Raw genomic sequence first — 144,179 nt, 5'->3', positions numbered from 1 at the left:
GGGGACTCGGTAAAACGAGATCCCAACCACACTTACCATAAGTAATTTACCACCATGAGGAATAGAAAAAACAACTCCAACCACCAAGAGGAGAATGAGAACGACAATACTCCCAACAATGCAGCAGATTCCACCTTCGCAATACTCACAAGAAACTTTTGACAATTGTAAGTCATGAGAAGATGATCAATCTATGCTCAGCTCCGCTTACAAATCAACAATTAATCCTTGCGATCGAAGCTTACGCTCTTTCTCGATATAGGGAAAAAAAACCAAAGTTCCAGGTATGTTTCTATTTTTTGACATAAAAAAAAGTTAATTATAAAATTGGGAAAAAAATTACAAACCAGAAAATCTAAACAATTTCTTAATCACATAGTCATAAATCATTCTACTCTTCTTGTATTATCAAAAGTTCACAAGCATAAGTTTAATAGTTTTACAAATTGGATTAAATGATTTATTTAGAGAACTAAAAATAAAAAGCCGGAATGATTAATTTAAAGAAAATATTAAATTTTGTAATTTTTAAAATATATGTTGTTATGTTGTTTTAAATTAAATATATTGTTGGATAATATGATCTTAATTATGTGTACATGAATAATAAATTGATTTACTAAAAGACAATAAAATATATTTATATAACATAATTATTGTTATCGATTGTTTCTTTTATTTTTAACCATCTTATTATCAAAAGAGCAAAATAGTGAAATTAATGAATAGTAAAAGTTTCATGAATTAATTACTCGTCGGCCTTTTCAACGCACAAAACTAAATGTCTTTTACATTAAAGTTTGTCTTTAAAATATTAAATGAAATATGCGTAGTGTTATTAATATTAAAATATATGTTTAGCATCAATATTTTGTTTAATATTATTAAATAAATAATTTTTAGTGTGAAGTATTTTATATTTCAAGGAGTTTTAAGTAAGATATTGTTAACAGAATAATTTAGGAAGAACTAATCTACGATAAAGTTGTTTCAAAATCTTAATATAATTATTTAATATGGTGCTGGAATCATAAAATAAGATTGTTTAAATGTATAGACTAAGATTTCCATACATATGGGAAAATGGGAGTATTTTAGTAAATATTGTTAGTTGTTATCTTTAGAATAAATTTATTGTTACTAGATATAAATATTTTCTAGTATAACTATTTTTTGGTGCTACTTTATTCTAATAATAAACATAATTATTTTATAACAATAAGTTATTTTAATCCGCTTAAAACTTTCGATGATATCTTATAATTCATTCTTTTTGGAATTATTTTTATAAGTGAAAATTATTTAATTAAAATTAAGATATTTATAAAATGTTTTACATAACAATTATTTATCTTGAACTATAAATAAACTTATTGTCATATACATATGTTGAGTTATATATATATATATATATATATATATATATATATATATATATATATATATATATTTATTATGTGAATTACTAATAAAGATTTTGTAGATATATTGAAAGTTTATTCATCATGTTTAAATCAATTAAGACTGACTTCAACTCGAGAAAAGGTAAGATTGATCTTCCAGGTTCCAACCTCAAGATAAGATTGATCTCTTTCACATCTATTACTATAAAGTTGATCTCTTCAGTTCAGGAAAAGGGTAGAATAACCAAAACCATAATTGGGCCACGATGCTCGGTTAAAATATCGGGCCACAATGCTCGATGTCGGGCCATAATGCTTGATGATTTATTCAAATCACTAGGATCACAAGTACAACCATTACTGAAAGATCGGTTTTCAGCTGACTTACTACAGTCAATACTAAGAGAACGGTTTCCTGTCGATTACTATGAATGTTATTTTTTGTTGTTTTGGTGTTATATTGGCAGGAACTGAGAGCTCGTTTCTTGCCGACGTTCTTACTATAATTGATGATAAATGTATTGCAAGAACTAAGAGCTCATTTCTCAACCAACACTCTTATTATAATTAATGATAAATGTATTGCAGGAATTGAGAGCTCATTTCTCAACCGATACTCTTATTAAAATTAATGATAAGTGTATTGTAAGAACTGAGAGCTCCTCTTTTGCCGACTTGCTCAGTACGATTGAGTTAAACAATCTGATACTAAGAGCTCGTCTTTTTGCCGACCTCTTCGACACAATTGATTTTACACAGTCGGACACTGGGAGCTCGTCCTTTAGCCAACCTACTCAGTACATTTGAGTTTAAATATACTCTGATACTAAGAACTCCTTTTTCATCTGACCTACTCAAATTAATGGATTGTAGTTGTTTGATGATGAGAGCTCGTTAACTAGCCGACCTACTCAGCTTAATGAATTTTAGAAGTTGTGTAATACTAAGAGCTCACCAAACAATAGATCACCAAGCAGACGACCTATTTAGCTAAAGTTTGTGTAATGTTGACAGCTCACTAAAGAGGTGACCTATTCAAGCTTAGGTAAAAGGTAATGATGAAGTATAGGAAACTACAAACGACAGTTACAGATATAGCAACTTTCTCACTCCTATTGTATAGTGATAGAAGCTGAAAAGTTGGAGAGCTATGTGCCCTCCCGGATGGAGAAGATCTCCCATAAACCGAGGTATTCAATAGGCCAAGGAATCGGGCGAAAATTCAAGTCAGAAATCACATCTCCACATAGTCGAGGTCATTGCAAGAATCTAGAAGGATGTCTCCCTAGGACCGACGCTACTGAGGGTAGTTGGTTGATGGTTCAAGATTTGCGAGGATCTCACCCTAGGACTGACCTCCCTGTAGGAAGCTAAGATTTAGAGGAGAATATTAGAGAATATAAAGGAGAATCTTGGAGAAAAATCTCATCCACATTTGGTGAATATAAACCAGATTAAGAGATATTATTGTTGTCATTTACTAATTATCTTTTTTATTAGATTATTTGAGAATATTTTATTATGTATATCTACAAAAATTATATTTGCCTTGCTTATAAATAAGAGTGTTACTCCCACGATCAAGGGATGCAATTAATTTGAGTGACTCTTTAATTAAAGTTAAAATACCTTTTTCTTTTTGTCTTCTGTCAATGTTATTTTACACCTTTTTTATCGGAACAATAATATATACAAAGAATAACTTATTTCAAGATGCTTTAAACAAATAACAAACTATTCTTCCAATTTTTGCTTTGAAGTTCTTTGTAGGTAACGTCATCATAAAAATCTTGCAATAGTATACATTTTCTTGTTTTGCCAACATATACAACTTTGTAAACTATATATCGGGTACATACGGATGAATCCACCGGATGCTTTGTGAAACCTTCTATTTATAAGGTCAAAAGCCATATTTCTTTTTATTGTTTTACAATAAGTGGGATTATTTCCTTATCCCAACGCAACTATAGTGTGAGAAAAATTGAAATTTTTAAAATGTTTTATTAAGTTTTAAGTAATTTAAAGATATTTTTATATTAAAATATTTAATATTATTGGGTGTAGTAAATATTTGTTACTTTTATCTAAGTATTCTGTCCTTTGATTTTGTCTTGATCAATTGGAAAAGTAGAATGATAACATAAAGGGCGAAAAAAAATCACAAATTAGTTGGACAACTTAACAATTTTCCCCTTTCAACTAAATCTTTGAATCTATCATCTTACATCCATTCCGATAGTGTTTTTACGTAGTACAAGTTTGTTTTCCTAAGTTACCACTTTGGTAAGTACATATATGATGTATTATTATGTGTGGATCTTCACCAAACTCAACATTTGTTGGTCTATCATATCGAATATCCAATGATAGCAAACATTTATTGATACATTGAATTCTTACTAAAGTCTAAAACACTTTGACAATATCATAAGGACGCTTCTTATTGCAAATCCATATTTTCTCCCTGCACCTCCATTGCCAAGGCGAAAAGGCATTTTTACCCCTATCCTCTTCCTTCATTCTTTACTTCTTTTTTCTCATTATGACACAAACTACGGACTTTCTAGTTCAAATTAATTCCCGTGAGTGTACTACTAGATGCATTGTATCAATCAAATGCTGCAGCTATAGCAACCGACGAACTTAAAAATAAATTAATTTGGAAAAAGAGATTAGAAGTCGTCACCATAGTTTATTCTGGAAAATTATTGAAAACCATACAAATAAAATAACATGGTCCTACGTATTCTCATTAAAAATCAGAAATCAGGACTACGTAGTTCTTCCTAAAACTATTTGAAAATGATTTGGAAAACCTTTTGATTTTTAGGAAATGAACCTGACAAGGATGTGTCCTGCTCATACGTATCTCCATTCACAATGGAGAAGAAGGATCACGTAATTCTTGATAAAAAAAAATTAATTAAATTATTTAATTTTTAAAGTGGTCTTTTGACATTTTTGAAAAAGAGTGTCGTGTGACGCGAGCAGAATTTCTCTAATTTTTTATATTTTTGAAAAGGAGTGTCGTGCGGTGCGAGCAATCAATTAGACACCAAAATATCTCTATGATTTTTATATTTTGAAAAAGAGTGTCGTGCGACGCCAGCGGTCGATTAGACACCAAAACAATTTTTATAATTTTTTATTTTAAAAAGAAGTGTTGTGTGACGCGAAGAATCGATTAAACACCAAAACTATTTTTATAATTTTTGTATTTTAAAAAGAAGTGTCATGTGACGTTAACGATCGATTAGACACTAAAAGAAAAAAATAAAGAAAAAAATTTTAAATTTAATTTATTTTTATCATTTTTGAAAATTATTTTAATTTTTATTTCAATTTAAAATACTTTTATTATTTTAGAAAATGATGTTATTGAAATGAAATGTAAAATTTAATTAGAAAAGGGTAAAATTGGAAATAGAAAATAAGAGTGCATAAGTGAGTATGTGGGTGCAATGAAAAAAACTATACACATGACAACGAGATGCATTGAGAGAAACGCGTGATGCATAAAGTAATGACATCCTAGCCTAAAAAAGGAAAATTAAAGGGGTGGAGTGTGTGCTTAATGAAAACGCAGGTACATGAAGTAAAATAAAACTTAATGTAAGGGGTGTGGGGTTATTATATTAAGAAGTACATGAAATAAATAAATAACCGGAACCCAAATTAAAAGTAGGAGTGTACAAATTAAATTAAATTATGGAGGTGTGTGAAGAAAAATAATCTGCCAATCCTGATTAAAAGCGAGTGCACGAATTAAATTATGAAGGTGCGTGGAGAAGAATGAATCTGCTAACCCTAATAACAAAACGACCTATCCCTTGATCTTCATCTTCTTCCTTCCAAAAAAAGCCACCACGCTACCATTGCTGCCCCTACTCGAGACCTACAACCAGACCACCGGCGGCGACGCGACCAACAACGGCGCTGGCCGCCATCGTCAAACCATCACCAACGGCAGCGCTTGACACCGCTTCACCTCTCTCAATCGCGCGGAGCGGAACTGCATGACCTTCGTGCTCGTGTCTCCTCCGCTTGGCTAACACCATCACCATTAGAGCCACCACCGTCGGTGCCTACCACCACAGCAACCGCCGGCGTTGTCACAGCCACAGACTAGGCCGTCACCGTTGCTGCGTTGTCAGCATCGATGATTTCCTCTCGTTTTCCCCTCTAAAACGCACAACCAGAGAGCAATACCATCAAATGAAGACGCTGCTGTCTTGCTGGGATGAAAACGACACTGCCGCGACCGCCAACAGTGAGCACCACCACCACCACCTTATCCGCCGGCGACACTCTAATTTTCCTCAAATTCAATCTCCTTCTCAATCCAGATTTCTTTTAATTTTACTTGCTTGATTAATTAATCTCGGGTGATAACAGATGAGAAAATTGGCTTTTTTCACATGGATTTAATATTACGATTAACATTAACATCATCAAAGAACACAACAACATTAATGAACCTAATTGTATGTTGTTCTTGTTTTTTTGGTCTTCGTCTTTCAAATATCTCCTTTGTATACCCTTTTGATTCTAGACCCTCTGCTGATGAATATGTTCTGTGAATTTTGTGGAAAAAGTGAGTGAATGTTCTATCCTGTAAGTTGGAGGAAGGTGAGACCAACGAATAATTGTTCTTTCAAAAACGGTTTTTGTACTTTTTTAATTTTTAATTTCTAATTTTAAAATTTAATTAATTAAAAAACGAAAAGTAATTAATAATAAAATATTTTTTTTAACTTTTTAATTTTTTAATTTTTAATTTCTGATTTTTTTATTTTAATTAAACAAAACGAAAAAATAATTAATAATTAATAATAATTTTTTTAATCTAAAAAATTAAAACCTTTTTTTACTTAACTTAAAAAAAACATAAATTAAAGAAACATTTTTTAATTCCTTTTTATTATAATTAATTAATTTTTTAAGATAATTTATTTTTATTCTTTTTAATTAACACTTATTTTTGATTTTTTTTTAAATATTTTTATTCATCCGGATGAAATTGAATGTCGATAATAGTTATAGAAATTTGTTAAAATCATCTAATATTTAAATCTAGTTTGGATTCGATAGACAACGGTTTTAACGAGTATTAAAACATAACTTACTCGAGTTTTAAGAGATTTAATAGTAAAGAGTGTTGGTTTTCATTACACCTTCCTTTGCACTACTATTAATCTTTATTCATTAATTATGCAAATCATTTATGAGATTTCACTATAATTCAAAATTCATTTCTAAAATCTAGAATTTAAGGACTTCAAAAGCTCAGTGTCAATCATCAACTCCTCATTGAATGAATCTTTGTCAAATGCAAGATTTTGTATTCAATTAGAACCTTAGATCTATTCCTAATATTTAAAAGTCTCATCTTATTAAAAATGCAAAACTAAGTGATATATAAAAAGTTTCGAAATATTGAATCTTATAATTTCATGTTAAAAGTGATCTCAAGTATTTTATATTCACAATTCACACTTCAAGTAAGTCGATCTCCATAATTTATTTTAATAAAAGATTGTCAACAATATATAAATAATAGAGTTGATAGTTTATTTTAGTATCCGACTGAGATGGAAACAAACATGTCATTTTGTGATAAGATTCAATCGTAATTAGGATAAATGAAAAGTGTGTTAAGATAAATAAGTATATTAAGTATGTCCTGTTGTGGTATAAATCCATGGTAAAACCCAAATCATACTTGATAAGGAGAGTATTAATAATTTGAGTAAAATATTAAGAATCCAAGTAGGAATTAAAGTCTCATGTTGAATAAAAAAATTTGAATAACATAAAAAAACTTATGTATATTAAGCTTTAACAATGATATATATATATATATATATATATATATATATATATATATATATATATATATAAGATATTTTATATAAACAACTCGTATATATCTTATAAATAGTCAATATTACATATCTGAGTTAGTAATAAAAGGATTACAATGGTAGTTCCGGGTATAAAAGTGTCGCATGGAGAGTATTCTCTGTTCACAAACTGAATATTTTTGATAGAACTATATTACAGTGCAAGTTACTAGAAAAATTCTTTTTCTAAATTGTGTCTTTTTCTTCAGCTTAAAAAGTAGTTCAAGGGTATTACAAAGATAACCCAAAACAATTTGCAATAGAACAATGACAAGATAGCTCCAAATCTGAATTTAAATGGATTCCGAACAACTCTTTATTTCATATTTTTATTTCATATTAAAAAAATAATAAGTTAGGTATGTTTTTAGTCCTGAACTTTAGATATATTGAGGTGAAATTGGAAATCATTTATCTGCAAAACTTTCATACGTTTTGGTTCTTAAACTTTAAAAATGAATACATATAGTCCTTTTAATCCAATTATATTAAATTTTTTTGACGTGTTAAACACATTTCATGCTAAAATTTGAATTGTTTACACTGTTTGATTTGTTTTTGCTTCAATATATGTTGAAAACACGTTTGACACATCAAAACAATTTAACGTAATTGGATTAGAAGGACTATATCCATTCATTTTTAAAGTTTAGGGACTAAAATATATCAAACTTTCGAACATGGACGAATTTCAATTTCGCGTCAAAGTTTAAAGATGAAAAACATAGTTAACATACTTATACACTTGAAAATTGATATTATTTCGAATGGATTTCAGATCATTAACCTACCTTCTTCTTATATACTTTTACACTGCAAAATTAATATTTCTAATGGACGGGGATCTCTAACCTACACCTTATCTTGTATACTTGTTAATAATTACCTTAGAGTCCACTAATGGATCCTTTTAGAAAGACAAAATGGAGAAATATTGCATTGTATTCGTATTGCAGATGTTATGTTTATATAAACACAATAAAGTACAATCATAATCTCTATAATGAAGCCATAATTGAATATACAATAAATAATATAAGAAATAATTGATAATAATGGTTCCACACAGGAAAAATAATACATAGGGGATATTGGGATAATATTATTGACATAATATCCCTGATATTGATTCTATTAATTAAAATCACAACTTTCTCTAACTCTCTCTCTCAAACTGAGGTGACTCAGTCATCTTAAGTTTGTCTATCAAAATCTTGAACCTTTTGTGTGAGAGAGGTTTGGTTAAATAATCTGCAATTTGATCTGTTGTGGGCACACATGCGATTGTGACTTGATTTTGAAGCACTTGATCACAAATTTAGTGAACATCTATCTCAATATTTTTAGACTGAGCATGCATCACTAGATTGGATGCCAATGCTTTGGCACTCAAGTTATCACACCACAAAATCGGCTTTCTAGTCATAGGAAATTTCAACTCATCTAGAAGTGATATGATCCAAGTTATTTCTACTGCTAGGTCAGCTAAAGTATGTATTATAACTTAGTACTTGACCGTGACAAAACTTTTTGTTTTCTTGAGGCCCACGAGATCAATGTCTCTCAAAAGAAAACACATTGCCCTGCTATGGATTTCTTTTCATCTATGCTAGTGACTCAATCTGTATAAGAGAATCCAGTTATATCAAGATCGATTGAAGGTTTGATATGAAGAAAAAAATTTGTTATGCCATGGAGATATCTCAATATTGTTTTTATTCCTTGCTAGTGATTTATGGTTGGGGAACTCATATATTGGTTGAGTTTGTTGATAGAAAATTATATGTCTGGTTGAGTGTTATTCAGACATTAAAATACACTTATAGCTTGTCTGTATAGTGTTGGTTCACCTACAGGTTCTGGCAGACACTACAAGATGTTTCGGGAAGTAGGTTGCAGATGAGTTCTGCCTATCATCCATAGACCGATGGCAATCAGAGCGAGTGAACCAATCCTTAGAGGATCTATTGAGGAAGATGCAGTTGGTAAAAGAAAGGTTGAAAGCCTCACAAAGTAGGCAAAAATCCTATGTTGATCAAAGAAGGATACCCTTGGAGTTTGCAGCTGGGGAACATGTGTTATTAAGGGTGACCCAAATCACTAGTGTGGGAATGGCTATACGCCCGAGGAAGCTTTCTCCTAAGTTCCTTGGTCCATATCAGATCTTGAGGAGGATTGAACCCATGACTTATAAGATTGCTTTACCTCCTCAGTTGGCAAATCTCCACTCAGTTTTCCATGTCTCTCAGCTGAGAAAGTATGTACCTGACCCATCTAATGTGTTAGAGGTTACGAATGTGCAAGTTAGAGAGGATCTCCAGACAGAGATACAACCAGTTGGTTTAAAGGACCGCCAAGTCAAACAACTTCGGGGAAAATACATCAGTCTAGTCAAGGTTGTTTCAGATAGGAGGACATGTGACTTTACGTGGAAGCTAAAGGAGGATATAAGGTAGTCATATCCGCATTTGTTTTCTAGTAAGTCTTAATTTTCAAGGTCAAAAATTTTTGTTGTTAGGAAGATTGTAAAGCCCACTTTCTTTTAGTTCTAGGCCCAATTTGAGATAGAGGGCCCAAGGCCAACCACTTCTTGTCTTATTTGCAGACACTCCTTCAGTTTTCCACTAAGTTCCTTCTTTCACTCAAAGTAACTCACTTTCCTTTCTCTCAACAGAAGTAGAACTTAAGTTAGGGCTGTTGTAAGAACCTACTTCAAGTCAATGGAACGCTCTCCCTTTGTGTAAGTAGGACTCAAACCCTAATCCCTTTCTGATTCCTTTTTGTGCTGGAGCTTTGGTTCCACTTTAATATCTACTAGGGTCTCAGTTTCGTCTCCCTTGTTCGTTTGTGCCAGCTCCGTAAGCTTAAGTCTTGTTCTTGTTGGGTTAGCATCTGTCAAGGTAAGGGGAGCTAGATTTTTTCACGTTTTTGAAATATATTGTGTGTTTTGATTTTGTTTCATGTTTGAGATGCATGTTTGATAATTGTGTTTATGTGAGAATGAGTATGTTCGTGATTTGGTATTGATTTTCATGCATAAGCAGGGGAGAAAGTTGTTATTCTCCCCCAAGCGAGCAAGCCTCTCCTAAGCGAGAGAAGCAGAAAACTCATCTAGATTCTGCTTGAGTTGTCACTTAGGTGACGAGCTTTTGTTTTGAGCGAAGAGTAATCTCGCTTAGGTGAGAATGTCTTGTTTAAGCGAGAACTCGCAAAAGCTCACAATGCTCATTGTTCGAACTCTCGCCCAGGCGAGAATGCTTAGCTTAAGCGAGAACCCTTTTGTCACTTGAGCGAGACTGGTGCAAGGATGCGTTTCATTATTTGACTTCTATTGTTATATATTGTTTTACTTTTCCAGAGTATTGTGTATAATGTTGTGCCTGTATTATGGGATATTTTGAACTAAAATTGATGTGTTTGGTATGAGAATGGATGTGTGAGAACATGTATAATGTATGTGCTTGATGTAATTCCATGAGTCCCTTGGGGATACTTTATGGTAGTGATACTGTAGTGTATGTAATGAAATAAGGATTCAAGCAAGGTTGAATCCGAACACTCTAATGAATCAGCCAGACTCACATAGAGTAGACTAGTTCAAGTGGTAAGAGTAGTAGGAGGTCCTAGTCTTTGGCAGGATAATGGCCTTAGATGAACATGGATTAACCTTGTGCGTGGCAGGGTAAAACCCATTGGCAATGGCTTTATAGAGCAGTAAAGGCCACCACAAGTACAAGCAACAAATGAATCCGTTCTCATTACATATATCTGGATAATTGAGTTAGAGGTCTTTTAATGTATGCTATTACATGCTTTGTGTGTGATCAATGATTTTCCTGCTTAAAATCTGTTTGCATATATCTATATATCAAAATTATTTTCACTAGCTTACCTTTTCAGTTTGTGTCTATTTCTTCTTTAGCTTTCCTTTTTGCAGTGATCACCAATTTTTTGTGTGAGTAGACGTGAAGATTCCTAGAGATCGTTCATATGGTGGTAATGTTGTTGTCTAGTTTAGACATATTAGTTATGGCTCTTTAGAGCATCTTTTGGAGAATTGTTTATTTTGAATTTTCTTGCTCAGTTGAGCATTCCTTTTGCCAATCTGTTTTGCATTATGAGACATGTTTATGGCATCATTCTATGCGTATGGTACTTCTGCTTTAGTATATTTTGGATGACTGTAAAAGGTTAATTCTCTTATACTATATGTCGTTGCTTTATTTTATATATTATGATTATGTGATGTTTTATTTATTAGAGATTATCTAGTAAATGAGATGCCACATTTTTAGGGCAATAAGTTCTCCTTTAGTAGTGAATTGTTTCCCTGTTACGATTGGTGCAGGGCAAGATGAAGCTTTTTCCATATTACACTTCTTGAGTATATTTCTAATGTACTTGTTTGTTTAAGGTACATTCCACCAATATCTCTATGTACTTTAATTCTCAAGAAGTTGTGTAGAAGGCTAAGGTCTTTGAGAGAGAAGCAATGTTTAATTGAGTAATGGAAGTCTATAGAGACTTATTGTTGCTCCCTGTAATTATTATGTCATCAACATATATGAGAAGGAGTATGATATGATCATTTTCTCTAAGAACAAAGAGTGATGAATCACTCTTGGTGTTTTGAAAGCCCCATCTCAATAAAGTATCTTTCAACTTGTCATACCAAGCCCTTGGGGCTTTCTTCAATACATAAATTGCCTTGTTTAATTTACATGTGTGGCTAAGCTTGGTTGAATCTTTATATCCCTTAGGTTGATGCATGAACATATTTTCTTTGAGATTGCCATTCAAGAATGCATTGCTTATGTCTAATTGCCTAACCTCCCAATTTAAATATATTGCAATGGATAGGACAATTCTTACCGTGCTGGATTTGACCACTGGATTGAAGGTTTCATCATAGTCGAGACTCGAAGTTTCTTGAAAACCTTTGGCAACCAATCTTGCTTTCCTTCTCTCAATTGAGCCATTTGCCTTGTATTTAGTTTTAAAGACCCACTTTTAGTCTATGATATTATTTTGTCTCTAAAATGGTACCAAAGTCCAAGCGTGATTAGTTGTTAGAGCTTTAAATTTTGCATCTATCATTGCTTTCCATTTTGGACTGAGTAGTGCTTCATTAACATTTTATGGTTCCTTTACTTCTATTCTTGTTTCTAGCAGCCCTATATAGGGCAGTTTTGGGTTGTACATCCCTATCTTGTTTCTGGTTTGCATCCAGTGCGTATTGTCTTGTTGAGTCTGTTGGTTATTTTCTTCTAGTTGTCTTCTGGTGTGTCGTTTACATGTGAGGTTGCCTCATCTGTATGAATTGAGATATTACTGAGCGTTGGTTAATCATCATTGACAACTAAGTCACCAAGAGTTGGTTGCTCTTCATTGGCAACTAAGTCACCTTCTTGATGATTCACCTCCTTATGAGCTTATTCAACAATGTGGCTTGTAGTGGTACCTGCATGACAAGAAGGAAGAACAATAAGGATTGGTCCAGTTATTCTTTTTAATGAATTTCTTGTGTCAAGAAAGCCATCATGGAAAGGAAAGTGATTCTCGTTAAAGACCACATGTCTTGAGATAAAAATTCTGCCATGAGAGTTGAGGCGCTTATAACCCTTGTGAGATTTGTTGTATCCCAAGAATACACATTGTGTTGTGTGGAATTGAAGTTTGTGTTGATTTTATGGTTTAAGGCAAGGATAACAAACACAACCAAACGGCTTTAGAGCATCATAATCATGTTTCTTTCCAAATAATAATGAAAATGGACTTTTATTTGGGTTAACTAATAAGGATGACAAATAAACGCGTCTCCGTGGGTATTGCCTAAACCTGTCCTCATTTTGATGGGGAATCCCCGCATTGACTTGGTATAGGTATGTGTATGAAGAATCCCAGACTTTTTCAATTGAGTATAAGGATGTACATATCTGCACAATACAGTACAATCATAATCTCTATAATAAAACCATCATTAAATACAATAAAAAATATAGGAAATAATTGATAATGATGGCTGCACACGAGAAATAATACACGGACATAATATCAGAGATATTGGAATAATATTATTGGCATAATATCCCTAATATTGATTCTAATAATTAGAATCAAAACTTTGTCAGACTCTTCTACTAAGTGGTCTACTTAGATGTTGGTTACAACTGGTTAATATACTTATATTTTTATAACAGTAATTACTTCTTTTTATATATATTTCTTATCTGACCCACTTAGATGTTGGGTTCATGTAATATTAAGTTTAGCTCCGAAATAAATGGTGGGACGAGATATTGGGATTAATGTGATGAGTTTTTGATGGAGAATTTATCAAAGAGAAATTATATAAAGTAATCCGAATTGAACGTATATAGGATATTGATACAATTTTAAATTTAAAATTTTAGAATAATTATATTATGATTTTTCTTTATGTATGCTTCAAACTTTCTCATTTCTATTTCATCCAATTTATACTTAGGTTTGTATTCTTACCTTGATAAAAGTTCGATGTATAGCAAAAATGATTGTTGTCCCTTTTATCAAAATCATATTGAGGTAGTTAAATATTCTTTATGATTTGGCAAAACCTAGTGTAAGGATGAAAATAAGTTCCTTTGATTTATTCAATTTGATATTAATTTCATTCTAAACACTTGAAGGAAACTTTGTCCTTAATATTTCTATTGATGTGGTTTAATTAGGTGGATATTTATTTGGCATTTTTCTAACTAATATACAGGAATGTCAAAAAAATCCACACTAGCGAGGATCTGTGGATAAAACCCGCAAAGGGTAGGAAATGGATATTGTAAATGGATATCTGCAGGTAACGGATACGAGTATCATAATATCCGTACTCGTGGATACCCGTACTCGCTATATTCTAATTTAGATTGAAAAAACATGATTAAAATATTAACATATTGATTTGGAATGAATTATATTTTTTATCAATTAGTTTAAAAAAAATTATTTCTTTCTAAATTGTCATTCAACATATTTAAATGGGTTATTTAGACTTTGTTTAAAATTTATGAATGTTATGTATTGTATTTTATTTAAATTTACAATTAAAATATGTTGTTAAATATTTATTTTTATCTTCTTATAAATATTTGTGGATACCCATGGATATCCATGGATATTAAAAAAATGATGCGGGTACCCGCATAATGAATACCCGACGGATAAATATACGGATACGGATATTTATCCAACGGGTAGGGTACGGGGGAGCTATTACCCGTACCATACTCACACCTTTGACATCCCTACTATATATTCTTATTTAATTAATTTTAATGTGGTATTTATTTTCATTGACTTCTTATTTTCAACCTTTAATGTTATTGGTTTCTAAATTAAGGGTGCAGTTTCTTAAAATTTGATTTGACGAACCTTAATTAAAAAAAAATCATTAATATGAAAGAAAAATTAGCAATTTTTGAAAACATATCAAAATATCAAGAAGTGTTTTGCATGTATATACATCTAAATAAAGAAATGACACATCTCTTCTTAATTGAATGTGTCAAATTTAGTAAGGCAATCTACTTTTAAGAATTTTATATTTTACATGTAAATATTGTTTGTTAAATGCTCGAATATAATTTAATATTTTACGTATATTTTTTTAATTATGTTAATAAAATATGATTTTAATTTCAATGATGAACAGATTCAATAAAATGTGCATAAGAAAGATTTCCATTTAACATTAATATTGTGAATAAAATGTGTTAACTTCATAAGGAAGATTTTCATTTAGTATTAATATTTATGAAGTTTGACATTATGTTTTGTCAAATATAATTGAAATGTATTTAAATTGACATATATGAGATAAGAGACATCTTAAGGAGAAAGAATGTATAGTAAATACGGTAGAATATTTAAATCATATTCATTACAACCACTAACATTACGATCACATTTTCAACTATTAGGAAAAAAAAAGTCATTTCCTTAACCATTTAAGCCTCCTATTACGATTATAGCCTCTCTTTTTTATTTTCCCAACTGTCACTATAGTAGAATACAAAAAGTTTGCTATGAAGACTATCTTTTTTTTTTTTTTAATCTGTCATTGTTGACCGTAATCCAATCGATGTGGGACAATTCGTTTGAAGACAAATTAGAAAGCTGGCCCACGCAAGTGCCAGAGAAAAAACTTAATATAAATAATTACGAAGTGCTATTTGACACCTTCCCAGAAATGCATAAAAAATATGATAACTTTAAATGATAATGTGCGAAAGAAATAAAAACACTTACAAGACTGTAGATTAAGAAGTGCTCAAAAAAGTAGCACAACACCAACCGTGTTGATTTTTATGAGGAGAAGTCACAATCAAGAAATGAAGTAGAAAAAGGTCAATTACAAATGCCTTAAAATTCACCTTATCGACAAGAAATAATCACTATCTGTAATGGATTACAGCAACTGCAAGAATTTGTTCTTCGTTTTGATCATAACATGTTTTCTTTTTTCAGATGTTGTTATTGCCACATACACCATCACATCATCTCAGTTCATCAAGGACAATGAAACTATAACATCCACTGGTGGCAACTACACCTTGGGGTTCTTCACCCCTCATAATTCCACAAAACGTTATGTGGGAATTTGGTGGCAACCCAAATTCACTGTCATATGGGTGGCTAACAGAAACCAGCCATTGAATGATTCTTCTGGAGTTGTTACCATATCTGAAGATGGCAATCTTGTGGTGTTGAATGGTCAGAATCAAGTAATTTGGTCAACAAATGTGTCCAACGTTGGATCCAACACTACTTCCAAACTCTTGGATTCTGGGAACCTTGTGCTTCAGGAAAGCTCATCAGAAAGAACTATATGGGAGAGTTTCCAGCATCCTACAAATGCATTGTTACCCAATATGAAGATTTCAACTAACAAAGCAACTGGTGAGAAAGTAAAACAAACATCATGGAAAAGCCCTTCTGATCCATCCACTGGTAGCTTTTCTATAAGTGTTGAACGTCTTAGTATACCTGAATTGTTCATCTGGAAAGAAACTCGCCCATTCTGGCGCAGTGGTCCATGGAATGGTAAGACCTTTACCGGGATCCCGTTTATGAATACGTATTATCTTCAAGGGTTACATATTGGAGATGACGGGGAAGGAAATGTTGAATTCCTTTTCAAGGAAGTAGAAGAGATTGGCTTCATAATCTATATTCTGAATGCAACGGGAAATTGTGAAGAAAGATGGTGGAATGGAGAGAAGAAAGAATGGGTAGTCACATGGAATAGTCATCATTTTGAGTGTGATGTTTATGGTGTATGTGGACCTTTTGCAGTGTGCAATTATGAAAGCTCACCAACATGCAGCTGTTTGAAAGGGTTTGAGCCAAGAAACAAAGAGGAATGGAATCGACAAAACTGGACTAGTGGATGTTTCAGGAGAACACCTCTGCAGTGTGAAAGAGACAGCAACCAAAACAAAAGTGCAGATCATACAGAAGATGGATTTTTTGAAATGAAAATGGTCAAAGTTCCAGATTTTGCAGATGGGTCATCCCTCAGACTTCAACCAGACATGTGCAGAAGCCGATGTTTGGAAAATTGTTCATGCATTGCATACTCATATGATGCTGATATTGGTTGTATGTCTTGGACTGAGAATCTAATTGACATAACACAATTCTCAAACGAAGGACTTGATCTACATGTTCGAGTAGCCTACACAGAACTTGGTATACATTCTATAATGCCAGCTGTTATCTGCACAATAATCTGTATTAACTTTCTTGATCTGAAAACCTTTCTACAGCGACAGGACTAAATTTCCGATTTTCATTTTTCCCAAATGCAGCAGAGAAAGAGAGAAACAGGACAATCATCATTATTGTTACAGGGACAGTAGGAACTACCTTAATTCTCATTTGTGCATACATCATGTGGAAAAGGATTTCTACTGGCCACGGTAATTTATCATCATTATGCGTCTAAATTACTCAATTGAGTTCACAATTTTTTTTTTTCTGTTTTGATTAACAATTTTAGATCATTGCTAACTTATATCTGTGTATGTTGTTGCTAATTTGTGCCACTGTAATAAATCAGTAGAGATCATCAAAAGATTCCTTCAGTTTAATGGAGGTGGAGCACCTCAAGAATATATAAATGACAATGCATTTGGTGATCTCTCACAAGTCAAACTCCAGGAGCTTTTAACAATTAGATTTGAAAATCCGGTAACCGCCACAAACAAATTTCACGCATCGAACAAACTAGGAGAGGGTGGTTTTGGACCGGTCTACAAGGTACTTAACATTTGGCTTCCTCATATATCTGAAAAAATTGTCAATTGTTTCATTTTTCTCATTATTATGCATTAGGGGCAATTGAACGATGGCAGGGAAATTGCAGTTAAAAGACTTTCTAGAGCCTCTGGACAAGGTTTAGAAGAGTTCATGAATGAAGTTGTAGTCATTTCCAAGCTTCAACACCGCAATCTTGTGAGACTTCTTGGTTGTTGTATTGAAGGGGAGGAAAAAATGCTGATTTATGAGTACATGCCAAATAACAGTTTGGACAAATATATCTTTGGTTAGTTCTTTGATACCCTTAGCTAGCATCCATCAACAATTGTTAGAAATTCATACAATTCTTCAATTTGATTCTTTAGATCCATCAAAAGATAAGGTTCTTCATTGGAGAAAACGCTTTAGCATAATAGAAGGAGTTGCTCGAGGAATGCTTTATCTTCACAGAGACTCCAGGCTAAAAATCATCCACAGGGACTTGAAGGCAAGTAATATCTTGCTGGATGTAGAGCTTAATCCAAAAATATCTGACTTTGGTATGGCTAGAATCTTTGGTGGGAATGAGGATGAGGCAAACACTAAGAGAATCGTGGGAACATAGTAAGCACACCTCTTTCTTCATGATTATATTCGTACACTTGGAATTGCATAAACTGTGGTACATTTCAATGCAGTGGCTATATGTCTCCTGAGTATGCAATGCAAGGACTGTTCTCTGAAAAATCAGATGTGTTCAGTTTTGGGGTTTTGCTACTTGAGATTGTTAGTGGAAGACGCAATTCAAGCTTTTATGACGAAGAAAATTATCTTACCCTTCTAGGATTTGTAAGTCAGCAAAATTCTTTTGAAGTTCACCCACCATAGGAGTTCTGTATCCTTCTTCTGATAAAACTTTCAAATGTTTTAAATTTCGTTGCAGGCCTGGATACAGTGGACAGAGGACAACATTCCCTCTCTAATAGATCCAGGAATATATGATCCTAAGCTTCACAGATATTTTTACAGGTGCATACACATAGGACTTCTATGTGTCCAAGAATATGCAGCAGATAGGCCTAATATGGCTACTGTAATTTCTATGCTAAACAGTGAGATTGCGGATCTTCCTCCTCCAAGGAAACCTGCATTCATCCTAAGGGAAAATATGTTAAATTCACTTTCCTCTGTAAGAGGAAATGACTTAAACTCCCTCAACTCTGTCAGTATTTCGGACATACATGGAAGATAGAAAACCAAGAGCTCCCAGAAAGTTGTACAGAGGAAAATTTGAGATTATGTTAGTACTAAAACCAGAGTTGAAAATTGTAATATTTTAGGTATACCAGTTTTTTTGTCCCAGGGTGCTAGGGCTATTTAGAGAGTTTTGCTAATTAAAAAAAGTGTAGGAGAAGAAAATTTATGTATTACCACAATTGTACAAATGTTCATCAGTTTCTTTAAACTTATATGTATCAGACCTTTGTTTACATATGTATTCATTCATCATCAATATATGAAATTAGATTCCCAGCTTCATGCTTCGTATAAGCTATGATATAGTATAGAGGCAAATGGCATCATGAAACCTTTGATGTTGAATTTTGTTGTGCCTAAGAATGCTACTACTATTGTTATCCTTTTGAATTATGTCAAAGTCTGTTACTTGGTTTTTGCAGTTTGATATGTTCAGTTTTTTTAGTGTGTTTTATCGAGACATGCTAGAGAACATGTTCAGTTGTCATATCATAAGCTTTGGAGAACTTTGAGAGTGGGTTGGGAACGATGAAACCGTTGTTCCTCCTGTGTTGGACTGAAAAAATGATCAGATTTTGTTATAAGCAGTTCATGAGAGATTTAAAACGGTTTCCCAAAACAAAATCTCCATATACAACTTAAGTGTTTATCTTAATCCAAAACAATTTACAATAGAACAATGACAAGATAACTCCAAATCTGAATTGATATAGATTATGAACGACTCTTTATTTTATATTAAAAAATAATATACTTATACACTTGAAAATTGATATTATTTCGAATGGATTTCAGATCATTAACCTACCTTCTTCTTATATACTTTTACACTTGAAAAATAATATTATTTCTAATGGACGTAGATCTCTTAACCTACCTTATCTTATATACTTCTTAATAATTACCTCAAAGTCCACCAATGGATCCTTTTAACTTATCTACTTAGATGTTGGTTACAACTGGTTAATACTTATATTTTATATTAGTAATTACTTTTTTTTTATTATTATATGCTTCTTATCTGATCCACTTAGATGTTGGCTTCATGTAATATTAAGTTTAGGTCCGAAATTAATGGTGGGACGAGGTATTGGGATTAATGTGATGAGTTTTTGATGGAGAATTTATCAAAGAGAAATGATATAAATGTGATATGAATTCAAGATATCCACATAATTTTGAATTCAAAATTTTAAGATAATGGTATTGATTCTTCTTTCTTACATGCTTCTCCACTCTCTCGAGAATGTACATTGTTGTCCCTTTTTTCACGGCCAACTCAAGGATAAAACCGATAAAATTTAGGCCTCCGAAAAATAAAAAGGTTTCAAAATTTTTTCTTTTAGTATTAATATTCTTCTATTAATTTAATTATAAAATTATGATTAAGAAAAAATTCTCAAAAAAAAATTTTTAGTACTAATATATCTTATTAAATTAATTATAAAATTATGTTTATGATAAAAAAGGTCTAAAAAAATTGATACTAATATATCTTTATTAAATTAATTATAAATTTATTTTTGAGAATAAAATTTATTTATATTATTAATAATGTCTACTAATTTTTATTGGTATTAAAAATAATATTTAACGAGTTAAAATTTTTTTTCAGTAAGTTATAATTTTGTTTAGAAAAAATGAAATGGTTAGTTATTTTTATTCTCTTATAATTAATTTTGATTATCTATGTATGGCTTCAATTTTGATTTTATTTTCTTCTTCTAAGTCTATGTGACTTTAATTTTGATTTTATTTTTTTCTTTTATCTTTATGTAACTTCAATTTTGATCTATTTTATTCTTTTATCTCTATGTGACTTCAATTTTGATTATATTTTCTTCTTTTAGCTTTTTGTGACTTCAATCTTGATTTTATTTTCTTCTTTTATCTCTTTCTCACTTCTCATGTACTGATTTCACTTCACTCATTGTTTTCTTTTCTTTTAGAGTTCTTCTTTTGAGGGTTTTAACATATTCCACTCCTTGAATCACATATTGCCAATTTTTTTATTCTCACTTTTTGTTATTATGTGTTTTTTCTCCTATTTGGGTTGATGTTGATTTTATTCTATTTATTGAATTTGTATTAGGAATAAAATGTATTTCTTTTGCCTAATTTTGTTTAGGGATTAGGTAGGGTTTAGGGTTCTAGCTAAGAACAACAATAGCATTTTTTAATAGTTTTTTTTTTATAAATGATTAATCTTAAAATAAACTTTGCATGTTTATGACAAAATTGAGATACGGAAAAGAGACTTGAAATTTCAAGATACTAAATCTATAATCGAGTTCACTTTATTAACAACTAGAACCAGGTTTTATTATTTTAACTCATTCTTTTTATATACTTATTTTTAGTAATGTTTTATATATTATAGTTTTTCATTTCACGTAATATATATATATATATATATATATATATATATATATGTGTGTGTGTGTGTGTGTGTGTGTGTGTGTGTGTGTGTGTAAATTATAAATTTTGAATTAGACGGTTACAAAATTCAAAAGAAGATAAAAGTTGAGACTTTATTGCATCACAAAAAAACTATGAACAAATGAACGATTAAAAATATATAAAAAGATTAAACGGATTAACCTTATTATCTATTAAACAAATATTAAATGAAATTAATTTCAAAAATTTAATAAATAATTTTACGTAAAAAAAATTCAAAAAATAAATTTAAAATAAAAGGTCTCATTCTTCAAATTATTTTAGGCTTTCCAAACCCTTAAACCCTTCTTTTGCAAGATCACATTGTGGTAGTTAAATATTCTTTATGATTTGGCAAAGCCTAGTGTAAGGATGAAAATAAGTTCCTTTGATTTTCTTCAATTTGTTATTAATTGCATTCCAAACATTTGAAGGAAACTTTCTCCTCTGCATGCAATCCTGAGAATAGAGAACTGGAAATAATATTTCTATTGAAGTGGTTTAATTAGGTCGATATTTATTTGGCATTTTTCTAAATAGTATCTCTACTGTTGTTATATATTCTTATTTAATTAACTTTGATGTGGTATATGTAACGTCTCATTTAATCAATAAACATAATTAAAGGAAGCGTCACACACAGATAGTATAGCAGCGCAATCCTGGAGTTTAAAACATAACTCCTTACAAATATCCAAGGCACACCATGATGCCAAAACTAAATCAGTTACAACATTCAATAGTAATCAAAAAGGAATTTAAAAGACAAACTAGTACATGGGCCATAGCCCAGAAAGAAAGCCCAAAAAGATTTAGATCCAGTCCAAGCAGACTATGCAGCGGAACCTCCAACAAGTTAATGATCATAGCAAAAGAAAAGACCACACCACAGAACATACAACAACAAACAGTAGGGTAAGTTAGAGCCCAAAATGGTTTCATCATGCAATCAGATACATTTTCGCAGTCAAATATACATACAACACCCAATCATGTTATGACTTTCAAATCAATACACTAAGACTCGACTCGACTCATCCGGATATGTATAATCTGGTCGGATTCAGCGGATGCTTGCACTTGTGGTGGATATCTCTGCTCACCCCCGAGCTGCTCACCCTCGAGCTATGTGTTACAAGTTGTTACAATGTTTCCAATCCCCCACAACAAGGTTAGCCCTTAATGAGTTTCAGGCCTCCTACTACTCTCACCACAAGAGTCAGTCCGCTCTAAGTGAGACTAACTGACCCCTCAGAGTGTCAGGATGCAGCCTTACCTGGAATCCTTACCAAATTATATGAATGGGGCACCACCATGAACACCCACTAACACGGGTCATGAAATTACGTCCCGACCACTAAAGCACGACCCTGAAATCTCACCTAGAGATTCCAAGGAATTACGCACTGACACGGACCAATCATACCCAAACAATCAAGAAAGATTTATCTTGCATGTACATATATTATGTCAACCTTTATTACCATTCCCTTTCATGTTTCAGACCAAACCCATACCAACTCATCATACTCCATCCATGAATACCGAATCTCAACTCATCTCATTACCATGCCACTTTCATAACCAACCATTCCATGATTATTACATGCCAAGATTTATTCAAGTTCATCATTCACAACTCATACACCCTCCCACTCATGCATATTCATTTCCCTCATGCCATTATATAATAATCAAATCAAATACAAGCTAAACATCCAGAACAGGGAGAACGCTAAACCATAATGCACTCTCGCCCAGCTCAAGCGAGAGGGTCTCTCACTCAGGCAAGCTCCCTTCGCCTAGGCGAGAGCTTGACACACAGAAATAGTGGCCTTCGCACATTCTTGCTTAGGCGAGTCTCTCCTCGCCTAAGCGAGACGCTCGCTCGCTCAAAACTGAGATGGTCGCCTGAGCGACCCCTCGCGTGAAAAGGGTCTGGGCGAGTCTCTGCCCATCTCGCCTAAGCGAGACAGGCTCGCTTGGGCGAGATTATGAGATCTCGCCACTGTTTCCCTTTAACAACCATACATACCAATCCAAACCAACATGCTAAAATGTTCCAAGCATTCATAACATCACACCAACCATAGAATCTTAAAACAACAGTTGAACAACAGAGAAAAATGAAATTCATGAGTAAGCCATAACTTCCCTTACTTGGAAATGGCTAGCACAGGACCTTGACTCTAAATAGCGGGACACGGCAGCTCAAGGAACGACTTAAGGAACTGGAAAAATTAAGAAACAGCGGGGATATAAGTTACCCAAAGTAACAGTACCAGAAAATGCAAGCACGAATGAGGAAGCACTTACATAGAGAAGAAAAGAACTTGTTCGAACTTGCGTGCCCAAGGTGGTACCAAACCCTAGCAGAGATAGAGAGACGGTTGCAGCTCTTAGGACAAGGGACAATTTTCTGAAAGTGAGAAAGAGAGTTAGGGTTAGGGTAGACTTAGGGTCTGAATTCGTTTTGGGCCAACCCTTGGGCCTATTAGATTAGGGCAGCCCTTAAAAATTAAGGAAGCAGAAAAATTGGGCCTTACATTCTCTCCAACAAGAAAAATTTTTGACCTCGAAAATGGAAACTTGTCAAGCAAAAAGATGTGGTTGTGATCTCCTCATATCCTCCTCCAACTCCCAAGTAGAGTCGCTGATTCTCTGATCCTAGATGACTTTGACAAGACTGACCGGCTTTCCCCTACGCTCCTCAACCCGACTCTCCTCTAAGGCAATGGGTGGTACTTCCAGGGTGAGGTCCTCTCTAATCTGTGTATCCTCAACCTCCAATACATGAGCCGGATCAAACACGTACTTCCTCAACTGTGATACATGGAACTCCAGATGAAGATTGGCCAACTGAGAGGGCAAGGCAATCTCATACGCCACCGACCCAATCCTCCTCGAAATCTGATAGGGACCAAGGAACTTAGGAGAAAGCTTCTTTGAGTGTAGAGCCCTTCCCACACCGGTGGTTCGGGTCATTCTCAAGAATATGTGATCTCCTCAACCCGACTCTCCTCTAAGGCAATGGGTGGTACTTCCAGGGTGAGGTCCTCTCTAATCTGTATATCCTCAGCCTCCAATACATGAGCCGGATCAAACACGTACTTCCTCAGCTGTGATACATGGAACTCCAGATGAAGATTGGCCAACTGAGAGGGCAAGGCAATCTCATACGCCACCGACCCAATCCTCCTCGAAATCTGATAGAGACCAAGGAACTTAGGAGAAAGCTTCTTTGAGTGTAGAGCCCTTCCCACACCGGTGGTTCGGGTCATTCTCAAGAATATGTGATCTCCTGTCGTGAACTCCAAGGGTCTCCTTCTACGATCCACATAGGTCTTCTGCCTACTTTGAGAAGTCTGCATTTTGTCCCTCACCATCCTTACCTTCTCAGTAGTCTGCTCCAACAACTCTGGCCCGACAAGAACTGCTTCCCTATCCTGATACCAACATAGGGGAGTTCTACACTTCCTGTTGTATAGAGCCTCATATGGCATCATGCCAATACTCGCATGAAAGTTGTTGTAAGTTAACTCTATCAGAGGCAGCACTTCATCCCAAGCCCTCAGGTGATCAAATATGCACGTCCACAACAAATCCTCAAGTGACTGAATCGTCCTCTCAGACTGACCATCGGTCTGGGGATGGTAGGCTGAGCTCATAGTCAACTTACTTCCCAAAGCATCCTGTAAGGTTTGCCAAAACCATGATATAAACCGTGGGTCTCTATCAAAAACTATGCTTGAAGGTACTCCATGCAGCCTTACTATCTCCTTAATGTACAATTGGGCCAACTTGGCCATTGACATTCTCAAGTTCATTGACAGGAAATGAGCCCTCTTGGTCAATCTATCCATAATAACCCAGATGGTGTCATGCCCCCTAAAGGTTCGTGGCAAATGGGTCACAAAATCCATGGAGATGCTATCACATTTCCACACTGGTATTTCCAAGGGTTGTAGGATCCCACCGAGTCTCTGATGCTCGACATTAGCCTTCTGACAGGTCAGACAAGCTGATACAAACTGGGCCACATCTTTCTTCATCCTCTACCACCAAAAAGTCTCCTTGAGGTTCTGATACATCTTAGTCATGTCGGGATGCAAGCTAAGACGACTTTTGTGTCCTTCCTCAAGGATCAACTTCTTCATTTCAACATCGTCGGGCACACAAACTCTGCCCTGGAACTGCAGTATACCATTATTACCCAAAACAAATTCCCTCGCTTCATCTCACCCAAGCTGTTCTCTCACCCAAACTGGCATCCAACAGTTGCCTCTCTCTGATTGAGTCCAAGAAGTCACTAGATATAGTCAGGGTACTACACCTAATGAACTCGGATCCCAGTTCCACCTGTAGCTTCATATCCCTGAATTGCTCCAATAACTCCACATCTTTAATCATAAGGTGAGTAGTGTGTACAGCCTTCCTACTCAGAGCATCTGCCACTGCGTTCACCTTCCATGGATGGTACAAGAGCTCGAAATCATAATCCTTCAAGAATTCCATCCACCTCTTCTGAATCATGTTTAACTCCTTCTCATCAAATAAGTACTTGAGACTCTTGTGATCGCTGAACACGCGAAACTGAACACCATAAAGATAGTGCCTCTAGATCTTCAAGGCAAACACTACGACCGCCAACTCTATGTCATGAGTGGGATAGTTTCTCTCATGCACCTTAAGTTGCCTCAAAGCATAGGCCACTGCTTTCTTTTCCTGCATCAACATGCAACCAAGTCCAAGATGGGAGGCATCACAATACACCTCAAAAGGTTTCCCAACATCTGGGATGATCAAAATGGGAGCACTCGTCAACCTTCTCTTCAGCTCTTGGAAGCTCTCCTTACACTTATTTCTCCAGATGAAAGGTTGGTCCTTCCGTGTGAGTTGTGTTAGAGGCGCCACTATCTTGGAGAATCCCTCTATGAATCTCCTATAGTAGCCAGCTAATCCCACGAAACTCCTGATCTCGGTTGCTGACTTAGGACTCTCCCACTTTACCACTGCCTCAACCTTTGTTGGATCCACTACAATGCCCTATGCTGATATCACATGGCCCAAGAATTGTACTTCATCCATCCAGAACTCGAACTTGGACAGTTTGGCCTACAATTGTTTCTCTCTCAAGACACCAAGCACTAGTCTCAGGTGCTCGACATGCTCCTCCTGAGTTCTAGAACAGATAAGGATGTCATCAATGAAGACCACGACAAACTTATCTAGGAACGGTTTGAAGATCTGGTTCATGTAGTCCATAAACACTACCGGAGCATTGGTCAAACTGAAGGCCATAACCACATACTCGTACTGTCCATACCGGGACCTGAAGGCCGTCTTCTACACATCATCAGCCTTTACCAAAATCTGATGGTATCCTAACCTCAGATTGATCTTTGAGAACAATGACGACCCATGCAACTGATCCATCAAATCGTCAATTCTTGGGAGGGGATACTTGTTCTTGATTGTCATCTTATTCAATTGTCTGTAGTCCACACACAGTCGTGAGCTTTCATCCTTCTTCTTTACCAACAACACTGGCGCACACCAAGTGAAGTGCTGGGTTGGATAAATTGCTTCCCCAGCAACTCCTTTATCTATTTCTTGAGTTCTACTAACTCCACTAAAGCCATGCGGTATGGGACCATTGACACTGGACCGGTTCCTGGTACTACGTCGGTAGAAAATTCTACCTCTCTACTGGGAGGCAACCCTGGTACTTCTTCTGGGAACACATCTTCAAATTCCTATACAACCGGTATCACTGTCATCACCTCTCCCTTCTCCACCTCCAGATGTGTGAAGATCATGAAGCATTGTGCACCGCCTTATAGCTCCTTCATAACTCTGTGAGATAATAACAACTCAGGTTCCACCGAGTTGGGGAATAACAACTTCTCTCAGCAATCTATAAGAATGTGATTGGCAGATAGTCAATCCATCCTTAAGATTACCTTCAATAGAGGCTGGCAGATTAGGTTCACTTTGTACATGCGTCCCTCTACCTCCACCGGACACCTAGCACACAAGGACGACGTCTTGACCAAATCCGACGTCGAAGTAGACACCGCAAGCTCACACTGCAGCTCGCACACCAGCAAACCCAACCAATCCATACATGCATCTGACACAAAAGAATGTGTCGCTCCAGAATCATACAGCACACACAAAGATTCACCAACAATCGTGCATCGACCCATAACAAGATTACCTGAGCCTGCAGCCTCTGCTCTTGTCATAGCATAGACTCTGCTCTTCGCTTGAGGCATATTGCCTTTGTTCCTCTGCTGGTTCTGTGCAGGAGTCTGAACTAGAGGTTGTGTCGCTGCTCTAACAAGGGTGGGACAGTCTTTCCCAAAGTGGACTTCCTTGCCATAGTTGTTGCACCGACGATAGGCCTCCATGCGCGGACAAGCGCTTCTCAGATGAGGGCCTCCACATATATAACATTGTACTCGGCCTTGTTGGGGAGGAAAACTCCTAGACCCCTGGGACTGATAGTGGGGTCTATCATACAGTCTCCTCCACTCTCCATGCCTCGGCTTGGATCCAGATGGTCCACCGATCCTTTGCGGTTGCTGTGGTTGTTGTGGTCGCTGACCTTCTACCTCACGTTTCATCTTTTCCATCACTCTGGCCTTCTCCATAACAAAGTCCTTGATGGACAAGGGAGCCACCATCAAGTGGATGTCACCGCGGAGGCCATTCTCGAACTTGCGGCATCTCCATTCTTCGTCGAGCGGTAGAGTGTAGAAGCAGCTGAGGTGCTTGAATTTCTCAACATAGTCAGCTACTGACTTCCCTCCCTACGTGAGCTGGAGGAACTCCACTTCCTTAGCATACCTCACACTGTCAAGGAAATACTTGGAGAGGAATTTACCCCGGAATGCCTCCCACGACACTGGCTCCCCCGGCTCCTCCATGATGGATTTCATGCTGATCCACCAATGTTCTGTCTCTTCTGTGAGCATATACACTAAGATCGCTAACCTGTTCTTCGTAGGGCATATCTTCGCATCAAAGAAGCGCTCTAGATCCTTCAGCCATTGGTTTGCGGCATCAGGGCTAGTCTTCGCATCAAACTTCACCGAGTGGTGTTTCAGAAAGTCCTCCAGGCTCCACTCTCTGACTGTAGGTCGTGGCTCAAGAACAAAAATAGGGGCAGCTACCCTGTTCTCCTCCAGCTGACGGAGGGCTTCCATATGCTGTCGGTGGGCGTCCTCAGCAGCCACCTTGCAGCCTCCATCTACTGCATCACCAATTGTTGCTGCTTGAGCGACGCTGCCTGTCGCTGCATAGATGCCTCATGTTGATGCATCATCGTTGTGCTTTGCTGCGTCATAGCAGCTACCATCGCCTCTATACCTCTGGCAATATCAGGTACCTCGCCCTGGGAGGATTGCTGAGTCCTACGAGGAGGTGCCATAGTTCACTAGCACACACGAAATCACTTGGTTAGTCTTGATAAGATAGGAATTAACTAAGAACACCTAGAAAGACATAGAGAAAGCTAAGTGGACATCCAAGTACACAGACCTAAGGAATGACCGCTCTGATACCATAAATGTAACATCCCATTTAATCAATAAACATAATTAAAGGAAGCGTCACACACAGATAGTATAGCGGCGCAGTCCTGGAGTTTAAAACATAACTCCTTACAAATATCCAAGGCACACCACGATGCCAAAACTAAACCAGTTACAACATTCAACGGTAATCAAAAAGGAATTTAAAAGACAAACTAGTACATGGGCTATAGTCCAAAAAGATTTAGATCCAGTCCAAGCAGACTATGCAGCAGAACCTCTATCACCTTGATGATTACGGGGAGTTCTCACCTCTACTCACATCACAGAACATACAACAACAAACAGTAGGGTAAGCTAGAGCCCAAAATGGTTTCATCATGCAATCAGATACACTTTCGCAGTCAAATATACATACAACACCCAATCATGTTATGACTTTCAAATCAATACACTAAGACTCGACTCGACTCATCCAGATATGTATAATTTGGTCGGATTCAACGGATCCTTACACTTGTGGTGGATATCTCTGTTCACCCCCGAGCTATGCGTTACAAGTTGTTACAATGTTTCCAATCACCCACACACAAGGTTAGCCCTGAATGAGTTTCAGGCCTTCTGCTACTCTCACCGCAAGAGTCAGTCCACTCTAAGTGAGACTAACTGACCCCTTAGAGTGTTAGGATGCAACCTTACCTTGAATCCTTACCAAATTATACGAATGTGGCACCACCATGAACACTCACTAACAGGGGTCATGAAATTACGTCCCGACCACTGAAGCACGACCCTGAAATCTCACCTAGAGATTCCAAGGAATTACACACTGACACGGACCAATGATACCCAAACAATCAAGAAAGATTTATCATGCATGTACATATATTATGTCAACCTTTATTACCATTCCCTTTCATGTTTCAGACCAAACTCATACCAACTCATCATACTCCATCCATGAATACCGAATCTCAACTCATCTCATTACCATGCCACTTTCATAACCAACCATTCCATGATTATTACATGCCAAGATTTATTCAAGTTCATCATTCACAACTCATACACCCTCCCACTCATGCATATTCATTCCCCTCATGCCATTATATAATAATCAAATCAAATACAAGCCAAACATCCAGAACATGGAGAACGCTAAACCATAACACACTCTCGCCCAGCTCTTTGCCCAAGTTGAAGGGTCTCGCTCAAGCGAGAGGGTCTCTCGCTCAGGCAAGCTCCCTTCGCCTAGGCGAGAGCTCGACACACAGAAATAGTGGCCTTCGTGCATTCTCGCTTAGGCGAGTCTCTCCTCGCCTGAGCGAGACGCTCGCTCGCTCAAAACTGAGATGGTCGCTTGAGCGACCCCTCGTGTGAAAGGAATCTGGGTGAGTCTTTGCCCATCTCGCCTAGGCGAGACAGGCTCGCTTGGGCGAGATTATCAGATCTCGCCACTGTTTCCTTTTAACAGCCATACATATCAATCCAAACCAACATGCTAAAACGTTCCAAGCATTCATAACATCACACCAACCATAGAATCTTAAAACAACAGCTAAACAATAGGGAAAAACGAAATACATGAGTAAGCCATAGCTTCCCTTACCTGGAAATGGCTACCACAGGACCTTGACTCTAAACAACGGGACACGGCAGCTCAAAGAACGACTTAAGGAGCTAGAAAAATTAAGAAACAGCGGGGATATAAGTTACCCAAAGTAACAGTAACAGAAAATGCAAGCACGGATGAGGAAGCAGTTACGTAGAGAAGAAAAGAACTGGTTCGAACTTGCGTGCCCAAGGTGGTACCAAACCCTAACAGAGATAGAGAGACGGCTGCAGTTCTTAGGACAAGGGACAATTTTCTGAAAGTGAAAAAGAGAGTTAGGATTAGGACAGACTTAGGGTCTGAATTCGTTTTGGGCCAATCCTTAGGCCCATTAGGTTGGGGCAGTCCTTAAAAATTAAGGTATGAGAAAAACCTGGCCTTACAATATCTATTTCTAATGGCTTCTTATTTTCAACCTCTAATGTTATTAGTTATTCTAAATTAAGCGTGCAGTTTCTTAAAATTTGATTTGATGAACCTTAATTTAAAAAAAAAAAGTCATTAATGTGAAAGAAAAATTAGCAACTTTTTTAAAAAAATATATCAAATTATCAAGAAGTGTTTTTGCGCGTATACATCTAAATAAAGAAATGGCAAATCTCTTCTTAATTGAATGTGTCATATTTAGTTAGGCAATCTACTTTTAAGAATTTTATATTTTACATGTTAAATATTATTTGTTAAGTACTTGAATATAATTTAATATTTTTGTCTATATTTTTTAATTATGCTAATATAATATGATTTTAATTTCAATGTTGAACAGAGTGAATAAAATGTGTTAACTTCATAAGAATTTTGTATTTTACATGTTAAATATAATTTGTTAAATGCTGGGATATAACATTATTTTAATTTTAATAATGAATAGAGTGAATAAAATGTGTTAACTTCATAAGAAAGATTTTCATTTAACATTAATATTGTGAATAAAATGTATTAACTTCATAAGGAAGATTTTCATTTAATATTAATATTTATGAAATTTGACATTATATGACATATGAGACACCTTAACCTTAAGGACAAAAAATGTATAATAAGGTTTACTGTTTACTGTAGAATATTTAAATCATATTCATTACAACCATTAACATTACCATCACATTTTCAACAATTACAAAAAACAAAAAAGTCATTTCTTTAACCATTTAAAACTCCTATTATGATTATAGCCCTATTTTCTAAACAACTGTCCCTATACTAGAATACCAAAAGTTTGCTACGAAGACTATCCTTCTTTTTTTAATATCTCATTGACCACAATCTAATCAATGTGGGACAATTTGTTTCAAGACAAGTTAGAAAACTGGACCACGCAAGTGTCACAAAAACAACTTAAGAGAACTAATTACAAAGTGCTAATTGACCCCTTCACAGAAATGCCAAAAAAAAAAAATTACAGTTTTAAATAATATTATGTGAAACAAATAAAAACACGTACAAAAGTATAGATTAAGTAGTGCCGAAGAAAAGTAGCACAACACCAAACCGTGTTGATTTTTATGAGAAGTCACAGTCAAGAATGAAGTAGAAAATTCTCACTAACGATTGCCTTAAAATTAATCTTATGGACCAAAAATAATCACAATCTGTAATGGATTACACGAAGTGCACAAATCTGTTCTTCGTTTTCGTCGTGACATGTTTTCTTTCTTCAGATGCTGTTACTGCCACAGACACTATCTCCTCATCTCAGTTCATCAAGGACAATGAAACTATAACCTCCACTGGTGGCAACTTCACCTTGGGATTCTTCACCCCACAAAATTCTACAAACCGTTATGTGGGAATTTGGTGGCAACCTAAATTCACTGTCATATGGGTAGCTAACAGAAACCAGCCACTGAATGATTCCTCTGGACTTGTTACCATATCTGAAGATGGCAATCTTGTGGTGTTGAATGGTCAGAATCAAGTAATTTGGTCAACAAATGTGTCCAATGTTGGATCCAACACTACTTCCAAACTCTTGGATTCTGGGAACCTTGTGCTTCAGGAGAGCTCATCAGACAGAACTATATGGGAAAGTTTCCAGCATCCTTCAGATGCAATGTTACCCAATATGAAGATTTCAACTAACAAAGTAACGGGTGAGAAAGTAAAACAAACATCATGGAAAAGCCCTTCTGATCCATCCACTGGCAGCTTTTCTTTAAGTGTTGAACGCCTTAGTATACCTGAAGTGTTCATCTGGAATGAAACTCGTCCCTTCTGGCGCACTGGTCCATGGAACAGTAAGATCTTTACAGGACTGCCCTATATGAAAACGTATTATCTTGAAGGGATACATATTGGAGATGACGGGGAAGGAAATGTTGAATTCCTTTACAAGGAAGTAGAAGAGGTTGGCTTCATAATCTATATTTTGAATTCAACAGGAAATTGTGAAGAAAGATGGTGGAATGGAGAGAGGAAAGAATGGGTAGTCACATGGAATAGTCATCAATTTGAGTGTGATGTTTACGGTGTATGTGGACCTTTTGCAGTTTGTAATTCTGAAAGCGCCCCAACATGCAGCTGTTTGAAAGGGTTTGAGCCAAGAAACAAAGAGGAATGGAATAGAAAAAACTGGACTAGTGGATGTTTCAGGAGAACACCTCTGCAGTGTGAAAGAGCCAGCAACCAAAACAAAAGTGCAGATAATACAGAAGATGGATTTTTGGAAATGAAAATGGTCAAAGTTCCAGATTTTGCAGATGGGTCATCCCTCAGACTTCAACCAGACATGTGCAGAAGCCGATGTTTGGAAAATTGTTCATGCATTGCATACTCATATGATGCTGATATTGGTTGTATGTCTTGGACTGAGAATCTAATTGACATAACACAATTCTCAAACGGAGGACTTGATTTACATGTACGAGTAGCCTACACAGAACTTGGTATACACTGTATAATGCTAGCTGTTATCTGCACAATAATCTGTATTAACTTCCTTGATCCGAGAACTTTTCTCCACTGACAGGACTAAATTTCCAATTTTCATTTACCAAAATGCAGAGAAAGAGAGAAACAACAAAATCATCATTATCGTTTCAGTGACAGTAGGAAGTACCTTAGTTCTCATTTGTGCATATATGATGTGGAGAACGATTTCTACTCGCCACGGTAATTTATCATCACTATGCGTTTAAATTACTCAAATGAGCTCACTATTTAATGCATGCAAATTTTATAGAAAACATGCTCAAAATTTACAAAATGATAAATTCTTTCTGTTGACAAGTATAATTTATTTTTCTTTCCTGTCAAATAATTCTAGATCACTGCTAACCTATAGTTTGTGTCTGTTGATGCTAATTTGTGCCACTGTAATAAATCAGTAGAGATCATCAAAAGATTACTCCAGTTTAATGGAGGTGGAGCACCTGCAGAATATACAAATGACAATGCATTTTGTGATCTGTCACAAGTCAAACTCCAGGAGCTATTAACATTTACTATTGAAAAGCTTGTAACCGCCACAAACAAATTTCACCCTTCGAACAAACTAGGACAGGGTGGTTTTGGTCCGGTCTATAAGGTACTTAACATTCAGCTTACTCATATCTGAAATAAGTGTCAAATGCGTCAATTTTCTCTTTGTTATGTTATAGGGGCAATTGCACGATGGGAGGGAAATTGCAGTTAAAAGACTTTCCAGAGCATCTGGGCAAGGTCTAGAAGAGTTCATGAATGAAGTAGTAGTCATTTCCAAGCTTCAACACCGCAATCTTGTAAGACTTCTTGGTTGTTGTGTTGAAGGGGAGGAAAAGATGTTGATTTATGAGTACATGCCAAATAAAAGTTTGGACAAATACATCTTTGGTTAGTTCTTTGGTACTCCTACCTATCATCCATCAACAGTTGTTCTTTATTGGAAATTAAAGATAAACTATGGAAAAATTAGATTGTGCTTCATCTCAAAATGTTAAAATTCATACAATTCTTCCTTTTGATTCTTTAGATCCATCAAAAGATAAGGTTCTTCATTGGAGAAAACGCTTTAGCATAATAGAAGGAGTTGCTCGAGGAATGCTTTATCTTCACAGAGACTCCAGGCTAAAAATCATCCACAGGGACTTGAAGGCAAGTAATATCTTGCTGGATGTAGAGCTTAATCCAAAAATATCTGACTTTGGTATGGCTAGAATCTTTGGTGGGAATGAGGATGAGGCAAACACTAAGAGAATCGTGGGAACATAGTAAGCACACCTCTTTCTTCATGATTATATTCGTACACTTGGAATTGCATAAACTGTGGTACATTTCAATGCAGTGGCTATATGTCTCCTGAGTATGCAATGCAAGGACTGTTCTCTGAAAAATCAGATGTGTTCAGTTTTGGGGTTTTGCTACTTGAGATTGTTAGTGGAAGACGCAATTCAAGCTTTTATGACGAAGAAAATTATCTTACCCTTCTAGGATTTGTAAGTCAGCAAAATTCTTTTGAAGTTCACCCACCATAGGAGTTCTGTATCCTTCTTCTGATAAAACTTTCAAATGTTTTAAATTTCGTTGCAGGCCTGGATACAGTGGACAGAGGACAACATTCCCTCTCTAATAGATCCAGGAATATATGATCCTAAGCTTCACAGATATTTTTACAGGTGCATACACATAGGACTTCTATGTGTCCAAGAATATGCAGCAGATAGGCCTAATATGGCTACTGTAATTTCTATGCTAAACAGTGAGATTGCGGATCTTCCTCCTCCAAGGAAACCTGCATTCATCCTAAGGGAAAATATGTTAAATTCACTTTCCTCTGTAAGAGGAAATGACTTAAACTCCCTCAACTCTGTCAGTATTTCGGACATACATGGAAGATAGAAAACCAAGAGCTCCCAGAAAGTTGTATGGAGGCAAAATGGAGATTATTTCAGCACTAAAAACAGAGTTGGAATGTAATATTGTAGGTATATGTTTTTTTATGTCCAAAAGTATGCATTGCTAGGGCTATTTAGAGATTTTCAGTATAGAAGTTTGTCGATTTAAAAATAGTGTAGGAAAAGAAAATTTATGATTACCACAAATGTAAAAATGTTTATCAGTTTCTTTAAACTTAAATGTATCACACCGTTGTTTACATATGTATTCATTGATCACCAACAAAGGAAATTAGATTTCCAGCTTCATGTCTTCTACATGCCTTCTATAAGTTATTATATAGTATAGAGACAATAGCATCCTCAAACCTTTGATGTTGAATTTTGTAAATGCCTTGTAATATCATCACTTGCAGTTTCTAAGCAAAAGTTGACTTTTGGTTAGCTGTTGTACTTAAGAATGCTGCAACTACGGCCATCCTTTTGAATTAGTTCAAAGTTTGTTTCTTGATTTCAGTAGTTTCATATGTTCACACTACTACATATATGATTATTAGTAACAATTAAAAAATGTTACTAATACAATTTAGTAACACTATATCAAATGTTACGATACCCTATGTTACTAATGACTTTTATGCTCTGTTCGCTTCTACATATTTCCTGTAGACGCGGATGGGTGAGCAAGTGACACTCGTGTTCCTTTCTGCAGATTATCGTTGATATGCCGCGATGGATTTGAGGGGGAGGCCCAAATTTTCATCCCTCTTGGTTGGACAAATTTAAAGAGAAACATCTTGCATTTACCAAATTAAGCTTTACTTTTTTTCTTGATATTCCTCGTTTTATTGTGTATTGACAGTGCCAAAGATTGCAGCGTCCAGAGGGTGGGGATGTTCGAAAAGTACTCTGGTGTGTTGTGAAGTTGATAATCAATGGGGTAAGTAGCCATTAGAAGGGATCCAATCCCATATTAGTTGGAATCTGTTCGAGTGTGGAAAAGTGGAGAGGGATTCGATCTCATTTCTATGCAGATTCGATCCCCATTGCTTTGAAACATTTATTAAAATATATTATCAAAAAAAATTATTTTATTAAATTTATAATTTATTTTTTCAATTTTAATAGTAAAAAAAATAACAAAATAATTGTAACTCATACAAATACCAATTTATATTACTTATTATATAAAGGGCAATATGGTAATCTATCTATTACTTCTATTAAACATTCTTTTTAATTTATCACATTAATCAAATCACTCACAAATTCTCAAAAACTTTACATCCAAATCCACTTTACTTCCAAATCCACTGACTGTCAGCTTTAAATCCCTTTAAATAAAAAACACACAATTCACTCTCAAATCCACTCCAACTCATCCACTCCCTCTCTCTCAAACCCATCTACTCAAGTGTACACAGTCTTAGTGACATTTTTACGTATCAATATAGACATTTATAAAAATGTTACTAGATACCTCTAGTATCATTTATTTAATGAAAATGTAACATTTTAAAAAATGTGACTAAACCTTTTTTTTTATATAAAATTAATATTATAAAAATCCTATTACAAATCTATAGTAATATTGTTTTCAAATAGAAAGACATTTTCAAATTATTACTACAAAATTTTTAGTGATATTTTTTTTATAAGGGCAACATTGTAAAAACGTTACTAATATAAATATTTTGCAACATTCCAACAAATGTAACAAAAATACACACAATTAATGTTAAATTGTGTACATTGCATAAAATATTGCACACCAACATGTACACTGCATGCATTATAATATCTAGATTCTTTACTTTAATGCTGCCATCAAAGAAAAAAGTCACAAAATCAACTATTTTATTTTAATGTAACAGTGGAAAAATCAACTATAGTTATGCAAATATTGAAGATGACACAACTTAGTTAGTACTAGCTTCAAAAGTGCCACATGGGTTTGAGAAGGGAATCATGAGGTTTACACAAGACTGTCAACAGAGGAAGTTTTTGGCCAAAAAGAAAATCTCAAAATATCTAGAGTTTGGGGGTTGGCTAGAAGAAAGGTGACCGAAGATTTTTTGTTTGGGAAAGATGCAGGAAGGCAGCTAAAAAAGTTTAAAACTAGAACATATAAGCATAAGAAAATGAACAGGTTTTGAACTGTTAGCAAGGGATACAAATTTTGCTATTGAAGTGATTTGTACACAAGTCCAAGGCTGGAAACACATTGGTAATTGTCATCATGCACAGGTGTAGATCATGATGTCCTTGAAAATTATATTTTGAGAAATAAATAGAAGAAATTGAATGACAAAAGGATACATAATGAACTATAGACTTATAATATCAATTTCAAAATTTACATTGGATGTAACAGAGGAATGAAGACCAGAAAAATGACTAGAGTTGTGTACTTATTATCAACTAGGATCTAATGTGCTTAGTTTGATAAATTAGGGCGAGTAGTTCAGCTGAAATACTAAATCAGGGCAATAAGCAGTATCATCTTACTCTTGCTCAGTGTCATTACGAAAATCTGAGATGGGAAAAGAAATATAGTATATGCCCCAATCAAGAAACAATTATTAACATACTTAAGAGATGAGAAGTCTTTATTTGGATGGATTCTGGAAACTTCAATGAAAACAATTTAATAAACGAAGATAAATGTACATTTCAATTATCAGCAAAAGAAGAACCGAAAAGAGAATAAGAGAAACAAATAAGGATATTTTATTTCATTAACTTCATGAACCTCCTTTGAACGAAAAGGGGTAACCTATGAAGCACAAACACAGACGAGACTCGTAACAGTAAATTATAGTAGGACACAGTATGATAAACTTGTAACATTAGATAAATTATACGCAGGACGAACCAACTAATTAGGTCCAGAGACGAGAAAAATAAAAGTACCTGGCCAAGGAGCATGCTCTTCTGAATTCGAAGATCCCTCTCAACTTCTGATCCTAACGAAACGAGCAAATGAAGAAAGTGATCTAACTAGATGAAATGAATGAAATCATAATAAGATAGCAAATCTTAATCAAATTTCTACAAAGAAATCCTAACCACTAGTTTATAATGAAGGATCAGCGAGAGTGCAACAAAATCACGATACATCGAAAGATTGACGGAAGCAACTGAGTTGATGCGGAATCCAAATACCTAATGGTTTATGCTCGTCAGAGTTTTTTGGGATGAGTCATTGCAGAGTGCGTCAAAGTCAAAATCGCAATGTGCCGGTGGTTGATGTTCTTGCTCGGTGGTGACTACTACTATACTTGCAGAATGGTAATGGCTATACTTTTATCTCGTCGTTTAACACGCGAAAACATTAACACCATTCTTTCTGACGAGAATATTCATTTATTTTTAAAGTTTAGAATAGATACAAATTTTAAATTCACATTTAAATTTAAACATATTTAACTTTAATTGATTTTCTGATATATGTATGAATATTTAGATCAATAAAATTATACTCAGTTAGGCAGTAAACATTTATGAGTTATGTAATTTAAATTTTTTTATCTTTGTAATATATATTTTTTTTAAATTTTATTTGAGATGATTTTGAATTAATTGAGAGAATAATAATTTTAGGCTAAAAATATATGAAATTTTTTTTAATAAAAAGCATCAATTTAGAAAACATGACAATAAAAAAATGCATCTCAAGTAGGTTAATATTTCATATATCAACAATCATATATGTATATGGAAAAAGAAAGAAACAATTTACACACATCAAACATGGATGACCAAACCAAAACTCATGTAGTCGAAATCTATATTCACAAACCAAAACTATTTTTAAGAAAATTTTGACTATTAGGAATTAACTCAAATAATTAGATTTTACTCTCAAACTTGTTAAGCCATCAACACATTTATTATCCTATCTAAAAATGTGAGAGACTTCAGAATTTAAAGTATTTACTACTCATGACCCGACAATATCGTTGGATTTATGTATATATTTTTTATGGATCTTTATTTTTGTAATATTTAATTTTGTCTATTTTATCTAATATGAAATTTATGTTTAGATCATTCCCAACAAATATTTCTAACATGGTACACTCATAGGATTCTTAAAAGAATTAACTACAACATAGTCACTCTCCAACCATAAGGAAGCCCAAACTTTAAACCACAACTATTTCAATAGCAAACATCCATTCAGCTTCTTTTCAAAGATCTATCCATGTCAAAATAAGAAGCAAACCCTGTAGTATGCTTTCATTTACCGCACAATGTTTCCACCAGCCTCTATAATACCATGGTATGTTCATAAGATTCTTAAAAGAATTTACTACCATAAGACAACACAAAATTTAACCTCAACAATCTCAATAACAAGCATAACTCCCATTGGCTCTTTTTTCAAAGATCTATCAATCTCAATATAAGAAGCAAACCCTCTCATATGAACTCCTCCACCACCTCTGAATAAGCCAAAAGACTCGTGAGGAGCCCCATTCAAAATACATTTAACAAATCTAATAGAACAAGATTTCCATATAACCATAAGAATCTTAGGAGCTTTATTATTATATCAACATTAAAATCACATGACCTTATTTAACCTGATACATTTTTGATACATTTTTCTTCTATTGTATTTAAGTTTTGACTTTTCATTTAAAAACAACCTAAGATCTTCAGGACTACAACGATAAAATAGTATACCTGAATACCTACTACTTCAGAAACTATTTTGAAACTACAATTTTATAAGACAACTGGTATATTAGTTAATTAAGTGATTACGTGAAAGGAAAGTTTGACTAGGCTTCCTTACAAATTTGAGAAGCTAGGATAGTTGATTGAATTAAAGAACAAAGAAAGATAAATAACCAAGAGAATGACGAAAAAGAAAATGAAAGATGAAGGTGAAGCCTGTTTATTCTATATAGACAAGTTATGTGACTTGATCAAAGAGAAATTGTCATTTGAAGATTCCATTCATTGTGCTGTGAGAACTAGCTAGAAATTCTCATTTGCATGCCATAGATAGTTGACTTGAAGAAGGGAGTGTTTCAGTAATGCGTTTCGCAAACCATGCAAACCTGTTCTTTGTTCTGTTCATACTATGTTTTTTTGTGTTGGACGTTTGTATTGCCATAGACAGCATCACATCTTCACAATCCATCAAGGACCCTGAAACTCTAAGGTCCAAAGATGGTAACTTTACTTTGGGGTTCTTCACCCCTCAAAACTCCACAAACCGCTACGTTGGAATCTGGTGGAAGTCTCAGTCCACAGTTATATGGGTTGCTAACAGAAACCAACCATTGAATGATTCTTCTGGAATTGTTACAATATCTGAATATGGAAATCTTGTGGTGCTGAATGGACAGAAACAAGTGATTTGGTCAACAAATGTGTCCAAAACATTATCCAATACAAGTTCAGAGTTTTCAGACTCTGGTAAGCTAGTTCTCATGGAAACCGCAACAGGAAACATCTTATGGGATAGTTTTCACCAACCCTCAGATACGCTCTTGCCCGGCATGAAACTTTCAACCAACACAAAAACTAATAAGAAAATAGAACTTACATCATGGAAAAGCCCTTCTGATCCCTCTGTTGGGAGCTTCTCTTCTGGGGTTGTTCAACGCCCTGATATTCTTGAAGCGTTCATTTGGAATGAAACTCGACCATACTGGCGCAGTGGTCCATGGAATGGTGGGGTATTCACAGGGATACCGACCATGTCAACGTATCTTAATGGTTTCAAAGGTGGGGATGATGGCGAAGGAAATATAAATATCTATTACACAGTGCCAAGTGAATTAGATTTTGTAATCTATATGTTGAATTCTAAAGGACAATATGAACAAAAACTGTGGGATGCTGAGAAGAACGAAATGGGAGTTAATTGGACTAGTAAAGTGTCAGATTGTGATGTTTATGGTATGTGTGGACCATTCACAAGCTGTAATGCACAGAGCACACCAATATGTAGCTGTTTGAAAGGATTTGAGCCGAGGAACAAGGACGAATGGAATGGAAAAAACTGGAGTGGTGGATGTGTTAGGAGAACGCCTTTGAAGTGTGAAAGGGTAAGAGATCAAAACACAAGTACTGATGCAAAGGAAGATGGATTTTTTAAACTGCAGATGGTTAAAGTTCCTGATTTTTCAGAAGGTTCTCCTGTTGAGACTGACATATGCAGAAGCCAATGCTTGGGGAATTGCTCTTGTGTTGCTTATTCTCATGATGATGAGATTGGTTGCATGTCTTGGACTGGGAATCTATTAGATATACAACAATTCTCAGAGGGAGGACTTGATCTATATCTTCGTGTAGCTTACTCTGAACTTGGTATGCTAACTCTCCTCCTCTGCTCAATATTTTGAAACATTGTTTCTATGGACTAAATTTCTTCTATGTCCTTTTATTAAAGATAAAGGGTCAAACAAAAAAATCATCATTACAACAGCAGTGATAGTAGCAACTGTGATCATGGTTACCGGTGCATATTTCATGTGGAGGACTTCCAATCATCCAGGTAAAACAACATCTTCCTTAATTTCATAATTAGTCCAATTATTAAGGTTTTGTTGGTAAGGAACTAAGCTTATGTTTACATGTGTTTGTTTCTTCAGCTAAATTTTGGCAGTTAATTAACTCAGTAAGGAAAGTGAACAACGATGCTTTTATAGAATATAATAATGGTGGAACACCAGAACATGAAAGCCATAGTGTAATTGAAGAACTGTCACAAGTTAAACTACAGGAACTGTTACTATTTGATTTTAAAAGGGCTGCAGCAGCCACAGACAACTTCCATCTTTCCAACAAACTTGGGCAAGGTGGTTTTGGTCCTGTGTACAAGGTACATGAAAAACAAGTTACCAAATTTGAACCAATTCTCATTTTTCTCATAAAACACTTAGTTTTTTTTTTTTTTTTCTCAGGGGCAACTGGAAGATGGACAGGAAATAGCAGTTAAAAGACTTTCTAGAGCCTCTGGACAAGGTCTAGAAGAATTCATGAACGAAATAGTCGTGATTTCCAAGCTTCAACATCGCAATCTTGTAAAACTTTTTGGCTGCTGTGTTGAAGGGGATGAGAAGATGCTGATATATGAATACATGCCAAACAAAAGTTTGGATGTGTTTATCTTTGGTTAGTTCTTCAATCCTCTGTAGTGTTTTTCTCATCGAAAATTCATAACTACTGAGTACGACTCACTTTCATAACTTCGTCTTCTACATAGTATATAATATCACTATTATTACATTTTAGATCCATCAAAGTGTAAACTTCTAGATTGGAGGAAGCGCAGTAGCATAATAGAAGGAATAGCTCGAGGACTACTTTATCTACACAGAGACTCCAGACTAAAAATTATACACAGAGATTTGAAGGCAAGTAATATATTGCTAGATGAAGACCTAAATCCAAAAATATCAGATTTTGGTATGGCTAGAATCTTTGGTGGAACACAAGATCAAGTCAATACCAGTAGAGTTGTTGGAACCTAGTAAGTATTCCTTCTTTCTCCAATATGAAAGCAAGAAAGTGTGAAGAATTAACTTTTACATTTGAATGTAGTGGCTACATGTCTCCTGAATATGCAATGGAAGGACTATTTTCAGAAAAATCAGATGTTTTTAGCTTTGGTGTTCTGGTACTAGAGATTATTAGTGGAAGAAGAAGCTCAAGTTTTTTTGGCAATATGCATGCTCTTAGCCTTTTAGGATTTGTAAGTCTCAACAATTCATTTACAAAAACTTTTTCCATTTGCTGATACAACTTCTAAACATTGACCCCTTTTGTTTATTTTAGGCTTGGACACAATGGAAGGAAGGAAATGCATTATCTTTGGTAGATTCAGAACTATATGATCCTATTCATCATAAAGATATCTTAAGGTGCATACACATAGCTCTTCTATGTGTACAAGAACTTTCTGTAGACAGACCCACTATGGCTACAGTAATTTCTATGCTCAGCAATGAGTTTGTGCTTCCTGCTCCAAGTAATTCTGCATTCATCCAGCGACAAAAAATGATGAATTCGACGTCATCGGAAGAAACTCAGAGATTTCGCTCTATCAATGTTGTTAGTATAACAGAAATTCAAGGTAGATAGAAAAATAAAAACTCTTAAGAAAAAACCAGCAGAGCTTCTCTCAGTATAGTTATAACAATGATTTGGTGTACAAGAAAAAATTCAACATCTTAGTCCATAGGAATCGATATGAAATCAATGAAGCAAAATTTTTGTCTTCCAAATAAACTTTAAACACTTCTAAGTTGTTTGAATCCTTAATCACAAAAGGTTCGTGTTCAAATAACACCTTATAACTTTTTTCTAATAATTGAGCGATACTTAAATATATTTTGATTAATCTTAAGAACATACAAGACATTAATACCCTTAAGATAATTTGATTAATTGTCGGGAACAAATAAGGCATAAAGATTAATTTGATATCTAAATGACTTATAAATACAATTGTTTGCATATCTTTCACAATAATATGTGCTATATTTCCAATTTCAAATTTAGAAATGTTATATTCTAAGGAAACTAGTGCTTTTGTAAATGATGGAAACCAGCTTCACGCTAGTTGAAGCTACTCCATGCTTGACGGCACTGAATTATGAAAGCGAATTGGATGAAAGTTTAGATGTGTTTGATGAGTGGATTTTGGTGTATTTCCTGAGAGAGGTTCGACGAACTCTCAAGAAAAAAATCTAAGACAGAAAGTTTAGCAAAGAGACTATCCTAGTGAACTCATAAAAACAAAGGTTAAATCATTTTAGAAGTTTCCATTTTTGTAGTGAAATCTCAAGTAGGTTCTTCCATTTTTGTTTAACTCAATTGAATCCTTATTTTTTGAAAATTCGTTGCAATCAGTTCTTTTCCGTTAGTTGTACAGTAACGGTGTTAATTATGTGTCACGTGTCGGCAAATGTTTTTTTTTTAATTTTTTTTTTTAATTTTTAATTTTTTTTTTACAATTTCTTTTAAAAAAAAAATTGTCACGTGTCAATATGATATTGTGCCACGTGGCAAAGACAAAGTGATGTGACAGTGATAGTGTCACATGTCACTATTGGATGTGAAAAGTCTCAATGTAGTCCCTGTATTTGTTATTTTGTCTCAATTTGGTCCCAATTTTTTTAAAATTGAATCAATTTCATCCTTATATCAAATTTAATTTTTATATAAATTTTACAATGGTATTTTTATTATAATTGATATTTTTAACAAGATTAAGTTTATTTAGATGTATATTTTGCATTGAACTTTATTTAAATATTATTTCATATATTTATATATCAATAATTTATAAACAAATGTTAGAATTGTTATAATTTTTTTTAAAATTTTATATTTGAATTTATAAAGTTTTTATTTTTAAAGCAACTCTAAAATTTATCTATAAATTATAGATATATAAATATTTAAAAATAAATAAATAAATATCAGTGCAAAATATATATTTAAATAAACTCAATTTTGTTAAAATATCAACTATAATAAAAATATCATTGTAAAATTTATATAAAAATTAAATTTGATGCAGGGATGAAATTGATTCAATTTTTAAAAAATTGGGACCAAATTGAAACAAAATAACAAATACAGGGACTACATTGAGATTTTTCACATCCAATAGTGACATGTGGCACTGCCACTACCACATCACATTGTCTCTGCCACGTGACACAATATCAGATTGACACGTGTTTTAATTTTTAAAAAAAAATTAAAAAAATTTAAGAATTTAAAAAAAATTAAAAAATTAAATTAAAAAAACCACGTGCTGACACGTGACACATAATTAACACAGTTATTGTACAACTAACGGAAAAGGAACTGATTGCAATGAATTTTTAAAAATAGGCCACTTGTCAGGTTTTACAGAGACACCACTCTCAACCCAAAACCTTAAGGCAATGGGTTTATGGGCCTTGATCCTTATATGGTGCTCTACTTTCTCATTTTTGGCCAATGTGGGACTTAGACTCACACTTGGATTCCTAACAAAGAACTCTTTGTTTTGCTATAATAATTTTTGTTATTTCTCAATCTTTGATTATGTTGACATTTGAAAAGTTTTCTTAGATCTCTAAGGTATCTTTCATCTGATCATACCCTTAATTATATATTTATTTTAATTTGTGCTATTTCATTCAATAATCTCTCAAATTATTTCTAAGACACGCATTTGATACTATTTTAATATTTTTATTTATTATTTATTTTTATAATGTAGAATATTATTTTAATATATTTTATATAAATATTATTTTATTGTCTAACTCATTATCATACTATAATTTTGTCACTATAATTGTATAAATAAATTTTATTTACTATAACATAAAAACTTAACATAATTGCCATGAATTTTTTTTATCACCATCTAATATATATTGAAGTTCAAAAAATACAAGACCTATGTTTAAATTTTATTATTATTAGTTTAATCTTTGTTCTTTGCGTGATTTTGATCAAGTGATTATTATAACTTTTACTAGTGTATAAAAAAGAGATTCATTAGAATTTTAAAAATTGAAGTACACAGACAAACATTTAAAATCTATTTTAATTTGAATATTTGTTTTCCTTTTTATATGTATTTTTTAAATATTTTTAAATTTTATGAAATAGGTTTCATTAATGTTTGCAAATATAATAAATATTTTGATTCTCATGAAATTTTATTATTTGTTATTCTAATTTGAAATGTATACAATTATAATTTCTTTCTAAATATTTGATACCGAAAAAAAAAATCATTCTCTTAATATTGAATATTTGATAATGTTATATTTCGTTTACCGTAATTTTTTATTATTTTATAAAAATTAATCAGTTAATATTGAAATAATAAGAAAGTGGGTACACGTATGGATTCGAATATATACCCGTTACCTGGTGGTAGTGGGGATGAGACAAAAGTTTGATACCCGTTAGATTTGAATATAAGGATGAGATGTTCTGTGAAGATAAATATGAGATAACGAAATTCGTCCTCAGCCCGTCTTGTTACCATCCCTAATAGCACCTCTTGCTTTAAAAAGGTATTCTTTGTATCAATTCTTTGTTTTGTTTTAATATAATGGTTCAAATAAATATTTCACCTTTAATATAAAAAATAAAATAACATATAAGATATAGAGATAAGAATAAACTTTTTAAAGCAAAGGAAATAAATGTTTAGCATAGCTAAGAAATCAATGCTAGTTAACTAATAGCGTCATATTTTGTGTTGTATGTGCATGAGATTTAAAAACCATAAACATTCATTTATCATCTTCGACTTTGAAAGCCGATTCTAAATAGTGTCAACTTTGAAGGTTGGCTTAAAATAGCGTTGGGTAGGCCACTTTTAAATAGTGTCAGCTTAGCAAACGTTAATTTTAATCGATTTTTCAATTGAAACAGTTTAATGGTGATTTAGTTGACGTTAATGTGTTTTTATTTTAAATTAATCTAAACCGATGTTAAATTTATTTTTCATATTAATTTAATTTGCATATATTTGGAAGGTGTTATAATAATAATATTATTTTTAAAATTTTTATTGTGGATGAAATAAAATAAAAGACAAAGAAGAAAAATAGAAAAAGATTGGAGAGTGGATGAAATATGAGTATGGACGAAGGATATGAATTTGATTGAAATGAATCTAAACGAAGGAGATAAGAGAAATGTGTGAATCAGTGTTGTGAAGATAATGAGTATGATTAAAAGAGATGAGCGTGGATGAGTGTGATGACACTTGTTGGTGTGGATGAAAAGAATGTGTGTATAGAGATTTATGTAGAAAGTTAAAAAATAAAAAAAAATGGAGAAATTTTTAATATTCAAATATAGACCACTAAATCAAAAATCAACGTCATTAAAATCTACTATATCTTCATTAAAATGTACTGATTTATAATAGTTAAATCAATGTCAATATAATTTACGTTAATTTAAATTAGCGTAAACACACGTGCTATCGCGTCTTTGTAACGTCCCAATTAATTTGTGAGCATAATTAAAAGAAAACGTCACATGATTATAACATAGCAGTGCACTTCTGGAGTTTAAACGTAAGATCTTACAACTAAGGCACACCACGATGCCACCAAAAATAAAAGAGCATCATAAACAGACTGCTAGAAACACAAGCATATGAAAAGATTGACAAATACATAGGTCGTAGCCCTCAAGATATTCCAAGAAAACTAAGCTACAGAGTCGCCTCCTCCCTGATGACCACGATTATCCCTCGCATCTGCTCCCATCAATAAATTGATGATCATCGCAAAGATAGAAACACGACATACAAAGCAACCAACAAGAAAAGGGTAAGCTAGAGCCAATCAACATCTGTATCATACAGTTAAAATATACTTTCACCATCCAATATCAATACAACATCCAAGCATGTTAAGACGTTCAAACAATACACTACGACTCGACTCGACTCATCCGGATACGTATAACTTGGTCGGATTCAGCGGATGCCCGCACTTGTGGTGGATACCTCTGCTCACCCCCGAGCTATGTGTTACAAGTGTTACGATGGATCAATTTTCCCTCACCACAAGGTTAACCCTTAATGAATTTCAGGCCTCCTGCTACTCTCACCACAGGAGTCAGTCCGCTCTAGGTGAGACTAACTGACTCCTCAAAGTGTCAGGATGCAACCTTACCTTGAATTCTTACCTAGTTATACAGATGGGGCACCACCATGGACACCCACCCACTAACAGGGGTCATGGAATTATGTCCCGACCACTAAAGCGCGACCCTAAAAGTCTCACCTAGAGATCCCAAGGACTTACGTACTGACACGGACCAAACTTTCTTAATCAATCAAATAGACTCGGCATGCATACACACAATATATATATATATATATATATATGTATGTATATATATATATATATATATATATATATATATATATATATATATATATATATACATATATATATATATATATATATATACACACACACACACACACCTATACATAGAATTTCTCAAAATCCACCTCTTTAGTATTCCCAACCAAACCATGCCAACTCATTGTTCTCGAACCCACAATGTGGAGCTCTGTCTCATACCATTACCATGCCACATTGATACCAACCCTTTCATGTCTCATGTCGAACTCATACCAAACTCATCATTTCAATTTCATGAATCATCTCATACAATTATCATGTTCACGTTATGTTAAGATTCACAATCACAACTCATACACCACCTCATTCATACAGGCCATTCAGTTTATAAGTTTAAAGATAAAACTCATATAAGCATGTTGTTCACTTTTGAAATCAAGGAAACATCAAGACCAACCCCTTTCTCGCCCAACATCTCGCTCAGGCAGAAAGGTCTCGCTCAGGCGAGGAGGACTCTCACTCAGGTGAGCTCCCTTCGCCTAGGCGAGAGCTCGACATCCAGTATGAGAACCCTGCGCGCGTTCTCGCTTAGGCGAGACGTTCGCTCGCCCAAAACGTACAGTGGGTCGCCTGGGCGACCATTCGCGAAGAAATACTTAGGCGAGTCCTTGTAACTCTCGCCTAGGTGAGACAGGCTCGCCTGGACGAGTTTATTAGACTCTGCCATTGTTCCTCTCTGCCATCAGCACAGTTTCATACCCAAACAACGAAACAACTCATACCAAACACTCACAGTCACATATAAGCACGAAAATCACGGAATATCATCAAAACAACCATTATTGTACCGAACAATAGGGTTCTAGCTTCCCTTACCTGGAAATAAGCTAGCAAAATAACCCGACACATCCTCGACACAGAACGCACGAGCACAGCAGCTCAAGGAACGAACGGAGGAGCTGAAAGAATAGAGAAACAGAAGCACGAGATGGGTTACTTGGAAACCCTAACTGAAAAAGAAAAATGAAAAGGAACAATGGATACAAGTATGGCTAGCAACAGTACTTACATGGAGTAGGAAACAGCTTCGAGCTAGCTTGAAGATGGCAGGAACCTAACCCTAACAGAGCTTTCAGTGAGAGGGGAAAAGAGATGACGGCTGAATCTGTGAGAATGAGAGAGTGGAAGCATTAGGGCAACTGCAGGCCAACTTTATCCTTAGGGCCAGCTCTTTGCCCCATCAGATTTTGGGACAGCCCTTTTTATTAAGGGTTATAAAAGAATAGGGGGTTACAGTCTTTGTATACACTTTTTTAAATATAAATGATATTATATTAATAAATAATAATAGCGTAATTGTATACACTATTTTAAATATAAATGATATTATGTTAATAAATGATAATAGCGTAATGTTATTAAGTTAATATATAAAATAAATATATATTTATTAAAAATAAAATAAAATAAAATGAATAGAAAGAATAATTGTTAATGAATAAAAAAAACCGTTTTATAAAAAATAGGTAAGAGTAACTGTTAATTTTTAAAAATTTAATAAATAATTATATTGTAAAAGATATAATTGATATTATGAAACGTGGATACAAAAGAGTGAATCATCTTTATATATTGTTATAGATAAAAATAAATACGACATGTATCTTATATACTTTTAATATTTATTTTAATGAATTTGACTAATAACATTTTAATTTTTTTGACACTAACATTTGGAAACTAATTTAATGTTTTTTTATTGAAGTAGATTTTTTTTCTTTTACGGATAGATTTGTTCATATTTACAAAATTAAAATTTATTAATTTTATTTGGAAAAAAATATAAATAGAATTGTTGTCGGTAATAATAATAATCGTGGTTCGAATAATTTTTTTATGACATATATTTAGTTTTACTGAAATTCAATTATTCTTTTATTTGCTCGCAGATTTTAGTTGAAACTTTTAAGATCTTGGCAACTACAAAAATAAAATTGGATAGCAACCACCTTGAAAACTAATTTAAATGTATAGTTTCAAAATGAATCAGAGAAGTAATATTAGTTTAGTAAAATTACGTCAGCAACCTACCAAGTCAAAGTTGACTACAAAAATATTCTCACAAATTGGACGAGGTAAGTTAATTGTGTGGAACAAGAAACAGAAAAGGGCGTGAAATGAAAGATGTGATAGTGAAGCATGTTTATTATATTCAGCTTTTCGTATTCATCGAAGAAAACTGAATTGAACAATTATTTAGTCAAGAGGAGATATCAGATTTGCATGGCACAAACCGTTGACTTCAAAGGGGCACTGTCAAATCTTACAGTGGCCATTTGGTTCATGGTAAAGAGTTTCAGGAACCGTGTGCAAACATGTTCTTTGTTTTGTTCATACTGTGTTGTTATGTTTTGGATATTGGTAATGCCACAGACATTATCTCCTCATCTCAGTTCATCAAGGACAATGAAACTATAACCTCCGCTGGTGGCAACTTCACCTTGGGGTTCTTCACCCCTCAAAATTCTACCAATCGTTATGTGGGAATTTGGTGGCAAACCAAATCCACTGTCATATGGGTGGCTAACAGAAACCAACCTCTGAATCATTCTTCTGGGGCTGTTACGATTTCTGAAGATGGCAATCTTGTGGTGTTGAATGGTCAGAATCAAGTGATTTGGTCAACAAATGTGTCCACAGCATCATCGAATACAAGTGCCCAGCTTTCAGATTCTGGTAAGCTAGTTCTCACTGAAACCACAAGGGGAACATTGTGGGATAGTTTTCAGCAACCTTCGAATACGTTAATGCCCGGAATGAAAACTTTAACCAACGCAAAAACAGGTAGGAAAGTAGAACTTACAGCATGGAAAAGCCCTTCAAATCCCTCCGTTGGGAGCTTCACTTCCAGTGTTCTTCGACGCATAAATATACTCGAGGTGTTCATTTGGAATGAAACTCGACCGTACTGGCGCAGTGGTCCATGGAATGGTGTGATCTTTACAGGGATACCCATGTCATCGTTTCTTTATTCTTTCAAAGCTGGGGATGATGACGAAGGAAATACATATTTCTATTACACGGTACCAAGTCCGCTGGAGATTTTTATCTATGTGATGAATTCGCGAGGCCAGTATGAACAACTATCGTGGAATGATAAGAAGGAAGAAATGGAAATTTCGTGGAGTAGTCATGAATCAGATTGTGATGTTTATGGAATATGTGGTTCATTTTCTATTTGTAATGCAAAAAACTCACCAATTTGCAGTTGTTTGAAAGGGTTTGAGCCGAGGAACAAAGAAGAATGGAATAGACAAAACTGGTCAAGTGGGTGTGTTAGGAGCACACCTTTGAAGTGTGAAAGGGTCAATCAAAACGTAAGTGTTAAGGAAGATGGTTTTTCGCAACTGCAAATGGTTAAGGTTCCTGATTTTCCAGAAGGGTCTCCTGTTGACACTGAATGCAGAAGGCAATGCTTGGAGAATTGCTCTTGTGTTGCTTATTCCTATGATGTTGGAATTGGTTGCATGTCTTGGACTGGGAATCTGCTAGACATACAACAATTCTCAGAGGGAGGACTTGAGTTATATGTTCGTGTAGCCGATTCTGATCTTGAACATGGTATGCTGAGTCTGCTCAAACATTTTAAACACTGTTTCTTTGAACTGGATTCCTCATATTTTAAATTTGGTTCTTCCTTCATAACAGATAAAGGGACACACACAGCAATCATCGTCGGAATTACAGTGACAGTAGTATCAGTCATCATAGTTATTTGTGCATATGTCATGTGGAGGACTTCCAATCACCCAGGTATGACATCTTTGTCTTGTTTCAGAATTAGTTTATTATAAATTTTACTTTTTGTAGTAAAAGAGTTAAGCTTACTTTATGTTTTTAACTCCAGCTAAAATATGGCACGCAATCAGATCAGCAAGGAATAGGAACATCAAAGATTTCCAACGATTGAAAAAAGGTGAAACACCAGAACATCCTAGTCACAAAGGTGAAGAACTGTCACAAGTTAAACTCCAGGAGCTGTTACTGTTTGATTTTGAAAGGCTTGCAACAGCCACAAACAACTTCCACCTGTCCAACAAACTTGGGCAGGGTGGTTTTGGTCCTGTGTACAAGGTACCTTTAAACAAAGTTATCATATTTGAATCCATTAGTTGTTTTTAGTTGTGCTCATAAATTTTTTTTTTCAGGGGAAACTGCAAGATGGACAAGAAATAGCAGTTAAAAGACTTTCTAGAGCATCTGGACAAGGTCAAGAAGAATTCATGAATGAAGTAGTGGTCATTTCCAAGCTTCAACACCGTAATCTTGTAAGACTTTTTGGCTGCTGCATTGAAGGTGACGAAAAGATGTTGATCTATGAATACTTGCCAAATAAAAGCTTGGATGTGTTAATCTTTGGTTAGTATTTTTCTCATAACCATTTCCATACTAATTGTTTCTGTTTATTTAGGACACAATTGTTTAAGATATAAACATTCATTTCATAACTAGGGAGTTTTCTTTGCAAGCATGCTAATCCAGGGCCTTTAGATGACTCAGCTTCATAACTTCCATTTCTAAGATTGTGTTCTTAACAGTATAATTCTACCACAATTTTTTAGATCCATCAAAAAGTAAACTCGTAGGTTGGAGGAAGCGGTGCAGCATAATAGAAGGAATAGCTCGAGGATTGCTATATCTTCACAGGGACTCCAGACTAAGAATCATACACAGAGATTTGAAGACAAGTAATATCTTGTTAGATGAAGACCTAAATCCAAAAATATCAGACTTTGGTATGGCTAGAATCTTTGGAGGCACAGAAGATCACGCTAATACTAATAGGATTGTTGGGACATAGTAAGTATATTTTCTTTATCCATTATTTGAAGAAAATTATTGGAGAATCACGGTTGACATTTTAATGCAGTGGCTACATGTCCCCTGAATATGCAATGCAAGGCCTGTTTTCAGAGAAATCGGATGTCTTTAGCTTTGGTGTTTTAGCACTAGAGATTGTAACTGGAAGAAGAAATTCAAGCTTTTATGATGATGAACATGTTCTTAGCCTCTTGGGATTTGTAAGTCTCAGCAACTCATTTCTCATTCACAGAAACATTTGCCTTTTGTTCATCCAACATACAAATGTTTGATTTTTCTTTTCATTTTAGGCCTGGATACAATGGAGGGAAGGCAACATATCTTCTATAATAGATCCAGAAGTATATGATCCTAGTTATCATATAGATATTTTAAGGTGCATTAACATAGCTCTTCTGTGTGTACAAGAACTTGCTGTAGACAGACCCACTATGGCTGCAGTAATTTCTATGCTTAACAGTGAGGTTGCGTTTCTTCCTCCTCCAAGCCAACCTGCATTCATCCTGAGGCATAATCTGCTGAATTCGGAGCCATGTAAAGGAAGTCATAGATTTTCCTCCACCAACACTGCTAGCATTACAACTATCTATGGAAGATAGAAAATAAGAGCTCTAAGAAAGGTGAATCAAGCACAGTCACAACCTATTCTCTTACAGCATTTCCCAGAATGAGTAAAGAACTCAGCATTGGAATTGGTTCCAAGAAACTGAATTGAGTCCTCTTCGGGGGTGTTCAGTGCTGATTGCTGACAATATAAATAGGTGTTTTGCCCCATTTTGTAGATTTTTTTTTGCCTTTTTCTTGTTTTTCCTCCATTGTAATCATCATAAATATTTACTTTATGAATTAACATGACCTTATATTTTCTGTTTCAGTTTGCTAAATGTATTCATAGTCTTAAGTTATCGGCACTTTTAATTTAAAAGTCAGTATGATAATTGTATCTCTTAATTTCTTAGTCTGTTCAAACTTTCAGTATTCATAAATGTAAATGTTGTTGATCAATGAGAAAACTAGAATCTTTTAATAATAGAAGTGATTCCAATGTAAAATGATTCTAACAAATTTACCTTGTGGTTTTATTTCTGAGTCATAATACCTACCTACAATTCATCAAGTACCAGAGCAAAGTGAGAAATCTGATGTAGTTGCTCTTCAATAGATGTAAGAATGAATGTGGAGTTTCAAGGATCACAATCTTCAATCCCTTTTCCTGCTTCAGTATCTTCTGAATTCACTTCATTTATCTCCATCCCATAATGTTGTTAATCTTTCTTTGGTACTTAAAATGCATTCTTTTTTTTATGGAAAAAAATTGAATGATATTGTGCTTAAGGTTGCAACCGAAAAATTGAATGTTACTCGTGATTATGCTCCTAAGTCCCAATAACGTGGAAGTAAAAAATCTTGGCACGCACCATCATTTACTATTGCAGAGGTCGTGAGTTTGTTTATTGTAGGGTGACATGGTAATATTTTCTATATATTTTATAGCAAACCAATAATAAAGGTAAGCTTCATACAAAGATGCAGAATTACTCTCTTCATCAACTACTTCAACATCAAAACTCTTGACCCAATGTGACCCTTTGAAAAATCAATATCTAAAAATGTTTTCACTGCAATTTTTCCTAGTCCAACTTCAATTTTTTTCAAATAGAAAAGTGGCTGACTTGATACGATTTCATCAGATTCTAAAACTACTGAGTGTGTTTTGCTAAAGAGCATTATCATCATTAATAATAAAATCATTGCTACTTTAGATGTAGTCGTCATCTTTACCTACACATAAAAATTAGCCATAAAAATATGTATCGAGGATCCTGATAATGTTGTAGATTATTTAAACAATTTTTGTGAAAACATGTGAATAAAAAAATATTAAAATAAAAGGTAAAGTAATAGAACATTGATGATAAAAGTGTTATACCATGTAAGGAAAAGATAAGGGACTCATGATGGTGGTCATTGGATCTTAGCTTAAGATGTATGAAATTTTAAGGTGGGTAAATGTTTTTTTTATGAAATTGGTAGCTAGATTTATATATGGTAGGTGAGTTGATAACGGTGTACCTGGAATAGTTAAATTTTAATTTGATGTAGGTTGTCCCATATTTTGATGGATGTAAAAGGTGTTTTCAATTTACTTTACACCTAAATTAAAATGTGTTGGCTTATTTTACAAATATACAAAACTAAAAGTTCTTATAATTATTTGTAGGGGTAAAAATAACTTGATTAACAATTTGTTTGAAGAAGCCAAATATGGTTTAATGTTTGTAGGATTTTCTTTAGTGGCAATATTTTTACATTGTATGACCGTAAGTATCAATTTAAATATTTTTTAAAAGATGAAATAGAAAATAATGATTATATAAATGTAAGAAAGAAAGTTCATTCAAATTAACATTTAGCTGAGATTTAAGAAAAAATATGATAAATTTTGAGAGGGATTTTGTGAAAAATGTCGCAGATGAAGATTGTCACAATCGAAGTAAATAGACAAAATGTCGACATTGTGATATGTGGGAAAAAAGGGTTTTCTTTCAAAGATAAAAACAAATTTATGTCGGATTTCCTAGGGTTTAACATAAATTTCAAAACTAATGTTTGATTATGGCGTTATGTGATATATATTTTCAAATTTACATTGAATCCTAGAACATCCCATAGACAGATTTTTTTAATTGCAAAAATACCACTACTATTTTACGTTGGACATTTTTTTTATGTAAGTTCTTTTTCCATCAGTGTTGTTGGTTCGAGTATAAGCTTAGTCATGCTTGTTTTTTGCCTGTCGTACCTTATTTGTGAAATGAAACAACACTTAGCATTTTTTAATAGTACTTTTGTGTTTATTGTGATTTAATGGGTGAATTTCAACATTATTTGAAAAAGTGATTTTATGAATGGAGATTATAATTTTTGGGTTTGGGTGCAGTTTTTTTGTGAGTGTCTTGTTATGTTGTAGCTTGACTTAGTATTGAAGCTTGAATTCAATTTGTTTTGATTGAGGGGGCAATATCCCTCAATGAGACGGAAGCTCTGCCACTGAAAACAAATAACAATATAAGAATAGTAGCGTTTGTTTTATTTAGATATAAGTTAAAAACAAATATTAATTGGTGAGTTTAAATCACACGCAAAGAAGATAATACCATTTTTCATTTCTCTAAAAATATAATTTATTTATTTTATCCCAAGTAGCTACGATAGTTTTAATAATCATGAATTTGCTCATGTCAATTATTCAGTTTGAGGAGTTAAATGTATTTTAATAACTGTTTTTATTCTTCTAGGACAAGATCTAATTTAATCCATGGTTTATAATTAATTTATACAATACTTACGTATCTATTATTTTAATATTTTGGGTTAAAAGTGATCTTTATTCTCATACTTATTATCTTAAACTTTTTATATTACAAATGGTATTTTTCATAATGAAAAACTCTGTTTCCGAATTAACATTTAGGATTTGCTCAAAATATGATCCAACTATATCCTATTTTGGTTTCACTTTTCTAATCATTTTAGATTCAATAAATATACTTTCTTATTTTCTTTTGTGTATAAGTATTTATTGAAATCACTTATTCAAATAGAAAGGTTGCCTTCACTTAGAATATTATTCATGCTTCCAAACACACTTCAAGTGAGGTGATGTTACGATAAAATCTTGAATATTATGTAAATTCTTAATTATATGTTTCTTCATAGGTTATGTGAAAATTTTCAAAGTAGAAGGTTGGTGGAACCGAAACGGCGATGAGAGATATACCTCACGATGGAAATTATAATCCATGATTTGAATGTTGCATGTATTGTGTTTGAAACAATATAAATAAATAAAAAGTGTATTAGATAGCATGATTTAATGTAATTGGTTAGGATGTTGCATATGTTGCAATCCATTTATGTTTACAATAATGTTAAATCAGGTGCTGAGTTTATGTTTTCATGTTTCAAGTTAGGAAAATGATATTTTAACCCACTTTTTTTGACCAACTTTTAATCTATTGCTTTAATCACCATTAGATCATCTTTTTTTAATTTTTTTAGTGATGTGATGTGATGATTTAATGGTGATTGAAGTTGTAGGTTAAAAATGGATCAAAAAAAGTATATTAAAACATCATTATCCTTTCAAGTTATGTACTGTGTTTCAAATATTTTAATAACAATTTTTTAATTATATAACTGTAAGTTTTAATATAAATAATTTTTAAGAGATGAAATAGAAAATAATGAATAAATATAAATGTAATGATGAAAGTTCATTCAAATTAACATTTAGTTAATACTTAAGTGAAAATATAGTAAATTTTTAAAGGATTTCAAGAAAAATGTTAAAGATAAGATAGTCAAAATGTAGACAATAAGAAGGAGAAGTGGGGAAAATAAGGGTTTCATTCAAATATATAAATAAATTTATGTTGGATGGCATGGGGTTTGACGTAAATTTCAAAATAATTAAGTATATTTTTAGTCCCTAAATTTTGATGGGAAATTGAAATTCGTCATTGTGTGAAATTTTAATATATTTTTGCCCTCAAACTTTAAAAGAAATGGATATAGTCCTTTTAACTAATTTATATTAAATTTTTTTATAGGTCAAACACGTTTTATGATAACATTTGAGTTGTTTACCCGTTTGACATGTTCTTGCTTCAATGTATATTAAAAAATGTGTTTGACATGTCAAAAAGTTTAACATAATTGTATTAAAAAGACTATATTCATTCATTATTAAAGTTTGGAGACTTAACTTTATCAAAATTTCAAATAAGGCGACAAATTCAAATTTCGTATTAAAATTTAGGGACCAAAATATAATAACCCATTTCAAAATTTATATTAAATTATGACGTCATACGATGTATATTTTTAAATTTACATCAAACCCTAGGATATCCCACATAAAAAAAAATAATTGCAAAAATACAATTGCCCATTTTTATGTTGTGTTCTTTTAGGTTAGACATTAATATTGTCATATAAATTACTCTTTTTCCACTATTGTTGATTAAGTGTCAAGCTTTGCGATGTATCTCATTCTGCTTTTTATTTATTGATCTAATATCATATTTTAAGCTAATTATTCACCTAATAAATCATGCATTTAATATATTTTAATAAAAACATAGCATATTTCAATTTTACTAAATTTGTTGCATTTTACATAATTTTAGCATCAATGCATTCATGATACACAATGCATATTTCTCTTTTTCTTATGCCATCAAATGCATAACAATTATCAAACGCAAGGCCCAACTTCATCCATTCCCAATTCATCAGAGGATGCTCCAAGGGCCAATGTGTTATTCCATTTCGTCAAACCATTTTCTAAACATTACAAATGAAAGATTGTTAATTAATAAAATTAATTACTACAAGCCAATTTAGTTAAATTAAAAATTTCAAGAACTAAATGCAATACAATCTGTGTATCATTAAAATTGGAAAAAATTTAATTGCTCCGATTAGTTTTATTTCATAGTAATTAATTTCCATTCTATTTATCTAACAGTGTTGTTGGTGAGTCTCCTATAAATGTGAGACTTGGGAACAAAGCATAGTGTGTGGATAAAAGGGCAAAATATCTCTTCTTTCTCCCTTCTTTTCTTCAATACATTGTTAGTTTGGTCAAATAGCAAAGAATCACTGTCACTTTTTCGATTAGTTCTCTTATTAATATAATTTCCATTTTCTATTTAATATCTAGTTTTATATTTATTCAAGTTTCTTTATTTATTTGGAATTTTCGGTCTAATTTCTTTTAACTACTTGTTCGACCATTCTATGTAATTCCAATACTCGACTTACTTCATTTTTATTTTTTTTCACAATTCCATCCACACTTTTATTTTATTATATTTACTCACACACCACTTTTATACCCACGCCACTCACCACCACATTTAATACAATACAATCATTATAAAATGAGCATCCAAATAATTTATTATTTTTATTTATTTAAGTATTACATTCACTTTTCGCCTTTAGCATTCTCAACTTATGATTTCTTAGTTCAGCTTGCATTCAACTTTCCTCATCATTGGATTCCGACAAATTATTAACTTAATTTAAGTTTATATATATTTCAACATTTTAATTTAATTGATATTGTATGCATTCAATTTTAGCTATTAGTTTTAGGCATTTATTCAAATAGTCATAGGCTTCATCATCCATTCATGGTTATTGATTTAAATTTAATTTAACATTTTAGAACTTAGCATTTTTAATCACTTTTGTGGGTTCTTTCAATTTGTCATAATCATTATAAATTGATGTATTTTCATTTCAAAATGTTTAAAGCTCTCGAGTTTTCTTTGCTATTTTAGTAAATTTTAGTTGTTTGAATTTTCATTATTTTTTTTCAATTTATTTTATCACTATTTTGTTTCATAATCATTATAAATAAAAAAGTATAGTTATTTAAATTTTCATTATTTTTTTTTCAACTTATTTATCACTCTTTTGTTTTATAATTACTAAAAATAAATAGAAAAAAGTTTAATTACTCGTATAGTATCCAAATTTGGTAGAAGTGTGTCAATCTGGTACCCGGTTTTAAAAAAGTATCAATTGCATCCCAACTTTTGAAAAAGTGCTTCAATTAGGTCCCTTTCATAGCAAGTTGACTAACGTCGTTAATGACGTGCCACGTGTCAGTTTATGATTTTATTTATTTATTTATTTATTTTATAATTTTTGAAAAAAAAATTAAAAAATGCCACGTGTCAGGTCCCTGTGTGTGACACGTGGCATTGTCAGTACCACTTGACATTACAATGCCACGTGTCAAGTCCATGTGTGTGACATGTGACATTGCTAGTGCCACATGGCATTGCAATGTCACATGTTAGTGTCATTATTAGATGGATGACATTGTGTTGATTTGGATTTAGTCCTCATATATGTCTTAATGATTCAATTTAGTCCCTACTGTCTCTGATTCAATTTTGACCCAATTATTTTTAATAATTAAAATCTATTTTTTATAAAATTAAAAGTAATTAAGTATAAAATTTTTACAAAAATTAAGTATTTGATATTTATATTAAAATTTAGTGGTAAAAGTCATTTTATTAAGTCATTTTTAATAAAAAAAAAATAGTATAACATTCATTCAAATAAAAATTTTGGTTTAAAATTAGTAAGAGAAATTATTGTTCTATTTTTGAAAAATAATAATAATTAACAAAACATGAGTACTTAATAAAAAAGTAATTAATAAAGTAATATGTTAAAAAGTCGTTTTTAATAAAAAAATATTAGTATAACATTTATACAAATAATAAATTTGGTCTGAAATTGAGATAAACAATATAAATATTAGTACTTAATTTTGTAAAAGTATTTATACTTAATTAGTTTTAATCTTATAAAAAATGGACTGCAAAAATATTTTAATTATTAAAAAAAATTAGGACAAAATTGAATCAGATACACATAAATAGGTACTAAATTGAACAAAAAAACATATATGAGGATTAAATCAAAATCAACACAATGACATCTGATAATGACACTAACAATCCAACAATTCAATAATTAATTAATTAATAGATGCGAGTAGAAAGAGCCTTTATGGCATTAATTATTGTTTGATGTGATGTGGAAAAGTATTAGCTCAAGTGGTTGAGAGTACTTGGTTTGTGTGAGAGAACTTGGGTTTGAGTATTATGTATGCCAATTATGTGTTGTTGTTTTATTATTAATTTTAATAATATGTATGAGTATGGAATTGGTATTGTAAGCTTATAATAATTGGAGTGTATCACAAAACTTGACTTGGTTGGATTGGTTGTGCATTTGATATAATAATTGATGGGTTGTGGGTTCAAACTTGGTTGGGATGGAATTTGGAACTTATTTTTTTAAAGTTTTGGAGGGAATATGAGAGGGCAAAAGAAAACCTAGAAGGGGAAGCCGAGGGGCTAAAAATCATCCTATAATGATAATTAAATGAGACTTAACCATACCAAAAAGCCTAAATTCGTTTCAGCCCTTTAACCCAATCATAAGACACATATAAAAGGCAAATTTGAGGTGGAAAGGAGGGTTTCTACAATTATTTTCGTTTTGGCTTGAGAGGAGAGCGAAAATTGGAAGAGTGAGAGGTTGAATTGGGTGTGCAAGGGCTGAGTTGGGAGAGAGAGGTGGAAGCAAAGAATTTGGTGAACCAAGGAATCCTTATTCCCTTCTCAATTTCAATCAAGAATTCAGGTTAGGGGAGTTGAACCCGAAATTTGTGTTGTTGTATGTTATTGTATGATTTTGATGAAATTATGCACTGAAATTTGTGGGTTGTGAGTTTGGTACTGTTTTATTTGAATTTTGGACTAAATGCATGAAGGAAAGGGGTTTATACACTCTATATGTGGGAATGGTGTGAAACTTGGAATTTGGGAATTTTATGGAGTCTATACTATGCCTATGTGTTGTTGCAATATGTGTAAATTGATTTGGTATGAATAGGAATGTGTTTTGGTATGTTTGTGCATTGTTTAGAGTGAATTGTGTGCTTGAACAGACTCGAAACCCTGCAAGTCTCGCCCAAGCGAGTCCATCTCGCCTAAGCGAGAGTTGTAGAGTCTCATTTTTGGTTCTGGTTCGTGTTTCTCGCCTAGGCGACCATGGACGGGGTTGAGCGACTCAATCTCTCGCTCAGGCGAGAGACACTCGCCCAACCGAGGTCGCGAGGAAACCTGGATGTTTTAAGCGCGACTTCTCGCCCAGGCGAGAGGTTTTGGGGTTCTGAGCGACAGGTATGCTCGCTTAGGCGAGAATGGCTCGCCTAAGCGAGGTCGCGATGAGACTTTGTGTTTTGTTGAGTGAATCCTCGTCCAAGCGAGGGGCTTTGTGTGTTTCGAGCGACTAGAGGTCTCGCTCAGGCGAGGAGAGCTCGCCTAAGCGAGATGGCGAGGTACAGCCACTGTTACACACTCGCTTAGGCGAGGTGGGCTAACCTAAGCAAGACCGAGGCTTTAGCTTGGGCGAATTGCCATTGCTTAAGCGAGAATGGCGCGTAGTCATGTGTTTGTGCACTGTTTGGACTGTTTGCTTGTTATTTCCTAAAGGATTGGAATTATATGCTTGTGTTTGTGGTGTTTGGGCTTGAAAGACTAAGTCCAATAGGGGTCTGGGATGTGCTTGATGGTTGGACGCATGATGGGCATGGAACTGGTTGAGTTCTTGTCGGCTACTAATGGGCGAGGAGTCCTTAGTATGGTGATTACATGCGTCGGGCGCACGATGGGCAAGGAACTGTTATGTTCCCGTCGGCTACTATTGGGCAAGGAGTCCATAGTATGGTGATTGCGTACGTGCCAGGGTCCAAGTTGAGAAGGCTTGGATGATTTACTACAGACGAGGAGTCTGTAGGGCAGGACTATGATCGGGATAGACTCGTAGGGTTGGACCACAAATGGGTTAGTTTCGTGGAAGCACAGTGAAGTCCCAAGACCTAGTTCATGTAATTGACTCATGAAGGACTATGAGTTCATGGATGGGTAATTTGAAAACAATGAGATATTTAATTATGTTATTTTGGGATGGGTGGCATATTTATTTCATGTGTATTTTTAATTATTGTGCATAGCTCACCTTTTTGTGTGTGTGTGTGGCGATGATCGGATAACTCGTTATCCGGGAGCAGATGATTTGACAGGTGGGTCAGGAGATGCTTAGACTCGGAGCGAGGGATAGCATGGGATTTTGTATATATGTTTATTATTTTGGTTTTGAGATAATTATGTAACCTTTTGGGAGCCATTTGAATATTATTTCAGTTTTATAAATTATGGACTCCTGTTGTTATTACATGTATATTAAAGTTTTAAATTTCCCGTGTTTTTTTAGAAATGGTATTATATTAAATGAGGTATTTAATTTTTCTTTCCTATTTTATTTATTAAAATTTCGTAATATTCCTTAGGGATATTACACCTGTCATATGACATTTTGTAATTTTTTTCAAAAAAATTAAAAAATTAAAGAAAAAATAAAAAAGAAAACAAAAAAACCACAGACTGACACGTGGCACGTTGTTAACAGCGTTAGTCAATCCCATCTGGAAGGGACCTAATTGAAGCACTTTTTTAAAAGTTGGGATGCAATTGACACTTTTTAAAAACCAGGTACCAGATTGATACACCTCTACTAAAGTAGGTACCATACGAGTAATTAAACCATAAAAAAGTTATAGTCATTTAAATTTTATTATTTTGTTTCAATTTATTTTATCACTCTTTTGTTTTATAATTATTAAGTCATTGTCAAACATGTCCATTTTTTTAGAAGAGAGTGATGTTTAGTAATGAATACATTCCTACAATTGTGTCCTTGTGAGATTCGACAGGGTTAGTAATCGGTATTGTACCTAACCAAATAAATTGTACCCAACCAAATAAACAGTTTAAAATCTAGTATAAGGAGTTCTTCTTAGGTCGTCTCCCATTGACCACTATTTTCAATCAAAGCTTCCAATCTAACACAAGTCAAGAGGCTTTGGCATATTCAAAACACAATTAGTTTAATAATGACAAATAAACAATATAAAATGTATTGACTCCCTCACACAAATGCAATTTCACTTATCATAGGTTACAAAATTAGGGTCATGTTTTACTCTCAACTAAAAGGAGTTTAAAACAAGTTTCATCATGCAATTAAGTAATGTACACATCCATAAATTTGAAATCGTGTCAATAACACAAACTACAATCATTAAGCATGAACAAGTTGAGTTAACACAAATACCCAAACTGTATATTAAGCATACATAGATTAGTTTCATTCATTAAACATAGATTAAGATGATGAAGAGCAAACATAAACTAACCATTAACTTAACAAAACAAAACTTCAAAGCCCATGCATTCTCTTCAAGAAATCAATACAGAGAGTTTAGTACTCCATAGATATGGAGTTACAGCTCAATGAAAAACGAAAATGCATAATAGAATTAAAAGGAAGAAGTGAACCAATGATGTAGAAGAGCTAAAAAATGTGAACTGGGTAGAAAAAACAAAAACCCTAAGTTGGGTTGTTGTCCAAATGTAGAACGTGAAACCCCCAAGTGGGTGTTGTTCAGAACGTGAAAACAGAATGGAGACTGTGTTTTAAAAACATGAGAACCTAAGTATGGAGCTCTCTCACGTGGTCACATCAGACCCACTACAAACCCTAAGCTACCCTTGGTTTTGGGCTCATTTTGGCCCAATAAAATACAACAAAAGAAAAATAGAACTAATCTTAATGGTAGCTAATATGACACTCTGATATGACGTGGCACTCCTTTCTTCAGCCTAAAATTAATGCCCAAGCTCAAAATTGCTTGATAACAAAACCTGAAAACAATTAATAAATATGGGGAATCAACAAAAGACAATTAAGATTGGTACATAAAGCTTGGTACATAAAACCTGAAAACAATATGCACTAACAAAAGACAATTAAGCACAAATCAACAATTAAGATTGGTACATAAAGCTAAAAAAATAGGGGAAAATAATGGCTCATCAGTTGGCTATATTGCATTAAGTTTAGTTAACTTGTTAAATTTTGATCAATATTTTGTGCAACCAAAATGTTGTCACCACTTAATCATTCTTATTATTGGCATTTAGAAAGGATTTGTACCTTATGTATGAGATTAAACAACACTTGACATTTTCTAGCAATACTTTTGTGTTAATTATGATTTGATGGATGGATTTCAAAACTGTTTGAAACAATTTTGTGATTGAAGATTAAGGTTTTTGGTTAAAAGTGTGTTCTTGGGTGAAGTTTTCTTTATGAGTGTCTAATTATGTTTTAACTTAATTTAGTATTGAAATTTGAATTTGTTTAGATTTTTAGAATTTATAAAACAAACAAGAATATCAAAGATACTCTCCACTAAACTTATATATAATTCATGGGATTAGGTGTGAATATTTGCATCCTATGATACATAGATATGATACGTGTAATTGGATATGACACATATCTGATACGCTTATTATGAAAATAATAGGATACAACAAGTGATATATGCATATTAAAAAATGTACAAAATTCTTAAAAACTTTGTAAATATATGATTGCTATTGTCTAAATACAAATTAAAATCAAATATATTAAATGTTAACAAAAAAAAAAATATAAACTATCATCATCATAAAACTATTACTACTTTATAAATTAGATTCTTCATTGATAATTATCGGTAAAGTATTCTACACTACAAGAAAATCCTTTAACAATGACCAATTTTAGTGGCCAAAACAATTTGGATATCAATTTATAAATTAAAAATTATTGATAACTAAAATAGTTTCTAAAAATTATAATTGATCTCTAAATTGGTAATTAAAATAGTTTTTATTATGAATTGGTTTCTTAATTGGTCACTAACATTAGCTACCAAGGTTTTGACTAAAAAAAATGTGTCTTTAATTAGAAAATTAGTCTCTAAATATATTTTTCATCACTAAAATTGGTCATTATTTAAGAGTTTTCTTATAATACTAAAGTATACAATATAAATACGGATATGGATACGTGATACAAATTAAATTATCACTACATCATAGTTTATATATAAAAATGAAATAAAAATAAGAATAAAAAATAATATAAAGAAAAGATAAGATAAAACAATTGGTAGAAGGAGATCAATGCTTGCTTAAACGAAGTGAAGAACATTTATATTTATTAACGAAAACACAAGCGATGTCGCTCACGTGTGTTCGCGTTTTTAAATTTTCATATAAATTTAAATTAAGATTAATAAAAAATATATAATTAATTTTTAAAATAGATATTAAATATAAAATTAGAAAAATTAAAATATATAAAAAAAAAAAGTTTTGAAAGTGACGGTTAAAAACAAAAGAGGTATTTAGAACATCCATTAAAACTAAACTATTTATAAAATAATAATTAAAGATAAAATTAAAATAACAAAATACACAAAAATGATATTTCATAATATATATATATATATATATATATATATATATATATATATATATATATATATATATATATATATATATATATATATATATATATATATATATATATATATTCATGGAATTCGGTTTTTAATCATACAATTTTATTTTTATTAATCTATTTTATTTTTTAAACTTTTTTAAAAAAAAATTATTCTATCATTATATTCGTTTTGTAACAATTATTTTAGTGTACATTACTTTTTACTAATTTTATCTTATATCAATATATTTTATTTTATTATTTTACTTTTTAAGTTTTTACAAAAAAAATTTGTATTCAATTATTAACAATTTTTTATTTTATCACTAAAAGTGAATATTCACTTGTATAATCTAAAAAACAAAATTTCAACAAACGGATATTTCTGGTCTGTATGGAGGCTTGAGACCAACCAAAACCCAATGGCAGCAGCAGCATCACTCTCCACCACCACACCCGGCGTCCCTCTTTTCCCTCCACCAATCTCCGCCCGTCGAACCGCCTCAACAAGGGTCCAGGTGTCGTCCCGACCCGACCCGGAACCCTCTTCATCTCCCTCCTCTACGGCGCTGACGGTGGTGGACGAGCGGACTCGGCGAATAGCGAGGGAGTTGGAGGAGCTGAAGAAGCGGGAAGCGAAGGAGCGGAAGGAATTGAGGGACGGAAAGATAGCGTCGCAGAAAGCGGTATCGGTGATTCTGTGGAGAGAGGCCACAAAGGCCGTGATTGATAAGAGTGGCAGAAAGAAGAAGGGTCCCATCAACTCCAAGAAGCTTCTTCCCAGAACTGTCCTTGAAGCACTCCACGAAAGAGTCGCAGCTCTGCGCTGGGAATCCGCTCTCAAGGTTTATCAACTTTCTTTGCTTCTCTTCTTCTATGTGGGTTTTGTTGGGTTGTTCTATGTCGTCTATTAGCTTGGAATGTGAATGACATTGAGGTTGAATTTGGGTGAATACTCAAATTGTTCTTCTAAATTGGGATAAATGGACCGATAAAAATAAATAAATATTGGTCCTTTTTCTGTTTCATGTTAGTCCTCAAATTTTATGAACTAAAACAATATTTCAAACAACTCTTCTCTTTAACACTCCACCTGTTTCAAATAGATTTTTAAGGGTAAATGAACAATTTGGTCCGTAGATGGTGTGAGACTATGGTAATTTAATCCTTCAAAGAGCTAAACATTTTTTTAATCCCTGTTAAAAAGAGTCCTTAAACATTTATTTTAATCCCTTCATATGTAAAAAGAGTCCTGTAAGTAAGTCCTATGGTTAACTTTTCTTTGTCGTGAAAATATATTTTTAAGGGTCAATTTGATAGTAAATCAGGGACTATTTGGTTATTAAGCTATAATATGAGAGATCAATTTGAATTTTTTTTAAATATTTAAGGAATAAATTGGATTTTTTTATTCAAAAGACTAAATTGATAGTGCCTCACTTAAATGGGTCACTTATCCATTTTTTAATGTTATCTTTAAACTTAAAGTACAATTTAGTCTCTGCGTATAAGAATTAATTTATATTTGAATGATAATATGTAGGTGATAAGTTGCATTTTAATAATAACATATTCGTTGTGCCCCTCTTCACTAGCTCCATCCATCATATTCCCCCCACTCCCAGCTTCCCTCCTCAACCCTTTCTCCAGTGTTCTAAGCTTTCCATCACTTGTGCTATGTTCAAGTGTTGACAAACTTTTAGAAAACAGAAATGTATGTAGAAGCAAACACTTTCTAATGTGTTTATAAAACAAACTAAATTTTTGAAAATAGAGAACTTGTATTCGAAAACAGTAAATAAACGAAGACTTAGTGTTGGATTGACGACTTAGGGAAGAGAACACAGGCCCATTTTTTTTATATTTTACACTATGTGATTATATTTGATAAAAATGAAATGAGAGTTGGGCTTAATTTAACATAGCGTTGTTGAATTTTAAGGTGAAACAGATAGATGGGTGTGTAATTTTTTCAGATATGGAAGTTATAGTGCAAAGATTTGAAGATGGAAAGCAGGGAAGGAAACTGATATGTATGAGACTCTGAATGATTTGTGAGGGATGGAAGTTGAGTTTTCATCATGTGGCAATTGATTCTACAGCAGTTTGGGCTAGAGAATGCAAATAGAGTTTAGGCAAGTATTCTTACTATGAATCGTTAGTCTCGGATTTTTCTGTTACCGCAGGACTCCATGCTTGTAAGTTTTGGAGTTGACTACGTTTCTGTTCAAATTCAAACTAAATGGGTTATTTTGTGGCCGTGGAAATGAGTTTGGAATTTGGTGTTTGCTCAGTTGTTTGAGATTGTAATTACTCAACTTTTCCATAAAAACATGGGAAGGGAAAATTAGAATATAAAAGAAAAGGATGAGAAGGATGAGAAATTTTGATTATGATAATCTTACAATTAAATTTTGGTTAACATTTAAGTAAGTAGTTCAATAAATGGATGTGAAGAGGAAAACAAGTGAGACTGATTCATAAGAAAGTGTAACTTTGATGGATGAAACAATATATCCGTTTCCCTAACAACGTAAATGTAGGAAAAAATATATAATTATGCTCTAAATACAGCAATTGAAAGAACAAAAAATAGCAGATGAACATGGGGAAAATAAGGAGAAAGGCACAGAGTGCTACTCTTCCCATAGGACTAAACCCTGATGAGTTTCAGTCACAAATTCAATGTGCTCTACTCCCAAGGACTAATCCTTCGTGAGTTTCCATCATAGATTTAATGGTCCATCTAGCTCCCTACATAATTTCCCCATTCCCCATGGTTACCTCGCTCCTTTCTCTAATCTTCTACTGCCTCCTGTGAATTCAGTTAGACCGAACTGTAGCGGGCTTTTCCTGTGCATTCTAATTCCCAATATTTCTGTCTCTGCTTCCCTTGTTTCTCTGCTAAATTAGAATTGGCCATACATCAAATGCAGCTGGCCTATCAAATTCCTGTACAAATACTGGGTCAGGAAAAAATACCTACAAACACATGGAGTGTTTATCTTTTGTTTAAGATCTCTGTAGATAAAAATACCCATACAGAAAGCTTTGGCCATATTAATTTTTGGTTTAATTGACTATTGATCAGCTTTTTTGGACAAGTAGTACATTGGCTAGATGTAAAGGGAGTTAAGCATATTTCTTGAAAAAGCTCATTTATTAATCGAGTAACTTAATGTAGAGATGTAAAAAACAAAGGATTGGGATTATTTTCATTTGTGTAGTAGAACATGGTAAATGTGTTCATTGGCATAGTCCTAACAAGTTTATATCCTGCTATATGTTTCCTCTCACCCTTATGTCATTTATTTATCAGCTAGCTGAAGAGTATGTTAGTAGGTTGGTGTCCCCCCCTCTCTGCCTCCTTTTATATATTTTATTTTATTCCTGTATTTATATCTATAACAATATATCAAGATGATTCTCTCTTTTGTGTCCACATTTCATAATACCAATTCTACCCTTTACAATATAATTATTTATTAAATTTTTTAAAATTAACGGTTGTTTTTACCTATTTTCTATATAACTGTTTATCTTTTTTTCTTTTTTTTCATTCATCAACAATTAATTTATCTATTTATTTCACTTTATTTTTAACATTTCACTTCATTCTTAATAAATATAAATTTATTTTACATATTAATTTAATAAAATTACACTATTATCACCTATTAATATATTATCATTCATATTTAAAAAATGCATATACATTGTACCTGTGTGTACCCTAGTATATAGGGAAGCAAGTAAGTGTCAATACTTATTTGGGTCATGTTCAGGAAATATGAAATGTTGAAGGGAGAAAGTAAAGATACAGGGGAGCATATTTGCATTGGGATCTAGAAGATAAGTTGAAAAATGTGGCAGCATAAGGAAGAGTTAAATTGATGGAGGAAATCTTACTGGATTGCTGTGAAAAGTTAGTTTGTATGTTTTCATATTTAAGAACGTGAATTTAAAACTATGGTTGAAATGTTTTTGCACTTACTCTATCATAAACGCTCTGGTGGAACTATCTTTCTATAGGAAGACTTCGTAATAATATTAAAGCATACTCTCGTGGTTTCAGGTTTTTGAACTACTGCGTGAACAGATCTGGTACAGACCTAACACTGGTATATACATCAAGTTAATAGTCATGCTTGGAAAATGTAGGCAACCTGAGAAAGCTCATAAGCTCTTTCTAGCCATGGTTGATGAGGGTTGTGTTTTGGACTGTGAATCATACACTGCATTGTTGTCTGCCTACAGTAGGAGTGGTCTCTTGGACAAAGCTTTCACTCTTCTTGACGAAATGAAGAATACATCTGGTTGTCAGCCAGATGTACAGACTTATTCTATCCTCATAAAATCTTGCTTACAGGTTTTTGCCTTTGACAAAGTTCAGAGTCTTTTATCTGACATGGCCAATCATGGAATCAAACCCAACACGGTTACCTACAATACTCTTATTGATGCTTATGGGAAGGCAAGAAAGTAAGCTTTTACCTGTCTCTCTATACCTTCTGAAAGTAATACATCCACAATCTGGTTGCTAACAGAAATTGGAAAATTTATTAAATTGACTACCCTACTTTTACCTCATACTCTAGAATTTAGGTACAATAAAAGCATTTGAGAGAGCGGAGATTCAAACTTTTTTGAGGTGAAAAAGTAGTCAATGTATTGGTACACTTAGCCTCTATGATTGCCATAACTGAGCTCTCTCACGGTGTATTTATGTTGGGCACTGATGCACCATCATGCATTCCTGAATCCCCCCTGCCTCTTCCATTCCAAGTAAAATTGAGTTATACAAGTTATTTCATTTTTATATAGTTGTTAAGTTTGTTATTCTTTCAGCAACCAGCTGCAGCATGATTTAGTATCATATTTGCATATCTGTAATATAATTATCTTTTTTTCTGAAAGGTTTTCAGAAATGGAGTCTATACTTGTGGAAATGCTTGCTGACCGGGATTGCCAACCTGATGCATGGACCATGAATTCAACACTAAGGGCATTTGGCAACATTGGACAAATTGAAACAATGGAGAAGTGTTATGAGAAGTTCCAAACTGCTGGAATCCAACCTAATGTTCAGACCTTCAACATTCTGTTGGATTCCTATGGCAAGGCTGAGGAATACAAGAAAATGAGTGCTGTGATGGAATACATGCAGAGATACCATTACTCTTGGACAATTGTGACCTTCAATATTATGATTGATGCTTTTGGGAAGGCTGGGGATCTCAAACAGATGGAGTACTTGTTTAGACTAATGCGTTCAGAGAGAATAAAACCTAGTTGTGTTACACTATGCTCACTTGTGAGGGCTTATGCACATGCAGGTAAGCCTGAAAAAATTGGTGGTGTCCTGCGTTTTGTTGAGAATTCAGATGTATTACTGGACACTGTATTCTTTAATTGCTTGGTGGATGCTTATGGGAGGTTAGGGTGTTTGGCTGAGATGAAAGGGGTGCCTGAGATGATGGAACAGAGTGGTTGTAAACCTGATATCATTACTTATAGAACCATGATTAAAGCTTATTCTTTTAATGGTATGGATAGTCATGCTAAGGAAATCAGAGAACTCCTTCCAACAGTGACTAGACCTTCACTGAAAAGGGATAAGCCTGACTTCTGATAAAAAATAAATATACTCATATTTTTGCTCCAATTTGTTTGGCTGCCAATGATCATTTTAGTTCCATGCTTGCTGTATGCCTTCTACTTTCAAGCGGGTTGTTTTCAAACTTTTCACCTTCAAGCGGGTTGCTATATATATATATATATATATATATATATATATATATATATATATATATATATATAATTATGCCAATTATGTCTTTGGTTCTCATTTTCATAGCAAAATCTTAATTTGGTCATTGTTTTGGAAAATTTGATCTCAATTTAATCTTTTTCGTTAGTGGTACAGTAATAACGTTAAATGAGGTGTCATGTGTCAGTTCTTGGATTTTTATTTATTTTTGAAATTTTTTTATTATTTATTTATTTTTTTGAATTTTTTTTAAAAAATAAAAAATTTGTCATGTGTCAAGCTGTCGTCGTGTCACATGGCAGTGACGGAGTGATATGGTAATGATAATGTCATCTCAAATGTTATTTTCTTTATTTTTAATTTAGTCTCTGTATTCTAATTTTTGTTTCAATTTAGTTCCTATTTATGTAAAAATAGTGCAATTTCCTTTCTCTTCAAATTGAAATAAAAATTAATTTTTATATAAATGTTATACAAATATTTATATTAAATTTGATATTTTTGTTCAAATGGATATTTTATTATATATTTTTAACATAACTAAGTTTATTTAAATTTGTGTTTCACATTCAATTTTACTAAAATTTATTTCCAAATTTTAAATTTATATGTTTTTTATTGTTAAATGAACTAGTTAAAATTATTTTTAAAATTTTTATAATTGTTATTTGTACACCAATTCAAACATTTGTGAACAAATTATTGAACTTTACACGTTTTAAAAATATACAATTATTAAAAATATAAATTTAAATAAAAATACAATATTAAAGTACGATGTAATAAAATATTAATATAATTTATGAATTTTTTTCTATTAACATAATTTCTTATTGACAACTTTAAAACAATTTTAAATAAAGTTCAATATAAAATATTAATTAAATAAACTTAATTTTGTTAAAAATATTTACTTGAAATATCAATTTTGATAGAAATATTTGTACGTATTTATATAAAAATAGGAACTAAATTGAGACAAAAATTAAAATAAATGGATCAAATTGAGAAAGTGAAAATGACACCTGACATATAAGTGACACGTGTCACTGTCATTGCCACATCACTCTATCACTACCACGTGACACATCTTGACACGTGACAATTTTTTTTATTTTTTTAAAAAAATCAAAAAAATCAAAAAATTAAAATTAAAAAAAGTCAAAAAATTCAGAAACTGACACGTGGCACTCCTTTAACAGTATCACTGTACCACTAACGGAAGGGACCAACTTGAAACAACAAAGAATAGAGAGACTAAATTGAGATTTTCTATGAAAATGGAAACAAAAAATATAATTATATATATATATATATATATATATATATATATATATATATATATATATATATATATATATATATATATATATATATACATAATGAGTCTTTTGTATATTATTGTTTTCGGTAAGCTTAAAGCCAATGATAGGGTATATTTGGAAAAATATACATCATCAGTGGTTCTTATTGTTTATCCGATGAATAAACTTTCAAAGGTATTTTTAGGAAAAGACATAAAAAATTAGAATAAACTTTTTTAACAGGTTAAAATTAATTTGTACATGATTTAATCTATAAAAATATTTTGGCATTAATTTTTTCACAAAGTAATGTTTATGTTATGTAAATGTTATTTTTGACATCCTGCAAATTTTGTATTATTTTCCGTTCTCCTCCATTAAGTGTCTCACACTTGAGCACACCGCACTAAGTTGCTGAAGTTTCCATGCTTTGAAGAAGGCAATTGGCGAATACAATTCTTTGTTCCTGTCAATGATGTTTGATTCCTTGCTTTAAGTCTGATTTTAGTTTATTGCCTACGATGGCGAATAATTTGAGTAATTTGACTTTGATTCATATAAAAAAAATTCGAGAATTTTTTATCTTTATAATTTATAACTTAAGAAAAAATTCGAGAATTTTTTATCTTTATAATTTATAAGTTTAATTGCTGAACTTTGATTTCAACTTATTAACAATTTTACCAATGATAAATAAAAATAATAGCCAATTTTTAAATTTGCAAGCAACTTTTTATGATTTTTTTATTATTTAATATGAAATAGTTTGCTACCTATATAAATACACTAAATAGAGTTTGCAAATTGTTTATGTATGGAACCAATTTGTCTCGCAAGTGGTATTGTTATCTTGTTGCTTGTCGAGATGTACTGTGTCTTCAAGATTGAGATGTCCTCACCAAGTCTGATATAATGAACCATAAGGGAGTGAGTACCTACAAATATTCCAACACTCAAGTTAGTAATAAAAAATATATGATCACTTTAGTAATGATAGTAAGATTAGGATACCTTTTACCTCAATGAGTTAGCTTTATATACATGGTGGTAAGAAAATGGGAGGTGAAAAGAGAGGTTGTAAGAAAAGAACAGAGGTCATACGAGTGTGAGCAAAGAAAGAGGAGAAAAAGAAAATATATAGATCATCTTCAAATGTTTAAAGTATATCTTCCATAACTAAGGTAAGAGAAGGAGATACATTATTTTATTTTACTATTTATTTATAATTATTTTTATAAATTTATACTAAGTAAATATCCTAACTTTATTCTAATTTTTATTTATTTTAGTTATGTAGTTGTTCTATTCATTTAATTTAATATCTTCAATTATACATTGATTATATTTATTTAATTTTTTATTTATCTTCAGTTATGCACTAGTTTTATATTTACCTTTTGTTATACACTGATATGTTTATTTAATATATATTTATATCTCGTTATTTTTACTCAAATAGTTTTGTTCTAATTTTGAACTACGTGTACCTAACTTACGTACAAAAAAAAGTTAATTCTTGTCGGGTCTAACATAAAATATTTTGTAAAATTCTTTTATTTTAATTCTTAAGAAAAACCATTTTTAAATAAATGGGAAATTAATTTAAATACTAAAATTTATCTATGTTAATAACTTAATTGTAATTTAGTATTATGATTATCCGATATATGAATTATAATTAATAAATTATCTATCGTTGACCGAGTTAGAAATTTATAATATATCTATAATAATATTTTAATAATTCTCCCTCTCTATATATAATTTTAATTGAAAATGTTTTGTTATGAAACTTGTTTCAATAATATCATATGGTATGGTATTTAGCTAATTGGATAAGTTAGAGAAATTAGTAAATTATATATTACTTATTTTCCACAATTTAGTATAAAATATATAATGATGATTTTAATATTCTATTGTTAATATTATTATTTGTATGATAATATTATTTTGAGAAAAAATAGTATATTTAAGTTTTATAACATTTTAATTGAATAAGTTTTGATTACTATAAAATGAATTAAATGTGATTATTGTAATTATAGTAACTTTTCGAAAATAGAGTTGAAAATATTACTTGAATTCGAGAAATAAAATTGAGTTAAGTATGTTTTCAGTCCCTGAACTTTGACCCAAAATTAAAATTTGTCTCTGGCTGAAACTTTGATAATTTTTTGTCCCTAAACTTTAAAAATGAATGAATATAGTCTTTTTAACCCAATTTTGTTAAATTCTTGTTTAGGTCTCGAACGTATTTCTCGGTAAATATTGAGCCGAGAATGTGTCAAACGGCATAAACAACTCCAATATTAACATGAAACGAATTCAACATCTTGAAAAAAGTCAACATAATTGGGTTAAAAGGACTATATTCATTTATTTTTAAAGTTTAGGAACCAAAATTTATCAAAGTTTCGACCAGGGACGAATTCCAAATTTTGACCAAAGTTCAGGGATTAAAAACATACTTAACCCAATAAAATTAGAAGTAATATGTAACTTTTAAAAGTAGAGTTATAATTGTTACATGTATCCCGGAAGTAGAGTTGGAAATGACACATATTTTGTATTAAGAATCCAAGTGAGTCAAAGTTTCACATTGGCTAGAAATAAGAAATGGAGCACTATATAAGGATAAATAAATCCATTGCTTTAAGGTTTTGGATTGAGAGTGGTGTCAATACCTTATGTGGTTAGGGTCTCATTGGTAACAAGTGGTATCAGAACCCATGGTTAAAAAAATTGGCTCAGACGAGTGCAGTATGGTCCTTGTGTCGAAAGTCTTCCTGACAAGGATTCCAAGTAAGCGTATCCCGTTAAGAAAAACGACGGTACATAAAAGGGCAGAAAAAAGAATACTCGTGGTTGGGAACGCTTTCGCTGGAAGGGGAGTATACCAATGTGGTTGAAGGGACTCACCTTTGAGGGGAAGATTGTTAACAATCCAAGTGTGAGTCTAAGTCCCACATTGGCTAGAAATGAGAAATGGAGCACTATATAAGGATAAAGACCCATAAACTCATTGCCTTAAGGTTTTGGGTTGAAAGTGGTGTCAATGCCTTATGTGGTTAGGGTCTCATTGGTAACAAGTTTTTGGATATAGAGTCAGAAGTATACTTGTCTCCCAGAAGTATATTTCAAGAAATCCTTTAATGTTGAGTTGGCTGCGGTATTTATTTGATATCGGTATAGGTATGCAATGTGATATACGTTTGATTCTTGAATCAATGAAGTGTGAAATGATATAATTTCCTATGAATACATATTTCGATCTATTGTAGCGGGAGGTGTGCCTTAGGGATTTAAATGAGTAAATTACTTGCTCATTTATCCTAACTAGCCACTACAAAATATAATTAAAAAAACTCGATCAGTTGTAGTTGGAGGTATGACCTTAGGGATTTAAATGAGTAAATTACTTGTTCATTTATCTTGACTAGCCACTACAAAGTATAATAAAGAAAATTTGATTTGTCGTAGTTAGAGGTATACCTTGGGGATTTAAATGAGTTGATTATTTACTCATTTATCTTGACTAGCCACTGCAAAGTTCAATTAATCTTTATAGATTTTTTAGAAAGAAGGAATGGTACAATTACCATAAATGGATAGTTATTGAGGTTACCTATACAATTAGGTGGATATGGTTTAATGTACATGAATTCTGTGAAAAAATTACATAAGGTTAATTATGAATGGTTTACGATATAGAATCTGTATGTAAGATTATTTTAGTATGATTTATGTTAATATTATGTAAATAACTTTTATTTGTTTTCTTACAATGTATTATAATTTCACTACCTTACCCTTATGTTTTTGTGGATATAGTTTCGACCTACGATGATGGTATATTTATGTAATATACGTGAGTAGAGGGTCTGGCAGGTAGTATTGATGATCGATAACGAGATTGTGGGTTGGTGAATAGGAATGGACGCATATTATTGTATACCTAGTGTCAACAGTGCCTTATTGATATTATTTTTTTTTTTAAAATCAACTTATAATTTTGGAGGACTATGAATACTTAATATATAGATTTACATTTGTGTGTTGTTGATTATTAATTATGTAATTATTTAAATTGGTATAATTATGTGCTAATTTAGATTCAAGCCCTTTATACAATACACTTCTATCAAGTCTTGGCCAAGGTATATCAAGCTCAAGTCCAACATCCCAGATTCACTAAGTTACCTTGGCTGAGATTTATCAAGTGCAGGCCCTACATCCTAGATTCACTAAGTGATAACGCTGTCGTTGACGCGATCAAATTAATACTACTTATCTATAACAACTTCGGTATTGTTAAGAAAGTAGTCAACAAAATAGTAAGAGTAAAGTAACCCAAAGTCGTCTCCCAACGAACACGGAATTGATTTTTAACAAGTTAGTTCTTATAAAACTATACAAGAGTTAGTCAAATAAAATTATAAAAATATGAGGGATAAAGATTAAATAATAAAATAAGATATAAACAATAGTAAAGTAAATAGATTGATTCCATTGCTTTTTCAAAATAGATTCATCATCGGTTATCTAAAAATTATTGCTCAATTAATTATTGTTGTAGATTTACAAATTAATCAATGTAAAGTCTCAATTAATTTGTTGGCGTTCTCACTTTTAACCAAAGTACAGTCTCAATTAGAAGTAAGAACTTTTAGATTATCCATAGTAAATTCAACCAAAGTACAGCCTCAATCAAATTTACTATGCCTAATCATGTCTATTCTTTTATCTCCTCACCAAATAAAAAGCTTAATTAATCAAAGTAAAGTCTCAATTAATTGTAGTTAGAGTAAATACCTTTAATTAAAGTAAAGTCTCAATTATTGGTAGAAACTCATTTAATCACATGAAAGTTTCTAAATAAAATCAAAGTAAAGTCTCAATTAAATTTAAAAACCCTTGAACTCATATGATCAACATGCGTATAGATTTAAAATCATTACTTTTTACATGATTCAAAGATAAAAGACATAGATGAAATTAAAACCTCAACAACAATAAAAAGAACAAAGAAATTAATTCATTCTAACCTCAAAATCCATAATGAAATTACAATGGAATCAACCCAAGAAGTTTAGAACTCCATGAATGCAAAATAAAGATAAAAGAAGAATAGAGAGAAGAAAAGAGAGACAAAGAAATTAGGCCCCCCTAAGGGTCCCTAAATTCTGACGTGCCGAGCTTGTCCTCCTTCTGCTTCTCCCTTAGTCTCTTTATATAGGAATTGGACTAGACTTTTCTGTTGCTAAAACCTCTCAAATATCTTTTAAAATAAAGATAAAGATAAATATTCAAAGATATTTGGCGAGATATAGAAAATTTAACAAATATAATTGATTAATAATTTATGATATAATTAAATAAATTAATTATTTAAAGATATCTGATAAATTATCACCAAATAATATTTGTATTAATTTTCTAAATAGCCCATTTTCAATTATGTAGTCCAATTTTGCAGAGAGATAAAAAAATATGAATATTTGCAGTTAAACCTCTCTCCTTTGACAAGTCTTTGACCAGAGTTGACTGTTTGACCAGCTTTTGAATGCTTGACCAAATTTGACCATTTGACTGTCCATTGAGAAACTGACACGTGGCTGGTCCTTCTCTCTCCCAAATTAGGGTTTCTTCCTCCTTCGTCCCTTGCTGCTTCAATCGTGACTGTAGTGTGTTCGTGAATGACGGAACACGTCACTGTGCGTGGTGGCTGCCGTGCTGCGTGATTCTTCTTCTTCTCCGGCGAAGGCTGCACGAACGGTTGTAGATGGGTGCTGCTGCAGGGTGTGTGGAGGCGCGGTGGTAGCAGATTCGCGAGGTTGGTGATGCGAAGGTGTTGATCGTGGATGCATGAAGCGTTGCGGAGAATGCTGGTGGCATGGAGGTGCGTGAGCTGATGACGGAACTATGGCGGCCGTGACTGGTTCGTGTTTTCCGGCGAAGTGCTGCAGTGGTGGTATGCTGGTGGTTGCTGTGAGATCCAGGAAATTCATAAAAATTAATAATTAATAGAGTATAAGAAATGAGGGGTTGAGACTACCATAAGAGAGTTCTTTGATAAATCTTAGACAAGAAATAATGTTAACCTAAGTGGTTTAGAGTACTTGATTATGTTGAGTGGACTTGGGTTCAAGTCCTGAGTATGTCATTAGTAGATTTATTTAATTCTATTTTATTTTGCAATTATATCGTGAACGTGAAAGCATGAATTAGGTTCATACGAATGTGTGAATTAACAGGAATCATGTGATAGTTTGTTGGTGTGCATGTGTTTGATGGGTAGGAAGGATATGGGTTTGAATCTTGGCTAGAGCGAATATATTATCCTTATGTTTTACTATTTTGCCAAGTGGTTAAATGATCTAGTGGAAATAAAAAAGGTAGCAGTTTAGGTGTAGTAATGGCTATTAAACTTTAAATTTAAATTAATTTCGTTTTTATAATTTTTTATTTATTTTGGGGTGAATTGGTGAGAGGGGGAGGAGTGAGTGAGAAAACAAAGAGTCATATTGTGTGGCTAGGGAGTTCTGAGAAATTGCAATCCAGAGAGGGAATTAGAGTGGAGGCAAGGAGGGGAGCTTTGGGAAACAAGGAAGAATTCATTTGGAATTGTTGAAGCTAAAACACCAGGTAAGGGGGCTAAACCTTCTTTTTGTTATTGTTTGACTGTGTTCAAATCAAGATTTCAAAGTGATTATGGGATGGTAAATTTGTGAAATTTACTTTTGGAGTTAAATTATTTGTGTAAGGGGAGCTAACATGTTTATTTCTGAATTTTTTTGTGTGGTTGTTCATGTATATGATGATTCTTCCATGGTTGGGATTTTGATGTCTTCTACCATATATTTTCGTATCGGTGTTATTTTAAATATATATATATATATAAATAAACGTGTAAAAGGTTTTAGTTTTTTTTTTTCTTTTATACTCGATCTTAGTTTTCTATAATTAAAAAGGGAATTGTGGGTTTCTGTAACACGTATAATATTGGTTACTTCAAAAGATTATGGCTTTCGATAATTTGCGACATTTTTATTTTGGTTAGTGAAAGGTGATGGTTCTGATGATAATTTGGAGTCGGGGTGGCATCACATGAAATGGGAGAACAAGCACATTATAGAGTTGAGTGAGATTAGATAGAATTACAGTGAAATTAAAAGGATAATACAAAAGTCAAGTGATAGTATCATAAAATAATTGGTAGGAGGGATAAAATAAATAAATGAATAAATAATATATTTTCTTTAGGTTGGTACAGGGACAATATAAAGAATTCTCATTTTACATATTAATTTATTAATTTTAGGTGAAATAAGGTACATGATAGTTTCTTGCCAGTTTATTCAAAAAGGAAAAAGAAATCAGAAACTTTAATTTTAAAGGTTTAAAAGGTAAACAAACTATTGGTATGATGGGGTATTTTCATTCCCACGGTGGTGGCCACATTTGATAAGAATATCAGATGCCATTATAAATGTATATATTATTAGGTTGGTATTAAACTAGCGAGTTTAATTGTTTATATTAGTTGCAAAAAAAAAAAGAGAGAAATTGCAATAAATGTTGGTTGCAGTATAATGTCATATAATATATAGGAAAAAGATATATTATTTTAAAAAAAAAATTATCATGATTTGTTCTTTTGTTTTAATTTATATGTGCAATGTATGTTATTGATCAAAACTCAAGTGATGTCATTGGTTTAAATTTATGAATGTATAAGTGTTTGTTCATGTTATGAATATGATCTGTGGGGGTGCAATAGGAATTGAATGGAAGTGATATATATATATATATATATATATATATATATATATATATATATATATATATATATATATATATATATATATATATATATATATATATATATATATATATATATTCCATTGGGTGTTTTAAGGTGTGTATGTCATGATTGGAGTATGCTAAAATCTGTTTAGGAGTGGTACAACCAGTCAATTTGTGTTTCTAGAGTAGCGTGTGGTGGTGTGGGTTGGATCGGCAAGCGGTCTACAACTAAATTTTGCCTGGCGGTGCTTAGGCAATGTCAGTCGATAGTGCAGGGGGCATGGGTCCATTGCAGATGGATTTGCATGGATGAGTTTGATGGCTTGGTCGGGGATATGCTGGATTAGTTACGAGCGGGGAGGTTCGTAACGGAGATTTGAGATGCGTGATTGATACGGGCGGGGAGGTCTGTATCTGTTGTACTCTTGTGTGGGGATACGAGCGGGGAGGTTCGTATGTTCCGTGCTCACACTTGAGGCTACTATGAGCGGGGAGGTTCATAGTAGGTGTTCACGCATGTTGGACTACGAGCGGGCAGGTTCGTAGAGTTGGACTACGGGCGGGGAGGTCCGTAGAGTTGGACCACGAGCGGGTAGGTTCGTGGGAGCATGATAATCCCTAAGGACCAAGGTTGTGCATGGATCTTTCTCATATAGGTTATGAGATTGGGGTATAATGTTATAAAAAGGTCGATAAACTAAAATTGACTAAGTTAGATTGGGTGAGGGTCAATTCTTACTATCTTATTATTTGTATAATTTTTCTTTCTCAGCTCACCCTTGCTTGTTTGTGTGTTTGTGTTTGGCGATGATCACGTGACTTGTTACGTGGGAGCAGACGTGAAGTTAGGTGATCATGCTGATGCTTAGCAGTAGAGCGGGGCTACCGATGGGGATTTTCTTTATGTTATGCTTTCCTACTTTTTGTAATAGACATTATGATGTTTTATCCATTATGAACTTGTAATAAAGATGAGACAGTACGAATAGATTATAGCGAGACAAGTTTGAAATTTCCCGCGCTTGGGAATTTATTGAAATGACTGATTTTCTTAAAGTATACTTTGTGAAAAATCAGTTTTATCTAGTAATATCTATTTGGGGTGTTACAGTTGCGCGCTTCTAATGGTGGAGAATGAAGATACGCGAGATGGAAGATGATTCCATGGTAATTGTTCGAACAGTTGGTGCGAATCTAGATCTGCTATGTGAGCTCTCGCGTGTAAGCGTCAATGGTGCAGGTGGTTCCGCTGGTTGAACAGTACAGGTGCGCTCTACGCGAGAAGATGGACGAGGATGATGGTGAAGTCACTGGTGCGGTCTTCTTCTTCTTCGGCGAGATTGTTGGTGATGATGGAGATGCAGCTGCGGCTGTTGGTGCGGGACTGTACTGCTGTCAGCAACGCAGCTCTTCCGTTGCTGCAGCGGTGCAGATGGCGCGAGAAGATGAAGAATGGAGGGGAGCTGCCATGGCTGCTGGTGCGGGAAGAAGAAGACTGAACTGTGGTGGCTGGACTTGATGCAGGCGGCGGCCACCGGTGGTGCTTGTGCTCCCGGCGGCGGAAACATGGTGAAGATGGAGGCTAGGGTTTCTGGTTGTGTGGAGATGAAGATGATGACGTCGCAACATGTTATTGGCTCAAATTCTTTAGTGGAGATTAAGCCCACGTGGCATGTGCTGGTTGGCCAACTTTAAGAGTTGAGGATTGCCACATGGCAGCATCTAGTTGAGTGGAGTTTAAGTGGTAGGAGGGGTGCAACTTAGTGAAAACTGGGGGTGCAAAACAGGTTTTTGGTGGTCCACTTTAGAAGTAGGTGAGTGCATATGTAATTTAGGGGGTGCAGAAGTGATTTTTCCAAAACTTGCTAATTTCAGCCTTATTTAAAGGTGGTTTGCAACTTTAATCAATTTATTTTCCTACCTTGAATGAGCTTAATATTAACTTCAGCTGCATCAACAAACGTTAAAATATCCAAAAATAATTTATGCAACTAAAAATCACTTTTTAAGACATTTTTATCACACAAGCTCAAACAACCTAATTATCAAAATTATCAATTAAATCACTCTTTAAGCACACAAATTCAATTAAATACCCAGAATTAAACATTAAATGAGGGCAAAAATACGCACTCATCATACCCACACACTTATCCTTTTGCACTCCTGGTCAAAATCAAACAATTTCAAAACTTAATCCGAGGTATTTTATTTCACATCAACATTGGATCAAAGGAATGAACATCACTGGAAACAAATCAATACTCTAGAGATCAAATTATCATGTATATACAAACGGAAAGGTTCTATTTTTCACACATGAGTTAATCTTTTGAATTCACAAGACAATCAATTATGAAAGAAAACACTCAAGTTAAATGTGTATTTTCTGACCAAAATTCTCTCAAGTGTTTTGGCTTGTGTTTTCACTCAAAATACTCATGTAAGTAAACTCTCATAATATTTAACAAGACTCTAATATTCACAAACTTTCAGAAAATATGCAACCAAAAATCATGAGGACTCTTCACAGGTTATAACGTGGCAAAGGCTAAGGTAGGAAAAATTTTAGGACTCTTGGGTTTTTGAAATAGTAATGTAAGAAGAATAATGGAGCATAATTTCAAAAAAAACTATTTTCCGTTTATTGCTTTGTTGCTCTCTCTTTTCTTTTTTAGAAAGCAATTATTTTAACACTTTTTCATCAACAATTTTTCCTTTTGCCATTTTTATTAATTTGTGGGTGAGGTACTCACCCACACACTTTATTCGTCAACCATTCTTGACACAACCCACTAGCTCCTCTTTCTTCATAAGGTAGAATATGGTATTTTTCTTTTCAAGGTTATGCAATAGGCTTAAAACAAGAAAAAGAGGTTTAAAGCTCAAAGGGGCTACCAATGGATTAATATCAAGGTGGGCTTATTTGGCCAAGTAGCTTAAAACAAGAAATGCCTTAGTCATATCAAATCATGCATATTCACCTAAGATGCAAAACAAGAGAGTCAAGCTAAACATTTGAGTATAAACAAACATGAGCAAGTCACTCAAGAAAAAATAGGAATGGCACATGGTAAACCATCCTTTACATTAGGGCTCAAGACTCACAAGGTCAAACTCTTTCACAAAAGATTTAATCAAGAAATTCTAAAATCAACTCAATTAGCAAATCATAGAAACAATCCACTCATATCAACATGACTTTTATTTTTCTAGAATTATGATCATCCCAATTACTGAATCAAATCCTAAAAATACAATGTCAATATGTTTTATTGAAAGCAGGGAAATATTTTTATGGATTTCTTATGAGACATTGTTTAAAAGTTTCACTTAGTAAAAAGTTAATACTTTCACAATTTTCTCAAAAAGAAATCACAATTTTTTTTCTTTTTTAAATGAAAACAAAAACAAAAAGTTGAAAAAACAGAAAAAAGAAAAATCCTACCTACGAAAAATCCTACCTACAGTTTGTCTCCCCCACACTTATTTCAAAAAAAATGTCCTTGATGGGCTTATTTTGGGGAGGAAACAAAAAATTTTATGACTTTTGGCTCAATCTGGCCATATGTCAAAATTTATTTTCTTTAATTTTACAAAGTACAAATCAGCTTGTACAATTTTATTAAAGATAACAAAAACACATATTTTTGAATTTTTTTTAATATTTTTAAAATTAAAAAACATAAACAAAAAACAAACATGTATGCAAATTAAAAGAATATGAATCTAAGCTTTTTACCTGTTGCAACAACCTTTCTTCTTTTTCTGCAGCCATGTCAACAAAGATAACCACTGAAAACTTATTTGCATCATTCACATCAACAAACTTGATGTGTGGAGTGTGTGGCTTCAACTCAACTTGAGCATCATCAAGTGCATTTGAATGGTTAAGCAGATCATCAGTAATCCTTGTAATCTCATCTTGTGAGCAAAAATTTTCACCTGGTGTTGTTGACTCTACTGCTTCATCATTAACCAAGTCAGTTGCAATAGTAGATGCTTCAGTTGCAATAGTAGATGCTTCAGTTGCATCTTCGAATATTGTTGGCTCTTCAACTGCACTTGGTTCCTCTATTGTATTATCCTCACAACTTTGCTCTTGAAAATGATCATTTGTACTCATATCCTCATCAACGGGTACAACTCTATATTCACATTGAGCATCGTCAACGTATCCATCAGTAGATATGTTTGTGTGAGAATCTTTAATTTCTTCATCAACTTCAACAACATCTTTAATATGTCCATCAGTAGACATATTATTATGACAATCAATATATCCATCAGTAGATATATCAATGTGATGTGATTTCGCTATCAATTTTTCAGACTGATTCTGCAAGCTTTGTGTGGCGGCATTCATCATCTCTTTCTGATCTGTCTGATTCATCTTCATCATTTTAGTCATCATTTTCATCATATCTTCCAAAGTGACCTGTCTCACTGCATCATTCATTAGCTGACTCAAATCTTCAGACATTTGTTCAGCTTTGATGGCCAACTTCAGAAGCACATCTTTGATTTCATGACGAAGTGCATTAAAATCTGGATTTTCAGGAAATCTCTGATGGGGTTGAGGGGTGGTATTAACAGTTACAAGTAATTCTATGAAGTTGTTCTTACTTGCATCCCTCAACATATCAGACAAATATTTGCTTATTTTCGTACTATTCTTGCTCAATATTTCTGCATCTTTGATCAACTCGCAACCTTTCATCCATGGACTCTAATTTCTCTATAACTTCACCCATTAATATCATAACTTCCCTATAGGATGGTCCATTGGTTGCTTCAACTTGTTGTGGTGGTACATATTGTTGCTGAAAACTATTGGGAATATATGGTTACTGAGGTGGACACTCAGAATATGGTTGTTGCTCATATCCCAAAAAAGATGATCTAGGATATAGATCATTAAATTGTCGTAAAGTTAACCCACTTATATCAGGTGCAGAAGTAGGTGTGACAATTTGTTGTTGAAAATCACGTGGTTGCTGTGGATAACAATTGTAATCCATTTGAAAACTACAATGTTGATTACTTTCGTATGAAAAATTATTTTACATTTTTTAAAGAGGTTTTCTGAAAAGAAATAAGTTGAAAGCTTGTTGAGTAAACTTCCAGAAAAGAGAGGTGCGTCTCAATGGAACCCTTAAGTACCTTGTCTTTCCTTGGCCAAAGTGTTTCCCAACTAGTTTCACAAATTTCCCAACAAAAATCCTAAACAAAAATTATGCTTAAAAAAAAATAAATCAAGTAACTAAAAAAAAATAACTAAAGAAAATAAAATAAATGTTAGAAAAAAAAATTTGAGAAAAAAAATGTTAGTGATAAACAAAAAAATAAAATCAAAAGAAAAAAAAAGAACTAAAATGATAAAAATTCTAACTGTGTTCCCCGGCAACGGCGCCAAATTTGATAACACTGTCGTTGACGCGATCAAATTAATACTACTTATCTATAACAACTTCAGTATTGTTAAGAAAGTAGTCAACAAAATAGTAAGAGTAAAGTAACCCAAAGTCGTCTCCCAACGAACACGGAATTGATTTTTAACAAGTTAGTTCTTATAAAACTATACAAGAGTTAGTCAAATAAAATTATAAAAATATGAGGGATAAAGATTAAAAGATAAAATAAGATATAAACAATAGTAAAGTAAATAGATTGATTCCATTGCTTTTTAAAAATAGATTCATCATCGATTATCTAAAGATTATTGCTCAATTAATTATTGTTGTAGATTTACAAATTAATCAATGTAAAGTCTCAATTAATTTGTTGGCGTTCTCACTTTTAACCCAAGTACAGTCTCAATTAGAAGTAAGAACTTTTAGATTATCCATAGTAAATTCAACCAAAGTACAGTCTCAATCAAATTTACTATGCCTAATCATGTCTATTCTTTTATCTCCTCACCAAATAAAAAGCTTAATTAATCAAAGTAAAGTCTCAATTAATTGTAGTTAGAGTAAATACCTTTAATTAAAGTAAAGTCTCAATTATTGGTAGAAACTCATTTAATCACATGAAAGTTTCTAAATAAAATCAAAGTAAAGTCTCAAATAAATTTAAAAACCCTTGAACTCATATGATCAACATGCGTATAGATTTAAAATCATTACTTTTTACATGATTCAAAGATAAAAGACATAGATGAAATTAAAACCTCAACAACAATAAAAAGAACAAAGAAATTAATTCATTTTAACCTCAAAATCCATAATAAAATTACAATGGAATCAACCCAAACTCCATGAATGCAAAATAAAGATAAAAGAAGAATAGAGAGAAGAAAAGAGAGATAAAGAAATTAGGCCCCCCTAAGGGTCCCTAAATTCTGACGTGCCGAGCCTGTCCTCCTTCTGCTTCTCCCTTAGTCTCTTTATATAGGAATTGGACTAGGCTTTTCTGTTGCTAAAACCTCTCAAATATCTTTTAAAATAAAGATAAAGATAAATATTCAAAGATATTTGGCAAGATATAGAAAATTTAACAAATATAATTGATTAATAATTTATGATATAATTAAATAAATTAATTATTTAAAGATATCTGATAAATTATCACCAAATAATATTTGTATTAATTTTCTAAATAGCCCATTTTCAATTCTGTAGTCCAATTTTGTAGAGAGATAAAAAAATATGAATATTTGCAGTTAAACCTCTCTCCTTTGACAAGTCTTTGACCAGAGTTGACTGTTTGACCAGCTTTTGATTGCTTGACCAAATTTGACCATTTGACTGTCCATTGAGAAACTGACACGTGGCCGGTCCTTCTCTCTCCCAAATTAGGGTTTCTTCCTCCTTCGTCCCTTGCTGCTTCAACCGTGACTGTAGTGTGTTCATGAATGACGGAACGCGTCACTGTGCGTGGTGGCTGTCGTGCTGCGTGGTAATTGTTCGAACAGTTGGTGCGAATCTGGATCTGCTATGTGAGCTCTCGCGTGTAAGCGTCAATGGTGCAGGTGGTTCCGCTGGTTGAACAGTACAGGTGCGCTCTACGCGAGAAGATGGACGAGGATGATGGTGAAGTCACTGGTGCGGTCTTCTTCTTCTTCTTCGGCAAGATTGTTGGTGATGATGGAGATGCAGCTGCGGCTGTTGGTGCGGGACTGTACTGCTGTCAGCAACGCAGCTCTTCCGTTGCTGCAGCGGTGCAGATGGCGCGAGAAGATGAAGAATGGAGGGGAGCTGCCATGGTTGCTGGTGCGGGAAGAAGAAGACTGAACTGTGGTGGCCGGACTTGATGCAGGCGGCGGCCACCGGTGGTGCTTGTGCTCCCGGCGGCGGAAACATGGTGAAGATGGAGGCTAGGGTTTCTGGTTGTGTGGAGATGAAGATGATGACGTGGCAACATGTTATTGGCTCAAATTCTTTAGTGGAGATTAAGCCCACGTGGCATGTACTGGTTGGCCAACTTTAAGAGTTGAGGATTGCCACATGGCAGCATCTGGTTGAGTGGAGTTTAAGTGGTAGGAGGGGTGCAACTTAGTGAAAACTAGGGGTGCAGAACAGGTTTTTGGTGGTCCACTTTAGAAGTAGGGGAGTGCATATGTAATTTAGGGGGTGCAGAAGTGATTTTTCCAAAACTTGCTAATTTCAGCCTTATTTAAAGGTGGTTTGCAACTTTAATCAATTTATTTTCCCACCTTGAATGAGCTTAATATTAACTTCAGCTGCATCAACAAACGTTAAAATATCCAAAAATAATTTATGCAACTAAAAATCACTTTTTAAGACATTTTTATCACACAAGCTCAAACAGCTTAATTATCAAAATTATCAATTAAATCACTCTTTAAGCACACAAATTCAATTAAATACCTAAAATTAAACACTGAATGAGGGCAAAAAAACGCACTCATCACTAAGTTACCTTAGTCGAGATGCATTAGACTTGGGCCCTACACAATACACTAGCCCCCAGGCTCACAGTAAACAAAGTGTAGCAAGAGTCTTATGTCCTTGTGATGATAATTGAAAATAGAATTAATGTTATTTACCAGTATACCATCAACCTTATATCAAATGGCCCCTACCCATCTTGTGAACATGATGTATAGTAGTCAAATAAGCCAAAGTACACTCGATTTCACACATTGGTAGTGATGTGTAGGCCAAGATATATTGGGTCATGTGTCACTTTGTTGAGGTTGACAAGGTGCTGGTAATCTTGAAGCCAACATGATCCTTACTCACACATAGTTATTAGGATTTTGGTTGGGATGAGCCCAATACCCTTGGTGTTGATATTACCTTGGTCGAGATCATCACAATCCTGTGTGTTACCAACGTGGAGTGTTGGTTGAGATGATTTAGGTAATGGTGACTAAGATGATCTCGTTCCTACATAGTACACTAGTCCCCCAAGGCTCGAAGTAAATGAAGTGTGGCAGGGGTCTTATATGGAATAGGTTAGGCAGAGATGTTCCTACTTTTAGCTGGTAGCAAAGGATGAATGTATGGTATCAAACCATTTGGCCAGATATGATGGGCCATATATCTCATATCCAAATATGAAAACCTAATGTGTTAGCCTCCTAATCTGAGACGTATTTGGTTGGAAATTGTTGAAAAGTTATTAGGACATGAGTATGTGTGACATTTGGTGGTGCATAGGAAGTGAAGAGTTGTAATGTGTCTAGATGGCATTAAATCGCTTAGGTTGAGATATCATGAGTTGTATATTCCAAAATGGACACAATGTGCTAGCCTTGTAGATTAAGATGTACCTGCTTTGAACTCTTTGCCTTTTGGGATTTCATTTTTTGTTATAAATAGAGGGGTGAGGACCAAAGGGTTCCTCACCATTTGTCCGAGATTTTCGACGACCATTCCGATATGAAGCTTATTAGTGTGAATAATCAAGTATGTCATCCTCTTCTTCCTCTTGTAATTCTGCCAATAGGTATAATGGTTTTGATAGTAGTGAGATTGTCGAGTTGAGTTCACTTACCTCACAAAGTGATGATAGTTGTCATACTAAGAGTGATGAAAAGGTATCAGTATTATCTTGCACTATTATGATCAAAATGTATAATTAGACCATTTCAATCCTGTAAGACCTATGAAAAATTTTGAATGATTTAAGTTGCTATTTGTCTAATTTAATTAATTATAGTTTGTGGAGAAGAAGTGTTTTAATATTTGTAATGTGTTTTATATCATGTGATGGCATGTGGCTTAGTGGTGGTAGTGGTGTGAGATTTGTGCAGGATTAGGGTTCGAACTTAGATGGTTGAGATTTGGTAATGTTGGTTTTAAAATCATTTTTTTTTGTTTTATCTTTTCTCTCTCCATTAAGTTGTGGGGCCCACGAAGTTGGTATTTGGATTTTCAATCTCCTTAGTACAGGATTCACAATTATTTTCAAAAAATCATATAGTTGGGTTTTGTTTTAGATAGTGTGTATGATATATAGTTAATAGATAAAAATAGATAGGATTTTTTTAGAATCTTAACTAAAAGATTTAGTATAGGATTAGATAAGGACAAACCCTATAAGGTTTTAGTGAGAAGAATAAGGACGAGAGAGAGAACAGAGAACAAGGGTGCAAGCTAGAGGGTTTCCAACGGTTGTGGTAGAGAAGAGAAACGTTCTAGAGAGACCCATTAGGTAGGGGAAGTTAACTTTCCTTTCTGTTTTGTTTGAAGCTTGACCTTATCTCTCTTTATGTGTTGGTTAAACATGGTAGCGTTTACAAGGATTTCTTTATCTCTTTTTATGTGATTTCTTTGTTCACGTTCATGGTACTATAGTCTACATGAGATTGATGGTTGTGGTTTGTGTGGGTGATGTAAACGTGTGGTAATGGTCACATACTATTGGTTTCTTTACAGAAATCCTTATGGGTTTGTAAAGGATTGTTATGCATGATTGCTTGAATGACGAGAGTCTCCTTTGAATTGGACTTCCTTCTTTAAGTCTTCGGGTTATAGTAATGTTTTATAATTTGGTAGGAGCTCACAATGCACATTAGTTTGTTTATTCGTTGGAGTTCTTAAACATGCATAAATGCAGGGGGTTTTTGTGTGGCAGTTTTGTTTACGCGTTTCTAACTTTGCATTAGTTTCATAGTTTTAGTTACTCATGTACATGCATGTTTTTCACACACACGGATATGTAGATGCATGTCATTGGGATTTATCATGAAGGGTTTCACAATTATGGGGTTACAGGTGTAAATGGATACTGCATGTTTTCATTGAATAACCATTGCATTTCTTCAATCTTCTTTTAAAATCCTTTTATTTAACATTGAGATTTGTTCTTGGAGGAGTAGCATTGCATGGTAAAGAAAAAAAAAAGAAGCCATAGCTTTTCCGAAGGACCCTAGGACTTCTCTTTTCTTTATTTTATTCATGTGCACACTCTTTCTTCATTTTCGTGCCACATGAAAATTCAAGTTTTCATCTTAAAGCTTTTGGTTTGCATGAGTACTTTCTCTCACATGTTTTGTTTCCTTTTCCTTAATCACGTGAACGTATGGCGGTAAGGGATTTTAGTTGGTTTCTTTCTTTAATTGATCTTTTGAAAATCATAGTATGCACCTAAGCCTTTAACGTTGCAGTACAAAACATTTTGAAAATCATAGTATGCACATTCTGCATTTGCGGTGCATTATTTTTCCTTTTAGGTTCACTTTTTAATGCATGCAGACCATATGCTTCTGTCTCTTGCCAATTATAAGAGAGTATATTTAAAGCTTGAAGACATTGATGAGTTGGGGTAGTGCGTGACCATGTGGGTTACATTAGTGTTCCATAAACATAATTCTTCCTTTCTTTGGCGTTGTTCCATTGACCATATTAACTTTTCCATTCTTTATAAGTTTGTTGCAGCGTTGCTAGTTTGTATCACATGCATTGGGTTACAATTTCCGCATGGGGCCTACACCCCTATTTACTTCTCTCTCTTTACTTCTTATTTTGGTTTTGTAAACAATATGTTTTCGGTGTAATATCCATGTTTCTGCTTGCATGACTCTATCTTTTTAATTTGATATTGACTTTCGTGTTATACCATGAATCACACATGATTTTAATTTTCTTTTTCCTTCAATACTATGCATTAGGTTTTCCTTATTTATGGTTGGTGCATATCACACTAAAGGGCACATCCCAGGATAGCTTACCTTGTATATAATCTTTTGTTTTGATAGGTCACGTGCTTCTGTTTCCTTTCTTTTTAACCACGTACATGCATAATTAATGTTTTTCTTCTTTTTCGCGTGCAACCTAACGTGTTATAATTGTAATAAGTGATGGGGTGGTGGGGCCGAGAGTATATTGGTTCCAGGAGTATCATATTGTAAGTTCTAGTATGCTATATTAGAGTTGATGTGAGGGGCATATCATGTATGTAGTTTTATTAAGTTGAGATAGGACCCACGGTATGCATGTAGGTAGGTTGGGAGAGAGAGATTAAGTGAGGATGTTGGAAGCGTGAAGGGTGCATAGCTTTGATTCACGGTGAGGAAGTGACGTCAATAAATGGGTTACGTGATTGGTGGTCATTCTTGGTTTTCATGGGTTGCATGGTTATGGAGTTTAAGTGGTGGTATGAGGATAATTACTTGCATGTGATGTTATGCCTGTGTTTGAATGAATGTCATTCGTTGAGTTCGTTGCTTGAATGTATTGTTTGGTAAATTGATGGGTTTTGAGGGAACTTTAGTTTCCATGCATGATGAGATGGTGTGTGTTTTGTTGGCAATCTGTAACTCTAATGCGTTGCATGTTGAGAGTGTTTTGGCTTTCTTGAAGACTCTTGGTGGAATTAAGTGTTGTGTGAGGTTTTCCATACCTAGAGACCCAATGAAGACTCTTTCGCCTGTGTGAAGTAGTGGAAATGGGTCCTCTTCGCCTGCGTGAAGCACTGGTAGAGGATTTGTTCGAGTGTTGTACTCTCTCGCCTGTGTGAAGCAGTGGGGAGGGGAAAAATATTTCACCTTATTTCAGCTCGTTGCGAGTATAGTGTCCGATGTGCGATGGTTGACGTTTTTACTCATAATTCCTTGAGGAATAAGGGAGACAGTCTGGTTGCGATAGTGGGACACGCCAAACAATCTATTTCTAGGAAACTAGATGTTGTTGTGGGGTAAAAGGCCGCGGAAAACCAAAGCTTGATTATGATCACTATGTTTAAGGATTCTAGATGAATGTGATAGTCTGTTTGGTTTGGTATGGTTGTTTAAAATTTGGGGGTTGTGTGTTCAAACCAAAGATTGATTGTGATCATAATGCTTAAGTGTTACTTGAATGCGATGTTAAGTATTATTTGTTATGCTTTATTTACGAATTTCTTTATTATATATCATTGTTTCTTGTTAGCTTACCCTTATTTGTTTGTGTAGTGTGTGCGATGAAGTGTTATACGGGAGCAGATGGTAATGCAGATGTATCTGGCACAAAGTAGATCGCGGAGGGGATGGAATGAACTCGGGGGGTTTATTATTTATTTAGTTGATTTCAATCAAATGTTGAAGACTACGAAAGTTTCTTTTGTTTTCTAGTTATTAATTGGAACTTTGGTTTTTATTTTATTACTTTTATCAATGGAACTTTTGAACTACTTATTTACATTTAAATTAGGTTAAAATACCTTTTTGGTCCCAATTTTGGTTAAAATACCCTTTTTTCAAATAAGTCCTAATTTTGGTTTTTTGTTCAAATACCTCCTAATTTTTGTCAATTTTGTTCAATTGGGTCCTTTTTAGCTAACACCGTTTAAATCATTAACGACCATGAACATTGACTGCCACGTGTCACTTCGTGGTTTTTTTGAATTTTTTTGAATTTTTTTAAAATGTACACATGTCAACCTAATAGCGTGCCACGTGTCACTTCGTGGTTTTTTTATTTATTTATTTTTATTTTTTTAAAAAAAAATTAAATGTTCATTTGTCAACCTAGTAGCGTGCCACGTGTCAAAGTCAATGTTCTATATTCAATTTGGTCCTTATATTTGTTATTTTTGTTCAATTTAGTCCCAATTCTTGTTAACATTAACCAATTTGGTCCCTATCAAAGATGTGATCAAATTTAATTTTTTTATCGAAATTATAATGATGTGAATTTTAGTATATTATATAAAAACATTTAATAAAAAATGTGAATTTTAATATAAAAATTTAATTTAATTTCAATTTGGAAAGGACCAAATTGGTTAATGTTAACAAAAATTGAGACTAAATTGAATAAAAATAACAAATATAGGGACCAAATTTAATATAGAACATTAACTTTGACACGTGGCACACTACTGGGTTGACACGTGGCACACTACTGGGTTGACACGTGGACATTTAAAAGAAATTTAAAAATAAATTAAAAAAAATGAAAAATAAAATAAAAAAATGAAGGGTTAATTATGTTTTTCGTCCCCCAACTATTAGTGTTTTTTGGTTTTAGTCCCCCATCTAACGATTGATCCATTTCAGTCCCTGACCTTTTAAATTGCATGGAATTGGTCCCCGATTTTAAACTCTGTTAGGTTGAATTGACACCTGGCTAACGGATGGCCACGTAAGGATCCCGTTTAAGGCTTTCTCTTCAATTACAATATTATGCACGTTTTGGTTAGACTGTAATAATGCTTTCAGCTCATGTGTTAATTAATTAAAGAAGTGTTGTTATAGTAGTAATGTTTTCAGTCACGTGTTAATTAATTAAAGAAGTATGGTTAAGTTAGTAATGTTTTCAGCTAACATTCTGCGAAAGTAAGCATAACCTTTGAAATTAGAAAGGGCTTTTTGCTAAAAACCCTAAACTTGAGGTGGTGAACGACGAAGTCGAAGTGGGTTGCACTCAGCGAAGGATACAGAAACTTCATTGACAAAGCGAAATCAAAGTGGTTTTCTGGTGATATTTGAACGACGAAATCAACATTGGTGAACTGAGGTAAGTTAAGTTGTATTGTTTACAAATTTTGTTTCGTTCATTGTTCGATTTACTCTGGTTTTGCTGTTATTAAAGTTCGATTGTTGTTGTTTTTGTTGGGTTTGTGCTTTATTTGAAATATAGGGTTGCAAATGGGGTTTGCGGTGGCATTTCATCATATGGGTAGGTTTGAAAGGAATAGGGGATTGAAATATGTTGGCGGTGAAATCCACGTTGTGAAAGGGATCGATCTAGATTTTTGGTCTTTCTTTGAAGCATTAGGCATCGTGAAGGATTTTAAATACGCTGGCGATGTTAAAGTGTGGTGGAAGGGTTCCAAAGAGAAGCTGTTAAACAATCTAAGATTGTTGAGTGATGATAAGGAGGCATTAGCTTTGGCTAAGTATGCAGAGGAAAGGAACGAAGAGGTGGATATATATGTTCAACACATTCCTTGTCAGGCCGAAGTGGTGCATTTTATAACTGGTCCTGAATTGGATGAAGAATTCGGTCAGCCAAACGTGGGGGGTGAACAAGATGTGGTTCCTGATGCAGCTGTAGTGGATGAGGCACCTGAAGTGGTTGAGGTTGATGTTGATGGTGAGCCTAGTTTGGTGAGTGAGGCAGCTGTAGGGGTTGAGGTTGATGTTGATGGTGAGGCTAGTTTGGTGAGTGAGGCAGCTGTAGGGGTTCAGGCAGAAGTCATGGGTGAGGCAGAAGTGATGGGTCAGGGTGATGTGGTGACTGAGGTCCAAATGGAGGATGAGGCTCATGTGGATCCTGAGGCAGAATTGGGAGGGGTGGCAGAACGGGTGGTTGAGGCAGAAGTTAGGGGTGAGGAGGATGTTATATGTGAAGAGGTTGAGTCTGAAAATGATGAAGGGGCTGGTGCAGACAAACTGGATGATAATGAAGAAGAAAGGGTGGCAGATGATGATGATGGATTTGGTGTAGATATTCAGCCACCCGTGAGAAAACTTGGAGCTGTTTGGGATAGGTGGAAAGCAATGAAACGCAATCCAAGCACAGTGAGGACTAAAAAGGATGTTGGAGAAGGTTCATTTGTCACTAATGCTGAAATTGGAGTACATGACATAAGTGAGGAGTATGATACTGATGAGTTAGAGTCTGATGTTGATAGTGAGAATGGTATGGTTCGTGATGGGCCCAAATTTTCGAAGTACAGAGCAGAAGATATGACTAAAGACTTCAAGTTCAAATTGGGAATGGAATTTCGTTCTTTGAAGGAGTTTAAACAAGCATTGATGGAGCATAGTGTTTTGAATGGGAAAGAAGTACAATTTGTGAAGAATGATCAGAGGAGAGTCAGAGCTGTATGTAAAAAAAATGTGGTTTTTTAATCATGGTGAGTAAGGTTGGAGGTAGGGAAACATTTCAAGTTAAGACATTGGTTGGGCGTCACAGGTGTGGGAGGGTGTTTGGAAATAAAAATGCAAATAAGGACTGGATTGCACAGGTTCTAATAGATAGATACATGAACGTAGGTATCATGACAGTGAGTCAAATAATTGATGAAATCAAGAAGACATATAGTGTAGGCATTACTCCATGGAGGGCTGGAAAGGCAAAACAAATTGCAATGGACTGTTTGGTGGGGGATGGACAACGTCAATATGGTAGACTACATGATTATATTGCTGAATTAGTCAGGGTCAAGGCTGGAACTGTCAAGATCAAGATCAATCAACCCCAACCAAGTCTGCCACCAAGATTTGGCTGTTTTTACATGTGCTTAGCAGGCTGTAAGACTGGTTTCTTGGCTGGGTGTAGGCCCTTCATAGGTGTTGATGGTTGCCACTTGAAAATAGCATATGGTGTTCAACTTTTGGTTGCAGTGGGCAGGGACCCCAACGACCAATACTATCCATTAGCGTTTGCTGCAGTTGAGAATGAATGTAAAGAGACATGGAGATGGTTCCTAACACTATTGCTGGAGGATATTGGAGATGTTGCAGATCATCGTTGGGTATTCATCTCAGACCAACAGAAGGTAATTTAGATAACATAAAATTTTCCTTTAGACAAACACAATTAATTGATTGTTTCCCTCTGATTAATAACTATTGTATTTTGCAGGGACTTATGTCTGTGTTTGATGAAATTTTGAATGGTGTAGAGCACCGTTTCTGTTTGAGGCACCTGTACAGCAATTTCAAGAAGAAATTTGGTGGTGGGGTGGTAATCAGAGATCTTATGATGGGAGCAGCAAAGGCTACTTTTTACGCAGCCTGGGAGAAAAAAATGGGTGAGTTAAGAAACATCAACCCTGAAGCATATAATTGGTTAGTTGTCATTCCTAGAAGTTCATGGTGTAAACATGCATTCAGCATTTACCCTAGATGTGATGTTTTAATGAATAACTTGTCTGAATCATTCAACAGTACAATTTTATTGGCTAGAGATAAACCAATCATTAGTATGATGGAATGGATTAGATCATACACAATGAGTAGATTTGTTACACTTAGGGAAAAGTTGAATGCATATCATGGTAATGTAATGCCTAAGCCTCAAAAAAGACTTGATAGGGAGGTGGAAAAAAGTGGGAACTGGCTTCCAGTATGGGCAGGGGGTTCTAAGTTTGAAGTCACTCAGGGGTTCACTATGGAGAAATTTGTAGTTGATCTAAGTAAGCATAGCTGCACTTGTTACTTTTGGGATTTGGTAGGTATTCCTTGTAGACATGCTGTGGCTGCTATTAACTATAAGATAGAAAATCCTGAGGCATACGTGCATCCATGCTACAAAAGACAAGCTTATCATGCTTGCTATAGCCCAGAAATCACCCCTATACATGGACAACAACTATGGCCCAGAAGCAATGAACCTGAATTGTTCCCACCCATATACAAAACACCACCTGGCAGGCCAAAAAAACTTAGAAGAAGGGAAGCAGATGAAAATGTGAGTCATTCAAAACTTTCAAAGAAGAATCTGATCATGAAGTGCAGTAGATGCAAGCAAATAGGACATAATATCAGAAGCTGTAGAAGGGGGATGAGATTCAGAAAGGTAATTGAGTAATGTTCTTTACTTCTTATTGATTTCTGTTTTGTAAATTATAGATCTGAAATTTAAAAACATACTGAATGGACAGGGAAACACACAACGCACTCCAACTGCCACTACAGCTACCAACGTTGCTGGACCATCAAACCAAAGCTGCAGTAGAAGGACATCCACACCCATAGTTGTTGCAAACGTGAATGAAGGTGAAAGAGCACCAAGAACACAGCCAAGGAGTAGGGCAGCACAAGCATTAGGGTCTTAAGCTAGTAGTAGTACAACTTGTGCACAACCCACGTGAAAATGAATGAAGATTCCAACTTTTTCTTGCTTTTTTAAACGCATCTGTAATTAATCAAGACAGCTATAACGTTGGGCATAGTGATAGTGGACCAATATTTTGTTTTGGAGAAGTGCTATTTCAATATTGTAGTTAAAGTTATGGACCACATGCCTGGACCACTTTTTGCATTATTGTATTCAATCAAAGCAAACACTGTCCTTGTTGTTTTGGACCACTTGTCTGCCATTATTGATCAATGAAACGCGTAGGATTACTGTTTATTCATTCCAAATTTAATTGTCATACTATGAGAATTGGTAAAACACGAAGTTGGAGAATATTGGGGACACCGTTTCGTACTTTCATATTCTTTTAATCACGAAAATAGGAAAATTGAGCAAACAGGAATTGGTAAAACCCACTGTCATAGTATTTATACTGGTTCAGATCAAAAAGACCCTACGTCCAGTTGTTAATCTCTTAAATAGAAAGATTAACTTAATATCATTAAAATAAACCACAAAACAATCATATATAAGAGAGTTAAAAGGTTTAGAATACATCTCTCTTGAAGACATAAGAGATGAAAAACACTTTCTTTGAGTCACACAAAGAATAAACAAATTCCCTAGCGACAATAACAACACTCAATCTCCCAATAACCTATTTGGTGAAAGTTATCTCTCTACCCACACTAGATTTTTCAAAGCCCCTTTTCAAAACACTCAGACAGTTTCTTTGCAAGCATAACATTAAAATTCTAATACTAAAAAAGGTTGTTTTCAAAAATGGGTTTAATGCTCTATAAATAGAATTTTGAAAAGTAGGTTAAGAATCTGAAAAGACAAGTTACAACTACTAGAGATAATTGATTATCACTAATGATAATCGATTATGCTAGAGCAATTTCTAAAAACATTGTTTCATGTTAATAATCGATTATCCTTTGGGAGAATCGATTATTCCAAAGTTAATTTTGAAAACTAAAAAAGTATTTATGATAATCAATTATCATAAGTACTTTATGAAGAACATTTTATGAAGAACAAAAAACCTTCCTAGAGTGGTCAAGTATAAGCTGCTATTTTTGTGATTTTCTAAGCTAACTTCTACATACAAATTATTCACAAACAAGAACTTTACAAGAGGCTTTAAACAAATTCATACCAGAATGTTTCAATTTATTTCTTGAAGTTCCTTGCAGTTGTCATCATCAGAATCTTGCAACACAACTCTTCTTGTTTTGCCAACAAAATGGTGATTGTTCGTTCCTTCTTGCCAATGCCAACAATTAAAAAGTGGGAAGTTCACCAAATGGATGTCCATAATGTATTTCTCCATGGTGATTTGGTTGAGGGGGTATACATGAAAGTTCCTCTAAGTTTTCAAAACTCTGACCCAAATTTGGTTTGTAGGTTGAAAAAGTCATTGAAAGACCTAAAACAAGTTCCTCATTGTTGGTTTGCTAAGTTAACTGTATTGAAACACTATGGCTTTGTTCAATCATATTCAGATTACTCGTTGTTTATATTACATAAGGGGAAATAGATCTTTATATGCTTGCCTATATGGATGACTTAATTATTGCAAGAAATAATATTACAAACAGTAAAATTTTTAAAGCTTACTTAAGTTCTTGTTTTCATATGAAGGATCTAGGAATCTTAAAATATGTTTTAGGGTTGGAGGTAACTCGTAATCCCGAAGGGCTTTATCTTTGTCAGAGAAAGTATTCATTGAAACCATTGAAAACATAGGTTTGTTAGGTGATAAGCCTGTGGATTTTCCAATGGAACATCACCATAAGCTAGCATTGCCTTCTAGTACACCTCCTGAAGATCCAGAACCCTATCGAAGGTTGATTGGATGATTAATCTATTTGTTTGTGACTAGACCTGATTTTGCTTACTCTATCCATATTTCATCTCAATTTATGCAAAAATCCTCGTAAAGAGCCTTGAGAGGCAGACTTAAGGGTTGTTAAATATTTGAAGAAACATTCGGGAAAAGGTAGTTTACTACAGTCTGATAGTAATCTAGAACTACAAGGATGGTGTGATTTAGATTGGGCGGGTTGTCCACTTACAAGACATTCTTTGATTGATTAGGTGGTGCTTCTTGGTTCGTCTCCAATATCTTGGAAAACTAAGAAACAATCATTTATTTCACCCTCTTCTACATAGGCAGATTATCGCTCAATGACGATAATCACATGTGAGTTAAAATGTCTCAAACATGTACTTAGTGAGTTGGGAGTTAATGATTTAAAAGGGATGTGATTGTATTGTGATAGTCAATCAACATTACATATTGCTCAGAATCCAATTTTTCATGAAAGAACAAAACATATTGAAGTAGATTGTCATTTTGTTCGTAATGAAATAACAGTTGGAACCATTTGTTACTCATATGTTCATACCAAGGTACAACTAGCAGACATTTTTACAAAGACCTTGGTTATTTATGATTAATTTATTGAGATATTATCATGGTTATTTATGATTAATTAATTAGGAGATATTTTCTTAGCCTATTTATCGACATAATTATAGACATTATTTTATGGACATAATTACAAACAATATTTGATTGGATATTATTTCATGGACATAATTATGGATAATATTTGATTAACATAATTATGGACATTATTTGATGTATATATATGAGTGACATATGAATAAAAGAGTAAGAAGTTTCCTTGCTCTACTTCTTCTAATTCTTCATACATTATTTTCTTTGTTTTACTTTAGTAGTTACTTTCATATGATTGTTCAATCAATTAAAATAGGGTATTATTATTTTTCTTATAAGTCATTATAGATGACTAGCGTACTCACAAGCGTTATCACGCTTGCGTGTACATGTTTAAATATTTATAAGTTATTTAAATTTAAAAAATAATAATTAAAAGGGTAAAATTAAAAAATTAAAAAGTGCATATAGTTGAAAATATATAGTTTATAGTTTATAGTTAAAATAAATTTTAGTTATTGAAATAAAAAATAGTATAAATAATATTGTGTAAGTAATTCTTGTATTATGAGTAATTATTTAAATTCGAAAAAGTAGTTACTAAAATAATAGTAAATAATTCTTTAATAATAAGTAGTTATTTGATTTAAAAAAGTTACTAAAATGATAAAATTGAAAAATAGTTTTTTATTATAAATAATTATTTAAATTTAAAAAGTGGCTATTAAGAGGATAAAATTGGAAAAATAAAAGAGGACACAAAAAAGATGTATATCTTTATATATAGTTATAGATGATGCTTTTGACGTACTATACTTTTAAACATGATCTTGTAATAATAGTACTGTTAAGATCCAATTTAAGCATATGATACAATAATTTGAAAATTCATCTATTAGGAAATCTGAGGAAAATAAAAAACAAGAAGGAAAAATGAATAGAAAAATATATTTAAATTATTTCTCTTTTTATTTTAAAAGTAAAAATATTTAAATAAAATCATCAATTGAGTCTTGTTCTTGTATGGTATTGGGTTGTCCTGCAAGATCCTTTGTGCTCCTAGTCCAATGTTTAAGGTTTCTACGTGATTGTTGGATGAAGAAGATATGGCAGTTGAGAAATGTTGAGATAACTGCTCCTTGTCACAACCGTGGTCTATAAATAGAATGGTAGAGACCCATAGGTCCTCACCTGTCCGATGGTAGAAGAAGCAAGTCGATATAAAGTCGATTTTGTTTGTCCAATAGGCATGCCAACTCATTTACTACTTCTTGTCTTATGTAGGAAAAAGATAAAATTATGAATACCCTAAATCAAATTTCAAAACCAAGACTCAATATTTTAAGAAAATTAACAACTTCTAAATGATTAACTTCCTTAACCTTAAAATATATTCTTAATATTGCTCTTCCCTTTCCCAACTTCAAAGCATAAAATAGCTCTATTTACAAAAAAAAAAGTTTGATAAACAATTAGAGCATGATTTTATAATTTCTAACAAATAGAAATATGCCTAGAGCATAGAAAAACCACATACAAGAGTAAAACATATTGCTTAAAAAAAAGGGTAAAAAATGAACTTACTCAAAAGAAGAAATTATTTAGTCCAAAATGTTTCTTAACTCCTCAATCTTGTCTTGCTACAATTTGCTTTTGAAAATAATAAGAGATTGATCATGAAAATTGAGATAGAAACAGAAGGAGAGTAAGAGATGGAGGTACAGAAGAAAGACATCAAATAAAAAGTAAAAAGAAATTACATAAAAGAGGCAAAACTTTATTTTTGAAATTTTAAAAAAGTTTTTTTAAACTAAATTCATATAAATAATATAAAAATATAATTTTTTTAAATATATATAAAACGTTGGGGAGTCGTGGCTTGGCTCCCCCTATCACAACAGAGGTCTGCCTCTATTGTACGAGAATACACACAACAAACAATAGAGGTCATATAAAGTGTTTTGTATTATTCTATATATTATCTTTTAATTTTTTAAATGAATAAGTTTTTCTCTAAAAGAATGTTGGAAAATGATTAAAGAAATAATACTAATAATAATAAAAATATTAATAATATAAAATAATTATTAGAAGAAGAATAATACTAAGACATATATATGAATCAAAGAATATTAATCAGACCCAATAGTTCTTACGACAACTTATAACAATAATGGATAACAAATAAATGAGGAGAGGAGTAGAAATATCTTAGGTTGAGGCACGCAGAGCGCTATTCTTAGAGACAAAACACCCTTACTACACATAGCAAAACAAAATCATATATGTTTCTCTCCCAAGATACAATAACTTGTTAGATCAATCGAGTGCAATGAAGGATCTCTGAACCTTATGAACACCAATGTCTTCAAAGATAATATAGAAAAGAATACAAAACACTTTTATATGATCTTTGGTGTTTGTTGTGTATTCTCGCACAAATATGGGGTATTTATAGGTAATAAAGAGAGACTTAAGACTATGTTCTTTTAAGAGGATTCACTACTCAAGAGGAATGGGAAGCAAGTATTAGAAGGTGATTGTCTTGTTTTTTTGGGGTGATGGAAAAGGATAGAGAGGAAGGATTAGCAAGATTCATAGTAAATACCATCCTTCTAGTTTTAGTGAGATTCAAGGGTGACAGATGCTAAATGACTAATTTATGTTCTTCGTATTTATTTGTTCCCACACGACTCTCGTAATATTTACTTATTTTTCACCTTACATATTAAATTTATTTTCATACAAAATATATTATATTATTCATTTTTTTAAATAATTTTTTTATAATTTCAATCATTGAATAAAATTTATAGAAATAATTCTAAATCATTTATATATAATTTTATATAACCAATAACAATAAAAACATTTTGGTAATCTAACTTTTTTATCTTTTAAAAGTTTTTTTAATATGTCATATCACTCATTTCAGTCAGAAACTTTCACACACTTCACTCACTAATCCACTCTAAAATCACCTCTAAATCTCTTAAAATAAACAACATCAATTTCACCCTCTTAAAAAAATTATCAATTATTTCGAAGAATTTTCTTTTCATGTAGTTGACCCTCATCATTGATTACTAAAACTACTTAATTACTATTATTATTATTTAAAATTGGATAATCCAACACTCCAAAATTCTAATCATTTTATGTTTATGATTCAAAATTTTAAAAGATAAGTTTAACTCAAGGATGAAAGATAAAAAAAATGTTAGTGATCTAGATTACTAAAAATTAGGTAATCCAATATTTTTTTAGTTGATAATAATAAATTTTGGAGTCTAATAATAATATTGTAATAAACATATGAGAAAGATTATGTAGTTTTGGCGTATCACATCGTCGTCTTCGTTGCAATAAAACGAAACCTAATAAAATGAAAACCTTTGTCCTAATTGACAAGATGAGAAGCAAGATTAGAAGAACTAAACCAAATTAATTAAACCTATTTTGATTCTGAATCACACAAACTTCTGATGAAAAGAAAGAGTGCACAATAAAAAGCCCAAAATGAACGTCCATTTTCTTACGAGCCCTCTCCTCTGTAAATCGTGGTGTTGATGCCCCAAAGCCCACAACACTCTACCAGAGGTTGCATAGTCTCTCTTTCTTTCTCTCACCCCGCAACATCATCAACGACAACCCGCAACACCAAAACGACCTTTCTCTTTCTACAAATTTTAGAGAGAGAAACTCAACGCAACCCCAATTGCTCCACCACGCAAACACACACTTCCTCGCCGAGGGAACAAAACAAAACAAAACCTTCTTCCATGGCTCTCACATTCGTTGCCTTACGCGTTAGGTTTTAGGGAAAATTCGCTATCGTTGCCCCTCTGAGCGAAGGGAACCTAATTTCCAAAACCCTAGGAGAGAGGAATTTCGACTCAGGACGCGCCTGAATTGTGCCCTAGGTTCTCATTTCCGCGTTCAGGTGCTATTTCTTGCCCTAATTGTTGTTTTATTGCCATTACTCGAAACCCTAGAATTGTGAAATTGGGGAAATTGCTGGAAATGGTCGAGGTTAGGGTTTCGAATGTTTGGGCGAATTGTGGAGCGCTGTGTGTGCTATGCATTGTGTTAGAATGGAATGGCTTGGTGCCTCGAGTTTGTGTCTGCTAATGTGGTGCTGCATTGTTCTGTTAAAAAAAAAACTTGGTAGTTTTGGTTTTTAACACTTACGGGGTAGCAAATTAGAATGCCGGTGTTTAAATGGGGAGCTAGTAATTTGAACTATACATGTGGGGATAGTGATCTCACTTTGAAAATTTGGAGGGAATCATTGGTGGCAACCTTTTCATGTATGTAATGGTTACCGAATATAGGTGTTAATAACTTTACGTTTCACTACTTTATTTTTAATATGTTCCTATTATATTATTAGTTGGTATGTTACCGAATATAGTGTGCTTCTTATGTCTGGTCTCAAATTTCATGTCCCGTGCAAACATTTTAAGCTGGGGAGGTTGCCTTATTCTTTCAAAACCTGGACATATTCTGACCTTTCCTACAATTTGTTTAGTTATATATATGTTATTCTTATCTTTTAAACAGTTGATACAATCTGGTGACTTATGTGAGGATACCTATGGTATTTTATTTCATTATGTAACTATGTTGTAGATACTTTCTAGCATGCATCTCAGAATGTTTTGAGGGATTTGATTATAAGGTCATTTTTTCGCTCAGTAAACGGTTTAGATAATTGTCTTTCTTCTTTGGTTACATTACATCTCCTTTTTACAGTAATACTTATATGTGGCTCATGTGGAATGACTATCACTTATCAATTATCATTTATTCACTCAGTGGAAGCTGATGTAACCTTTGTGTTAAAAAAATTATAGAATCTCAATTGAAATGGAAATGAAAAATTATATTCGATTGATAACATATGCTGAGAGTAATTAGTATATAGGATCTAAAACTTTTGTCGTTGCCTAGCTTTGAAAGATTTGAAATGTTAATGGGGTGCATGATACATATCATTTGATGAATATGTTGGACTGATACCAAATGTATAAGAATTGAAATTTGAAATATTTTAAATGCTAATGTGGTGCATGCCATGTATCCATGAAATGTTTTCTGCTTCTACTTTTTTTTTTCTTCTGGTTTTGGTGTATATTTATTATTATTATTATTATTATTATTATTATTATTCAGTAAATACAATGAGGACAGTACTGAATTCCCAAGAGGTTATTTATGTATTGCTTGGAAATACATAATTCCTCATATTTATAATTTTATAACCTATCTTTGTTTCCTTCACCTGTTACCTTTTTTATATTTATTATTAAATATGGAACATTGCAACCTTGGTTTGCAAGGTGGGCATATAGTCATCTTGAATTAAGATGGTTAACTGTTTTCAGAAAACTGTCTATGATCTCAACCATCCAAACCGAATTATTTTATAATCAAAATTGATCATAAACCCAATTGGAAGGAAATACTAGAGCAGTCTAACTACAAATTGCACGACTTGCAATTTTGGAATTCGGGAGATCCAAGTTCTGAACATCCTACTGTAACAGGCTTGCATTGAGTATGTCACATTTTCAATATGGGGGAATCTTTTTGATAGTGATTAATTCTTGCTGAAAAGTAGTTCACTTATTTCAACTTGTTTTTAAGTACGTTTCTACATCACACAGATGAAATTACTGTCTATGCTTCGAGTGTTGATTAATTGCTTGCGTTTCTAATGTATGATCATTGAGGAAATTTATTGGCCTTATTGGATCTACATCTTTAATTTGCCCTCTTTTCTAAAACTAGGAGATTCTTTGATAAATGGAAAGTGACACTCTTAGATATTAAGAGTGGGATGCATGGATGTGACTCAGGATCTGTCTTCCTTGTAAATGCTGAGGTTGATTCCATGGGAGGTGTTGTTGATGGCGGAGTTGGTATAGGTTTGAAAACCTCTCCGCGTCGAGTTGCTATTGAGAAGGCTCAGGCAGAGCTCAGGTGAAGGCAAAACTGTTTCTGCTCTTGCGTTATTTTTCTGGTTGTGTTTTTTGAGTGCCAATGTAATCATATGCATGAAGAATAACTCATGCATGTTGATACAGACTGGAATATGATGTTCGTGAAGAAAGAAGAAGGGAACTAGAATTTCTTGAAAAAGTAAGAAGATTTGTTCTCTTGCAATCTTGTATCAGTAGATTTTCTATGTAAATGATGAGCAGTTAAGCTGAGCTTTGTAATTTCAGGGAGGCAATCCTTTGGACTTTAAATCAGGGAATGCTGCTTCGGTTAGTGTTCAGTCTACTTCTCTCACTGATCAGCATCAAGAGCAGTTTGTGACCAGGTTGGCAATTATTTAATTGTTTTTTCCTTTTTGTCACCAGTCCGTGTAAGTTGTTTATCTACTGTGTATTAATTCGCTTAATGGTGCCCTATCACCTCCTTTTTCTTGTCTGCCCTCCTAATATGATTCAGTGAAGCAAAAGGTAGTTTTGTATTGACTGCCTCCCCTCATGGTGACTCTGTGGACAGTAGTGCTAGACCAGGGGTCCCTTCTCTTAGTGAACCAAATACTGCTGATAACCTCTTACTTTTTGACGGTGAAAATGAGTTGCCTGAAGGAGAAAAGAGGTCTCTACATTCAACTAAAAGAACTAACATTGCTCCTTCAGAACAGTCTTCTCGAATTGGGGGGAGTCAGAATGCAAAGGAGACTGAAGATTCTGCTATTTTCCGGCCATATGCACGAAGGAACAGGTCCAAACCAAATCATGGTCCTCGTGGGGCTTCAAGAGATGCAAAGGGAATGTTATCTGATACAAACAAACAGAAGGACAACAATGTGCTTTCTGTTTCTAAGCCAAAGCCTACAAGTTTAAATGGGGAGGTACTTTCTAAAGATCCAACATCTAATAAATCAGTGGATAATGAATTGGATGGTGTCCAAGCATGTCAAACAGCTAGTGGCAGTGCTAGTGTTCCTGAGGACAAATTGGATAGTGCCGTGAATAAAAAATTCAAAGAGGATCAACGAATTATGCCTTCTCAAGATGATATTATACAAAATCCAGTTGTCTTGCCTTCTGGGGAAGCTAAAGCAGTTGGAGAAAGGGATCTGGGGGCATCAGTTGATCTTGAGCCTCAGCCTTGTGCATCTACTAAACAACCTGGAATTGAATCTTGTTCTGGCCAACCAAATGGGTTTGGCAACATAAAAGTAGACAGGAAAGGTGTAGCAAATGGAGACCAAAATTGCAGTGCTGCATTAGGCATGAAGAATTTTGATTCGGAGTCTTCCTGTGCACAAACTAGTTTAGCTAGAGATGTAAATAATAATAACATGTGTAGTAATTCTAAGAATATTGGTGCAAATGGAAATACTATGGAACAAACATCAGAATTTGAGAAGAAGCTGAATTTAACTGGCTATGAAGTTGTAAAAGAAGGAATTAATACCAACACGGGTGAAAGTGGTGCTACTTTGAACAATGAACATGCTACTGCTTATGTAAACCATTCTGGTAGTGGTAACATAGTCAAAAGTGAGGAAAACATCCATACTAATGGTTCTTGCATGCAAAATAAGGTGAAAGATTCCTCCAATATTAAAGGACTGCCGCACAATGAAAGCTGCATATCAAATGCTGATAAAGAGGAAAGGGGTGTTCCGATGGATCAGGCTAATTGTATCAGGGAAGACAACTGTGAAAGACTTAAAGTTCCTATGGATGTGTCAATTTCAACTCCGCAAATTGCTCCTGTTGAAAAGGTTACTACTACTGCATCTGAATGTCAACCATGTAGCACACACAACTTGAGGATACCAGACAAGGCTCATGAGGATTCTATATTGGAAGAGGCTAAAATCATAGAGGTCTTAAATATTTGTTTTCGTTTCTACTGATTATTGTTGCAAATTTTGTGGGTTTGTCAGTAAACTATAAACTTCTGACATCATATGTTAATGCAGGTCAAGCGCAAGAGGATTGCAGAGTTATCTCTTCGCACATTGCCATCACAGATCCATAGAAAATCTCACTGGGGTTTTGTCCTTGAGGAAATGACATGGTTGGCGAATGATTTTGCGCAGGTTATATTCTCTAGACTACTTGTGATTCTCTGCTCTATCATAGTTATAAGGACTTGAAGAATATGAAACTTTGTTATATCAAATTGATAACTGATTTTTGATACATCCTTTTATTCCTCTAAATTGTTTTTGTAGGAGCGTCTTTGGAAGATAACTGCTGCTGCACAATTGTCTCAACAGGCATCCTTTGCTTCTCGGTTAAGATTTGAAAAACAAAGTAAACATCTTGGGGTGAAAATTTTGTCTCACAACATGGCAAAGGCTGTCATGCAGTTCTGGAATTCAATTGAGCTCCAGTTACTCAATGAAGCTTCTAGGGACAAGAGGAGCAATTCCGAGATGGTGCTGGTTATTTACTTTGTTCTTTTACTGTCCTAATTTTAAATAAGTGTTTTCTTTTTTTGTTGGCCGCAAGATTGGCTGGTGTTGTGATAGGACTAAACTTATATACAATTGCAAACTCATTTAGTTAGTTGCTGTTGAGAGAATACCCTTTTGGAGTAAAGTGAGGCTATAACACACTATTCAATTGTTAACAAGCATTTTGCTTTTAGAAATGTACTGTGATCATGTAAACTTGAAAGAGCAACCTAGATGTTATGCTTTGTGGAATCTTGAATGTAGTGCTTCAAAATAAAAATGGTTTAGATGTGTGGTTACTAGTGTTCTGGTTTATTGTTGATTTTTTTTTTTTTATGTATCAGCTATTACTTTCTGGATGAACTTTATTATACTTGATTTGACTAGGTACTCCTATTATTTCTCCTAATATTTGGAAGACTAAATTTCACAATATATTTTGTTGGCTTACTATATACAAGCATTTTAGTGCTATTTGAAGATGTAGCTTAAGAGCGTTTGATATTAGAACATTTGTATAGTAGTTTTGATTATAGTATTCTTTGCTTTTTCAGTTTGGTTTGCTCATTGTAGTCATCCTTGCTAATTTATGTTTAATTGACATTCTGTTTTAAGATAATTACATTATTTAGATTTAGACGTGTGAGAGTCTCGTTACTATTGCATAATTTGAATGTTTTTGTAGTGCTTATGATCTGGATGTTTTTATATACTTCTAAAATTTCCCAGCTTTAGGTTTTGATACTAATTATTTTAGGTATTGGTTACTGATGCTTAATTATTTGTGGTTTTCGTCACAGGATGAACAAAATACCACTAAACAAGCGGCACATAAGGTGCATAGTTATGCTGTGAGATTCTTAAAGGACAGTAGATCTCTTGGAATTTCTAGTCAAGCAGAAGCGCCGGCAACACCTGATAAAGTATTGGACTTGGGCATTGTTAATATGTCATGGGATGATCATCTTACTGAAGTATGGGCCAAGTCACCTTATCCTTATTTGATTAGCTTATTAGTTTGTATGTTAGTGACCTTTCTCTTGTGTATTCTCACTTTTTGCCAAATCAAAATCTTGTTTTTGAAGTCTATGGAATGTTGTCATTTTAATATAGTTTAATAGATGATTTTGTGGGTTACTTTCATTGTTTGTTTGTTTGTTACAGTAAGCTATATTCCTTTATCCAGACCCTTCTTTTACATGCTGTATGTATCACCCATGTGTAAAATCAAATATTACTAATAATATAAAATGTGTTAAATTATTGATTTTTAAATTTAATAGAGGAGATATTATTATGAACATGTCCAATAAAATGAGGTAAAAAGTACTTTTAATGAGAAAATATTTATCTATAAATTGATGTAAATCGTTAAGGTAAACTTTACGAATATTAGATATGAACAATTATGACACCATTAATAATTATTGTAATAGTTATTGATTACTTTGGACTGAATAAATTTGTACATGGATTTTCGAAAATGGAATAGATGATTTTATGGTTTACTATTTCCATTTGTTTGTTATAGCTAGCAATTGCTTTTTACCTGGTCATCTCTTTTACATGTATCTTAATTTTCAGGAAAGCCTATTCTATACAGTTCCTCCTACTGCAATGGAAATGTACAGGAAGTCTATTGAATCTCACTTTCTACAGTATGAGGTAGATTTATTCTCTTAAATGCTCTACTTTTTCTACCTTATGTTAGCAAAGGTTTAATGTTTCATGACTGCTGCTGAAGTTTTATTAGTTTGAAGATATACTTGGTGTTGCCGTTGTTATTTTAAGTCTTATTTATACTTTTGATGATACAAATTATCCTCAGAAAACTGGTAGTAGCATTCAAGAGGAAGTTGATACATCTATGTATGATACTGCAGCAGGTACTTTTGGGATTATTTGGATTATTTGGTTTATATGTGCATTGTTGAGCATTCTCGAATAAATCACAATTTCTTTTCCTCCTCAAATTTATATTCAGAGTTTGGGCATGAAGAGGGTGCATATGATGAGGATGAAGGAGAAACTAGCACTTATTATTTGCCTGGTGTGTACGAGGGTAGTAGATCATCAAAATCATTGCACAAGAAACACAGGAATAGAATGAAGTCTTACACTCCTAAGCCCAGTGAAATTGGGACCGATTTGCCTTACGGGCATTATTCAACTGGAGCTCAACCATCCATCCTTCTTGGAAAAAGGCCATCCAGTTTAAATGTTGGAACAATACCTACGAAACGCATGCGTACAGCTTCTAGGCAGAGAGTTGTGAGTCCTTTTGCTGTGGTCTCTGGGACATTACAGGCTCAAGCTAAGACAGATGCTTCAAGTGGAGATACCAATTCCTTTCCAGATGACCAGAGTACTTTACATGTTGGACCACAGATTCAGAAAAGTGTGGAGGTGGAGTCAGTTGGAGAGTTTGAAAAGCAATTACCTTATGATTGTGGAGAAACATCAGTTAAAACAAAGAAGAAGAAGCCCAAGAATCTGGTAATCAAAATCTGTTTTCATCTATATGATGGCAGACTTTTGAAACTTGCGGATATTTTTTTTTAATCTGTATTTCTGTTGTAGTTTCTTAACAGTTATGTGTACAGGGTTCTGCTTATGATCAGGGATGGCAATTGGATTCTGTTCTCCTAAGTGAACAGGTACTCTTTATAAATAATTTTCCACTGATGGCTTTTCTTACAAAGTGGACTTTAAGCTTAATTCAATCTCACAAAACTTCCTTGTAAGATGAGGCTGATACCCACTTACATATTACAATTTAGTTATATCTCTAGTCGATGTAAAATGTCCAATATACCCTCTCATGTTGATGATTGAACATTTTGTGTGTGGGAATAGATAATTTTGGGTGGTTTGATAGTGGCCTTATAGCTGGTGGTGCGATAAGCCTAATAGTCCTTATTGGGATAAACTTGCATATCATCGATCCCATTTTATAGGAGCAGATTCAACTACTGTTATTATTTGTAGCCTAACCCCATGAACTATAACCGCATTTTGGAAGCCCAGGTGGAATAGTAAAATGTTCATCTTCTTAGTATTATCAAGAGGGTGAAAAGTTGCATGTGAGGGCACATTGATGGGTGTTTGGACAGTTGGATAGATTGGTGCAACACGATCTCAACCTTATGTGCGCCAAAGAAAATTATGGTAGATGAAGGCTGTCAGAAAACTTATTGGAGACGGTGTTGGAAGAATAAAAGTGAAATTGGGAGAAAGGTTAGATAAAGAAAAATCTTGAGGTTTACCGGGCCGTCACAATTTTCACGAAGGATCTAGATACTAGTTAGAAAGTAGACTTTAAAGCTTAACTAGACCTCACAAAATCGATTTGTTAGGTGAAACTTGCACTTATATATTTTAATTTGGTCACATCTTTACATGATGTGTGATCTCTGACAATATTCATTTTTCCACTTAGCCGTGATGAAACTACACTTGAATTTCTAATTTTGTAATTAGGCAGATATGATGTATAGATACAAATACTTCAATTTGTGTCATGTATTTGTGTTCGATATGTATCTGTATCCGAAGCTTTTGAATACTTTACTGATACTTATCAATAAAATATCTATTGTTTGAATTAGTAATACTTTTATGATGACAATAATTTATAAGTTTTTATTTTAACATTTAATACATATGATTTTAATTTGGACTCCCATAATAACAATCATATATTTATCATGTTTTTAAGAATTTTTGTACATTTTCAAATATGCATATATCATGTATTGTATCTTATTATTTTTAAAATAATTGTATCGGCATATTAGATACGTGTCGTATCTGATACACATATTGCATTCGTGCATCATAGGGAAGAAGTAAATCACATTTACAAACATGTCATTATATTAATGTGAAGTCTTAGTTGTGCATCCAATTTATTTGATGTTGGTGTTGCTCCATTATGTGCTATTCCACTATAGTGGTTTGGGGTTGGCTAGTCTACTCTATTTACATGGTTATCTAATTCTCTGATGAAATTTAATGGTGTTATGTTTCATCGTTTGGATTGGTGAAATGATGATGGAATATAATTGAATCTGGTAAAACCTATCCCAATTTGGGAGGAGTGAGATGAAGCTAGCTAGAGGTCTCTCTTTGTACAATTATGAAGTTACAGTTCTATCTTTACCCTAATTATTAATGAATTGTTTCAGCCACACATTTCTTCTTTGCTCTCTTAATGTATTTCAATGACCCTTTATTTATGTAGGACCTTTATATTAAAATTTAATATTTATCTAGGACCCTTTATTTATGCCTTGGATTATTTATTAAAATTATTTTCATAAATAAAATATTGGTATTTTTAAAGTAAAGATATGAAAATAAAAAAGTTATCACTAATTTCATCTAACCACTTTCCAAGCGATCAAGAACAATGGTTTCCAACCAAGACTGGTCAATGAACAAGTAAAACATAGGTTTAAGGTTCAGCCATGGTCAAACTGGTATTGATAAAATAAAACTAATAATTAAATAATGTGTAAAATAATATTAAAAGAACATAATACCATACCTTTATAATCTTAACAACTATAACATAACTGTATAGTTTTTAACATTTAAAGTACATATAAAAGCTGAGATAAAATATCTTATGATACTTAAGTGTTAACATTAATTCACAATATTAAGCATAGGTTTAGAATAAAAATATTAGATTGATTTTCCTTTTTCTTTTTAACAGAAAATCAAAGTGATGATGTATTAAGCCTTTTCCCATTATCTCGGGAATTGTGCTTTTTTTTTTACTAGATTTACTGAATTTTTAGAGTTTTCCAATTCTTTGTTTGGTTTTTCTCCGAGTCTATTTTTATCATTTGTTTGAACCTGTCACTTGACTAGTTCACCGGTTTTTGTGATTGATCAGTTGGATCGGTCTAGTTTTCAAAAAATTGATTGAATACTTTATTTTCATTCTCATTCCATAGTAAAATGTTTTCACAATGAAATCAATGTTTTTTTTTTCCATTAGGTTCTGTTTCACTCCATTCCATTTTTTCCCAATTTCTTTCATTTCTTTCCCTTTGACCAATTAAAATAAAATCGACTATTTGTACTATGAAAAGTGGTTGCATCAATAATGTCTAGATGGGTATGGTGTTTTTACCTTATAATGCTTAATATTGCTTTGGAGAACTTTACATTTGTTCTCAATATTTTCTACAGTACTTATCCTATGGTGTTTTAATGTATTCACAATGCAGAGGGATCATGCTAAAAAGAGATTGGATAGTCATAACCTTGAATCTAATGGAGTTAGTGGTAAGTTTCCTTGTTATGTGTAACATTTTTTTTTTTGTTTTTCTTGCTCAATATTATATTTTGTCTGTTTGACGAAATCAACTGTCCTGTTTTGAAGGTTTGTATGGGCAGCATAGTGTGAAGAAGATGAAGACATCAAAGCAATCCCTTGATAATTTTGACAATGTTGCTCCGATAACTAATTCTATTCCCTCCCCTGCTGCTTCGCAAATGAGTAACATGTCTAATCCAAGTAAATTTATTAGAATCATTAGTGGTGGACGAGATAGGGGCAGGAAAGCGAAAGCACTCAAGGTAAGTTTGTTCAGAACAAAGATGGTTGTGTGGTGGCAAAGTGTCTCTTGTCACTGTACTGATTGATTTTTTTTGCTTTTTGTTTTACTGATTATAGGTTTCAGCTGGACAGTCTGGTTCTGGGACTCCATGGTCACTATTTGAAGACCAGGTTGTTTATTGTTCGTAGTTATCTTAGTTAACTCTAATGTCCTTTTTCAGAATACATATTTCAACTTCATGACATACATTAAGTGGGTATGTGTTCTTATCTGTTACAGGCTCTTGTTGTCCTGGTGCATGATATGGGTCCAAACTGGGAGCTTGTTAGTGATGCTATCAACAGTACTATACAATTCAAGGTAATTATGTGCTGATATAGTTAATCAGATAGGAAAGGTGCTATGATTGTAGGACATAAATACATCTTCAATTATCTTCGATTATTGTCACATTCTATCACAAAAAGGTTTTCATCTTAAAATATAATGTCTGTTTTTATTGATATTCACCAAGATTTTAAAGCAGAGAGAGATTCAGCATCTCTCATTTAATGCTGAGTAAGAATAGTGCTGTTAAAGAATGGTTATGGCCACTATGGTGGTATGGTATGCCATTTTGGAGTGTCTCTTCCATTTCATTGTCACTTTTAATGGCATCATCTGCAGTTAATGTTTGCATGATATTTATGTGGTGTTGATGGCATGTGTGCGGCAGCTATTACATAAGCTATAAGATTTATCAAGGAAAAATAAAGAAATGTTTGGAACCAGATGCCCAATATTACGCCTAAGATCTAAGAAAAGAAGTTTGTGCCATGTATCTTATTATCCTACCAAAAGCAGAAAATTTTTAACAAAACCCTAATAGAGTCTTGTATTCTTGAGATTCAAAACTGTGACCTACTAAACCAACAGTTGTGCCTCAACAACTGTGAGGAATTCTTCAGAGATAACCTCAGGAAAGCAAAAATCATCTCCATTAAAATTGATATCTCTTTTTAGATTCTATTTTGGCTTAATTAGGCCTTTGATTCGTTTTGGTCCATATATATTTTTTTCTGACTCAATTAAGTCTCTATTTCTTTAAAAAGATGTGGTCCCCTATTTTTTTTTTTTTAAAAGGACTCAACGTCTGTTAAATTGATATTTACGCCGTTTTGAGGTGTCATATGTTAAAATCTGGGTCGTTTTTTACCATGGAACACCTCTGTTTTTTCTCTCCCTCCATCTTCCTCCACCTCCTTCCACCGCCCTCCACTTCCTACCACCTTTCTCCACCTCCCTCTACCTCCCACCACCTTCCAAACGTAAGGTTAGCCTGCCTAAACCCTAAATCAGAAAGGCCTGAAACAGATCAAATTCAACAAAGTTGCTAGAGGTTGGGGTGGAGGAAGGTGGTGGGAGGTCGCGGGAGAAAAAAAACCAAAGGGGTTCCAAGATAGAAGATAATCTAGATTTTGACATGTGACACTTTCAAAACGACGTTAATGTCAATTTAACGGAAGAGACCTTATTTAGTCCTTTTAAAAAAACAGGGACTCAATTGAGTAAAAAGAAAATTATAGGGGCCGAAACAAATCAAAGGCTTAAATATAGGGGACTAAATTACTAATGAAGCCTTCTATTTTCTTTTCGTGTTCTCTGCATCTAGTCATTTCTTTTTCCCGTTTATTAAACTGTTCTTTTCTTTGCTTTTCTTAGGGATGAACATTAGTTGGTTTGGATCTAGTTCAGGGCATTTTTTTACTTGAGCCAATCAATTTTAGTTGGCTCTGTTCAGATTAATTTTTTCCCTTATTTGTGTCTCCAACTCAAACCGAGCCTCTCTGTCTATGAGTGGATTTGGTTTGATTCTTTTCTCAAATTTATTTTTAAAATGAAAAAAAAAAAGATATTAATTAGGAAATTTTAAGTGTGAAATGTGAACTGAAAAATGAAAATTTTAAATAAATAGTGGCAGACTATGGTCTAAAGTCTTAAAGTCTTAATTTAAAGGTTAATAATAAAAATATAAAGATATATTTTTAATTGGGTGGACTGCATTTGTTTGGGTTTTCAAAATCAAATTCCGAGATCCAAACCAAATTGACAGAATTATATTATTTCAATCCTATTCTAACCAATATTCCAAACCCATCCGAGTTTTGTGGTTTTGTTTCATTAGGTTCAGATAGTCAATAGTAGGTCCAAACCCAATTGACGGAAGTTCATTACTTCATTCCTATTGTAACTAATGTTCCAAACCCATCCGAATTTTGTGGTTTGTATTCATTGGGTTCTGATAGTCAATGGCGCATGTAGTGGCCACTATTGCGAACTATGATGAAAACTTTATGGCATTGTATATTGAAGTAGAGTGTGGGATGAGGTAAGGAGTTGTTTAGGTTTTCGGATCTGAAATTTGGGTGAAAATCTGAGAAAGACCTCACTTTTTAATTTTAGTGAGAGTAGTTTTGGGTATTTACATTCTTTTTGAGTTTTACTATACCCCTAAAGCACTCCTCTCCAACCCACACAGTCACCTGCTGTCCCTAATCCACCCAGCTTTGTTCTCCGGTGTACCAGCACACTCTGGTGATCCTTCAGTTTTTTTTCCTTTCATGTTGCTCTTTTTTTTTCTTATGAATATATAAAGTCTGAACCTTCACAGTTTATATTTCCCATTCTTTGCTCTGTTGACCCCCTTTACTTGTTTTCCTTTTATAAACTTTTCAGATTTAATATTCAGAAGGGAAGAAAAAATGAAAATGGAAAGAAAGGAAATAAAATAGAAACGTGGAATAAAACTGAACGAAAATAGCTATCATCATTTGTGCATGGATCGTGTTATTTTTCAATTTTATAGACTTTATATACGTTAATGGTAAAGAAAGGAAAATAAAAATAAAAATCTGGAACAGGATAGTATGATTGTGAATGAATTTTAAATTGTTCTTCTGTTTCTGAAATTTTATATGTATATATATATATATATTATTAATTATTAATTATTTCATATATTTAAAAAATATTAGCATAGTGGTTATCCTGCTATCCATGCTCTGCTAGCTGGGAATGAAAACTATGATTAGGTTATTGGATTGGTCCAAATCCTTAGTCCATCAAACATTTAGGGTATTGATGGTGGGTGGTGGTATCTTCCCCCAGATAGTTGAGTAGAGTGGTCGACGCCAAAACCATTGTTGTCATTCCCAAATTGTGGTATTGTCCAAATATATCGGAAGAAAAAAGAGAGAATTCAGAACTGTTCTTTCTTTTCTCTCCTTTAATTCTCAGGTTTCTTTTTCATGGATCTGTAATTCAATTTTGCAATATTTCCAGTGTATATTTCGGAAGCCAAAAGAGTGCAAGGAGCGTCACAAGATTTTGATGGATAGAAGTGCTGGGGACGGTGCAGATAGTGCTGAAGATTCAGGATCTTCTCAGTCTTATCCATCTACACTGCCTGGGATTCCAAAGGCATGGATACTTCTATTATTTATTTCATGTTATGCCTTAACATATTATTGGTTCCACATTGTTGGAAAAGTTTTCAACTTTGGTTGGTTATTTTCTATCTTTAGCAGGGCAGTGCCAGGCAGTTGTTTCAGCGTTTGCAAGGACCAATGGAGGAGGATACTCTGAAGTCTCATTTTGATAAAATTATCAAGATTGGGCAGAAGCAACGTTTCCACAGGAATCAGGTTTTAAGCAAAAGCTTTTATATTAGATGGTTTCTAATGTGCAAGACATTTGAAGATGGTATTTATTATACATGATTAACATTTATGACCAATTAAATCAGATGATTAATGGTTAATTCAATTAACACTGATGAACTTAATCGATTACTGTGGAATTTTTGTGAGTCAACTTCAATTGAACGCGGGTTGCAGTTTTTTGAAGGGACATTAAGATCTAGTTTTGTTACAGCTTATGGTTTGAAAACAGGACTGGACTGGTTGGTTCAGCGGAAATTTGGTCCTGCATCCGTTCCAATTAGACCAGCAGACCTGCCTGTAAAAGAACTGGTCTAAAAATTGGTGAACCAACTGGTTTAAACCACAATAAATTTATATAGTCTTTTCAATATTTTTCAATTATGAGTTTATATCAGTGTTTTCTTTTTAAATTTTAGGAATGTTAAGATGTTCTGTTTCTTTGATATTGTTTGTGTCTATTTTCAATTTTTATTAACATCAGTTCAACAACAATTCAATTACAGTTTGACATTGATTTTTGAACAATTGTTTTGATTGGTTCTATGACCTGTTCAGTTTTAAAAACATTACTGACATTCTTGTGCAAGAACTTGTTGCTTTGATTTTAGAAATCTGTGCTTACATAATCTACCTTGACATTTACCATTCAAATTTTTATCATTTTGTGCTTTATTATTGTTGGGAGCCTAGAACAGAAAAAAGGAGAAAAATCTCTCTCGCAACTGCCTCTCTTAGGATTTCTCCTTTTACAAAGAACTATTTGTCAACTTACAATTGATAGTAGATTTGAATTCCCTCTCTCATCTGCTCTAATTTGTTCGTCAGTTACTACAACTAACTAATATTCTAGCTATCTTTACTTGGTCTTCCTCACAACGCTAGGAATACTCTGTGCATCCCAACAGTCAACATTTCTTCTCAAGGTTGAATGGAGCCAACTGATAACAGATAAATTGCATGATACTGTTTCCCCAAACATTACCTGTGCAGTATTCCATGATTGCATCTTCATCCCAAGACACATCTGTCGAAAGGCTGGCTCTAAAAGTCAACTGAAAACCACTGCTGTTACCCTGGTTTTTTTCCATCATCTGTGTTCAGTTCGGGCCAAATTGGCTCATGATTGGGCTCAATGCACAGCTTGAAATAAAATTGTGCTAGTTAAAGTTGTTACAATTGATTGAGTGTTGTTTGAGGTCCACTGCTCGGGTTCCAAATAAATCCAATTCAGGCTTGTGGGGGTTTCCGATTTGAGACTCGAGAATAAGTCTTCCTACTTATTTATTACTTTCTCAAACAAACTAATATCCTAGCTATCCTAGTTAACTTCCCCTTCCTGCACTTATAAGGTTAACCTTTTGAGAATTGGCCTTTGCCATATCTATTGATTTATTTCCTGGATGATTCCAAAAGTGCAGTTATTTCTGAGGATGTTGGACATTTAATTGTAATTTTCATATTTTTTTAATTATGATTACAATATGTGATTACCTGGTTGACCTTTTTATTTCCTGTCCCCTTCCCTTCTTTCAATTTCTGACCACTAATTTGAAATGCTTTTGTTTGTATGTAGAATGATAATCAACCATTAGTACCTGTCCATAATTCGCATGTGTTTGCTCTTTCCCAAATCTGTCCGAACAACTTGAATGGGAGTATTTTGACGTAAGTTCTGTTTGTTTTGTGGGGGGTCGTGTACTTTGAAGTTTGAAATTTTGAATATTATTAAATTACTGTTTATTCTCATTTAGCACAGTTTGGCTTGTCTCGTAATTTTCACATTGTGTACATTGTTTTTTCTTTTTAGCACAACTGCTCTAGTATTTTAATCATATTTGATTTCTGGTGAAGGCCACTTGATCTTTGTGACACAAATCAAACAAGCCCAGATGGTCTGTCCCTTGGTTATCAAGGATCTCATACTGGTGGTTTACCAATGTCCAATCATAGTTCTGTACCTCCTGTTCATCCTTCAGCTGGGTTGAATTCATCTATTCCATCATCTTCTGGTGTGAATCTTAGCAATAACTTATCATCATCTGGTCCATTGGGGGCCTCTGCCAGGTTAGAATGTTTTATAACTAGAGTTTCTTGCTGTCCAATTATTAAATGTAAGAATATTAGTTATTCAATGCTTGGGAATCACATGTGTTTTTAGGGATAGTAGATACGGAGTTTCACGAACTCCACCTTTATCAGTTGATGAACAGCAGAGAATACAACAATATAATCAGATGTTGTCCAGTAGAAACATGCAGCAATCTACCATTTCCGTGCCTGGGTCTCTTTCAGGAAGTGATCGAGGTGGTGGGAGAATATTGCCTGGCAGTAATGGTATGGGCATGATGAGTGGGATCAACAGAAGCATTACAATGCCTAGGCCAGGGTTTCAAGCAATTCCATCATCATCTATGCTTAGTTCTGGGGGCATGCTTTCTTCTAGTATGGTGGGGATGCCAAGCCCTGTAAATATTCACTCTGGAGTTGGTGCTGGACAAAGCAACTCAATGCTGAGACCACGGGAGACTGTACACATGATGAGGGTGAGAAGTGTTCATGTTCTCTCTTACAATTTATTTTGGGTTCTATTGATAACAGTTAACATTTAGAAGTTGGAATTTCTTGTGGCAATGAAACTTAATATCCATCCAACCAGCATCCTAGCTTTTTAACAATGTTTCTAATGGCTTCTATTGACTTGGTAATTTTTAGCAAGTTGGTTCTATTTTGAACGATTTGACCTTGTGCTTCAGTCAACATTGTTTTTGTGATCCAATTTTATTCTGACTAATAATTTTTCTTCTGATTTTCTTTAGCCTGGCCATAATCAAGAACACCAAAGACAAACCATGGTTCCAGAACTTCCGACGATGCAGGTTACACAAGGAAACAGTCAAGGCATTCCTGCTTTCAGTGGGATGAGTTCTGCCTTTAATAATCAGACAACTCCACCATCAGTTCAGTCATATGCAGGGCATGCCCAGCAGCCACATCAATTATCTCAGCAACAGTCCCATCTCAGCAATCCCCGTCCCCTTCAAGGTTCAAATCATACTACTAATCCACAACAGGCCTACGCTATCCGATTGGCAAAGGAAAGACACTTGCAGCAACATCAGCGGTATCTGCAGCACCAACAACAGCAGCAGCAGCTTGCTGCATCGAGTGCCTTGATTCAACATGGTCAGGCACAGTCCCAACTTCCTATACCATCCCCTGTGCAAAATAATTCCCAGGCACAACCTCAAAATTCATCGCAGCAAGTATCTCTTTCCCCTGTAACACCGACATCCCCTTTGACTCCCATTTCTTCTCAGCAACAACAGCAGAAACATCACCTACCACATGGTTTCAGCAGGAATCCCGGTGCTAGTGCATTGACTAACCAAGCAGCCAAACAACGGCAGCGGCAACCACAGCAGCGGCAGTATCCACAGCCAGGTCGGCAGCATCCTAATCAGCCACAGCATGCACAGGCTCAACAGCAGGCGAAACTTCTGAAAGGACTAGGAAGAGGAAACATGGTGGTCCATCAGAACAACTCTGTTGATTCTTCTCATCTAAATGGGTTATCTGTACCTCCAGGAAGCCAAACTGTTGAGAAAGGGGACCAAATCATGTCCATGATGCAAGGTCAAAACTTATATCCTGGATCTGGTAATCCAAATCAACCACCCAAGCCAGTAGTTCCTGCTCATTCTTCAAATCATTCCCAGTTGCAGCAAAAGCTACATTCTGGACCAACAAACACTTCTTTGAAACAACTTCAGCCAGTGGTATCTGTATCTGATAATAGCATTCCAGGAAATGTTTTGTCAGTTACTGCTGGCCATATGGCATCATCTCCACAGACAGCAGTTGCTTCTAACCATCAACAACTGCCACTGCAATCTCAGCCACAGTGTAAGCAAAGTAACCAAACTCAATCAAATGTTCAGAGAATCTTACAACAAAACTGTCAGGTGCATTCTGAGTTGTCAAACTTGTCTCAATCTGATTCACCTAAAGTTGATCAACATCCTGCAAACAGTGCTTCCCAAGTTGGTAGAAACACTGCAATGTCTCCAGGTTGTATGGATGCAGCTAGTGTAACTGTTGTTCCTCCTTCTGCATCTTCTCAGTGGAAAACGTCAGAATCATCATTTGATTCCAGTGTGGCCAATCCAGTTACTCAAGCAAGCTCTCTAGGCAGTACAACACATGTTGGAAATGAGCAACCGACTATTAATCAAGGGATGGGACCACAACAATTATCAACTAGCTTACCTTCTCATACACATAATTCTGGAGGGCAGTGGCAGCAGCAGCCACTGACTCTCCAACAACAATCTTTACCACAGCCTATCCCAACTCAACAGTCATATCAGTCTCCAGAACATCAGAAGCAACAGGAGCAGGAGCAGCATTCTCCAAAAGATGTAGCTTTGCAACATCAACCTCAGCAACAAGTGAAACACAAGCAACAGGGACAGAGCAGTTTGCTTATCCGGCCACCCAATTCTAAAGTGGAATGATGATGTCTGATGGATGGAGCAGCTGAGTGTGCTTGGTTCTGTCTGGATTGGAGTCTTATACCCTTTTACTACCATTGTACAGGTATTTTTATTTTCTATGTCCTTGTGTTATGAAAATTTAGTGACTATTGAAATACATATTTTTGCTGAATCCTGTTTGTGGAGGATGGCCTAAAATTGAGAACTTTTCATGGGAGAAATAGGTAAAATTTTATCTTGAAAATTTATTTATTGATGCTTATGAAGAATTTTTCCCTCGATGGTAATCTTGGTATTTGATTATCACTTGGACAACAGTGACATTGTGAGAGAAACCTGGAATTTAACAAATAGGAGATATATCCCCTGAAGATAGCTACAAACTTGAATGCACTATAGGGTTTGCACCTCCCTACTTCAAAGGCCCCAATCCAACTTAATAATTGTAACTAATTGATGGAGTTATCAACACATTATTCTCAAGAGTAGGAATATAATTTAGATATTTTTTATTATAAAAGATCTGCACCTTATAGACTTGAACATTTTGGCCAATTGTTCATTAGAGTTGACAAAATCTAGTGATGTCTCCGGATTTCAACTTTTCTCTTATGAAATGATAATCTACCTCAATTTGTTTGGTCTTCTCATGGAAGACATCATGGAAGACATTATCGGAGGCAATGTGTAATGTAAGGTGCATTTGGGAATTTTCTTCAAATTTAATCTTAGAGGAGTTGCTTTAGCCATTTGAGCTCACAAATGACTAAGGTCATTGCCTTGTATTTTGCTTTTACATTTGGTCTTGCTATGACATTGTTTCTTACTGTTCCATAATATTAAATTACATCCAACAACAAAACAACACCCTAACGTGGAGAATCTATCACTCGGTGACATTGCCAATTAGCGTTGGAATACCCAACAATTTGATTGTTTCTCTTTTCTATATAAATAAGGCCTTTCTAGGAGCATTCTTAATATACTTCCGTATTTGTACAGCTATATCACAATGATCTTGACTGGAGAGTTAAAAAATTGACTTACTGTGCTCAATTTTCTAACTCGTTGGCCTCTTTTGTCTTCATTTCTGACCTCAGTTCGTTGTTTTAATGTACTTTGGTGTTGGGACACATTCTCCCTTTTAGCGTCTTAGGGTTCCTCTTCTCTCTTCTCAAGTTTGGTTGTTGTTCTTCATCTTTGAGATGGCTTCAATAGGCTCTGCTCCTATCTTTTCTGCTACTGCTACCATTACAAGTGCAAGACTCACTTGGAAGAATTATTCACCTTGGTTTGCCTATGTGGAGTTTTGGTTCCTTGGTCAACAATATCACGATCATTTAAAATCTAAAGTCAGCTCTATTCTTGATGCAAATAGATTTGAGGGCAAAAGATTGACTTCCAACCATGTGCTGTTTTATGGTAGTTAGCTGACCCTGATGTTTTTAGAAATGCTTAGATCCTTCAAAACAAATTTCTCTCTTTAGAAGAATGTGATGACATTTTTTGCTATTGATATTTAGCCTCACTTTGATGCAACTCAGTATCTTATCTCAAACAGGCTAACCATGATATGGTCTCACATATGACAAAGGTTAGGGTTGTTGCAGGAGTTAAAAGATTTATAGTGGTGAACTCAGTGGAGGATCTCAACAAGAAACTTGATAGATATTATATGGTCTTAATTCTGAGAAGCCAACATAGGATTTTGATCCTGTCTGTGATCAGATTCTAGCCAGTGGTCAAATATCTTCTATGGATGTTTTAATCACTAGACTCATCCATGGGCCTAACTTAATGAACGATGACAATCAAACCGAAGTTATTGAAACTTTTGCCATGACAATACCTAGTGAAGGAGGAGGAAGTTGGAATCTGAGGACGTTGTGTTAGGAGTGGTTGTCCTTAACGCTCATACTATAAGAGAATGGGACATCTATGAGCACAATACTGACATGAACACCGGACACAAACATGGATGCTTTGACATGTGTTGTCTCTACAATGTAGGACACGGGGAACACAAATCTATATATTAGATCATTATGGATTATTTAATTTAACAACCAATATTTATATACTCAAATCTATGTAGCACGAATACTGACATGAACAATTGACATGACATAGACATGGGCACTTCAACATTGTAGTCTCCAAAATGTAGAACACGGGGACATAAATCTATATATATTAAATCATTATAAATTATTTAATTTAAAAACCAATATTTGTACACTCAAAATTATCTATAAACAAGGTTAGTCAAATATAATAATCTAAACATATTGTTACCTTATACAAAAATGAATCTAATCCATCTATTTATTATCCAAAAAGTGAAAAGTAGTAATCATATACGATTTGTTCCTTATATTTGTAATCATAATAGAAACTTATGCAATAAGTTTATGGGTTTTTAGAAAATCATTACATTTGTCCTTATTAACATTGTGTTAGAGTCATGTCAAAATCATGTCAGAGAAAATAAAAAGTCTTTCAGATTTGCCTTAGAGAAGTCACATGCATGATATCCCAATCCCCATGCATGATATCCCAATCCCAATGCATGCAAAACTTTCCAAAATTAACTTAGAAAGAAATTATGATTGACAAACTTGCTCTATTCTCCATCTGGATTCCTATGAAATGCTCTAATATACAAAAGAATGAGTAGATTTTTCAAAAATCTAGAGAGAAGTGAAAGAAGTTTCTAGAGATATGATTTTTCTGAAATGAAGTTTGAGTAGTTAATTTTTGGTTAAATTATGCCCTTGGTCCCTCTATTTTTATAAGTCTCAATTAGGTCTCCAATTTTGATAAATGATATCAGTGATGCCTTTCTGTTAAGTTGGGGTAAACGACATTAAGGAAACAATGAGGTGACATGGTTGTGTTGAAAAAGTGACAAGGAAAATAAAATTGAAATAAATTACTGACGTGGAAAAATGTTATTTAATAATTAGAAGTAATTTGAATTTAGGGTTTTCTAAATAACACAGATTGGGGATTCTGGGCAAATTGGGGTTTCTAAAATTAGAATTTGAAGAAAGGGAAGGGAAGAGCGGAGAGGGATTTGATTGAGAGGATTGACAATGTGAATTTGTTTTGAAATTTCTTTGATACTTTACTTCATCACTCCAAGAGAAGGGAAAGCCATGGCCGTTGATACGAAATTTGTGTAGTTATTGGAGAATTTGAAGGTAGAGGATCCACGACTTTCCCCGAACACGTGGGAATCCATACCTTCTGAGAGTGGACTGCACTCTTCTTCGTCTCATTCTCTAAATCAACCTCTCTCTCACCTCTCCACTCTCTTTGTAAGTTCCTCTTCCTCTTCCAAACTAACCTATTCTATTCGCCTTCATTCTTGCTTTCCACTATAATGCAATGCGTTTCACTATCTGAAAACCTAGTTAATTTCCAATATTCGCCTTCATTCATGCTTTTGCATCACGGGGATAGATCAGCGAGAGGCAAGTTTCAGGCCAGAGGAGAGGGTTCTGGAAACAGGGCGTAGACTCGAACATTATTGCAAGTGTTTTAATGTTCCATTTGAGTTCAATGCCATTGCAAGGAAATGGGATACCATCAGATTCGAGGACCTCAAGATAGAGAAAAACGAATTTGTAGTAGTGAATTGCATGTTTCAGTTGGAGCATCTACTTGACGAGTATGGGGTGTTGGATAATCCAAGGGATGCTGTTTTGAGGTTGATCACGAAGGCAAACCCTGACATATTTGTGCACAGCATTGTCAATGGCTACCATGATGTTCCATTCTTTTAGAAACCCAATTTGGCCAGAATTCCCAATCTGTGGTAGTTAGAAAACCCTAAATTCCAAATTACTTTTAATTATTAAATAACTTTTTTTCACGTCAGTAATTTATTTTCCTTGTCACTGTTTCAACACACATAATCATATCACCTCACTGTTCCTTTAACTTGTTTACCCCAACTTAACTGAGCATTATCGAAATTGGGGACCTAATTGAGACTTATAAAAATAGAGGGACCAAATCAATATTTTTGAACAAAAATAGGGATCAAGGACATAATTTAATCTTAATTTTTTCTATTTCTAAGCTAAATGCTTTAATAATAAAATATGCATACTTCATCTTAGGTATACCATTTTTACTCTTAAAACAATTTCTAGGTTCTTACAATTGTTAATGTAAATTATGACTTGTTTATAATGAATTTCTTTAATTTTGGGTAATGATTTTTTTAGTATGTGAGGTATAAATATTTAGTTCATATTGTAGAAGCCATCCTATTTGTGCGATTCTGCTGTTGTCATTTTAGGATGGTCCCTTTTTAATGTGACATTGTTAACTGTATGCAGCTATGTGTTTAATGACAATGGAATTTTTTAAAATACAGATAATATATCTTTTTGATGTTGGAATGGTAAAACTAAAGCAATGTCGATACTGAAGTTGAGCTTTATCCGAGGTATTAATCTCTTACAGGGCTGCGACCCAAGAAAAACAAAAGGTAGACTACCTCTTTCCTAAGGAAGAGCCAGCTTGTTCACTCAGGGTAGCCAATATTGATACCAATTCCCCCTCCTTTCACTTCCCCGTCACTACCATACCCATACACTTGGCCCCTCGAATGACTGATGATTTTACATGCAAATAATATTTGACTAACATTTATGCTTAATGGGGTGATTTGTTTCTCCTTGAGAATTCACTGATGAATATTTTACTCTTTTGTTATATGTATTGCTTAATATCGGATTCCTATTAATGATGCATCGTTTTTACTCGTGTGGATCTGACCTTCAATTTTATTTTTCTGGTGCATTTATCTATATTTGTCATGGCAGTATGCAAAGAAGACTTCAATTTTGTTTTGGTTTGTCTGCAGATGATGCTGGTCATACATGAGGGCTTTGGAATATGGAGATAGATATCCATTGTTTTCAGTAGGTCCTGTTAAAAATTAGGAAAAATTGTATTGGTAGGCATCATTGCTTACTTATTCATTTCACAGGTCTTGTATATTACCGCTGTTTTTAGAGGGTATTTTTACTATTTTCTTAGGTAAGAGACGAATATAGAGGTATGTGTACAGCGTCGTCTCTTCCTTGTAACCCCCTCCCTACTTTTCGTTTTTTTTTTTTGTCTTGTTTTCCCTGCCCTTGTGCAGAGGAACTCGTTATTTTTGTTCTAGATTAGTGAATGTATTATTAGCCTGTTAGATAATTGGGATAGGAATCATTTTTATGAGTAAAAGCCAATTCAAAGTTTTGTGAATATCTGCCATTGGTGTATGCAAATATTTTGATATTACGAGTTTCTAACCATTTTTTTACTTTCTGAAATTGGACAAAAAACTGTTTGAGGAACAAGACCTTGATTATGTTATTTTTGCATGTGTATTATTTGTTTGATGTACAAGAATCAAATTTTGGAATTTGATTCAGTTCGTAGATGATTGCACGTCCTTGTTGTAAAAGATCGTTAGTGTAAACTTTGATATTTATAATTGTCTTATTTAAATTAATATTATTTCTACTGATTATTTTATTCAGTGTACTGGTATTCAGTTTGACGGTGATCAATCCTTGCCAAATTATGTTTATATTTTTGGAAGTTTGCATTGTATATCAAATGTCAAATTAAGCCTAACATCAATGAAACAAGATTCAGAAAAGTGAATTGCGAATCACGCCCAATGAAAATATAAACAAATGAAAAGGTAGAATAAATAAAACCTACTTGCATCATATATTATACAAAATAAGTATTATGTTGCATTTAATGTCTTTTCTGTTTTATGGTATAAATCACTCTTACAAAGGGACACAATAATTGGTTAGAAGTGAAAAAAAAAAAAAAATCACAACTAACATTGTATACAATTGGTTATTAACACATCTGACTTTTGTTATTATACTGTTTACTTGTTACATGTCTATAATCAAACTATTTTTTCTAGATATATCTCAGTATGGTAAAATCTACAAAACCTCAAATTTGTTTTCAACCTCTTTATTTTTGAAGTTGCTACTAAAATTTCACATTCAGCAAGTTCAAGCATCCCATGAACTTGTTCATTAGAATTGGTTCCATGAAGACATCTATTTGATTACATAGTTTTGTTGGAGTATATCGCGAATCAATCTTGAGGATAACTCTAATATCCTTAGTTTTTGTTATGGATCTTATGATTTTATAACTTGTTAATGCACCTTCTCCAGGTTATTCAACTAATTGTTTAAGCAACTTGTTTATATCATCATATACATCAGACTCCTTACTATATATTAGTACAAGGAGCATGCAATATGTATTAATTCTCCTCATCAATAAGTAACTTGAACTCAAATAGACATATAGACGCTGTTAAACGTATGATTAGGCACAGTCCAAAACATCCTAGAACCTTTTGGATGTATTATCTTTGACACCAAAAGAACTTCTTTTGGGCTTATCCTGTCCCAAACACACCATGAACTAAGTACTATTTAAATCCTTTAGTACATAGTAAGCGGTATACGACCACCAATCCCTATTAGACTGCCTATCATATATTAAGGAAACTCCCAGTACACCTTAGTTCATAATAAGCGATACACGGTCACTAACACCTGTTAGACCGCTTACTTTGAACTAAGGAACCCCTCAGTACATAGTAAGGGGTATGCGGTCACCAGCATTTTGCAAAACAACCTACTACATACTATGAAACCTTGATACACTAGCCAGTCCTATTCACTCAGTTGTTCACCCAACATGAAGTACCCAGCTTCTGAATCCTACATAGTCGCATACCGGGCACTGAGTGCTTTTAACCTGCCTCACAATATGCAATACACGACCTGGCCAATCAACAGCCGCCTACCAACAACTATCAAGGGTGATCCATAAGTGAAAAGGTATAAATAGCACACTATCCTATGCATTCATTACGCATTAACTATTTCCTTATATCACCAGTGTTAACTTAAGCATCAGAGTGCCTTTTGTAGGTACCTTCCCCTCGCTTTTTGGATGAGATTTGTTGGAGTCAGAGGATGATTTTTTTGAAGACCGCGGGTACTAGAAGAGTTTTAAAAAATTGACAGGGTACAACTTGGTCCCGTAAGAACAAATCCTTCTTGATCTTTGTCTAATATTCTAAGATGCATTGATATCAATCATCTTAAATTCATTACAGGGTACAACTGTGAAGCTTTTTCAAGTGAACTTTAATTGTTCTTTATGTGATTGTTTCTTTTTATACTTTTTATATTAAAAAGGTGTAACTTAGAGATATTTGTATTATTGTTGTAATAATTTGATTTTTTAATGGAACCTTTTAAGCTATGTTCTTAAGGGAGAACTGTAACATGTGAGTGTGAATGAACCAATATAAAATTCTATATGTTCTTGATTTTTTGAAGTAAGTAGTCTAGTCAGAACAATACGAAAAGAGTCTAAGGCCCTATTAAACCCCCACTTCCCTTCTACAACTAATTGTTTTATCAACTTTTTGAACGTGGGTTCAAACTTAATTTTATGTATGAAGTGATAAGACACCCAAATACCTTCAACATTGAGTAGCCAACATGTTCTCCTTACTATATCTTAATTAAAGTCTTGAATTGAATGGTTGTAGATGGAGAGGGCAACACCTCCACTATTATATAAGCAATTGTTATTTAATTAGAAATTATGAGTAATTGTTATTACATTAATAAGGTTTCTACATTGAAATATTAGTAACAGGTTCTCCTTACTATATCTTAATCAAAGTCTTGAATTGAATGGTTGTAGATGGAGAGTGCAACACCTCCACTATTATATAAGCAATTGTTATTTAATTAGAAATTATGAGTAATTTTTATTACATTAATAAGGTTTCTACATCGAAATATTAATATTTATAAATTTGATATCTCTCACGGATATTATAACTAAGTCTTTTATGAAGGATCATCTTAAGGAAGATCATTTGAATTTTTTTAGAACAACTCTTAATGATCATCTTATCACTCTACTTACCCTAAATTCTCTTATTTAAAAGAAAATGTAAGAACAAACAATTTGTATTTCTATTTATTAGAAAAAAGCTACAGAACATGGAAAAGTCGATACCCAAGGTCATGATACGATGAACTACTCTGATACTACTAAATGTAACACCCTTTTATTATAATATAAGAACTTGTTATTTAATTAGAAATTAAGAGTTTTTTTTTTGTGATGAAGATTTTATCATAGTCATGGATGAACTACTCTAATACCACTATGTAACAACCTTATTATATAATCTAAGCAATTGTTATTTAGTTAGAAATTAAGAGGTTTTTTATGAAGGTTTTCGCATAAAAAAACATTAATTATAACATAACCTTATAAATGTGGGTGTGATTGAGGTATTTATAAGTCCTCTTAACAAACCTAATATGTAATATATATATATATATATATATATATATATATATATATATATATATATATATATATATATATATAATGAGGACCTAAGATGTGACCTACAACAATAAGACTCAATCTCACTTTATCAAACATATCCATCCATATTCCACTTTTGATGATCTATAATGAACATCATAAGTTACTTGGGGAGTGATTCGATAATTGAGTATTTATCATTATAAACATTGGTGCAATCTTTTTTCTTGAAGATATATATTCACTACTTAACCTAGCCAATGCTCATCTAGAATCAAATAATCACAAGTTTGTCCTATAAATATCCTATAGTAAGGTGCTACTTTGAAGTATTCAGATATCCACTTATTTGGTAAGTACTTCCAGATATCCTATCATTATCTCTAGTTTTCATCTGTAATGTACCAAATTGTGACTTTTCAAACAAAGACACTCATGCATTAATATGGTTTAAACTCATTCTACGAAAACCTCAATTAACATAAATTTCTTCTTCAAGTATCCCATCAAGGGATGATGATTTGACATCCATGTAATGAATTTTCCAGCCAAGTTGAGAAGAAATTGCAAGAAGGAATCTTATTGTATTAAGTCTGGCAACTAGTGCAAATGTGTCACAATAACCAACACAAAAAAATTGTGCATACCCTTTAAGTACAAGCCTTCTTTATGATTGTTACTTGAGCCATCGACATTTAATTTAGTTATGAATACCCATTTCACTCGATTATCTTTTTGTCTTGTGGTTTATCAACAAGTTCCCATGGTTTCTTCTTTTCCATCATATCCTCCTTCATTTCATTCTTCCACTTGGTTTCTTTGAAAGCTTATTCATGATCAGTTGGTTCACATATTCCAACATTCCATCTCTCATATATTTCCGAAATCAGTTGAGTGCCTCTGACTAGCAGATCATCTTCCCTTTCATCTAGCCATGAACTTCCTTTTGGTAGTGGGATATTTAAGTCTTTCCAATCCCATTCTTCATTTTCCATGAACTACACATCTCTACAAATTGTTATAGTTTCAATTTCAAGGTGGAAAACTTTATAAGCTTTTGAAATTGTATTGTACACAATAAAGAGTCCAACATCAACCTTTTTGTCTAGTTTATCTTGTTTAACCCATGGAATATACATAAAACAAAGACAACCAAACACCCTGAGAAAAGGCATTTGAGGTTTGTATCCATGTCATGCTTCAAAATGAGTTTTACTTTTTAATGACTTTGTAGGAAGTCTATTTTGTAAGAACACAGTTGTATTTGCAACCTTTGCCCAAAACATCTTTGGCAAATTCTTTTCATGTAACATACATCTAACCATCTCCAGAGCATTTTTTTTCTTCTCCCACAGACTCCATTTTGTTCTAGAGTATATGGAACTGTAAGTTGATGTTCAATTCTAGCCTTCTCACAAAATGAATTAAACTGGTGTGAGGTATACTCCTTGCCATTATCAGACCTTAAAGTTTGAATTTTACAACCAATTTCATTTTCCATCCTTGCTTTAAACTTCTAGAAAATGATTTTAACTTCTAACTTCAATTTTAGAAAATAAATCCAACACATTCATATTAGATCATCTTCAAAAATAATGTAGTAACGATTACCTTTAACGGAGACGGTTCTTTGAGGTCCTCCTACATCAATGTGAATTAGCTACGACTTCTTTTTGGCTCTCCAAGTGGTTGTTGGGAATGGAAGTCTACTTTGCTTTCCATATTGACAAGCACGACAATTTGTAGATATCACTTCAAAATCAAGCAAATCTCTGACCATTTCACATTTTTCCAATTTGAGAAGCCCTTGATAGTGATAATGCTCAAGTCTCTTATGCCACAACTCTACAACATTTTCTTTTATTGAGAAAACTACTTGCTCCTCTAGAGTTGGATTGAGTGAAAAACTGTTGCCTCTCATTTTCACTTTGAAAAAATCATTACCTAAACATCCTTAATTAAGCAACAATTGTCTTCAAAAAAACACCTTAAAGCCTTTTCTAATAGTTGATCGACACTCAACAAATTTTGTTCTAGGTCGGGTACATACAAGAATGGTTCTGATTCCTTTTACAAGAATATAACCGCCATGGCTTATCTTAACTTTTGAAATTTTTGAAGGCTTAAGTTTCCTAAAGAGTTCCTTCATGTGATTGCTACATCCATTATCAATTAGCCAGGATTCACTTGAGATATTGCTTGAAGAAAAAGTTGTCATAAAAAATTGATTTTCCTCTTCTTCATTTGCAATTTTAGTATCTTCTTCTTGCTACTGGATTTTGTTCCTGCAAATCACAACTTAGTGTCCAAGTTCGCTGCACTTGTTACACTTAGCATCATACCTTCTCCAACACTTGAATAGAGGATGACCCATTTTGTTGCAATGCTTACAAGGAGGAAATCTTCCCTTCAATCTTCTAGCTTTATTTTCATTTCTAGAGGAATTCTATGCATTTGTTTGTTGTTTGTTCATTTTCTTTTTATATCTCCTGTAACATCTTAGCCAGATATTACTAATTTAAATAAAATAGAAATAATAATAGTAATAATATCGCATTTTATAAAACCTTTTTCCCAAAACGCAGAAAAATTTCAACTTTATTAAAAATGCTAAAATCTAAAATTCGTGCTTTAACTCAATGTTTACATATTTAAAAACTGATAGTAATTCATGTTTAGAAATAGTAGATATAAACCATAAAAATAAAACTTCCATGTTGCCCCTCTCTAGCACTATGCCTCACCAGCTCTACCTGCAACATCATTTACTCCCGTGTATCGAATTACACGATCATCACCAAACACAAGCAGATAGGGTGAGCAACAATATAAATATATACATAACCAAAAAAAAATAAAGCGCACACACTCGTCAGAGAACCTCTATCCTTCGATTCCATAAAACTTGGTCATAACCATGTTCATCCACGTTCTACATCCTTGGATGATGACCTTAAGATAGCCCTTGCTGCCACAAGTAGGGATGACAACGAGGCGGGACGGGGACGGGTTTCACTATCCCACACCCATCCCCGTAAAAAAAATTCATCCCTATTCCTATATACCCAAACCCAACGGGTATCAAACTTTTGTCTCATCCTCATCCCCACCGAGTATAATCTCGTACCCATACCCGTACCCGTTTTCTTACTACTTTAATATTAATTTTAATTAATTTTTATAAGATAATAAAAAATTACGGTAAAAGAAACATAATATTATCAGATATTCAATATTAGGAGGATGATTGTTTTTTCGATATCAAATACTTTAAAATAAATTATAATTGTTTACATTTTAGATTAGAATACCAAATAAAATTTCATGAGAACCAAAACATTTATTAAATTTGCAAACATTAATGTAACCTAGTTGATAAATTTTAAAATTATTTTAAAAAAATAGAAAAGGAGAAAAAATATTCAAATTAAAATATATTTTAAATTTTTGTTTACTTTAATTTTTTAAATTATAATGAATCTCTTTTTTATACACTAATAAAAGTTATAATACATCACTTGATCAAAATGACACAAAGAATAAATAATAAACATAATAATAAAATTTTAACATAGATCTTGTATCTTTTGAACTCCAATATATGTTGGATGGTGATAAAAAAATATTCATGGCAATTACATTAAATTTTTATATTGTAGTAAATAAAAATTATGTATTCAATTATAGTGAAAAAATTAAAGTATGATTGTAATGAGTTAGAAAATAAAAAATAATTAGATAAAATATATCGAAATAGTATTTTACATGATGAAAATACACAAAAAATAAAAATATTAACAAATTAACAAATTTGTATCTTATAAACAATTTGGAGACTATTGAAAGGAATCGCACAAATGAAAACAAATGTATAATTAAGGGTATGATAAGTGGAAAAATATCTCAGAGGTCTAAGAAAACTTTTCAAATATCAACATATAAACTTAATGGTTGAGAAATAACAAAAATTATTTTAACCAACCAAAAAAGTTCTTCAAATGAAACAAAAATTAATAATAATAAGTAATTTTTTTATATTACCTAGTAATGAAATGTTTATGTTATCAAACACTTTAAATTGAGAGTATTAAACATTCTCATGTGAAAGGAAAATATACAATAAATAAAAATATTAAAAAATAATAGAAATATTCAAATGTTAGAAATGATTTTTTTTTTAATTGACATACATCATTTTAACATAATTACATAAAAGTTATGATAAGATAATAAATATATTGGAGATGCGAATGAGTTTCATAATAGACCAAATAATTAAAAGAAATAAAAAATAGAGTATATATATATATATAGGGTTAATTAGTTGTGAATATTTTAATAATTTAAACGAGGATAGAGATATGGCAGGGACGGGTATTGTGGCGGGGATATGTACATCCCCATCCCCATCCCCATCCCCATACCCAATTGAAAAAATTGGGGATTCCCCATACCCATACCCATACCCAGTCAATACGGGAATTTCCCGTCAAAACGGGGGCAAGTTCGAGCAATACCCACGGGGGCGGGTTTATTTACCATCTCTTGCCACAAGTCACAACTCGTGGTTCCACCTTTACAAGCCACAACGCGTAGACACATGTTCGAGACTATCCTGTTACGAACCACCATCCATAACGCTAGGGGGAGTTCCCAATACGAACCACAATTTGTATTCTCAACACAAGATTCACAACCTCATTGGCCACAACATGTGATTTGCCTAATTAAGTGAAGCCCATCCATATGAGCCACAACTCTCATACTCACATCGGTTATCCAATATCACCAGGCCACAACCGGGATCGCCACGTGTTTATCCTCAATTCCGAGCCGCAACTCAAGGAATGCCTTAGCAAGCTTCATACTTAAGGTACCATCCAAAGCATTGTAGACCACACACCACTCCCAAGTGAACAACCCTATCCACCACGCTATCGCCTGGCGCTACATAAGTGTCGCCAAGCGAAATTCAATTGCAACCCACCTAGCGGAAGCCTCTTGTCACCAGGCGCCAGTCGCTCTAGAGGTCTCTGGATTTCTAGGTATCGCCTAGCAAAACCTCCCTTACCGCCAGGCGCCACATCTTGCAGTGCCCACTACTCCCCTAGCTGTCGCCTGGCGGGATCGTCCACATCGCCAAGCGCTAAGTTGTCCAGAGATTTTTGTGTTTGTAGCTATTGCCCGACAGTTTGATAAGTGCCAAAATTCAGTAAAGATTCATAGCAAAGTCTGGCACTTATGCTTTTAAATTGTGTTCATTTCATATTGATTCTCCCTAAATCTAAGAAAATTGAGTTTTAATCACATGCTTCCAAGTTTTTATTTAAAGAAATCATTTGATCCTATTTTGTGTGTTTTCAGGAAAGATTAAAGAGAACTCAAGAAGATCGAAGGAGAAAGCAAGAAATAAAGAAGAAAAGGAGGAATGTGTGCAACAGGTCGCTCAAAGCATAGATGTTTTGCTCAAGCTAGGACATGCTCGCCCAAGCCAAAGTCTTCTCGCCTAAGCGAGACACTTGCCACCTTTCTCGCTCAGGCGAGCTTTAGCTCACCTTAGCGAAAATTCGTGAAGGAGCCTCTGCAGTTATATGATTCTCGCTCAAGCTAGAATTGGGTCGCCTAAGCGATACCCTTTCTTCATGCTGAAGTACTCTATCTTACCCAAGCGAGAGTTCGTGTTGTATATATAGTGTGGAAGTTCAGAACTGCATACTAGCTGGGGAATTTGAAGAAGAACTGCAGACTTGCTGGAGCTGCGACCAGGAGCATAAAAACAGTTCATATTTTCTTATTCTTCTTTAGTTCATAGGTTTTGATGGTTGTCATGAGTGGCTAATCTTCTCCTTTGAGATTGAATGTAATCTACTCAAACTTGAATGTAATCTGGTGATAATTATATATAGCATTTCTGTTTTACTCAATATTGGTATTATTGTTCTGTTCTTAATGCTTGATTCTATCTGATCAATAGATGTTTGATTTTGATTTTTAGATCTGACTGGGAAGTATTTTCTGAAAATCTGATTTGAATAATGATACTTGATATACTGTGATGCTAGGAATAGATCTCAATATATCAATTGCTTTTAACATTTGACCGTAATGCTGGATAGTTTGCTGAATATGAGAGGAATCAATATTCAGGGAACTAATCTTATGAATTTTATAAACGAGCGATCGATATAAATGATTTTTGAATGTTCATCAATATTGGTATTTTCAGATGTTCTGTATTATATTCATCCAGATTACAGACAAGAGAGATAGATGAAATTCAATCTCAGTTTTTCTTACCGATCTTTCATCTAAATTTTATGTTTTTACTATATTCTGTTTATGTAATTTAGTTTAACTACCAGTGATCTATCAAATTGAAATTTTTGTATATATATATATATATATATATATATATATATATATATATATATATATATGCTGATCGAGATAATTATTTATTTTAACTGAATCCGTTCCTCGTGGGTTCGACACTCATACTTTAAATCATTATACTACAGTTGACTTTTGGTACGCTTGCCAAGAGACCAACAAGTATATCTTTCTTAATTAGATAGCTTATTCAATTTTCTCCTTTGTACTAATCCTTGCTTGAGCTGTTTTGATTTATGCTCTTAAGAGGTCAGGTTCTTGAAGATCGATTAGCATTTGACCCGGAGATAGAAAAGACAATGAGAAGAAACAGAGGAGAAAACAAAAAGAAGCAAGGAAAGACAAGGGAAGAACCTTCCAGTACTTCCATAAGAAAACATGGAGAATCAAAGACCAGCTCTAACCAGAAAGACACTTAGAGATTATGCTATGCAACAAGGGCCAAGATATTTTTCTAGCATAGTAATACCACCCACGACCAAAACTTTGGAGATGAAGCCAGCTTTCCTCAGTTTAATCAGTTCTCATCAATTCACTGGATCGATAATGAAGATCCATATACTCATCTCTCTACATTCTATGAATTGATAGGAACCATGGGCTTTCAAGAAGGAGATCTTGAGCATGTATACATGCGTTTATTTCCTTTTTCTTTGGCAGGTAAAGCAAAGGAATGGCTTAAGTCACATCCAAATCAGAGTTTGAACAGTTGGAAGGATGTTGAGGAGAAATTCTTAAGTAGATTCTTTCCACCATCTTGCTACATCAAAGCCAAAGCTGATATTTCAACGTTTAGGCAAGGACCAGATGAGCCATTTTGTGAAGCTTGGGAGCGGTTCAATTCTTTATTGAGGAAATGCCCAAATCACAGATTTGAAGATATTGCTCAACTGAACATATTCTGTAACGGTCTAAGGCTTTATACCAAGATGATATTAGATGCAGCAGCAGGTGGAACAATGATGAGTGTACATGCAGAGTAAGCAACAAGAATCATTGAGGCATTAGCATCCACGAATCATCAAGCTCAGCATAATAGGCAAACTGTTCAGAGGAAAGGAGTGTTTGATCTTAGTACTACAGATGCGATCTTAGCTCAGAATAAAATTCTGACTTAACAGATTGAAGCACTAACGAAGCAGATGTCTAAATTACCAGAGTAGTTGCAAGTTGTGCAATCTTCTCCCAGTCAACAACCCAGGAGATGTGACTTCTGTGGAGGCGATCATCCAAATGGTCATTGTTCTTATCAGAGTAGCTCACAAGGAGAAGTTCAATATGTGAGTAACCAAGGAAGACCAGGAAATTTCTCCAACAATAATAACTTTTTAGAAGGGTGGAGAAAAAATCAAAATCAGAATTTTGGATGGAAGCAAGATGTTTGTCCTTCAAACAAACAACCTCCTTATCAACAACAACAACAACAACATTATCCTTCGGTGCATGACAAAACAACTAAATTGGAGGATACTCTAGAAAATTTTATGCAAGCTTCTTTGACTAATCAAAAAAATACAGAAGCTTCAATCATGAATCTTGAAACACAGGTTGGTCAATTGGCAAAAAAATTATCAGATCAGCAGGCAGGTCAATTTTCAGCCAACACACAGACTAATCCCAAGGAGCATTGTAAATCAATTACCACCAGAAGTGGTAAAATTGTGGGAAGAGGGATTGGAGACAACTTGGGTGTAAAGGAGGAAGTGTTGGAGGAAAAAAAGAGAGAAAGAAAAAAATGAGTGTGAGGGAGAGGAAGAACAAAATAAAAGAGAGTTTGTAAATAAAAGAGAAGAAAAAGAAGAAAAAAATACAAGTGAGGAGAAAAAGAGAGAGAAGGGTGAGAAACATGTACCTCAGTTGAAGAGCCTTCCATACCCTCAAACTCCTTCCAAAAAAGACAAGGAAAGGCAGTTTGCAAGATTCATGGACATTTTCAAGCGACTGCAGATTAACATCTCTTTTGTGGAGGCTATGGAGTAGATGCCGACATATGCAAAATTCATGAAAGAGCTCCTAACAAAAAGGAGAAGATTTTCTAAAGAGACAGTGGAGCTTGAAGCAGGGTGTAGTGCTATAATTCAGAAATCATTACCTCAGAAATCCAAGGACCTTGGGAGCTTCATAATTCCAATTACAACCGAAACATTACCAGTGGGAAAATCATTGCTTGATTTGGGTGCCAGTATAAATTTGATGCCTTTGTCTTTGCTACAGAGAATAGGAGATCTGGAAGTAAGGCCTACACGGATGACATTACAGGTAGCTGACAGATCTATGAAGTATCCCTATGGTGTGGCAGAGGATGTCTTAGTTAAGGTTGACAAATTCATGTTCCCAATTGATTTTGTGGTGATGGATATTGAGGAAGACACTGAAGTTCCTCTAATACTGGGAAGACCTTTCATGAAAACGGCCAAGGTCATTATTGACGTTGATGATGGCAAATTGAAGGTCAGGGTGCAAGATGATGAAGTCAACTTTAATGTATTTGAAGCAATGCAGCACCCGAAGGACAAGCAACAATGCTTCAAGATGGATGTGATAGATGAAATCTTTCTATCATCCAGGAAGCAATTGACAAAGGCAAGCCCATTGGAAAAAGCTTTGATTGGTGCTTGTGATGATCTGGAGGAAGATAAAGAAAAGAAAGTTGATGAATATTTGACACATCTGAATTCAGCAAAAGAAATTGCATCAAATGAAATAAAAATTGAGAAATTGCAGCAAGAAAATAGAACTGAAAGTTAGAAGCTGGAGCTAAAGGTATTACCTCCTCATTTAAAATATGTTTTTCTTGCAGATGGAGGTAACAAACCAGTGGTGATAAGTAGTGCTTTAACGGCTTTTGAAGAAGAAAAACTAATTTCAGTTCTTAAAGCCAATGAGGGTGCAATAGGTTGGACTTTATCTGATCTTCAAGGAATTAGTCCATCCTATTGTATGCACAAAATTCATATGGAACAAGATTACAAGCCTATAGCACAGTCTCATTGGCGATTGAATCCAACCATGAAAGAGGTGGTTAAGAAAGAAGTAATGAAATTGCTTGATGCAGTATGATCTATCCAATCTCCGACAGTGCCTGGGTCAGCCTGGTCCAGGTAGTTCCAAAAAAGGGAGGTATAACTGTTGTTTGTAATGATAAAAATGAATTAATTTCTACTAGAACAGTCACAGGTTGGAGAATGTGTATAGATTATAGAAAATTAAATCAGGCCACTAGGAAAGATCATTTTCCTTTACCTTTCATGGATCAAATTCTAGAAAGGTTAGCAGGGCAAGCTTTCTATTGTTTTCAGGATGGATATTCTGGTTATAATCAAATTGCAGTAGATCCAGAAGACTAAGAAAAATATGCTTTTACTTGTCCTTTTGGTGTGTTTGCTTACAGGAAAATGTCATTTGGATTGTGTAACTCACCAGCAACCTTTCAACGATGCATGCTTGCAATTTTCTATGACTTGGTGGAAAAATGCATAGAAGTCTTTATGGATGACTTCTCTGTATTTGGGGCTTCATTTGATCAATGCCTAGAAAACTTAAACATCGTATTGAAGCGGTGTGTTGATACCAATATGGTTTTGAACTGGGAAAAATGCCATTTTAAGGTGTGGTGTTGGGCCACAAAATCTCTGCTAAAGGTATTGAAGTTGACAAAGCTAAAGTGGAGATCATTGAAAAGCTACCACCACCTAAAAATGTGAAGGGTATCAGGAGTTTTCTAGGCCATGCTGGGTTCTATAGACGATTCATCAAAGATTTCTCCAGAATTGCCAAACCACTTAGCAATCTGCTCAACAAGGATACACCTTTTAATTTTGTTGTTGAATGTTTGCATGCTTTTGAATTGTTAAAACAGAAATTGATTTCAGCTCCTGTGATAATTGCTCCTGATTGGAATTTAGGCTTTGAGTTAATGTATGATGCAAGTGACTATGCCATAGGAGCAGTTTTAGGACAGAGAAAATCCAAGGTTTTCCATGCTATACACTATGCTAGCAAAGTCCTTAATGAAGCTCAAATTAATTATGCAACAACTGAAAAGGAATTGTTAGCTATAGTTTATGCATTGGGAAAATTTAGAGCATATTTGATTGGTTCATCTATCACTGTATATACTGATCATGCTGCAATTAAATATTTGTTAACCAAATCTGATTCAAAACCAAGACTAATTAGATAGATCTTATTGTTGCAGAAATTTGATTTGGTGATCAAGGACGAAAAGGGAAGTGAAAACTTTGTAGCTGATCATTTGTCCAGATTGGTGAATACTGAGGTGACCAACACTCAATCAGAGGTGCAGAAGGAGTTTCCTGATGAGAAATTGATGATGGTGCAAGAAAGGCCATGGTTTGCTGACATGGCCAATTTCAAAGCTGCAGGGGTCATACCTGAAGATTTTAATTGGCACCAGAAGAAGAAATTCCTGAGAGATGCACACCAATACGTTTTGGAGCTGATCAACTGTTAAGAAGGTGTGTATCCAATGAAGAGGCAAATAGCATTATGTGGCACTGTCACAATTCCCCATATGGAGGGCATTTTAATGGAGAGAGGACGGCTGCAAAAGTCCTCCAATCTGGATTTTACTGGCCCACCTTATTCAAAGACACACACAAATATGTGCAACACTGCAATAACTGTCAAAGAATAAGGGGAATCTCAAAAAGACATGAAATGCCATTGAATATCATTTTAGAGGTTAAAGCCTTTGATTGTTGGGGAATCAATTTTGTGGGACCACTGCCATCTTCTTTCTCAAATGAATACATTTTGGTGGTAGTCGATTATGTGACAAAGTGGGTGGAAGCAGTAGCAGCTCCTAAGGTCGATGCCAAAACCGTAATCAAATTCCTCAAGTGGAACATTTTTTGCAGGTTTGGTACTCAAAGAGTGTTGATTAGTGATGGTGGTATACACTTTTGCAATGCTCAACTTCAGAAATGTTTGGAACATTATGGAGTGCGGCATAAAATTGCATCACCTTATCATCCACAGACCAATGGACAAGCGGAGGTGCCAAATAGGGAAATCAAGCGTATTCTAAAGAAGACAATGGCATCTTCAAGAAAAGATTGGTCAATGAAGTTGGATGACGCACTCTGGGCCTACAGAACTGCTTATAATTCTCCCACAGGTTTATCCCCATTCCAGTTGGTAAGTCATGTCACTTACCGGTGGAATTGGAACACAAGGCATTCTGGGCCTTGAAATTTTTGAATTTTGATCCAAAGGCAGCAGGAGAAAAGAGAAAATTACAGCTACAAGAATTGGAGGAAATGAGACTCAGCGCTTATGAGTCCTCTAAGCTTTACAAGGACAAGATGAAGGCTTATCATAACAAAAAATTCTCAAAAAAGAATTTTATCCTGGCCAATAAGTGCTATTGTTCAATTCCAGGTTGAGATTATTCCCTTGAAAGCTAAAATCAAAGTGGTCAGGACCATTTCTTGTAAAAAATGTGAAACCCTATGTAACCATTGAGCTAGAGGATCCTGAATCTAAAAGGAGCTAGGTTGTAAATGGGCAAAGGTTGAAGCCCTACTTTGGTGGTGAGATAGATAGGCTCGCCACAATCATTCAACTAGACGAACCATAATGAAATAGGCGTCAGGCTCGTGACGTTAAATAAGCGCTTCCTGGGAGGAAACCTAGTGTTTTAATTATGTTTTTGCACTTCATGTTCATTTGTGTTTGTGTTTAAATGTTTATGTATGTGATTATGTGTTTGTGTTATAATTCTATGTTTGTGTGTGAAAAGGTGAGTTTTTAGCATCCAATCATCTCAATAAGGCAAACCATGTATTTTTGGTGTTTTCAAACAAAATTGGTGTTTTAAGCATGTGAATGAGTTTTGGTGCCAGAATTGAGTTCATCAAATGCTAAAAATTGCCCTGTTTTGGCCAAATTGTGAAATTTGAGTTTAAAAGCTTGATTTTGAGTTTGTTGATGTGAAACCTTTTGGAATGATAGAGAATTGATTGAAGTATGGTTTGATGTATGTTTCTGAGTTATTTGAACTGAAAGGATCATGATTTGAGTGAGTGAAAGTTGAACAAAACTTTGAAAAGTGGCAAAATCAGTATTTTTCAAAATTGCACGAAAATCTCGCCCAAGCTAAACATGTCTCGCCTGGGTGAGATATGCAGAACCTGAACCAAAATACTTTAGTGATAGACTCGCTTAAGCGAGCCATGGCTCGCCTAGGCGAGAATGCCCTGTGCAAAGCTAGTTTGGGCGACACTGTCTCGCCTACGCGAGACTTCTTAAAGTGGTTCTGCACGCATATTTCGCTTAAGCGAGACTCTGTCGCTTGAGCGAGAAATCGCGTTTAAGTGAGGGACAGGGGCAGAACTCGTTCACTTTTCTTTCCCCCAAGCCCTCGCTCACAAGTCTTGCTCACATTCTCCCTTTCCCACTCTGGGCGCACATTCACTCACTCAGTTCTCTCCAATTTAACTCACAAATCTCTTCCTCCCTTTGCTAATGCCTTTTCAAGGTAAGTTCTACTTTTCATTCTCTTCAATTTCACCAAGCACATTCACGGTTTTGTACAATCCAAACCCTAGGATAGTGCCTATGCTCTGTTTGCTGCGTTTTGTGTTCCCATTATGAGT

The 144,179-nt window shown here is 33.9% G+C and overlaps 9 protein-coding genes, 1 long non-coding RNA gene, 1 other non-coding gene and 2 pseudogenes across 25 annotated transcripts; 9 read left to right on the top strand and 4 right to left on the bottom strand.

The window, feature by feature from the left end:
* The first annotated feature begins 15,597 nt into the window (after positions 1-15,597).
* Positions 15,598-18,836, top strand: LOC114184880 (G-type lectin S-receptor-like serine/threonine-protein kinase At1g11330). Of its 6 annotated transcripts, XM_085673166.1 has the most exons (8): positions 15,598-15,690; positions 15,812-17,035; positions 17,155-17,265; positions 17,406-17,605; positions 17,681-17,891; positions 17,971-18,208; positions 18,283-18,433; positions 18,528-18,836. In XM_085673166.1, exons 2-8 carry the CDS (start codon positions 16,216-16,218, stop codon positions 18,834-18,836), a joined length of 2,040 nt encoding a protein of 679 aa, XP_085529292.1. In that variant the 5' UTR covers positions 15,598-15,690; positions 15,812-16,215. The 6 variants fall into 6 exon arrangements, with proteins under 6 accessions (XP_085529292.1, XP_027928061.2, XP_027928060.2 ...); XM_028072260.2 differs by lacking the exon at positions 15,598-15,690 and having other exon boundaries at positions 15,723-17,035; positions 17,158-17,265; positions 17,409-17,605; XM_028072259.2 differs by lacking the exon at positions 15,598-15,690 and having other exon boundaries at positions 15,723-17,035; positions 17,158-17,265.
* Positions 18,837-23,947: 5,111 nt separating this feature from the next.
* LOC146886130 (uncharacterized) lies at positions 23,948-24,265 on the bottom strand. The gene has a single exon (XM_085673309.1). The coding sequence runs from the start codon at positions 24,263-24,265 to the stop codon at positions 23,948-23,950; it is 318 nt and encodes a 105-aa protein (XP_085529435.1).
* A 2,957-nt stretch (positions 24,266-27,222) lies between these two features.
* On the bottom strand, positions 27,223-28,715 carry LOC146886129 (uncharacterized). The gene is made up of 3 exons (XM_085673308.1): positions 28,655-28,715; positions 28,133-28,580; positions 27,223-28,048 (listed from the first exon to the last, which is right to left on the bottom strand). Exons 1-3 carry the CDS (start codon positions 28,713-28,715, stop codon positions 27,223-27,225), a joined length of 1,335 nt encoding a protein of 444 aa, XP_085529434.1.
* Positions 28,716-31,829: 3,114 nt separating this feature from the next.
* Positions 31,830-38,549, bottom strand: LOC114184883 (uncharacterized). Of its 2 annotated transcripts, XR_014995409.1 has the most exons (3): positions 38,407-38,549; positions 34,830-38,207; positions 31,830-34,732 (listed from the first exon to the last, which is right to left on the bottom strand). It is a non-coding gene; the product is annotated as an uncharacterized LOC114184883 (long non-coding RNA). The 2 variants fall into 2 exon arrangements; XR_003604676.2 differs by having other exon boundaries at positions 31,830-38,207.
* LOC114184882 (G-type lectin S-receptor-like serine/threonine-protein kinase At1g11300) lies at positions 32,028-36,340 on the top strand. 6 transcript variants are annotated; one of them, XR_014995408.1, is made up of 9 exons: positions 32,028-33,315; positions 33,434-33,541; positions 33,757-33,956; positions 34,030-34,240; positions 34,380-34,617; positions 34,692-34,842; positions 34,937-35,331; positions 35,954-36,012; positions 36,104-36,340. XR_014995408.1 is itself a non-coding variant. In XM_028072265.2 (7 exons), the coding sequence occupies exons 1-7, from the start codon at positions 32,028-32,030 to the stop codon at positions 35,243-35,245; spliced, it is 2,505 nt and encodes an 834-aa protein (XP_027928066.2). In that variant the 3' UTR covers positions 35,246-36,340. The 6 variants fall into 6 exon arrangements, 2 of the variants coding, with proteins under 2 accessions (XP_027928066.2, XP_027928067.2); XR_003604673.2 differs by having other exon boundaries at positions 34,937-35,327; positions 35,954-36,340; XR_014995407.1 differs by having other exon boundaries at positions 35,954-36,340.
* LOC146886128 (G-type lectin S-receptor-like serine/threonine-protein kinase At1g11300) lies at positions 38,396-43,465 on the top strand. 2 transcript variants are annotated; one of them, XM_085674016.1, is made up of 8 exons: positions 38,396-38,532; positions 40,605-41,571; positions 41,654-41,758; positions 41,856-42,085; positions 42,168-42,378; positions 42,499-42,736; positions 42,808-42,958; positions 43,042-43,465. In XM_085674016.1, the coding sequence occupies exons 1-8, from the start codon at positions 38,476-38,478 to the stop codon at positions 43,345-43,347; spliced, it is 2,265 nt and encodes a 754-aa protein (XP_085530142.1). In that variant the 5' UTR covers positions 38,396-38,475; the 3' UTR covers positions 43,348-43,465. The 2 variants fall into 2 exon arrangements, with proteins under 2 accessions (XP_085530142.1, XP_085530141.1); XM_085674015.1 differs by lacking the exon at positions 38,396-38,532 and having other exon boundaries at positions 38,879-41,571.
* A 6,849-nt stretch (positions 43,466-50,314) lies between these two features.
* LOC114184390 (G-type lectin S-receptor-like serine/threonine-protein kinase At1g11300) lies at positions 50,315-53,957 on the top strand. The gene is made up of 7 exons (XM_028071700.2): positions 50,315-51,737; positions 51,825-51,929; positions 52,024-52,250; positions 52,325-52,535; positions 52,739-52,976; positions 53,047-53,197; positions 53,288-53,957. The coding sequence occupies exons 1-7, from the start codon at positions 50,492-50,494 to the stop codon at positions 53,594-53,596; spliced, it is 2,487 nt and encodes an 828-aa protein (XP_027927501.2). The 5' UTR covers positions 50,315-50,491; the 3' UTR covers positions 53,597-53,957.
* Positions 53,958-66,363: 12,406 nt separating this feature from the next.
* LOC114183066 (Pentatricopeptide repeat (PPR) superfamily protein) lies at positions 66,364-71,661 on the top strand. Its single transcript, XM_028069917.2, has 3 exons — positions 66,364-66,841; positions 70,072-70,478; positions 70,914-71,661. The coding sequence occupies exons 1-3, from the start codon at positions 66,419-66,421 to the stop codon at positions 71,626-71,628; spliced, it is 1,545 nt and encodes a 514-aa protein (XP_027925718.1). The 5' UTR covers positions 66,364-66,418; the 3' UTR covers positions 71,629-71,661.
* Positions 71,662-94,920: 23,259 nt separating this feature from the next.
* On the top strand, positions 94,921-96,788 carry LOC146886127 (uncharacterized; annotated as a pseudogene).
* An 83-nt stretch (positions 96,789-96,871) lies between these two features.
* On the top strand, positions 96,872-98,060 carry LOC146886126 (uncharacterized). The gene is made up of 2 exons (XM_085673307.1): positions 96,872-97,801; positions 97,887-98,060. The coding sequence occupies exons 1-2, from the start codon at positions 96,872-96,874 to the stop codon at positions 98,058-98,060; spliced, it is 1,104 nt and encodes a 367-aa protein (XP_085529433.1).
* A 5,980-nt stretch (positions 98,061-104,040) lies between these two features.
* LOC114185116 (chromatin modification-related protein EAF1 B-like) lies at positions 104,041-128,024 on the top strand. Of its 3 annotated transcripts, none has more exons than XM_085673964.1 (23): positions 104,041-104,496; positions 106,347-106,538; positions 106,643-106,697; positions 106,784-106,881; positions 107,013-108,411; positions 108,508-108,627; positions 108,763-108,975; positions 109,788-109,961; positions 110,572-110,652; positions 110,816-110,873; positions 110,972-111,483; positions 111,591-111,644; positions 114,228-114,285; positions 114,383-114,579; positions 114,677-114,730; positions 114,840-114,920; positions 117,882-118,019; positions 118,124-118,243; positions 119,835-119,926; positions 120,113-120,325; positions 120,420-120,804; positions 121,078-122,857; positions 127,634-128,024. In XM_085673964.1, the coding sequence occupies exons 2-22, from the start codon at positions 106,396-106,398 to the stop codon at positions 122,773-122,775; spliced, it is 5,943 nt and encodes a 1,980-aa protein (XP_085530090.1). In that variant the 5' UTR covers positions 104,041-104,496; positions 106,347-106,395; the 3' UTR covers positions 122,776-122,857; positions 127,634-128,024. The 3 variants fall into 3 exon arrangements, with proteins under 3 accessions (XP_085530090.1, XP_027928442.1, XP_085530091.1); XM_028072641.2 differs by having other exon boundaries at positions 104,042-104,496; positions 108,763-108,969; XM_085673965.1 differs by having other exon boundaries at positions 104,042-104,496; positions 118,127-118,243.
* A 10,304-nt stretch (positions 128,025-138,328) lies between these two features.
* On the bottom strand, positions 138,329-138,433 carry LOC114186434 (small nucleolar RNA R71). The gene has a single exon (XR_003605092.1). It is a non-coding gene; the product is annotated as a small nucleolar RNA R71 (small nucleolar RNA).
* Positions 138,434-139,806: 1,373 nt separating this feature from the next.
* On the top strand, positions 139,807-143,161 carry LOC146886125 (uncharacterized; annotated as a pseudogene).
* Positions 143,162-144,179: the final 1,018 nt, after the last annotated feature.

Source organism: Vigna unguiculata, chromosome 5 (assembly GCF_037176805.1).
Source record: "Vigna unguiculata cultivar grain cowpea cultivar isolate G323 ecotype 2 chromosome 5, ASM3717680v1, whole genome shotgun sequence".
NCBI lineage: Eukaryota > Viridiplantae > Streptophyta > Magnoliopsida > Fabales > Fabaceae > Vigna > Vigna unguiculata.
The sequence above is the reverse complement of the archived record's forward strand: the minus strand, read 5'-3'. Positions and strand labels throughout refer to the sequence as shown.

Bases quoted from the DNA above. Each gene is read 5' to 3' on its own strand.
- LOC114184880 (XM_028072257.2), top strand. From the start codon at position 15,748: ATGGATTACAGCAACTGCAAGAATTTGTTCTTCGTTTTGATCATAACA. The intron at 17,266-17,405 runs GTAATTTATCAT...GTAATAAATCAG, and splicing joins AAGGATTTCTACTGGCCACG to TAGAGATCATCAAAAGATTC. The intron at 18,434-18,527 runs GTAAGTCAGCAA...ATTTCGTTGCAG, and splicing joins ATCTTACCCTTCTAGGATTT to GCCTGGATACAGTGGACAGA.
- LOC146886130 (XM_085673309.1), bottom strand. From the start codon at position 24,265: ATGACCCGAACCACCGGTGTGGGAAGGGCTCTACACTCAAAGAAGCTT.
- LOC146886129 (XM_085673308.1), bottom strand. From the start codon at position 28,715: ATGGCACCTCCTCGTAGGACTCAGCAATCCTCCCAGGGCGAGGTACCT. The intron at 28,581-28,654 runs GTATAGAGGCGA...GCATCTATGCAG, and splicing joins GGTACCTGATATTGCCAGAG to CGACAGGCAGCGTCGCTCAA. The intron at 28,049-28,132 runs GTATGCTAAGGA...CAAGCACCTCAG, and splicing joins TATTTCCTTGACAGTGTGAG to CTGCTTCTACACTCTACCGC.
- LOC114184882 (XM_028072265.2), top strand. From the start codon at position 32,028: ATGGATTACACGAAGTGCACAAATCTGTTCTTCGTTTTCGTCGTGACA. The intron at 33,316-33,433 runs GTATACACTGTA...ACCAAAATGCAG, and splicing joins AGTAGCCTACACAGAACTTG to AGAAAGAGAGAAACAACAAA. The intron at 34,618-34,691 runs GTAAGCACACCT...ATTTCAATGCAG, and splicing joins AAGAGAATCGTGGGAACATA to TGGCTATATGTCTCCTGAGT.
- LOC146886128 (XM_085674015.1), top strand. From the start codon at position 40,290: ATGCGTTTCGCAAACCATGCAAACCTGTTCTTTGTTCTGTTCATACTA. The intron at 42,379-42,498 runs GTTAGTTCTTCA...ATTACATTTTAG, and splicing joins TTTGGATGTGTTTATCTTTG to ATCCATCAAAGTGTAAACTT. The intron at 42,737-42,807 runs GTAAGTATTCCT...ATTTGAATGTAG, and splicing joins AGTAGAGTTGTTGGAACCTA to TGGCTACATGTCTCCTGAAT.
- LOC114184390 (XM_028071700.2), top strand. From the start codon at position 50,492: ATGTTCTTTGTTTTGTTCATACTGTGTTGTTATGTTTTGGATATTGGT. The intron at 52,251-52,324 runs GTACCTTTAAAC...TTTTTTTTTCAG, and splicing joins GTTTTGGTCCTGTGTACAAG to GGGAAACTGCAAGATGGACA. The intron at 53,198-53,287 runs GTAAGTCTCAGC...TTTTCATTTTAG, and splicing joins TTCTTAGCCTCTTGGGATTT to GCCTGGATACAATGGAGGGA.
- LOC114183066 (XM_028069917.2), top strand. From the start codon at position 66,419: ATGGCAGCAGCAGCATCACTCTCCACCACCACACCCGGCGTCCCTCTT. The intron at 66,842-70,071 runs GTTTATCAACTT...TCGTGGTTTCAG, and splicing joins GCTGGGAATCCGCTCTCAAG to GTTTTTGAACTACTGCGTGA. The intron at 70,479-70,913 runs GTAAGCTTTTAC...TTTTTCTGAAAG, and splicing joins GCTTATGGGAAGGCAAGAAA to GTTTTCAGAAATGGAGTCTA.
- LOC146886126 (XM_085673307.1), top strand. From the start codon at position 96,872: ATGTCTGTGTTTGATGAAATTTTGAATGGTGTAGAGCACCGTTTCTGT. The intron at 97,802-97,886 runs GTAATTGAGTAA...CTGAATGGACAG, and splicing joins GGGGGATGAGATTCAGAAAG to GGAAACACACAACGCACTCC.
- LOC114185116 (XM_085673964.1), top strand. From the start codon at position 106,396: ATGCATGGATGTGACTCAGGATCTGTCTTCCTTGTAAATGCTGAGGTT. The intron at 106,539-106,642 runs GTGAAGGCAAAA...ATGTTGATACAG, and splicing joins AAGGCTCAGGCAGAGCTCAG to ACTGGAATATGATGTTCGTG. The intron at 120,326-120,419 runs GTTAGAATGTTT...ATGTGTTTTTAG, and splicing joins CCATTGGGGGCCTCTGCCAG to GGATAGTAGATACGGAGTTT.